The sequence below is a fragment of the Malurus melanocephalus genome, unplaced genomic scaffold (assembly GCF_030028575.1).
Source record: "Malurus melanocephalus ecotype Western Australia unplaced genomic scaffold, MMel_1.1 scaffold_15, whole genome shotgun sequence".
In the NCBI taxonomy this organism is placed as follows: Eukaryota; Metazoa; Chordata; class Aves; order Passeriformes; family Maluridae; genus Malurus; species Malurus melanocephalus.
The window spans coordinates 40,729-184,907 of record NW_026623247.1 but is presented as its reverse complement, the minus strand read 5'-3'; the positions used below and the strand labels follow the sequence as shown (position 1 = coordinate 184,907).

Here is a 144,179-nt window from a genome sequence, read left to right as displayed (position 1 = left end):
TTTGGTTTCAGTGGCTCTTTGTTGGAATTTAGCCTGTTTCATGAGGGAAAAATAGCCATATCCAACTTTGCTCTCATGCCTCACCGCTGTATTTGATATCCTTTTTAGCAAAGATTGTTGAGAATAAGGACCGAAAGGGTTTGCAAAACAGCAGCTTCTTTTTGCTCCTCTTTTTTTCATGGACTGGARCATCTAGAAACAGACATGGCTGCATGGAGTGAGAAGGTAGATATATATATATTTTTCTTAGTTCATTGTATTACAGTTGGCTAGACCTTGGAGGCAGCTTGAGTGGAGGCAATCCTGTGAAATTTCATGGCACCCAACAAAACACAGAAACAGAAGAAGGCACCTTCATGAGAATGTTCATTTTCCATGCTGGCACACAGTACAATTTGTAATTTCTGCTTTTTGTATTTTCAGTGCCATGTGCTAGACTGACATCTTCATGTTTGAAAAAGCTGTCATTTGTGATTCTGGAAATGTCATGAATCTTGTATTCCAAACGCCAAATGAAAGAAGTCTAAGAGGTGGCAGCGCTACCTGTAAGGTCAGGAATACATACAAAATTGTGCTTTGTAGTCCTGAGGCTCCATAGCTTCTGTTACACCTTTAGTTTCCTGAAATGCTTCATGCTAGGAGGAATGCACCACTTGGTGTTTGAGGGCTTGCTCTACCTTTTCCCTCCTATCTCCCCAAAAGGGGAGGTTGAGAGGGATTGTGAATTGGTTGGGKTTTTTTTTTGTCAAAATTTGACCATTTTACACTCTTTTCCCTTTCATTGAGATTGATCGGTGCTATTATCAGAAAATTAGTTTGAACATCATGAGACAAACCTGAGACAGATTTACACCAGCTAGCTCTGATAGTGTTGACAGTGTAACACCATCAAAACCAGTGAAGATGAATTATTTCAGCAGAAAACTGATGCTGCCTGAGACAAGGACCAGGTCAATGACTGCATTTCCATAGCTTGTCATGGAGCAATGTCAATGTGCTTCTGCAGGTTCTGGACCTATCTGCAAAAACATCAAATTTGAGATATGCTGTGAACATCTGTGAAAACAATGGGCATTTTTACAACATTTCTAAAGATTCCTCAGTGTAACAGAGGGACAAATCTGGGGCAAGAGTAGGTGTTGGAAATTGTGAAAGGAGGAAAATTTATTCTGACTGTAAAATGATTCCTTAAATATTGATAAATCTTTGATTAGCATGGCACATTGTTCCACAGGACTAGTTGATATTTTTCACTGCAATAAAAATATCCTTTGTATTTTAATATTTTTTCTTTTTTTTACTTTCAGAAAGATTCAAACATTACTGGACAAATGCAGACATTACTCAGTTAGCTGAGCAATAAAACTCTGCTTATGCCGAGACTGGAAAAGAAGTGAATGACAAATAAGCTCATGAGAAATACCTTTGTTAATATAAATTCCAGCATTCCATATCCATCTCATATCTTGCAGAGGTTAAAAAGCTAGTTACAAGGACTACAAACATACTTAAGTCCACAGGGGGGTTTCTTCTTCACTATTCTCCATTTCTTATGCCTCGTATAAAAGTTGCAAGATAATCTAGTTCTTTCTTCTGTTAAGTTTATGGACAATTCCAGATGACATAGCTGCCTGAAAGGTGAACACTGTAGTGTTCAGAGCAGGTGGAAATGTTCCTTGGCAATAACCATGAACTCTCATCCACTAGCACTTCAATAACTCAGTTTTTCTGATTCATCCTTCTTTGGATACTTTCTTCATTTGCAAAGATACCTTCCTTCATAAAAAAAATGTGTCAGGAAGGACAAAATTACTTCTTAACGTTTTTCATTTACATTTACATTTGAGATAGTCATTACTTAAAACATTTTTAGTATGAGCAATGGAAAAGGAAAAGCTGGTGTCTCTATTATTTATATGCAGCTATTATCTTGCTTCTCGCCAGGATACATGCTGAGTTGTAAATTTGGGATGTAATATAAGAATATGTCTGTTCTGTGCCAGCCCTTGTGCCTCTGTAATTTCTGTCTGGCAGGATTTGTTGCTGCCACAGGTGGACACCCCAGCATTGTGGTGGGCACTGGATATGGAGAGCAACAAGCGGCTCTCTCATCTCTCAGTCATGCCTTCAAAGAAGGGAAAAGCCATCTGGTCTGATGTGGATTATTGGGCTACCTGAAACACTCATTCGTAAAGATAAACCCCTCCTTCTGTACTTTCTAGAGAAATACAAAAAAGTTTGGCATTTCAGTGTGTAGGCCCACCATTAACTGCCATGCTGAAAAATGCCAGATATTTTCTTTTATTGTACAAGTGACTCCAAACCTTTAACATTGAAAACACACGGTAGAAAACTATTGAAGAAAAAAATTGAAATATAGGTTCGAATCTGACTGTCACTTGGGAAGAACATACGGAAATCAGCAATTCTAAATTCTCTTTTCTTAAAAAGTGTGAACTCACAGCTTATTTTGAGCAACATGTTGACTATGTGTTAAAACATGGATAGGACTGACAGAATCATTATTCAAATATCTATGGAAGTTGGAACTGTAAATCCAAACCAAAACTCCATTTAATTTTGTGTGCAAATGACACAAGTTTTAGTGTAAATTGAATGATAATTTTCTGCTTTGATTGTTGCTGCACTGTTTTGGACCATAAGTAGGGAGCCCACAGCATCCTAAATATAAACCCTAAAGATATTGACAAGAGGAAGGATTGAAGAATGTGCCAGTAGGCATGAGAAGACTAATCACTGTCAGGAGAACCAGGAAAAGTTTACAGAACCAGACTCTCTTACTTTTTCCCATAATAAATTGAGTCAATCTTCCAGGCTGCCGTCCCCTTCTTCCCTTTTTCTCCATGGGAAATTGTCTCTGGGAAAAAGGATTTTTCTAAATGCAAATTGTAAAAGCCATCAAGAAAATAATTTCACTCTTATTGACAGGCAGTTTCTTTTCTGGGGACTGCACATGCAGATTTGTAGTTGCTGTTTGCCTGCTGGTGTTGCCAAACCATCTGCATTCTGATACAGGCAGCTTGTGAATGTCAAGCTAATTAGCCAAGGCTAATGTCTGGTTTCCTGTAGAGAGCTTTTGTGGAGTAATTGCCTCCTGGAGGTCAAACCGGTGTAATTACAGGTCTTTAATTAATCGAGATAAACAGCCTTTGAATCTTTGCAGTGAGTCAGCCAATCACTCTAATGGACTTTTATCTTAACCTCTAATAATATAAAGTATTATGACAGGTGATAGAAATGCTTTTATTTGTATGGGATCTAAACAGTAAGAGTTTTCACTAAAGCCATAAAAATTATTAACATCTATTGAAGTCTCTGCCTAGACTTAAGAACAATTTCATTGTTACATGCTTCTCAAAGTAGGTATTTAAATAAAGCAGGAAGTAGGTATTTTCACAAAAGTAAATGTACATGAGTAAGACAAGCAAGAAAAAATTCTCACCCTAATTTCTTGCTCTCTGTGTGGTTTTATTCCTGTATTTTAAAGTAAGATGGAATTATTCTTTGAAACAGAGTACTGAGGCCATTTAAAAATAACAACCTTCCAAACAGCCTGTTTCTTCTGCTTACGCATTTCCTTCCTCTGTGTCCCCTTTGCTCCTCACACCTCTCCTTGAGACTCAGATATTTTGGTCTACTATGGGAATGTTGGCAAATGTTTCTCCACCTAACTTCATTATTTCTAACGTTAATTCTCTGTAGGATTTCCTCCTCAGAAACTGTTGTTTGCTTTATCCTCTTTAGTTGTGCACTTCGGTGAATAAAATAACAAAAACAATACCCCATTTTATGAAAAATAACCACTTTACTTTTAGTATGTTGCGGGTCTACCCCGATGAAGAAAATTAAGGGGCGTATGAGAGGAAGTTAATGGGGGCTTGACTCCCATTATCTCCTGTGGACTTCAGCTTTGCTTTGGAGAGCATAACAAGTTTAGGTAACATATTTCCCTGATTTAAGTAATCACTGTAGTAGTACATTACTAGAAACACATTTTTTTCTGCAATAAATAAAAAACAATATTTGGAATAACCTTCAGTGCAGCCTTACCTGGTAGTCAACTTCAAAACACCTAAGAAAATAATATCCCTAGTGCTGCTGTTATTTAATTGATTTTTTAATAACTAATCAATTGAATTTGCACCTTCCTGTTTGTTTGGGGTTTTGGGAGGAGTTGGGGTGATTTTTTATGTTTTCTTTTGATGGGTTTTTTTGTTTGATTTGTGTTTCTCTTTGGTTTTTTTTTTTTTTTTTTTGTTTTCTTTTGATGGGTTTTTTTGTTTGATTTGTGTTTCTCTTTGTTTTTTTTTAATAAACTAGGAGTATAACACAATTGGAGATTTGAAGTAAATTAACCAGTGCTTCAAATTCAGTATGATGAACTCTAAAATACCATGACCAAATAATATTCAGGAACTAGCTTGGACGGAAATATGGTAGTCACATATGTAAAGTGACAAGGAGAAGCTCTTCAGTTTTGTTAATTTTGCAATGTCACACAGTGTCAATCTGCTTTTTGTGACCCTTGACTCACACTGGGTCCATGTGATATCACACAGTGCTAAGACTGTGCCACCTACCCCAGGTAATGACACCAATGAAGTCTAGTGTTTAATGAAGGGTTAAATGAACTCTTATTAACCAAGTGCCTACACACTTACACCTCTTTTTCCAAGCTCAGAACAAACTCCCTTCAGTTTTTGTCTACATATCTGTAGATATGTGTGAGTGTGCGCATGTGTGTATTCCGTAAAATATTTTCCTCATTCAATCTCTGACACTGGAGTATTGGTACATGAAGACCTGTGCAAAGGCCACAGAGTCCAGCTCAAAGACCTCAAGCCATCAAGCAAAACAAATACTATTTGCCATGCTGGCACCAAAGGTTCTCTCCATGAAAAGACTTGGGAAGGTCAAGGGTATGTGAAGCAATATTAGAAGATGTCCTTGAAGCACTGAGTTGTTGTGGGTGGGATCATGTTTGTCTAACTACAGTCAGGTAAGGCTTATAATGTCAGTGTGTCCCTATGAGCTGGTCACCCCAGTCTTTTTATAGCCCATAGCCACCAGGTCAATAGCCCAGCGCTGCCTGCAGAGGGCTATGCCCATTCTCTGCAAAAAGACTGCAGAAACACTGTCAGCACAGAGRGGASAGAGGWGATGGAAGCCCTACCCYTTCTGTACTTGCAACAGGAAAGCATCTTCTGCAATTGCTTCCCATAGCTTCTCTATTCTKTGAGACACTGGGAACTTCTCTGCATTTACCCTTTGGCAGTGCTTCTCTTTGGAGTGTGCTGGCAGAGTTATGCAGCCTCATGCTGGGGACAAATTATATCCACATTACTTTAAAGCTGCCTAAAGTTGCCAGCACAGGCTCTGTGTCTTTCTAAATGTGCATTGTTCTACAGCAGCCATCCTGTTCCWGCCTTTCACAAGCTATGTAATGTGGTGACTCTTCTGCTCTCTTTCCCCTTCCCCCCCATATAAGCTTTCAACCACTGACAACATATTCAAAACAAAAGTATCTAAGAAATTAAAACCAGAATGAAATCCTCAAAGCCAGTATTCAGAACACAGCTGTAAATGTAACATCTAGTTGCCTTTACAGCATTAAAGGGGTGTAACGGTAAATAAGATTTCTCATTTAAAGAGCGATTCATGTGCCAGGGCAGACTGGAAGGCGCATGCACAGTGACCCAATTTGAGTCGGATGCAGAGTGCTAAAATGCAGGCTTAGACATGTGCAGGAGTTTGGGCCCTGAGACAAATCAGTTGGGACTTTTAGAAAGGTAAGGATCTGAGGCAGTTGGCAAAGAGAGAAAACCACAAAGAAGCATCAATAATAGCAAGAAATAAGCTTGATWATGAAGATCTGCCGAGTAAGATTTYTGCACGTGACAAGTCTGATGCATCCATGGCTGAAAGCATTTCTTGTCCTTCAGTGACACGGAATGAAGCACTGAACATGGTTAGTGCAATTGTAAAAGCAAAATTAATTCCAGCATTTTCCAGTTTAAAGGCAAATTCCCAAATTATTTCATCCASACRCAGCCACAAAGCTCATCAKACAGTGAGRGAATAGTCTTTGATTTCTACCCATTTGCCTGCTGGCAAAAACAAAAGCCTCATCAATTGTATAGACACATGAATATTGTACAGTTTTGAGGGTTTTCACTCTTAACCTGTGTATGCCAGTCCAAAGAAAAACTRTGAATCTACGGCTCTCTGGAGGACTCTGGAAAAACTAGGAAAAAGATCCATGTTCTGGGCAGAACTCTCCACTGAGGTACTGTCATTAATATAATGGTAAGGTTTAGTATTTACAATAATACATTAGCAGAGGGATGAACTGGAATTGATTCCTTACATCTACTCTGACTTTTACATCATTGGGAACCTAACACATTCTCTTATCCTCGCTTCACACTTTCTAGTCACCCAAAAATATAGGAACACTTTTCCCACTGCTGGAAATTTGGTGGAAGGTGTTCTATGTACAAAGTATTATTTATAAAAGGAAAAATGGGGTGGTTCTGTTATTTGACACTGAAATGGTGTCAGGGCAAGGCATTTATAGGCTGATAGATACTCTTAGTCCTAACTCACAGTAGCAGAAAACACTAGAAAAATGTCTTTCTAATATATGGGCATTAAAACTGAGAGTTCTATTTAAATGATGTGCATATTTATTTGACTTTCCTATTTAGACAGTGCAGCTGAAATTRTCAAATTGAGTCACATTTGCATTTGGCTTTGTGTTGTATGAAATACTTGTCTTGTATCAGCTATACATATAAGGACATCAGGATAAGGGTGTCAAGATGCATCATAAGGATATGCACAATACATATAAGGATAATATAAGACTGCTTCCCTTCCAGACTGGGATTCATTAAAGGCATTTGAATTTAGGGTTTTTTTTTTGTTTGTTTCTCAGTGAAAAGATCTCCCTATCACAAGCCTCTTTCTACTGATAAGCAAGTCCTTGAAGGTGTTTTATATAGCATACACTTTTCTGTATTTTAGACTAAAATTTTACTTTGAATATATGATGAGGGTTGGGAGGTTTGAGGATAATGGAGGAATTGCTAGAAGTTGTTTGGGTTTGGGGTATTTTTCTGTTTGTTTGTTTCATTTGGATTTTTGATTGGGTTTTTTTGGTGGTCATAGGTTTGGTTTGGGGTTTTTTGGTTGTTTTTTGGATTTTTTTCCTGTTTTTGTTTTGGTTTTTTTTTGTTTCTTTTTTTTTAAATTTTAGTTTTGCTTTGTATTTTTAATTGTTGTTGTTGTTATTTTTAAAGGCACAGAATAAAAACATACATTCACAGTTTTAGTTGTGAAACGTACATTTGTTGGCAGAAGTATTAACTTATCAACCTTAATGCTCCATGCCTAGTCAACGGTAAGGTTCTCGGTGTTTTTTTTGTGAATATCTCTAAGTTTTGGGACAATTTGCTTTGCTCAAAGGTAGTGAGTTGTGAAAATTGTACTGGTTATCTTCCTGGAGTCAGTATTTATTTGGGAAGCTAACACTTAATTTGCGTTTAGTCACACCTGCCAGAATGACCCTCTGAAACTCACACCACCCCAGAACAGTGTGTTTGAAAGCCTTCCAGAGCTTGGCCAAGRACCCCATCAATCATGGGAATGACAGTGTGTTTGGATAAGAGAGCTGTTGGGCTTGCTTAGCCCTTCTGGTATTCCCTTCCCTTCTCTCATCTTAAAGCAAAGYCTTTGAAAATGCACCAGCTGTTATTGGGGAGAGGGACCTGAAAAGTATTTTCCAACTGTTGTTTTGAGAATGGGTTAGAGATTGAAACAGCATCACCAATAATGAAACACATGGAACATAGCTCTGTTTCATAATCAGAAAAGAAGRATAGACGCCAGCTATTGAGAATGCTGCAATTAAAAACAAAAGCTGAAACAATAGCTTTGGGCAAAYGCGATGTTGTTAGTGAACATCCTGCTTTGCCAGCAGTCCACTTGGAGTGGGACAGACATGAAAGGTCTCAAATCAGAAGCATTGCTGAGCAAAAGGTGCTGGTCCAGCTGGGACAGCCCTGGTCTGCCTGCAGTGGGCAGGCTGATGCMAGGAAGGGAAGGAGAAGCAGTGTTGACACAGAGACCTTACCACAGCATTTTCACAGTAGCTTGCCATRGGGAAGTGCAAGACAGCTTCCAAGAAATATCTTGCTTCTGGGTGGGCCAGCCGAGCACCACACATAAGTTTATTGCACAGGGCTGCAAAGTTCAAAGGAATCTCTGGGAAAGGGGAACCGTGGCTCACAGTGCTGAGCCCAGTCTGCTACACCACACATGGCTAAAGTACACACTATCAGCAATCAAGGCAAGGACCTCCCTGAAGCGCAAATGGCAGTGGGGGTACCCTTCTATAAATATCCTGAGAAATAGCAGAGTTTCCCTTTCCAGTTGCCTGAGTGACTCCTCCTCCTTTGATAGCTTGCAAATGTTCCCTAGGTTTTAGTAGTTACCACCGTYGCGTGTGTTGTAGATCAAAAACAAGTGCATGGGAAAAGGCAGCTGAACACAATAGGCATGGGTTGAATTGCACGCAGTAGGAACCATTTTAGGGCTGTGGTTCTGTCCCTTTYCTTTTTTCCATCCTTCTAATCCCTTTCCTGTTTTGGTTACATTCTGATTTCCTATACTCAGAGCAACTTAATGCCAGTTACAGCTCTCAGCCCTGAGGAATTAAAACCATACCCACAAATTGGTAAAGGGCGGATACTGCCGGGCCCTTTTTTCCTGCTGCAAACRGGAGAGAAGTAGAAGCCAAGAAGAGCCTCCAATCCAACTCAATACCACCCAAAAACCACGCTGGCATCCAAGCAATCTTTGTAGGTCTGCATATTCAATTCTGAGGTCTGGGYTTGGTTGACAATGATCCCAGTCCATATGAGAATTTGCCCTGATCCCTTTCCACTACTAATTGGAAAATCTGGTTTAGACTTCATACAATTCTGTTCACTCAGATCTATTTAAAATTATCCAAAGCACCAATAAAGCATGAAAAATACACACTTGGGCTCCTAAGAAGAAGAAACTGCAACAATTTCCCCTGGAAAACAACATTTTTGTTCCAGAATGTAAAAAGAGGTAGGAAAATTCAGTAACTGGACTGCATCTACACTATGCATCTACACTATCTAAAAAAAAAGAAAAATTCCTCTTTGTTTTTCATATGCCTGGAAATTATTCAGCTGATGGATGGAACTTGCAAATAGGTGTAGGAGCTGTGCTGCTTTATAGGATACAAAATTAATACTGGCACATCCTTATCCCTGTGACTACCTGGAATTTACCATGAAAGAAACACTACAAGAAGCAGTGTTCAARTCTTACACTTTCCTAAGAGATGCCATTTACCCAAGCAAAAAAGGGACCCACTGTTGCTGTAAGAAGTGGCAACTTGGATGAAGATGCAAACATTTAGGAAGCCCTGTGATGACTATGAGAAAAGCTTGTCTTTTGGGAAAGGCTRTTTCCTCGAGGTTTGAAAGAAGGTACCATACAGCACTGCAGGTCATGCAGCTCATCCAGCTAATTTTTAATGGTTTGAGGGGTGGACTCAATTTGAAGTCACACTGSATTTCTGCCAGGGAAAAGAAGAAAGAGAGCACATCTTCATGGAAAAGTCCTGTAAAATGTAATGCAGTCTTTTCTGGATTGCACTTCGTAACAAGGGATTGTATTCTTGTTACAGAATAGGAAAAAGTAGGAGTCTTATGGAAGGTTATTATTGCTTCCCTTACAATTATAACACATGATTACAGAACCAAGGTCATACACAGCACAACAAATCATTTATGTCATGCGGATTAGGGAAAAGATTTGCGTGATTTCTCAGAGCAGGAACTCCTCCATAAGTTTGAAAAACATGCGGAACCTGAAAGTTCTTCTTCTGAACAGGGAAAAAAATGCAAGCAGAATTTCCTGAAGATACCTTTACTTCTGAGATTTTGGGAACAAGAAGCAGAAAGTCACAAGCACAACAGATAGCAAGTGAAATTTTCTGTCTTAGTGACAAAACCAGTCCTCTCACGCCTTTTGCCTACCCTGCCAATGGGAAATCTTACAAGAGCATACCAAGCTCCAATTTTGCCTAAAATATAATCCTGTACCTACTCCAAGTCTGTCTTTTTGGTCTCTGTGTCTTCCACAGGGTATATGCATGTGTTGTAAGTCATTAGATAGATGCAGGGATGAAATCAGACTGTTAAATATCTTTGGTACACCCCACTGAACAATCACATACACATATTAAAGTTATAAAAGAAGACATTATATATTCACACAATAAATGCTACTTTCCCAAATCGAAAGCTAAATACTTTTTATTATTACTTTGCAAGCTTTCTAACAAAGCCAAAGTTTTTTTATCACATCCACAAACCTCCTTTCGTATTTAGCAGAAAAAAAACGTGGCAGATGCCAGAAATTTCTTCCTAGGAAAACAGTTCACTTTGGTTTTACCCAATTTAGACGCACATTTACAAACTCTATCCTTTGCCATACTTTATCTAGGCCAGAATTATCTATGCTAATACTGCAATTTAATCAGGGTTATATGATTGCCAAAAGGTAATTTTTCAAATACATTTAGAAAACAGTTTTAATAATATTAACACTAACTGCCCAAGTGTTTCCTCTACTTAGTTCACAAAAACTGCAGKCTAATGGGTAAATTTATTATGAGACTTTCATTCCTCCACTACAAGAATGTGATTCTCCTCATATTAGGATGCACCTTATACACACATTTCACTCAGATATCCAAGGTAAAAATTTGCTATTCTCCATTAAGGAAATAAACAAAACTTTTAGTCAGGTTTCTCAAAGCATAATAAACTTCTCTGTGTATAYTAAAAATATGATCTGCTGAACAGAGCTCAAGTAGAGATAAAAAATTCTTTTAAATACTGAACAGTGCTTAAAATTGTGCAGTCTTGTTGAACTTGATGGGAGACTCTCCAAATCAAATGGTGTATTAATGTTTGTTGGATAAGAAACTTACACTTCATACTAAAAATAATGGGTCTCCAAAGCTTCCCAGGCTTTGATTGTATTTATACTTTTCCAATAAATTTCAYCAGAGTTGTTTATGTTGTATTTTTSCTTGACCCATGGCCTTTGAAATAAATATTGTAAAGAAATTGAAATTCAGTAATAATTTCCCCCTGCTTTTATATCACTTCAGTACTTTAAAAGATAGTTGATAAAAACATTGAGGCTGTCTAAGGTTTCTTGCAGACATACTTTACAGGTTTGATCATTGTGTATTTTCAGGTACAGTTATTCTTTCCTTCATTGACTCTGGTATTATCTTCATTCTCTTATGGACCCTTATCTCTGAGGGATGAAATATCAGTTGATCTCCTTGCAAGAATTACATGCTCTGTCTTTCCATTAAGTGAAACCAATTATGACTTCTACCTTGTGAATGAGCTTCTAATAAGGAAAGAGCATATGGCAAGCAAATGGAATAAAAATATTTCTTTTCAATTAATGCTAATAGAAAAAATACACACCACTTGCTGTAGTCAACCTGGCTTAACTCTAACTTTGCCTTCTTCTGAAGTCATTGTAGTTAGAAAAATGTACTTTACCTTTGAACAAAAGTATAAATTTATAGAAATAATATTAACTAAGCAACAAAATCTAGGTMAAGAAGAATCAAGCTGCAGAAAACCTGCTTGCTAGGTGTTTGGGTATAGGCTTTCTGTTATGATGGAAGTACTCTGACCTYGGTGTTTATTTCACCAGCATGAGAAAAAGAAAAATTAGCTACACAGCAAACTATTATTTATTATTTTTTCACTTTTGTAATTTATTATAAGATATTCAATAAGAATTTATCCTGTTTTATTTCACCCATGAAAATCTTCTATCTATTAAAAAAAGTGTCATTTTCTTCAAACTCTGACAAGAGCACTCCAGAACAGCAATGAGCACTCTGGTTGAGGTGTATTTACATTGGTATTTCCAATGGACAGTGCAAAAGACAGTAGGGGAAGATACAGATTTGATTTGTGGCAGGACCAGGAGTCATGGTGGAGTTCAGATATTTCTGGGACAAATGCAGAGGAAACAACCAAGGCTCATTCTGCCATTTTGAGGTCAGGTCACTTTTGCCCATATGCAACCTCAATCCTTTTTCAGCTCTTCCCTGGTGCTTTCTGTTTATTATGTTGTTCATTAGATGCTTTAACACCTTTTGGTTTAAGGGAAATRAAGAACATATTATTAAGGAAAGAGATCTAAAGTAATGCCTCTTTGTAGAGCAAGCCCGAGCACCAAGTTCAGCAAAGGGAGCAACTCTTGGGAATTGCCTGGTTTGAGACAGCCTATGACAGACTGGCCTTTAGCACTCTATCCTGTGTCAAAAAAAAAATCTGAATTTTTCCATTAAAAGAGGAATGGTGCATTTTTATTACTTTGATGGAAGTAAGAGACATTTGTCTCTCTGGAAGTCCCTCAGGATCACTGGGAAACACCCAGATGAGGATTTTTAAATAAGCAGTAATTATTCCTGCTATGACAGCCATACAACTGCAGTCTCAGCAGCTGTAAATGTCTTCTGTGAAATTCCTTTCCAGTAGGGTGCTCATTTGAAATCTTTACTCTTGTCACAGCATTTTAAARTGCATATTGATTTTTTCCCTGGCACATCATCCATTACTGGGTGACATGTACATGGTAACTCCAGGGTAATTTTTCTATACTTTCCATGTACATGCTCCAATTACACAACCTGCTATATTAGAGTTTAGYAGTTCTGAGTCATCAAAAAGTAATCTCTCTGAAAACAAAGAAAATCAGCCTCAAGCATGCTGACATGAACTTAGTTTAACTTGTATCATCCAATGTTAGTTGTTGGGGTTTTATTATTATTGTTATTGTTGTTGCTGCTGTTATCATCATCATCATCATCATAATTATTACAATGATTGTTAGTATATTCTGATAGTGATGAGACTGACATTATTTGTGTGTGCCATCGTTGCAGGCTATCCCCTGGGGCTGCAATTTTCTGAGTCTTGAAAAACAAACAGCCTGAGATTGCTCAGMACTTAGTCCCTCATGAAATAATACYACAGTTGTGCTTGGGAGCTGCTTATCCACTTGGTTCTTTTCTTCTTTTCTGCATAACTTTAGGATAATTTCCTGCCAGAGGTCCTGGTTTTCTTTATAATAAGTCAAAAGCTGCTTGTTTGACTGCATGCTAAAATTAAATGCCTCTTTGCACTTGGGGCAAGAGCTGGGTATGTTCTCTAGGTCAAATTACGGTTTGAAAAATTACATCCTACCTTCTGAAATGCCAGCCATACATTCAGCTGGATATTAGTACTTATCACTTTTCAGCTTAAAATAWAACAATATTGGGAGTTTTTAAGCAGCTGCAGCTCTCCATTCTCCCTCCCCTCCAGGTGGCTGCACTTCASTGATGGGTAAAGTGATTTCTGTTTAGAGAAAAAGCAGCTTTTATAGTTTGTAAATGGTTTTAGACTCCTTTGGGAGGAAAAGCATGGTGCAGGAATGTAAGCTATTCTGATTCTTGTTAAGAGACGGGTACAAAACCCTGTGGGAATTAGACCAAAACTAAACTGTAAAAATCTCCAGGTGTGCAATCTCTCAGAGCAGCAACACTGGGCCACCAAAATGATCAATTGTGGTTTTAACTCAAAGTTCTGAAGAAAAGGAAAGAAAAGGAAAAGAAATGTGAAGAGCATTTGCATCAGGAAGCAGAAATGAGGGGGAAACTGGTTGATAAATAAAAGGTCCCTCTCTCAAATGTGTTTACAAAAGCAGGAAACTTGTCTGAGGTGCTGATGATATGACGAGAAACAATCCCACTTCACAGTCAGAAGACAGATTTCTGCAAGCTCAAGTGGACTGCACTATGCCTCTGACCCAGAATGGATCCATTAAATTGTGATCCACAGGGATTTGTTGTGCTAAAGATGTTAATCGATGTCTGATTAACTATGCATGCAAACACAGCCCCCATGGCTGCTGGCTTTAAAGTCCAAGCTTTAAACTCAGCCCAGCAGCACTGGAGAGCTTTAAATCCTGTCAGCAGCACTCTCTGAGATACAGCCAAGATGCAGGCAGCGCATTGGGAACATTAACAAGGGAGAGCTGGACTGTCCTTTCAGTACAAAATGTTTTCTTCAACTAAAAAAAAACAACTAAAAAAAAAAGTAGCAAAACAAAGTGGTCTGAAATTTGAATATACTTGTTAGATTTTAATCTGTGATTTGTCATTTTTTCCATGTTTTTCCTTAGAGACATGAATTCCACAATTTAAATAAGAAAGTTCCATTTTCTTGTAAAAATATTGACATTGACAACATAACCCTGCCACAAACCCCCTCTGGCTGCCCTGCCACAGCGTGGCAGCACCCTGGGGACAGAGGGACACTGGCTGCATGGAGGCACACCAGGATCCCCGTCTGCTGCCACAGGATGGGAGCAGWGCAGTGGGAAGCCCATGATGTGGATCACACTCTGCGTATCTCCAGCAGGTTCACAGTGCAGAGATGTTGAGCGGGGCAGGTTCAACAGGGAAACTTACTGGTGGGATTTGGAAAGGATTTAAAGCACTGCTGCACAGCTACCAGGGCTTTTCCGAGAATGAATGCACATATTTGTTTCTGATATGTTTGTCTTGGTCTGCTTGCAGTGCATTAGCACGCAGTCCCTTAAAGGGATCTGATCAAGCTYATATGGGAATTAGCTCTGGTTAATGCTCCAAACTGCAGGTTATAGCCCTGCAGCTGAGATCTGTCTGGGTGCTCTAAGCTGCTCCTCAGATGCAATCATTTGCAGTCCAGCAATTTGWGTTCACCTCAATAAGCTCATTAATGGGGTTTGCAGGGACACAGCGGGATGTGAAATGCTCACACAGATCACTCTGCTCCTTTGCAGCAGRAATGGAGCAGGCAGGTGAGACATGGGCTCTCAGCCAAGACTTTCTGCCAAGGCAAAATCAGGAAGGGAGCATCAAGCAGGGCACAACAGGGATTAGCAGGGCAGAGCCTSCCTCAAAGCAGTCACTGATCAATGCAGTAACACTCCAGAGCGACTCAAACCAGAGGTGTCGATGCAGAAAAGAGAACTGATGAGATAAATCCCACTCTCATGACAAGGATTCACATGTGTGACTGAACGTGGCTTCAAGGCAACTTTTGGGCAGCTCAATGGAGTAAGAGAAACTGAAAGCAACCATTGCAGAGCAGTTCAGGGGGCAAGTGAAGCTAGCAAGAAATTTGGCAAGTTTGCAAGGAGATATGCAATCGGATCGTTAGAAGAGCAAGGGATGTTCATCAGGATGCATGATGTTTAGAAGTATTAACTACACAAGGCCAGGTTAAGGGTGGGGGGAAAAAAAGCTAATTACCTGATTTGACCTAGTCCTAGCAAAGCTTGTATCAGGCTGTAGACTTTGTATTTTGTTACTGCTCCCTGCAGCCTTCTGAGTCCCACACTAGCCTGGTACTGCTGGAGTACCTTGTGTTGAAATAATATTGACCCGTCCTCTAAAGGTCTCTTGAGTCAGAAGACACATGAAAGAAGGAAATGAAACTTAATAAACAACGTTCACACCTGCAGGGGATTTCCCTACCACCCAGTTTCCTGAGAAAGCCCTTGAAAAGRACTGCCACTATCTGAGCAGCAGCAGTACCCTGCTGGGCGGGTACTCTCAAAATTTGGATTGAAGAAAATCCAACTAGGACAAAATTTTTTTAAAAAGTTTTCAAGAGGTAGTTTATCAAAATTTGTTCTTGGGAATAGTGCTGTTTCTTATGTCCTCTTCAGAGGCTGGGTCTGATTTGGTATGAGGAGACAAAGTTAATCAGGACAGATTRGTCAGGAACTAAGCCTAGGTGGCATTACTGCAGGGGAGACTTCTTTCTCCTACACATTGATCAGCTTTGTGTTGACAATTCATTGGTCCAAGATGAATGTGTTAAACAGTGAAAAGAAGAGAATAATGAGAAATTTTATACACACAGAAGCACTAGCTCTGAATCCTGAAAGCAAATTCTTTTAAAAAAAGGTATTTTATCACAAAATGCATCTAGTTTTAAAGGATGTAAAGGTGCTGTGAGAGTACTTGTGCACAACCCTCCACTCTCTGCCCAGGCATTACAGCCCAAATTTTCAATGCTCAGGGCTGTTTGCAGCATCCTGGGCTCCCTCTGGCATGTGGGGCATCGCTTGGGAAGGAACCCATGTGCTGCCTGGCATGGGGATAAAGCAKAATTGACAGCAAAGTGCTGGTCCATGGAATGTCCATGTGCACTGTCGCTGGTGGCCAAATGCCAGCTGGTGCACATCTTTGCYCCTTTCTGCCACAAGTGCTTTTAGGTCAAACAGGCACAGTAACAAAACAGGGACAGAAAGCATTTCAGAAGGAGGCATGAGGGTACTTAGGAAAACACTGACAGTGTTRTGAAATGTCCCATGCCTTTTCGCTGATACAGACTCGCAGGAAGAAGCCAGGGGGCTGCAGCCCTCCTGCCAGCCACTGCTACATCTGATATAAGTGCTCCTGCTCACAGTCTAGTGGCATGGCCACCTTGTCACCCTACAGTGAACAGTGTCCGTGTCCTCCTTGTTTACTGTGCTGCATAAACAATGAATAATAGTATAGGTAGGTTGGTTATAAATTAAGCAAACTGTATTAAAATTGATTTTGCATCGCAAGGGAAAAGTAAGTTATGAGGTGTTACAGTTGCAAACATTTTGGTTTATATGCTACTTCCAAGAAGAAAAATATTATGTTAAATGAAAAAGAGGTGTCAACCAATCGGCTCTCCTGATGSCTGTCCCTTCCTCCAGTAGTAATAGTCCCATCGTGCTGTTTTACAAGGCAGTAAGCCAGTCACCAAGTGGAGAAACCACCAGACCAAAGTTCTCCTGGTCCGTGCCAGGGAAGGAACCAAATTACGGCCTTGTAAAACAGTGTGATAGTGCTATTATTGTGCGGSTGCTACAAACTGCTTAAAATCGTGTTTTGAATAAGTTTTTCAAAATATTCTCAGGAGCTGCTCACGAGAGAGAGTCTGTGATGCCGAGTCATGTAAAGCGAGCAGGAGACCTCAGAGCAGCWAATGTCTGTTCAGGAAAGGTATTCATGAGCCAGGACCCAGTGCAAWGCTGCATTCCTCATTGCAGGCTGGACCAGCATCAGTCTGGGACTTTCCTGCAGGATTTTGAGTCCTTTCTCATCTCCTGGAGTAACAGGAAACAGACATTTTGTAAGAACARCTGTTATCTCAGTTTTACAGAGATGGGCATCAAGAGCAAAGACCATTTAACTATCTGGTTTTGAGCRTTGATGCAAAATGTCCCATTTTGCCTTTTGTAGGCTGCCCAGGCCTCCCTGCTTCATTAATGTTGAAAGGGAACATTTTCCTGAAGCATACGAAGATGTATAAACAATGATAAAAGCAGATACGAGCTCCCCAGCTCAGAGATAAAAGTGGTAATTTARCACAAACCTCAAGAGCAGCATCTAAAACTAACTAGGTGGGGAAGCAGAATAGTGATAAACTCAGAGGGCTTCTTGGAGGAAAAGTGAAGTCTTAACGAAAAAAAATGTCTGCTTCCAGCAGAAAATRTTAAATTTCCATTAGAAATAATGTACACTTGCACCCAGGACTTGTGCTCTTGTAGGCAAGCAAAACCTGGATGGCATAAAGCAGAGGAGAAGGCAGATTTAACTTGTTCAATATTTGTAAATATACCAGAGAAGAAATCTCATCACCTTTCATTCTAGGCTCTGTTTGTTTGTTGCCTCCAGTAAATTAAATTCCCAAATAAAATTACCAATGAGCATATCTGAGACTTTTTTTTAAATGACRTAAGCACATAAGGAATCTGGCAGACCTTCAAATAAAACAAACAATACACAAGGAAACCTATTCATTTTAGTAGCATCTGTGGATGATGATAGGGAAAGCAAAGCTCTGATGCTTAGAAGTTCAGCAGTATTGTTCAAAAAGAAGACATAAACAAGGACTATTCACATAGCCAAAAAAATAAAAGGGTAAGAATGAAATAAGAAGCAGGATTTTGTTCAAGGCTTYAGTGTAATTATATATTTTACATCTCTTTCAACGCAACACTTTGTTTGAGCATGGGAATGTTCTAGCAGACTTACAACAATATTTCCATACTGTACATTTATTGTGGCTGCTCATTAAGTCAAATTGCTAGCACATGAAGTCATGTGGAAAAAAAAAAGAGAGGGATTTAAGAAATAACATTTGCAGGATGCAAACATGAGAAGTGAAGACTTTTTCATCAAGTTCTGGTCCACAGCTACAGCAAAATTCCAATGAGCATGCAGACACAAGCTAAAGGCACGGAGAGTGCTATCAATTTGAATATGATTTTACATTCAATTAGTGAATTACAGCTCTTGTCAGGTTGGTTGTGGTATATTTATGTGGTGATATTCATACAAAAAAACAAAAAAGGAAAAAGTATAATAGGTAGCAAAGATCCAAAAATTGTTAAAAAGCAGCAAGAAAAAGAAGCATTACTACAACCAGTCTTAATTAACAAAGTGCTGTTATTCTCATGCTAACACTAATCATGTAGAGATTTCATTAAAATTCTCTGTAGAAAAATTGTAAAACACAATGTAATTAAGCAAAAAAAAATAAAAATTAGATGGGGTGTGAAGGAARCTTTGGTGGTGTGTTTTCCTCTTGATTTGTTCTTCACTTGTGCTACTTGCACTGCCCAGCCATGCTAAATTTTGAATCTCMGTGTTTCATTAGTCAACCATCATTCCACACAGCTATATTTCAAGAGTTAACTAGACATGAAATTGAAACCTGTCCTGCTGATTGCTCCCTTCCCTTAGCAGTTTGCATCTCCCCTTTGCAGAGGAACTGGAGCCCAAGTCCAGGGAGTGGGCATGGGAGGAGGGCAGCATGGCCAGTTTATCCTTCATCAGCATGGCAGCTTCTCCGAGGACAGATTACTCCCCAGACCAGCCAGAAATCTGCCCTTCACAAATGCTATTGATAAGCTGGAGACCAACAAGGCAAGCTTTAGCCAGGTAAAGTCTCAAGGGATTTGTGGAGGGGCAGGAGGAAAGGCCAACTGTGGGAACTACATAATTGTGTAGTATGTATGTACATGTGTGAAACCTGTGTCGCTGATGGAGTTAAAATATTGGATTCCTGTTAGGGAACAGCAGCTGTAGCAGCACCAAGAGAAACAACAGCAGCCACCCTCCTGCATAGCACCTGTGGTGGCCAGTAGTCAGACATTTCTCCTGTTCATCTCATTACAGAGTGACCAAAATACGTAGCTGCAACAAGGTCCTTTCTGCTCCCTGGTATGTGATATTTGTTGTTCAGTACTGCAGAAGGTGGAGGCAAWAACAGCTGCAGGGGCAATCGCTATGTGTTAGGGTGAAATAGAGTTTCTGAACTGAGTCTCTGTCTCTAGATTTCCTTTATTGGCTCAATGGGGACAAGAAAGAAACCAGGGGCAAACAAGGGTTAAGTATAGAAAGGAGGCCATGCTACCCATGCTACCGAGACAGCACTTAAAAAGAAACTGGAAACTCYCCATCACTTCCACATTCCTGGTCTGCTAGGATCCCTGAGCCACACCATCTGGAAATCTCAAACAAGGCCCACAAAATATAAACAAGAAACAAAGGAACACCTGCCCTCCTCCAATCCAAGCAGCRTGACACAAATTGTGACCTGCCCACTTTGGGCAGCTCAGCAGGGAGTACACAGGCACGTTCTAGAGCCCCTGGTATTTTCAGGTCTTTATTCCTTGCAAGAGAGGTGCAAGAGAGCACCTTGGTGTGCTGGCTTCTTCTGTCTCAGGATGTCTCTTCCTCTTCTGTTCCTAGCCTGAAAAGTTCATTTACCATTTTAGCAAGAGTTTAACACCAGAAGATCATGCGCTGTCTCAAAAGTTCAATCACAATTTTCTTGCAAAGTAAACAATGTGTGCTCTTTTCCATCACATGATCAGTGGATTTACTGAGAACAGGGATGCAGATTATATGGTAATGGAGATGAGAGGCTCAGGAGACTTGGATTTAATCTTGTAGTTTTGATTAGCCCAACACTGTCAGTCTTAGAAACCCTGGCTGGATGCTCAGGTATTGCTTCATGTTCATCTCTACCCGCTGTACTTGTGCCACAGAGCAGATTTGCACACCTAAACCAGCCTGACAAGGGTGACATTGCTGGGAGCACATCCCTGCTGTGAGCTTCTGAAAGCAGGTTTGTGCTGGGAGACCTTCAGAAGCTGCAATTGGCCCAGCTGTATAATGAATCCTCTGTGAGCTACCTCAGGGTCTACTGGATCACAGTTAGGGATTTGCAATACTACAGTTATTTTCTTTTTTTCAGGTGGAAAGACTCCATTTTAAACAGTATTTCCTCAGAGCATTGATGCATTTGTCCTTTTTATCCCTGGAATGTGTAAACACAATGAACTGAAAATTCAAAAAATCCCAAAGAGTGATTTTATTAGCTGCTGAAATACATTAGGGTTCCTGGACTTTGAACTAGGAAAAATGATAATAAGCCTTTCCTGAGAGTGGATTTTTTTCCCTGACAGATTTTTTTCTGATGTTARATTAAATTATCTTTGTACTGCTTTGGCTTTACTGGTACATAAATAACTCTTTCTTAGCCTGCCTTTATGTGAGGACAGTAAATAAACCTCTTTTTGATCTAAGTTGCTCATTACATGGSGATGGTTAGCCAGATGATGGCTGTTGTTGGGCAAGCTCAAAAAAGAATCCAGGCCTGTGATCTTCCCTCTCATTTAAGAAGCCTAATTTTTTATGGTTGCTGTTATACCTGGAAGGCCTGTAAGGAATCACAGGGACAGGGAGGGAAATGGGGGTCAGAGGAATCCCTGACAACTTGGCCTATAATGGTTCTTGGCCCCCTGGTTCTGCCCCTTGGTTCTGCTGAATGCCTTGGATTTCTTACCTTTGGAGCAAGCTCTGATGCTCTGCCATGAAGAGCAGGGTGAGGTAGCAGGGTTTTCATTGTACAAACTCCTTGTCTGAGGTGATACTCACATCCTGGTTAAACTTCTGCACGGTTTGAAGAGCTGCCTTGGCCCATGGGTACTCTGTTGCCTGGGATTGCATYGTTTTGTCTTGCACTCTCACACAATAAGTATGGAGGTTTACCCAAACCTCCATATTTAAAATCAAGGTGCAATCCTTCTGGTGCTGGTGAGAAAGAGTCCCGAGTTGCACACACCACAGACAAGTGCATAYAACACTTTTTATTCTGTAAGCATTTGAGTGCTTATTTAAAATTATTTTCCTCCCACTTTCAAGTGGAAGTTGTTCTTGTGAAGCTTGAACATCCAATATTTTCAGCCAGCAAATGCTAGAGATTCACAGACAACCAGAATTATACTCAGTTGGAATCTGATCAAATAGCTACAGAGTACCTCAGTTTCACAGATATAATTCTTACAGAGATCATAAAGACCCAACTACATAAATTCAAAATTTAGCAAAATATATGCACAAATTAAATAATGCTGCTTCAGAAACACATTCACCACTCCTGAGGGTACAAACTGCTGTTTTTCTGGACACTGAAACACACTTTACATACAGTTATCATAGCTGTAGAATCAGGGCCCAGACAACAAAGCAGAAAAAAGGAGAAGAGAAAGAAACGATAGATAGGGTTTAAAAAAACAAACCAAGAAAACAGCATAATTAATACTACTTTTAAACCAAATTGAAAGTATTTGTAATCACTGTTCCCAACAATGATCAAAATTAGGATTAGMAGGAAGCTATAGTGGTAAAATATCAGACCATGGTGTTTGGAAAGCTAAAGAACATTCTGGTGGTCTGTAGAYCGTGATTAAGTAGTCCTAGTTCTTATGGAAATTTTGATAATATCCGCAGGATTTTATCAGAGCTTTGTTGTGATCTGGATTTCAGAAATGCATAATTTTCAAGGCCAGGAACTAAGCATCCTTTTCATGAGCTGTCTTCCCACATGGTGGGAAGAACACTGCCCCCTTGGATGAGACTGGAAGATATATGAGCAGCTCCACCTACAGCAACCTGGACACTCTGGTCACTATTTRTCCTGCCAGCTAGTTAAGCAAAAAAGTTCACTCAGAGACAAGAGGAAGAAATTGGTCATCTACAGACAGAGCAGCGTTCAGACCTGCCTAGGCCCAAGAAAGCTGAAGGAACCATTTGGGAGCTTCAAGTACACATGGAAGTCCACCGTTAATCAGTGAGAGTGGAATTTCTAGGATAAAACCCTGTCACTGGGCCTTTATCATATAGAATTGAATACTAGATGTTTACATAGATATTTATTTTATATTAYTTTATTTTTCAGYCATATATTGTTCCTGACTCTTCAGTGTTACATTTTGAATCTTATGAATCTTTGAAGCTTATACTCATTTTCAGCCTTAAATGAAAGCGTTTTTTTTCAGTTGGAGATGTTATTTTACATACCCTTATTTTGTACTAAGTGCTCCCTAATTACCCATTCTAAACAACATCATTCAGAGTCCTTTTTGCTAACATTAAACATTTGTTTCTCTTCACATCTTCTCAATATGACCTTCAAATTTGGTGCTACCTCCTAGCCCTGCCATGTGAGCAGTAGAAGCTATAGGTGAAAAGGTGACGTAACAACACACACAATGCAGAAGTAACTAGTGTTGCTTGCAATGCACTTGCAAAAGAAGAAAAAGATAAAAACAAACAAAAACCAACCAACCAAACAACAAAACCAGAAAAAGACCCAAACAAAACCAACCAGAAAAAGACCCAAAACCAAACACCCAAAGAGAGAAAGAAAGAAAATCAAAAGTCCAAACAATAAACCCCAGTAACTTCTATTAGCCAGCCATTTTAAGCTGAAGTTCTGTAAAGGAGAAATGTTATCATGACTCCAAGAGCCACTATCTCTCAAGGTGTCATGGCCTGAACTGGGCCGAAAGCCAAAAGCACCCACAACATTCCCTCCCCGACCCCCACCGGAGAGGCAGAAGGGAGAGCAAAAGCCCAATTAACACTAAAATTTATGGCTTTTAGAGAAGATAACACAATTGAGAGAAAGATACGTATATGCTCCAGGAAATGGTCAGCCAGGCTGAATAACTTAAGTTGCAAAATAGATTTATTACTAAAAACTACTAAGAAAACTACTGCATCGGGGAGGGGARCAGAAATAGGGAAAAATTTACAAGGAGAAGAAAATAAAAGAACGGACATTTTAAGGCACCTGTTATCCTTTCCGGGGATCCGTCTCTTTCTTAGGTCGTCCCTCTCCATCCCCCATGCCTTCCTGGACACAAAGGGGGACAGGGATGAAAGTCTAACATAGATCAAACTCCAGCATCATAGGAGAAGAGTTCTTACAGCTCCTAGCTGTGGAAGTTCTTTCCACAAGAAACAGTCAGTGTATAACTGCTGATGGCATGGGATTCTTTTCTTTACCTCGTGAGAGAAAGGAAAACAGTCCTCCAAAGCCACTATCACAAATCTCCTGGCAGAACACAGCTTCTTCTAAGCATCCATTTGCTTCAGACGTGGGGCAGGGTGGGCACCTCTTCCCCCACAGAACACAATTTCTTCTAAACATCAACTCACTTCAGATATGAGGGGGAGCCAAGCCTCTTCCCCCTTTTTAGATTATAATCAGTCCAGTCCTCAAAGGCCAGGTTTTTCTCAGGTGCAGGGCCTCTCTCTTTTCTATACAGATCTCCCATTGACGAGATAGTCCTTTCAAGAACAGCTTGTTTTCTCCATGCTTGAGAACCACAGCACAGCACCTGTCTTCTTMYTRYKRTKWTKKKKSKYCWYYWTTTTTYTYCTTACATCTCCTCACCCTCCTCTGTCTTCCCCCGGTTCAGGGATTGATACAAACAATCTAAAAACTAAATGGCRGCCGCCCCTATCTTGTTTTGAATTCTTCTTAAGTACAAGACATCATCACAGAGGTGTAACTATCCTGTGCAATTGGCCCAGSCCTGATCAGCAGCCTGTCCATCAACCTCAGAGCCACAATGGATTGGTACTAAAACACAGGGGGYAGGGCTCCTTTTGCTGGAGAAGGAGAAAGCTTCTAGAACTTTGTCACAAGAGCCATCTTTGYGRTTTCTTGGTCCCATTCTCCCACCACCAAAAACCCGACCGAGTAAAACCMGGACACAAGGTCATACACGGAATGCAAAGCTTAAGAGCAGTGGATGGTGACAGGTTACAGATGTACAAATTTGGGTTTGGTAAACCRCCACAGAAAATCCAYACAAGATGTTCAGGGAACAACAGAYTCTAGTATCTGATTTCAGCATGGATGTTTGCACATCAGAAATTGGTCAATTMAGAACATATTTTAATTTATCAGCCATGTATCATAGCCACTTCATTTTTCCAGTAACATGAAATGGATTAATAGATCGTTATGTTCTCATCTCCCTCATAAAAATTCACCACAGAAGTAGATGCAGAAAGAACATGTATCTTGGGGTTCAGCCAGTAATAGGATATGTGTGGAAAGAACAACTGCTTTTATTTTCAAGACTTTTATTAAAATAATGTGATGCTAAAAAAAATACATTAAATAAACAAACATTCCAGTCTATGGCTGTGACAATGAGCTTTAAAGTTTACCGTCTTTCTCAGAAGGCTCAGCACATTTTTTGTCTCCATCCGCATGGAAAGGGTGTCTGTTTAACCTTCTCTGCAGGACGTCACCTCCAGAAGAAAATGACCTGTGTGCAGCTGAACTTCCAGCATCGGCACAGAAATGAGCCAAGCTGCCAGTGCACAACCTCAGCTACCTCACCAGGTGGCCCAGACTACCTTGCATGAACATATATCCATGTTTAAAGGGATCTTTCTTTTCATAACGATGGGATACATCACCTCAGTGTCYACCCTCAGCCCAGGGCTGAGCTCAGAACAGCCTCACCGAGGCAAATACAGCAGGAAACTGTCACTGGGGTTGGGTCTGAGTCTGTAACAACAAGGGGGCACACCTGGTCTGTGAGAATTTAGACACTGTCATAGCAGGTAACTTAACATCCTCTGGAGCAAAAGCAAGGCAGTCCMACCCTTCCACACTCTCAAACCAGTTAGGAAGATTTCAGACCTGCAGAATGCATATGGAACAGAAGAATGAAGTAAGGGAACTGAGAACAAGAGATTAACTGATTAGAAAAATATCAGAAGAAGAGATTTACATGTGAATATTATTTTTTKWAAAAAAATACTTTGTTAAAGATTTTCTTTTAATAAATGGAAAATGCTTCAAGTTTAAGCCATGCTGAAAAGCRTAACCACATGGGACAAGAGATCAACAGCTGCACTCAAATATTTTCTTAACTAATGAACATGCATACTCACTCTGCCCCATATCAAAATAACATTTCTATACATCAGCTTAGTTTACAAGTTCTTTTAAAAGGGAGTCATTGTTTGTCCTTTCCAAAGCCATTTTTAGTAGGAGCCACCATTGCTCACTTTTCCTGGTGACACACAGTACACTGGATCCTCATAAGCAGAGTATAATATCCCTTTTCTGGCAATAAAGGGGGCATTGGCCCCTCAATATTGCCTCAAGAAGGAGAAAATGAGGACTATGTTCTGTCCACATAACTTCAATATTTATCCATCCTTGAATTAAACATTCAAGTATAACGTGTTAAAAATAAAGTGCTCAAGATCTTGCTCATAAATACTTTATTTATGGCTTTGAAAATACAACTTGGAATGTCAAACTGAAATATGCCCTGCACTTACAATCATAAGTTATGCAGCACCATAAATTTACTGGACATTTTGCAAATATAGGTGTTTTTCCTGTCCCAAAGGATTTAAGTCTAAATCAAGCATGACAAACAGAAGGCATAGCAGATGACAACAGTTCAAGACAGGAACCGTGAGAAAAGAGTAAACATTGAAGTGATGGGTTTGAAGGAACTAGAGAAAGAACATGATGTAAAGATCTCCTTTCAGGTGCAAGAGAGTTTTAATTCCCAAAGAAGGAAAAAATACATCTCTGGAGGTCTTCATTTTATATGTTTGCTGATAAGTTTCGTTGGTGAGATTTAAAGATTTGATTGAAACTCATTTATGTTTTGATTGTTAGTAGATTATTGTTCTAAGTATACTTACAGAAGGACCCTGAATTTACAAGTGATAGCTTTTGGCTTGSTAACAAAGTGCAAAAGCTCAGCCAGGGGTGGCAGAGGGCTCTGTTTTGCTTTGTGTTCTCAACTGGGAGAGTCCACTTTTGTGCCAAGCACAGAGAGAAGTCACGATCGTGATACAGAGCTGATTCCACGGAAGTATGGAGAAAGTCAACAGCATGCACACAAATCTGGACCATGCACACAGGAACCTGGCTGGTGGCAGCCTCCCAAATCTGATTCATTGCAGTTTCTGGCTAGCAGAAGGTCAGGGTTGATAGCACTGAGCAGTGTGGGTGTGCTGTACGGGACCTAGCCAATGGATCCGCAGAGGGCTAAGGCTTCCATGGGCCCCTTTTCTACCGAGGAGTGCAGAGGGCTTTCAGTGAGGTGGCAGATGAAGTTTGCAGGGGGATTAACCATTCTGGACCTCAGAAAGGCAAACAATAAGTATTTGGAGCTCAAGGCTGAACAAGCTCGTGCGAAATGCTTTGAAGCAATTTATTCCTGAAACATCAGCTAAAAGCTCAAGGAACTGCACAACTTTTCTTTGTTGCTCTTTCCATCCTTTGCAATAACAACTCAATTTTCTCTTCTTAATAAATGCTTGGCACTGGTAAAAAGCCAAAGYTATTATTCCACAACATTGCAGCAGCGTTATAACTATGGTATCTCATGGGAGACATCGACCATCTGCAGCAGGATGCTACTGTGGACACCTGAAACCTTCATAAAGTGCTGGAGGGAGCTCTGTATGCATCTTAGATCACAGCTGATGGTAAGGCATGGTTCACCACAGCACCTAAAATGACTCTAGACATCCACATTTGAGGAGCTGAATTTCTCATGGTGTCAAACAAAAGCAAGAGAGGGTTTAAACAAAAARTACTGTAACATAAGGAACTGGAATGATACTTTACTTGAGCTATTGTTTCCTGACCACAATGAAGCAGTGACAAATCTAGATGAATTCTCAAGCTACAAAATGGCCTGTGTGTCTATTAGCAGGTAAAGTTGCTGAGCATTTGGAAAAGGTTTCTTGTGCCATTGTATCTACCTCAGCTTTAGCCTTGTACTTTGGTCACAGGCAAAACGTGGAGTAGTTGTGTGATAYATAAAATCACCAGAAGTGTCAGACCAGTCTGAGCCTTGGTGGTTTGATGTGTCTCAGGGAGGTGCTGGACAGACATGGAGCAGGACACATAAGACACTGTGCAAAAAGATCTGGAAACTGAAACATTTTATCAACAGAGAAATGATTCACCACTGCTGTTGGACTGCATTTCATAGGCTGTCAGCCAGGTCAAACCTCCCCAGCACGGCTTCTCCACCCCAGAAGGAATGCTGGACATTGCTGTCAGTAGGTACAGAGGCTCAGGTGTGCTCGTGGTGCAGGGGACACTTGCCCCTCCTGATRGTAAACCAAAGCCTTTGTTACTGCTGACCTGATTAAATGTCCAAGGCTGATGCATGCATGGAAAGGGTTTTGTTCACCTTGTGGACACATTCAAATGCAAAGGGTTTACTTCAGTGAAGCRAGACACACTGGGTGATTTTTTTACATGCACAGATTTCAGTGATACCTTGCGAATTCCTCTGGGAGATCACAGCCATTTTTAGCATCTATTCCTTTTGAAAATGACATGTACCAGCACCAACATGATCCTGGCTACCTTCCCGTTTCTTCATTAATACCCAGTTGATGAAATTACTTTTGTCCTGATTTACTATCTTAATCTGGTACAGAGACTATGCTAAAAGCTGTTTTAATGGTTTATCCCCATCTCTGTCCTTTCTGTTTAGTTCTAACCMAAAATTATCTCAGATGCATTGGTCTCTCAGTACAGCCTGCTGGGAATGCAAACTAGCCAATTTGCTGGAAGTTTGAAGGCCAAAGTATCGTGGCCCCACAAATATGAGTTTGCACAGAGCTATGGTTATCATTTTCTAATTGCTGGATGCAGCTGCTGGTTTCCAAAGAGATGCCTTAAGGTGTCCCTGAGTGAATAAGGGAAAAACTATGCTTTACAGGAAATTCTCATCATGAATTGTACAACAAAGATTGAAAACCTATCATGGACAGCTAAATTACTATTCCAGAGATTTTTTTTCAAAATCTAACAGCTATAATAACTTTGTTTTACCTATGACAACATTGGTGCTGCCTACAAATCTCATACCGGTTGTATTGAGGAGCACAAGATCAGAAAAGGCCGCTGCTCCCTCAAGTGCTGCAGCAGATCTCTGGTCAGGCAGCAACGCCACAGAAACTGCCTAGCAACTCATCAGTTCGGTTTTGCAAAGTGAAGTGAAGAAAGAAGTTCATACAACAGCTGCTAATATGTTGAATCCTGATCTATAAACTTGAATATCCAGAGCTAGAACGAYGGTTCTGGGTGAGGCTATCAGAACAACTCTTGACCTCCTACAGATGAGAGCAAAGGAACTGCTCCCTTTAGGTCACAACTATAGCRTAAGTACTGATGTCCTCACTTAGATGAGTTAAAATATCCAGTTTTTCAGTATGAGAAAGCTTTATGGGTTGGCTTCCACAAATTCATTAGGAAGTTTTTGGAATACACAGATTTTATTTCTGCACCTTGGTTAAATTTCAGTTGCTCAGCCTGTAACAAACACTGTAATCTATATAGAGACAATGCTAAATAGTTACATACTATGGACATTATGTATAATATAGGCTAATTTAATTTTCAAAGTTCCATAGAACTACAACACTAATGTTGAAACCAATTTTTTTTAATACTACCACGGTAATCAAACCCTGTTAGACTTTTGTTTAATGGGAACATGTTAGCATTTTATTCTGTTTTGGAATAAGCTTTGTCTGAAACCATCGGAATTTCCTCTAGAACAGAAATCACGGTCACCAACCATTTTTGTTCCCATTGTTCCTGCATCCCAGATCCTAGCAGCCACAGGCTAAACCTCTTTTCCAGTGTATGTCCTYGTTCCACCTCCCCATGCTCACAAGTCCTGCTGTGTAGTCTCACAGGCTCTCTTTTTGACAAGCAGCCTCTGCAGAGAGCACGGGCACACAGCCCACTCTTTGGAGAGCAATTGCATTGTGTTAGGTTCTTGTGTCTGGGGCTCTCTGTACAATACTCTTGCTGCACAAACATTAACCATCTAGCACCATTTATCCCAAGGAGGATTCTTGTGGACTACATTACCCAGAATCCTTGACAGGGGAGCTGGTGAATAGTTAATGAGTGAAGGGTAAATTCAGCTCAGTCACTGTGCTCCCCAAAATCAAGATCTTTTTCTTGCAAAAAAATTATTGTCCAGGTGTACAAAAAGAGTGATAGTGACATTAGATAAAAATATAAACCAGAAATACTTGCACTTAAATTCATCTCAATAACAAGCGAAAAATTTAGACCTAGAGTTTAGACCCAGCCACAATGTGAAAAAGATTACTTTTGCTCTGTTCTGATACAAATACGTTTTACAAAAATTGCAATCATTGTAAAATTTTACTAAAATGAAACCAAATTCCATAAACAGAGCACCCAAGGAGATTAACCAAAGTTAGCCCTGCTAGTAAAATGGGGGGTTAAAGACAGATGACTCTACGGACGCTGCAGCAGGACCCCCATGCTGATTCCATTACAAGCACAGGTGRAGAGATGCCAACTTCCTCACTGCAACTGGAGGAGGTGACGGGGAATCTCTGGTAAAAACCACAGCACTGGCYCTCAGCTTGGCATGCACCCCCTCTGCTAGCAGTTCTTTCAGATCAGAATGCTGCTGCTCTCACTGCAAACAGTTTCAGAGATGCATCACTAAGCTTTGAAAAGCTTCCTCAAAGTGTCCGATAGTGGAGACGCCACGAACATTTGGTTTTTGATGTGAAGCATTGTAAATGCTATAATCTTATTTACAGGACATGATTTATAACATGCTGCACATGAATTCCTTCCTTTAAAACTTCCCATAAAATGCATTCATCTGTAATTTTCCAATCTCAACTACCAAAGGACCCAAGTGAAAATAGAAAAATGAAATAGGTTCAAGCAGGGAAAATCAGACCTAAATAACCGTTCAGGAGCAGGAGATGAAAGTTCAGCTCCAAATTTCAGTTTGCTGAATTATTATACTCATTTAAAAAGTCAGGGCAAAATTGATGTTTTTGAAGGGGTTTTTGGTTTGTTTGTTTCACCAAACAAACTAGACTCACATTCTATATAAGATTAATGTGAGATCCCATGAATACGAAGTCCAAGAGCAAGTGTTCACTTACCAGTTCAATTAATTCTACTTTTTTTTTAGCAGTGTGATCTCACTTATAGAGCAATATCTCAGCTACAGTAGTGGCTCAGCTACACCTGAGCTCCACTGGGATATGTGGGTAGGGAACATTCTWCAGCTAAGTCAAGCAGTTTCTTACTTGAAACTGCCCTTCAACACCACGCAGGCAAAGTCTGACTCTTGTAGAAGATGTGAGTCTGACCAGGTCACMCTACAGGAAATGCATTAAATTCTTGTAACTGGAGTCTGATGGAACCATTAAACCAACGAGTAAAAATGCAAATTTGTCACAGTAAAGGAAGAATATGGTAAATAAGCCCAGAGGGAATGGAACATCTTAGAACACATTTGTATTGCATTAGAATTTCACGGGATTCTGAGATTAAGACTACCAAGCAACATATATTAGAAAACTCCCTAMATAAAAGAAACAAATTCATTTTTTGTGTTGTAGAGAAATACATTATTTTGCTATAGCATGTTTGAATTTGCAGACAAGAATGTCTAAAATATATTGTAAAACTCTGGGCAAATGGCAGATAAACTTGAAGCKAAATCATCCTCCCAAAATCTGACATGTGGTAAAATTGTGCTGCACTCATTTAAGACTATTTTGTGTAGCAGAAGGACATCCCGTCCTGCAGATGTTCAGATAACAAATGTTTTCAAAGCACTTTGAAGATGAGGCACATAAATACAAGGTTTCATTATTAGATATTAGGAAGAGTAATAAAAATAAATACGGTTYATACTAAAGAACATCTGAAGGCTCCTTTATGAGGCACAGCATAGAGGTCTTTTTAAAGCAGTGATTAATTTTTTCACATTATTTCTTTTCATTAGTAGAGTTCAAGAATTAATTTCAAAATTTCTGTTTCACTCAATCTAACAATGTCAAACATTTTTGTGAAAGAAAGACACAACCGCTCAGTGTAAAGAAGCTTATAAAAAACCAGCAGACAGAGAAGTTCATTCAATGACTAGCAGCACTGATTGGAACCAGAGCCCCAATAAAAATGGATAGCCAATATACACCCTTACCTTAAACCATCTCAAATACCACACAAAGGGAGGGGGACAAAGGAGCAAAAGAGCATAATGTAGGAAAACAAAATGAAAGCCATACACTCAACATCTCAGTTTCGAACGGTTGTGTAAAAACATCTGGAAGCTGCAAATCCTGAGGAACCCAGCAAGCAGCCCCCTGGTCTAATGTTTCACCCAAGGACACCATGTTTGGTTYCTATGAACTGGATAAAGAACAGGTACAAAATAAAGCAAAGAATGTCACATGCCGCACATGCCTGAGATAGAGATTTCTTGGCTTCATTACAAATTAATCTGTTTTCTATGCAATCGATGAGAGATGTCCTACTGACTGGGGCTATGACAGCAGCACACTGCAAAATTCCTGTTTTATGGATAGACTTTTGAAAGAGGATCTTTACCCTGAGGCTTACATCCATAAATGTGATCACTCCCTACAGTCACTGCAGATGTGTGCTGTATCTAAACAGCCTATTTTTTTTTTTTCTGCAGTGATGATTCTATGTAATGACGATTCCGATAGATATATCTTCAAGAAGGGAAATTCCAGTAAGGTCATAGTGGTGCCCTTGAAGGAAGTAATATACTGAAAGATAGCCATGAAAAATTAATAAGGTTTGCTTTACTGGTGGGAGCCCTGTAGTTTTTGACAGACCTTAARCGAAACACAAAGCACATTTAAGTACCACCTACACAAAAAGATGAGAATTCAACTCATACTGTGTTGGGAAAATAATGTACWGTGCATTGTAAGAGGTGACTTTTGTGAGTACTAATATTATCAGAGAAATCTTTTCACTGAAACACCAGACAGGACATCCTCAGAAAAGGAGAGTGCAGACAGTAAGGAGGCTGAAACAAAGCAGATGTCAAATAATTTGCCAGCTGGATCATAGCATCATAGAATAAAGCTGAGTAAGAAGAGATAAGGATCATCGAGTCCATCTCCTGTCTCTTCACAAGACCATCCCCAAGAGTCACACCATGTTCCTGACAGCATTGTCCAAATGCTTCTTGAGCTCTGTCAGGCTGGTCACAACTTCACTGGGGAGCCTGTTCCAGTGCCCAAACACCCTCTGGGTGAAAACCCTTTTTCAATAAATGACCAGTACAGAACCAGGCAAAGACAGAGCAATCCTAAGGGACAAAAAACCCCAAGATTTTCTTTCTGATGTTGGAGGGAGGGTGGGTATGATGTGGAAAATACTTCTTTCTCTGGTTTAGACATATAAGATGGTTTGATGTACAAAACCCACCAGCAGTTTTCTAGTAAAAGAGAAGTCTAGAAATACAAGTAATATTTCAGAATACTCCAATTAGGGTTAGGACTACAAGGATAATGGAAAGAAAAGCTATTAGAGACATGTTTTGTGCACACAYGCCGGGCTAAAAATCCAGTGAAGTCACAGATCCAGTTCTTTAAAATGAAGAATACCAGAATGTGAGGTTGCTTGTGCATGTGCCTGAGGATACAGTGAGGGCTTACAGACCATCCCCAGGGTTCAGCATGTGCCTTCTGCATTTCAGAGACAATTTTGAAGACAGAAGTGCTGAGTTTCGCGCATGTCTCTCTGTTTTGCTTCTTGTTACAACATTGGAGTGCTTCACAGACTGCATTTACAACAAGCCTATGAAGTGAGGGACTAACACACAGGATGGAATTTGAAACTTAACAGATTAATATCCTAGAGGCCCACCTCATCAAGGTGTCTAAAATGTGGCTCCGAGGTTTTCCAAATGACCCTTCCATTGACTGTGATGACTCTTGAGAGTGATCTGTAGTCCTGCAGTGAGCCATAACCTGCTACATTCTTACTGATATGGTGCATAATAATGGCGTTCAGAGAGAGAATTCGATTGTCAGTGACAGCATTTTATCATCTGACCTCTCCTTGAGTCAGTAAATATCTTCCAGTTTCCTCAGTAATAAGGGCTAAAAACCCCTTTCCAGATAACAGGGCCCTCTATTACTGATTCCAGCACCTTGTGTTATTGCATTCAGTGTGCTGAACTGGCCCACTCAGACAGGTGCTAGAAAAAGTCTCCAACTCCAAAYTGAAAGTAAAAGTTTTCTTCTAATAAAAAGTGTTTTCCCTTTCTTGGAAAATGTCTAAATGACTGAAGAAAAGGTATCCAATCATGAAAGGTGCTAGAGCTCCCATTGGAAATATTATTCAGCAATTTCAAATCCAAGCAAGGCAGGGGRATGGAGTCTGGAAAATACAAAGCCATCATGGATCCCTGTACTCCTGTTTCCRTAAACAAAACAAAGAACCAAATGTTAACTGGCTTACTGGAAATCAGTTGTTTCAGTTTTGACCCTGTAGGCTGATGAATAAGACTGACTGATGGGGTGGCTCTTGAATCAGCAAAATAATGTGGAAATACTGGTTGGCTTTCAGATWCTAAGATTATCTAATTATAATGAAGATCTGAAGGCTCTTTATGCACATATTGCTCTGGCTGACCTTTATGCAGAACATACATTTACACTCTGTATAAAGGTCAGTGAAGGCTGTTTACCATATCTGTACTGTGGTATGCTGTGTCACTTAATGTACAGAAAATGAAATTCAATGGTTGTGAAAGAAGCTAATAGTGCCTTCTGATTTAAACTCCTGTGAATCTATAAGAAGATACTAAAAATTTACAGGGGCATTTTCCCTCCTAGTATATATGTGTATCTGGCAACAGCTTTCAGAGGCTTGTGATTCAGTATCTTCCTCGAGAAYCTGATGTTGCTTAAAGCACAGAAAACCCACAATTAATGAGAACAACCACCTGGAAAAACAAATTAGCTACTCTAACTTGCTTTCAACTAAAGAATGCTGCCAGCATTCATTCCTGTATMCAACTCAATCCTTTTGCCATAACTGTTTAGTCAGTGTGGAATTGTATCAGATCTCACCCCATCATATCAAACTATGGCACAAAAAAAAACACCASCAGCTCCTTGTCACCACTGCTAATTCCTTCTTCTGCTGGTAAAYAACCAACACTTGCAACTTGACTGTAGCTTGAGATGAGTATCATAATAGCTGGTGCCATGAATGACCACATTTTTCTGTCATTCTCATTAGACCTTCACATGTACTCCTTGACCAAAGTTTAGAAATCGGTTATTAGCAGCATGAGAAAATAATTTCCTACCCAGCAGCCCKTAGTAGCTGCTAAGTTCCTCTGTCAAGCACTCTGATGTTTTGCTGATGCAGAAGACTGAAATGCAAGGAGTGGAAAGACCTTCCTGCACATGGCATGAATTTACTCCATGTGGATAAACCTACCACGAGCTTCTCAGACTTCCCAGAAGTTTTGATCCAACACTGACACAACTGAAACTGAAGCTCCATTTTTATTTAGGCAGGAATTATTTTTTTCCCTCCTTCTTTCTGTGTCCTCAGGCACTTTGGCCATATGTAATGATGCTGCATGCCTGCTACAGCTTCCAAATTCAAGAGGATAATGAGTGATTCAGACCAAAGCTTGAGTAAGGGAAGGTGGTGAGATTCAGCACATAATAAAGGTTATGTAGTAAGCTGCCTGGATATTCTGTACTTCTGCRGATCAGATGAATACCTTTTCCTGCTCTCTGCCAAAGAACTCAACACTCCTGTACTTCACAAGACAGAGTTTTAGTGTCAGCTTTTTACAACAACATGAGAACTTCACTGTAATAGCACCCAAGAGAAAGAGGTGGGTTTTCTGTGTTTTAAGTTGCTCATAGCATCTAGATTTTTTCCACATTCAGCCTTCCAGGTCATCTGTGACAGTCTAGCTGTGAAGCTAGAGGAAGCACGGAGGTTGTATCAAACTCTGATTTAACTCTCATTTAACAACGTGTTGATTACTGTTGTGTAACATAGAAGCTGCAGAATTGCAAYATTTTCAGCCAGTTCTGTGTTGCTAACTGCAATCTGATGAATCCTTGGCATTTTATTCCTGAGAGGCTCACACTGACCTGTGTGATTTTTGAAAATGTTTAAATTTCCAGCAGTTTCTTCAAGGTTTGTTCAAACCAATCAGCATTTGCATTTGAGGCTGTTTCCCACAACAAAAGGACAGAGTTTTTGAATGTGGTCTTTTGCTTTCTCTTTGACCCCAGTTATTTGCTGCACAGATAACACATCACTGCTGCAGTCCCCTACCCTCTGTAGTTACCATCGACACTAATCCAGTAATTTCTAGTATAATTTTAGGGCCACATCAGCCAGTCACTGCTTTTTGATTGCCTCCTTTTATATACCACACACTAACCAAAGCTGCAAAAAATTGAAACTTTGCAGCTCTACGCAGCTCTTAGTGTATCCTAATTGGACCAAACAGTCAGAATTTCCTTTGTTTCATTTGTTCTCCATTTGGAAACATGTTTTTTACTAATAACACATGCAAATTACATTGATTCACCAGGAACTTGGACAGTTGTACTTACTAAATACAAAGCCACATGAAGGTGAGTTTTATACAGACTAACTTGTCTGACTTCTCAAGTGGCACATAGCAAGCGTCAGTATTTATTCAGATAATTTAAAAACTTTTCACCAAACCTTTACCTGTCACTACAGTACATTTCACTCAGTTGATAGCTTCCTGTATGTTGCAGAGTATATGGAAATTTTGACAAGTAACTCAGCACTCAAGTGCTGCACTTTGATGACATCGCTGCAGAACAGCAACCCAGAGAGGGAACGAGAGGAAATCTTTCTGTAGAAGACACGTACACAAGTGTAGACTCTTTGGTTTTTCCACACAAGACTGGAAGGCAGAATTAGCTTTGTTGTAGATTACAGCCATAGACCTTGGTTGTCACAGCATTTTTGCTTCCTTCACTATTTTAGCAGAATAAGGCTAGAGGTAAATCCCATGACAGATGTGTATCCTGTCACAAAGGCCTTATTTGACATTTTGCTGCCAATAATATTTACCATATGTATTGTAATGGTGCAAAGGACTTTTTACAAAAAACTGGTCAACCTGAGTGTCAACCAAAACATTAGAACAGCATTTGACATCAGGATGATCTCTAGACAAGGTTCCTTCCTACACTGGAAGTTTCCGACAGTCACCAGAAAGAGAAAAGGAGAAGTTAATAGAAATATATCCTACAATTATCATATCACTAGGCACAGATGAATTTAAAATTATTTTTCATTGGGGTCCGGCAAGCCAACCTTGCTCCAAGTGGACAACTGCCAGTAAATTGGTAATGGTAATATCTTGAGGAATCAAGAAACATTTCAGTTGGGTGAGAGTGGCCAAAGTGAATGGAGGCAAAGGGTCAGGATAGAATTGAGGACCTGAAAGGATGAATGCTGTTGGATGAAGGGTATAAATGACTTTGAAACAATAACYTAGGCCTTCACATAGATGTACCAAGATGCTTGTTATGCTCTGAAGTTTCAGAGAGGTACACTTCAGGCATTAACATTATATGTACTTATTGTTAAAAACATTTCCTGAAAGCAGTTACTGCTTACAGACCATTATCCACTCTCTGCAGTAAATTTTTACCTTTTTTCTTCAGTGCTTTATTCAGATTTTATACACGTATCATGAAAAAAAATGAAGATGGAGTCTGGGAATGAGTTGAAGAATACAGCAAATCCTTGCAGTGAATAAAGAAGAAAGAAGAAAAATCCAAGAAAGATCTGCTGGCTATTAGGAATTTCAAAGTCATGATTTAAGTTTTTTTTTTTTTTTTACAATGCAGTTATTATTTTCAGTAAAAATGACAGGATTCATGAGAAGAATTCTTAGCATTTAAGAGCCTTTAAATTATGAATAAATGCTATACAAAATACCATCTTTTATTTTCTGCATTTCTCTCACTTGCCCCTTTGGCACATTTTCCTCAGAGCTTCTCACTTCAGCAGTTGAGAGGTGTTTATTACCAGGATCTTCTACCCTTATTTATTCAAGYAGAAGAAACATACCTTACATGAATTGCCCAGAGAGAAGGAAAATCATGGAGGTTAAAAGAGAAAGTGCTTCCAAAGAGCTACAAAGCCTCATTACTTAAAAGTCTTGCCAAATAGAAAAGAACTACCTGGCAAGAAGATTGAAGAGCAGGCAGTATTGCTTAAAATCCCTTGGTTACTGCTTCAGCCTGTATAARTTATCCCTCTAGAGGCCAGCAGAGTATCAAAAAACAATTCCCATGAACTAGACCATAATACTACTGTAGACTCAAATCTTGCCCAAACTATTCACATTTAAAACTTCTTCCAGCTGTCCAAAGGCTGCTTTTTGCAATGAGACTGAACTTTCCTGCAATTACAGCGGGAATGCCAAAAAGAATTTCATAGCATTACCTTTACCATAGATCCAGATTCCTTAATGTGGTGAAAGGGATGTTAGAGAGTGCTCATGAAAACAAATCTATTGTCTTCATTCATAAAGGGAAGAGCTCATTTAAGCAGCGTGTTTGAGATTAGAGCATACTTAGGAGAAKCAGTGTTTATTGTGGTCAGAGACAGAAATGGCACTCTAACATATTCCAGCACTGATTTGSTGCTTCTGAACTTTGTGTCTTGGTTTTACCATCTGTAAAACATACTGTAACACTTAAAATGCAAAGCTGACCTGRGAGGAACGCCTCCTGGCTCACAGAAGTAAGCGATGGGAACATTAATTACTGCAATCAATTACATGGAAAAGCCTCAATTAAATGTGCAATGGGAAYGCAAAGGAGTGAGAGACTTGCCAGATGAAACAGGTATATGCATGCCTMAGTATTTCTTGTAATGAATGCACTGATCTAATGCTTTGACTTTGAGCAGGTCGTACTCTAAGGCTTGTTCCAGCAGCCCTCACACAGTCACATTCCCACAGAAGTTTGCTTGAGGAAAGCCTCAAGATTTGACTCTRTGTGTTTTCTCTGGTGCCAGGAAATACTATCCTTTTAATTAGCAGGTCCATTTTTTGATAACTGTTTAAGTGGCTTCACTGCAATTTCATCTCTTTAGTTGTCATCCAGCACCTGGGAGGTAAGGGAAAAGGAAGCAAGCACTAAGCTTTTCCATAATTTCTGCCGAGGGATATTTCTGAGACACTGTACTTTTGTGGGTGGGCGGATGGATGGATAGACAGACGGAAAAGGGAGTTTCCTTTATGGGATTCCAATAATTGGTATGTGGTTTACATTCCATTCATCTGAAGGACTCTTGTTTTAATCAGAAACAGGCTCAGGCTACTAAACTACCTCCAGTGCTCCAAACATATCCGTGCTTTCAGCYGGTGACTTTTCTCACATGCATCTTTTCCTTGACACCCACAGGTCCCAAAGAGTAATGTGGCCATTTACCACCRAGAACTCAGCGTCAGGTCCTATAATAGGAGTTGGTTCAGAGCCCTCTTCCAGACAGAGGTTTTCTGATTGCTAGCTCCACAAGCCAAAGCTCTTTAAAGCCTGGTRTTTGAAACTGGCATTGATTTCTTTAAGCAGGCTTTGGGTTTGGTGGGTTTATTTCCTAGGCTCATCTAACTCTGGGAAAGCCTTGTCTGGACAGTGTTGTGGAAGTCTGGCAGCACAGCTCGGTCTTAGTAGCCAGACCTTAATGCAGACAACTGCCGAGAAAAACCCCACATTCAGCAGCTGCACTCRCTGCTGTGCTTTAAGCACAAAGGAATGAAGGGCTAACACCTTGTCCAGAACTAGCCAGACTAAATAAACAACAAAACGGCACATTTCAGCTTTGTGGCTGGTTATGTGCCGARATGTGAAAATATTCACCATCAACTGCTGTCATCCAAGGGCAGGGAAAACATAAAATGACTGGTGCTGAATTAACATTCTGTTTATCAAATCTCTCTGGGCCTTTTGTGTAGGTCCCTAAAAATTTCTTCAAATGCTACCCCTCCCTAAGTAGTTTCACTGTCCGGATTTGTTTACCCTTAACTTTTAGTTATGGATGCCATAACAAATTTATCTTTTCAGGCACTATGTTGTCTAACCTATCCAGATAGTAATGGACATGCTTTAAGGAGTTCCATGCCACTCATTCTTCTTCTGAATGTGCCCCATGTCACAACTCCCTCCAGGGCTTACTGTTCAGCAGATCTGTCAAGCAGCACARCAGGAAACCTCCTGGAGGCAGAACACACACTACACAATATAAGAAAGGAAGAGCAGTTTCACAGGTCCATGTCAGCCTGATTCAGATCATCACAGAGTTTTTGCACAYGCTGTTTGCCAGCCTCATGCCCCACCTCCCATTGTGGGGAGAAGGAAACCAGGGACAGATGCAGATACAGATCTGCCATCAAAGGGAAGGGTAAGCCTGATCCCTCTTTCCCACACCGAAGATAGGATGAGGGTGACCCATGGCAGTGGCCTGTGAACACAGCAAGAACTGCACCAGTTCTTTCTGGATCCATGCATCCTGAAAGCAACATGGCTTGGCAATTCATCCATCTTTGGCCTGCACTAGGCAAGTTAGACTTGCTAATGTCATGAAGGAAAAAAGCCTGTCAAATTGCCTCTTGCTTCTTCCTCGTGATYCAACAGCCTCTTGGCAATGTTAATTTCTCTGCTGTTTATCCTGAACATGAGACCCTTGGGACCGAATAGAACTTTGGCACTGGGAGGTGAGAAATATTTGCATTCTGGGTTGCAAAAGGGTGTCAGCAAAACCCCCTATCTACAACCTGATGATTTCCTCTCTCATGCCACAAGGAAGCAGGAAGCTCACTCCTTGGGCAAAGACCTTTAGCCTGCACTCTGCCAGACCTGTGAGAGGTGTGGACCCCGCTGTGATACCCAGGGCAAGGAGATCATTGTTACATACCTGCCACAGAATGCTTTCAGCAAATTATGTTACCACTCTTTGCCCTTCCTGCGCTTTCACAGATCCTGATCTCTCAGGATACAAGATTTCTCTTGCTCTAATTCAGAGCTATAATTAAGTTAATTCTGTAGATACATAGATAATGCAGTTTCAGACAACATTGCTTTTCTGGAGTCAATGTCTCAAGATATTGATATTCTCAGATATTTTGATATTYACAGATATTCTGATCACTGAATGCTAGATTGAAAACAGGATTTGGAGTATTCAAAGCTGTTCTGGCCAAATAATTTCAAATTGAATGAATAGTAACATTTTGTTTGTTTCTTGTATTTTCTTTCTGCCATGAAATAAAACATCATTTATTTTGGCTAGAATTTATCACAGAGCTAGAATTTTCTACAATAAGGCATTGCTGCTGGACATTCATAGTATTCCAGGGTATATATTCCAGTATTACACTTATTTTGGACAACAAACTAGCTTGATACAAGGATTCTTTGGATTCATCTTTTTGGGGGTAACAATAATGATTTTAGATCMCTTTTGATTAAAGGAAGGCTAAATGCTGAATAAACCCTTTCCAGCAGATCACAGGGGACTCCTAGCAGCACAGGTAGTTCATTTAATCATTCCCTAGTGTTCTTCCTGGACTGATTAGACAGCACCTTTACACAACAGAAACTATAATGCAGCCTTTAATGTTAATTAATGTATGACTGCTTAAACTTGTGTGGGTTTTTTCCCTTCTCTTTCCTTGGCCAGCCACAACTGYTCAAGTGTTGCTGAAGGTTATTCTGCTTAAGTATTAAAAAATGCTTAAGTAAATAGGTTAGCTTATTTGCTTTTGCTGATAGTAGCAGTCCACCCACAGAGCCTTTTCAAATCTCTTCAGTGTTTTGGAAACTGGATAAGGGACTTATTCAGTGACGTGCAAGTTTGTCTGAGCCAGGAATGAAGCGTGCATTTCATGAAATGAGAAATAACCTCAGACCACACACAGAGTGTAATTTCTGAACTCCAGCTTGGGCTGTCTTCCCGTCGTCCCTGTGCATACATACACACACCCCTCCTAAAAACCTAGATGATGACTGACATCCCTAAATCCTTTAAGCATTCTTTTACAGCTAAGAGCAGAGGGAGGTTTTCAGAGCTTAGGCRGCTCATTATTAGCAACATGCTGATGAAAAAAATGGATTACTACAGTATGTGCATACCATGCCAAAGAGAAACAGCAAAAAGCCTGCACCATCTAAATACTTTCAAGAGGAAAAACTGCTGAYGCAAACATATTAAAGCTATTTTTACTGCATAGAGAGATGAAGTAAAGTTCTTCCCACAATTTTCCTATAGACTAATGTTGGTTCTGTCACTACTTGTTTAGTTAAGCTAAAATGAGTGTTTCAAACATTATTTTCCATTATAATACCGAGAAGTAAAACAGGAAGGCAAGTTGATTGCATATTAAAAACTCACACCCTTTCTTCTCCTAAGCAGAACTATACTGTATGGCTGTTGAGAACAAACTACACACAGAAGAGGCAAAGAACAAACTTTTCCACAGCTGTTACTCCAYGGCTTCAGTATCTCCTCCTGATCTTAATTCTTCACAGCCTTACACCAAATGAGTGCGCTTAAACAATAAGACAGCAGCCAGACCCCTGCCCAGCTCCCCTGGCATATTTCCTTTATGCTGGACTAAAAGAAGAAGCTTTATTGCCTTCAACAGGTAAGGAGTTCTCCTGSATTACACTTGTAGCATCACAGTGGAACTGCCCTTGCAAAGCTTAAAATGGACAAGGAAAGGCACTAACAGACTGATTCCTGTGCCCCTTGCATTGCTTTGTACCTGATCAATAACCTCATCACACAACTGAGCCATTGATACCATCTGCTTAAGGCAAATGTACATCTTACTCATACCCACGGGTGATACTTCCACCCATAGTTAAGTTTGCATAATACTTTCTGTTATAAGACCTTAATTCAGTTGTTTATAACTTTGTCAAACTCTAAGTACTCAGGCTGAATTTTTCCTGCTGTGTGTCTCCATCACGCTGTTTTTTTCTGTTAAGTTTCAACTAAAACAGCTGTTCTAAAAAGGGAGCTAAAGTGGATCAATCTCACTTTCTCTCATGTTTTTTTTCTATAGCCATTTCACTGAGAATCTGTTTTGTCTGCATGTGGGTGGCAACAGCCTTACTGTAAGCAATCAGAATGTCAGGGTCATGCCCAGAACTAGCCTTCTGAAAACCTGCCAAATTTTGGCCAACTCCTAAACACTGTGGTTTATCCATGCTTTATACAAATCTCCTAGAGAGAAACACCATTATTTTCTGAACACTGCTAAAACAGAAGACTATCTTGATCTCTTAAATTTCCTCCATCACCAGACTATGTGCRCATCCTTCACAGAGATGAACTGAGTGATTCCACAATTACAAAAATAAAGCATTTGAGTTCTTTTCATGCAATTTATGGCACTGGCCCCCAGAAGATGCTGTGGCACCATAACTGAGAGTTGAGAAATCCTGCCCGTGGTTCCATCAATACTCATTGTTGCTGCCCAAGCAGAACACTTGAGGAAGCTCATTAGCTTGGAAACAAGCCGAAGAGCTTGGGCTAACAAGAAAGAAACAGAAAAGCAGAGCAGACTTCAAGAGACAGATGCAACATAGCCAGGGCATAATGATCCATTGTGTTAAATACACAAACACTGTCTCCAGACTGCAAAATAGAACCAAAATTTCACAGATGCCTGCACTCTTTTGTTTTCAACTAGTTTCTGTGACATCTACTAACAACTGCATCCTTTCTTCCCCTAACTGGCTAGTCCACAAAAGAGACTGAAATCTACTGCTATTAGCCACTCCAATTGGTCAGGTAATGGAAATTATGATTCTAAATTTTCATAGTGATCCATGTGGGAATCAAACCCTTCTGWGTAAAGGTGTACCTTTCTCCTTATGTCTTTGTTTGGAAGTTTTCAAAAAGCACCCTGCCAAAATGGCACTAGCAATAATGAAGATATAAACACACTCAGAAGATAGAAAATGGCAGCATTACAAATGCTCATGCATTCTGTTGTAGTCTCCTACCGTATGCTCACCAATATTAGCTTTTCCCAAGGACATCACCCTCCTTCTCTGCAGATCACCACATTTCTAAAGAGATCCCTTTATTTCTTTCCCTTTAAGATTTGTAGTTTTTCCCTTCTGACTGCCTCAGCACAAAGCCAAGAATGAAGGAATCCCAGGTTGCACCACAGTTCAGCTGCAGCCTCTGCAGCTGCGAAGCACAGCTGCACTGTGGGCTACCATCTCAATGCATCCAAACCAAGCTACTGGGTAGCTATAATCTTTTCTAGTTAGTTCCCAGTTCCCTGCCTGAACACAAACAAAAGATAAAGCCAGATACATATCACAGACTTTGTATCTGTAATGCTATAATCCTGCAAGGTTAAAAACTAATGTTCTTTTCTACCAGGAAAAACAGATACACTGCAGCTTCCCAGAGGTTTTAAACACCCACTTCTCATCTCTGAAGGAATGAAACAACAAAAGATAAACTGATGACATGCACACAGAATAGCAACTCAATTGCAGAAGGTTTTATTGCTCACTGTGAGTCCTAAACACAACATCTTCTAAGATGAACTCTTGGGATTTCTATGGTGAGATAAATAAAATAAAAGTTTTAAACTCCCTTAAAATTTCTTACATTATTTTCTAACCAAGATTTTTTATTTTCATAGACATCATCCTCAAGACTACCAGGTCACAACTGTCTCTTCTCATGGCTGAAACTAAGGCTTCATACATGAGATGAAAAACTGTAATCACACCCAACTTACCACCACAGCCTAAACAACTAACCATGCATAGCAAACACTGCAGCACTGCAAAAGGGTGGTTTTTTTTCAAATTACTGATCAGGTACAAAGCAATGCAAGAGGYACAGGACCTTTGCTTGTCCATTTTAAGTTTTGCAGGGCCAGTTCCACTGTGGTGCTACAATTGTAATCAGGAGAACTCCTTACCTGTTGAAGGCAATAAAGCTATCTCTTTTAGTCCAGCATAAAGGAAATATGCAAAAGAAAAATTAAAAAAAAAAAACCTTTATCTTTCTTGAGGTAAGGGTGGCAGAACAGTTTTGACACTGGACATCAGGGTCTCCAGGTGCAAGAGGTTCCATGCCTTTGGCTTTTTCAGTCACTAGTTAGGTTATTCCTTTTACTGGCATTCATGTATGCTAATACGTAGAGTGCCTGAACAAAAGAGTAAAACATAACACCCCCCCCCCATTTTAAACAGCTTTTCTCATTACTAAAGAGGATTCATTAATTATTAACTATTAAATTACTATTTTAGATTTTTCATACATCAGGAATAGTAAGTCCAACTTTCACTTTTAAGTGGCTTCCTTCAGCTTATTTTTCTTTCAGTAAAATGAAATTTTTKAAGAGAATTCCTTAATATATTCCCAGAAATGTTTCAAGAGAAATACCACAGTTTAGTCCAAGCACAATTTGCTGTTTAGTTTCTTCTCAAACTAAATGGGGGACTGCACATTCTCTTCTGTGCAGCTTAYAAAGAGTCAGAGAGATGAATGGCACTGGATTCAGGTATTTCTGAAATTTTCCATTGGTTTCGCATCTGCCTAACGTTTATGAGTTTGACATAAAGGGTATCAGACAGCAAATTACCCAGCTACAACAATTTGATAGAATCACGAAATTCTAAACCACTAAATAGTTCTATGTTCTCAATGTTCAAACAGCAGCATGTCAAATATGAAAGTAAAATACCCAAAATTTCTTTTGCCGCAAGCATAAAATATATATTTCATACAATCATAATTTCCCTTACTGTATGCTAGAAGTTGATCATGTTGTATAGATAATTTAAAATATAATTCTAATTTTTATATATACATATATAGCATATAAATAATATAGAGTACATAGGTAAGTATATATATATATATATATATATAAAATATATGTATTATCTAACTCTAATGATTAGGGCACATAGTAATGTAAATAATAATAATATCCATTACAAGGAACATGGGTTCTGTTTTTTTTTTAAATACCAAAGAGCGATGTATCAGAAGCAGAACAGAACAGAACCTCAAYATTTGGCTAATGAGAAGAGATTCCTCAATATTCCCTCCAAGTATAAGACTCTTAAAATTAGAATTAGCATACTGTAATTATAGCAATATAACCACAACTACAAAACAGTGGGGGCAGAAAAAGAGGCAAGAAGAGCACAAATTCCTCTAGTTACGCTATTACAATAAGAACATACAGAGGAACCAACCAAGCTATYCTCTGTGTCTACTGTGGAAGTGAAGAGACCAAAGTACAAAGGAGGTGTTTTAGGAAAACAGCTTACTTAGAGGTATTTAAATTACATTCCAAATTACACCACAGTATGAACATTTTCCTTRCCATAGAATTATAAACCAGAACAAGAAGAAACTGTGACAGAAGTTCCATCATAGTCTSAATCAAGGAGAGGGAAGTGCTGGCTGTAGCTGTGAGCACTTACCTCAAACAACATAAACAGACATCTGGTATTTGTTTTTTAAGTAACTAGCATAGAATGATTTTCAGGATGATATGGGAGATCATGTTGCCATGAGCAATTTAATGGAAACAACTGAATATCAAGCAAAAAGGAAATAAAATCCCTCTAGTATAAAMAGTTCTGCTGAAGAAAAAAAATAGCTTCATTCTGAGTTTAGCTGGTATTTGTTTAGCATCCAGCYATCCCCACTAATTTGTCATTGTCTTTACTGGCTGCAGTGTTAGGGACTGAGAATGTTGCTATCAAATATACAAACAACATGCAGCCATTGTAACATGCTACAACAGACCAATGCAAATTGTAATGTAATTATGCCGCCTCTGTGCATTTTCAAAAAACAAGGCTTTAGTGCAGAGTGGGCCTGTTCATGCTCCAGCTTGTGCAAGCTATGTGTGCAATCTCAATTCAGYCATACTGTGTGTTGACACAGACAATAGGTCAGGTTCTGACCACTCAATTCCATTGTCTCAGCTCAGGCAAAATCACAGAACAATTGAGACAGCCTGTCCTCAAGTATTATGCATATGCACTATGCAAGCACATCATGCTTCAATTACATCTTTTGTTTTAGAGCACAATCTTCTCTGGGTCTTTGATAAGGAAATTCAGCTTTTCAGATGCCAGTGAAACAAAGGTTAGGATACCAAGCAAACAGCTCTTAAGCCCTCCAATCATCCATTTAAATGTACTTTCTTCCTCTTTCAGAATTAGCCTGCAGAATCACACACAAGATATAGACTCACAAGGACATTGCTATGATCCACGCATTTACAGAACAAGAGGCATGCCTCTTAAATGCTCTGAATCACTGCCTACCTCTCTCACCTGCAATCCAGACACCCAGCTTCAACAGCAGAAATTTCATCTCCTTAAGTTATCCCTAGCCAATTATCTACTTTTCTGGTACCCTTATCAAGAAGATAGATTCTGGCAGGACATCTATTTAAGTGATCATTACTCTTTTTCTATAGAATGGATCAAGTCAAGATGTAGTGAATCAGGGAATACGCAAACATGGGGAGAGAGTTTTTGTAACTGTATTACCTCATTTGTTGCATAAGCTGGAAGGTATGCAGTGAATACGATATGCAGGGCACTGCAGGAATGGAAAAATACGTAGCAGCAAAGGCAGTTAAATGCTTCCTTTGGTAGACTAAAATCCTCTCCTCTTTCTACAGGTGAGTTTTCTGAGGAAGTAACTTCCATCATCTTTTTCTTACACAGTAACTGTATTACCATCTTTGAATTATCCTGTGATACTTTGATTATGCTATTACCGACCACCCCTTCCTTTTCCTAATGCTGGTTTTACTCTGTGCTCAAGCCATGGAACTGGCATCACTGCCTTCCAGTGCTCAAAGTCATGACCTGCTACAGCTAAGCAAATACATCCTTTCAMACTGCCTTAATGTGTTGATGAATGTTTGCAACCACACTCCTTCTCAAACATAGTCATTACCGGAAATTATTCAGTCTCGCTGCCCCAGGTCAAATATGAAATCTGTGTATCACACAGCTACTGCCAAATGCAGTTCTAAGTACAGYCTTAGTCTGAAAAACACTTAAGATACAAATTATACTGCAAATCAGACTCCCGAACACGCGGTGTCTTTAACCAGGTCTYGTAAGCTGATTGTTAAGATAGTTGCATTTCTTAGCATAGACAGGATCAATTTTCTTACTCTTTCACTGGCAACCTATTTTTTTCCAGTCTAATAATTTCCATTGAAAGCAACAGGAAGTACTGGTACCACGAAGTCAGGGACCCACAGCCAGGCCCATAGAACTCCACTGAGTGAAACAACAAGGGGATTGCCATAAGGAACAGTAAAAAGCTGCCAAGCCATTTCCACGTGAAAGCAATGACACCCTTCTGCTCCTTAATGATTTATATTCAGATCAGGTGACAACTACACAGAACTATTTCCTTATGCCAGGAGGCTGTGAAGAGTTTTCCTGTAATCCTTGCCTCCCTGCATCTGTGCAGGAAACTGTACATGGAAGTMTGAACTCCACATTATCATTTTTGCTTTTAAAGCTAAAAAAAAATCTCTAAGCTAAGAGATTTTTAAGAAGACAGAATTGATATCTTCAGTTTTAATATTTAAAGACTATGTTTTCAAAATCAGGTAAAATTCTCCTTTCTTTAATTTGTTCAGATTATTTCTTTAAAATCATACAGACTTCTTCACCACCAAAAATATTTTATAGACAGATCCCTAGGCTGCCAAGTTGCAGTATTTATGGCTTAGGTGATATTTCCTTTTAAAAGACTTGAACAGGAAGCTAGAGTGACATAAATCTTACTTCAAGACATCTTCCCATAAYTCAATTCAATTGCATATAACAAAGAGATTTCCACAAATATACTACCAGTATTTGGCATACACGTGAATAAAACATGCATATCTATGGAAGTTTTGATTCATGCACACCGTCACCTTATAAGAGAAACATAATTTCCTGATTACTTCAGGAAACTTATGACAGCTTTGTACTTGGGAATCAATAGAAATCTTACCTACTGCAATCAGATTTTGCAGTATTTACTGATTCAGACGAYGATTGACTAATATGGTGAAGCCTCTCTTCAGTACAGTGGCATCACCTGGCCCTCAGATGAAAGTTATCAGTCCCCACTTCTGACCTAAAAAAAGGACAACTTCTCACAGATACTTTTCTCTCCTACTCTTGATTATGTTCGATACYGGCACAACCTACTAACTCCCTATAGTTTCTTTCTCTATTATCTAACTTAAGTTAAAGCCACTTAACTCCTCTTTTTGCTGTAGACACAAAGGGGTCATTATCTCACAAATATGTGATTTTTTCACATATTTGATGACCATATTTTTTATTTGACCAAATCTTTTCTTTCTTACCTAAGAGGATTTTGCCTCTCTAAGCATAAGAATGCTTACCTGTAAAGAAAATCAATACTGATGCCATGAACAAACCTTTTAAATTTATGTCATATTTATTAACATCAAGAAGGGTGTAGATATTTCCTGACTTAAACTGACTTCCATTAGGTATACATAATTCAAGTGTACCACTAACTAACAGTTAGGAGCTTTTTAAAATTTACTTAGTTCATACTTTTTCACTTTTATTTTCATTAAAAGCTGTTCCAACTGACCATTATACAATTTGGTATATTAAAGTGGTAACAGCCTAGATTCAGGGTAAGAAAAAGTTAGGGAACAGATTAATCTGACTTACATTAGCTACCAGCAAAGCCCAAGGCTTTTATTACTTWACATTTATGTTAAATACTCGGCTCCTCGTTCCAAGTTGTTAAATCAGATTTCACAATTAGGATTTCAGATGGTTTCCACTTCTAATATGCACCCAAAGTTTAACACAGAGAGAGGGTGTAGCCTACAACAGCTTCCCATGACCTAAACCAGAAGCTGCTCCAGGATCAAATTCAAACTTACTTTCAGTGGGCAGTCTTCCAGACCACAAAAACTACAATCACTCACAGATTGCTGCTGTGCAGGTTCAGTGTCCAAAGTTTTAAAATTTCATAGCATTTACCCTTCATGTAAAAGAATTTATACCGTATACTCAATGTAAACCCTTTTATCAATGTTTACAAAAATCAAAGATTAGGGTTAATGTTTCCAGACCAACAAGAGGCTCTGGCCTCTTCTGGTTACATTTTTCAAGGTACTCTTCACATATCCCATAGCATTGAAAAATGTGACAGACTACCTGGCAAAGGAGATACAACATTGCATATCTTATAACCACCCTTTCAGTCTGTGAAGAATAGTTTCCATTTGGAAGTTTTACTACACCCAGCATTCCATAAGTAAGATGCCAACCTGCCAAGACACTGAAATTCCTTACTACATATGCAGTGTACTGCATATTCCCAACATATATATTGTACTTCATATTCCCTGACAAAGACATGACAGAGGTCTATAAAAATATATCTATAAAAGGGAGATGAAAGGGTAATAAGAAGAAATTTGAGCAAATTCATGGAGGATGGGAATCCATTAAAAGCTATTCGACACGAATACATCACCCCCATCTCAGAAAGTCCTCCAGCCTCTGGCACCTCAGAAATTATATGCAGTATCACTGTCAAATCCTGTTATCTTTAAATTGTGTTGAGATGMATGGCAATGTCCAAATTTAAAGAAAGGGAAAAAAAAAACCTTAGTATTGCTATTGAGCCTAGGAATAGAACAAACAAGAATTAAAGAAAGCAAAATGCACTCTGAAAATTTTAAAAAAAGTTTAATCTAAAAAGTTATAAAAGTTTTCTAAAATCATTATATATCATAGGTTACAACATACAGTATATATATGCACTACTATGCACATATATGCTATACACTGCATATGTAATTGCATATATATACACACTTGTAAAATGTAATTCTGTAACATTATAAATATGAATTCATCATTTTGCCTTTCATTTMATGAAATTATCACATTATATAGCATAATGCTGTCAATGTTCAAATAAAATAGTTCTAGTGCAACTCATATAGAAAACTTTCATTTTACTACATTACAAGATCTAGTAGTGGATGGCTCATCTCAATCATCTGCACTGTATTTTTTCCATAGAAAATTTTCATTTTTTTTCCAAAGAGAACTTTCACACACTTCTTTCTCTTCTGTCMCTGTGGAATGAGGGGCTTTTTCACAAAGTTGCTCTATGACTGCTATGTCTGTGAGCTTTCTTAGGCTCTCCTCATTCTGCTCATTCAGCATATCCCAGAAATCTTTTGGTCTCCCCTTTGATCTCCCCTTTGATTTTTCTGCTTGTCCTGAAGAGAATCTCCTTGGTAAATCTGTAGACCGATTTCCATCATTTCTGAAGATATCATCAAGAATAGAGGTATCTCCAAGTAAGTCCACAAAAGAATTTTTCTTGTAAATCTGACCTTTTCTCTCTCCATTTTCTGACTGAGACAGGGATCTTTTTTTTGACAGCTGTGTTCCTTTTAAGTCTTGCTGTCCCTCACAACTTTTTACAGGCAGCACCTCAATTATTTCTGATTTACTGCTTAATGAGCCAGATGCCATAACATCTTTGAATGTCTGACAGTTTGTTCTTTTGATATGTTGAGTAGCAGCAGTAGGTGATTGTTTATATCTTGCATCAACAAACGTATCTTGCAAGTAGGAGTTATTGTGAAGCCTCTCTGCTTCTCCTTTATGGTTCTTCTGGGTCTGTGTTTCTGCAGTTCCACTCAGAAGTAGTCCTTTAGCTGATGAAGGTCTAGACTTGGACATTCCAAAATTAACAATGGATTTTCTTTTTCTGGAGTGTGTTGTACCTATTTCTCTTTCCTCACAGTCACGTGAAGCTTGTGCTGGTATTTCAACTGAGAAGAAAGATTCTATCTCTGGATGCTTAGAAACATAGAATTCCTTCAACATCTTCTGTCTGGTTTCTGATGTAGCTTTTGCAATATGTTCTGCAAGGTCTTTCACTGATCCCATTTTAAAGTGGGATACCATTTCCTCAAACTGTCTCCTGTAATTACCAAGAAGGAAAAATGCATTACACTGGCACTCTTAACTAGAAACAAAGGCAYATTTCAAGAAATTAATTCAATTTACCTATTTCACATTACCCAGAAAGTAACCAAGAAAACTAACTTCCCTATTAGGAGTAGTGTTTAGTAGCAGAGAAGAAAGAATAATGACTTTAGAAAACTGAAGTTACTTTTGAATCCCAAGCTACATTTTCATTTCCTTAGCTTACTATTCAAAGACTTACTGACTGTCAATGTAGGTAAGATACCATACTGAAGGGCCAGGTTCCAGAAGGTATTTAGCTACCAAAAAGTTGTAGATGGACGGATAGTAGAAAGTTTGCGTTTCCTTTTTTGCATGGTAGGGGGAGAAATGGGAAGGAAATAGTTGCTCCAAGTCCTTTTAAAGAACACTTGCTAAAAAGAAATTGGATAAATACATGCACAGGAGACAAGCATAGTCTGCATCATCCTACCCAGTGAGTTATGGAATACTTGTTTCTCCTTAAACCCAAGCTCTAATTAAAAGAGATCACTCTAGTTGTGTTAATCCTGATCTGGGGTCAGAAAAACTTACTAGATGGCTGGAGAGGTGGGTTTACACTCCTATGTCAGAGAAAGAATATGAAACATGTCACCTTTCCTCTGTGAGGKCTCCGAAAGGCAGTAATATTTGACCCTGTTGGCCTCAAATACCACTTGACAGGTGAGCTGCAATTATCTGACTGTGGTGACTGCAGACAGCTTCCCACTCTGCCCTACAATTACAACAAACTGAGGCAAGTAATCCTCATTCATGGCATATCCAGATATGCTACAAAGTCTAACTGTGTGCCAGGTGCTAACAGATAACCTCCTTAATGATTAAGAGTGAACGGTTAAAGCTTATGCAGCTTTAGGATCTTGGACAGTCTTAGTCACTTCACTGCCTTTGAAAATTTTACCTCAAGAAATTATTGATAACTATGATTACAATTTTGAATATTTTTAGAATGAAGGCTCTCTTTACCTGCTTCATAAATATTTATAAATGTCAGTGACTGTAACAGTAAACCCGGAACTTCAACAGTAACAGTTGGGATAGCTGAGGAAAGCTATCTGATATGCCAGGTTCTGAATGCTTATAGGCATTACCTAGATACCAGCCTTCATACAGTAATTTAATTGTCTCAAGGCAAATTAAAAATACATACCAAATAATCAATTCTATAGGTTTACCYAGCTAGCTACAGCTTTCCACTTAATATTTCCACGAAACACCTGGTTATTTTTATTGAACTTCTATCTATATAAAAATATAATTTAATATTCATAGTATTAATAGCAATAATTTGGGAAAAAAGGAGAAACAAGGAAACAAAAAAAATATTATCCCTCAAAAAATGAGGGGAGGGGGGAAGCCTTAACAGAGCTATCAGAAGATATTGAGCCCCACACCAAAAAAGAAACATGAAGCCAAATTTTTCCAACAATCCTTCAATGTAAGTGATGAGATCTGGGCAAAATTAGTAGGCAGCCAGAAGATAACATTTTAAAATGTCTAGTTACCAAACAGTTTAAACGCTATTCTGTAGTAGTCCATGATGCATATACCACAAACACTCATGGTGATGACATCTACACAGTTCTGTAATATATGACCATGAAATCAATGAGTTCAGGTAATTTGTGGGTTAAATTCATTTTATTAATYAATTACAGTACTCATAGTGTAGTATGAGTTGAAGTTTCCCACTAGTTCCACTCTTGCCATAGAAAGTAATAGTATTTCCTAAGCAGGGCTGACCAAAGTCAAATGCAACTACCCAAAGGGAAGCTTGTTTTAACCTTAAGAGTTTTACTTCCAACAAAACCATCCAAGACAGTCTCACCTGCGTATTTCTTTGGGTGTCTTTCCAATCAAGAAGGTGGTTGAACCTACTCTGTGCATTTYTTTGTTTCTCTGGGTCACAGGATACATAACATAGAGATGATGTTGCTTACTGTTCATCAACATTTCTTGCCTTTCCTTAATAACTTCCTTCGCTGAAGTATTGTCTTCTGGGCTTTCATCATTTTTCTAGTAAAATAAGAAATTGAAATCATTAGAACAGCCTGTGTCTCTAATGTAACAATGTGTTCTGTTGCACCTAATTCTGTTACTCACAGCTAGCACTCATTGCATTGAATTGCATTGTATTGAATGCTAGGATTGGGATTCAGACCTGAAATGTAGACTCCCTACCCAGTCACGAACTTCCAGGGACACTGAAGGGAAGTGTTGGTTCTCTGACATCTTGCGCAAAAATATTATCCTATTTACACCCAAGTTATTTTTCTGAACTCTCACAAATTCTCATCAAAATTTCCCTTTGCCAAAAGACCAGTGAAAGGAATTAAGAAAATTCAAGAAGGTGCTTGAAGAGCATGGAAAATCAGAAGAAAAACGCCCACAAAAAAAAGCAACAAAGTCTTTTGTTGGGTTTTTTTTTTGGTGGTGGTTTGGAGGGGTTTTTAGCCTTTTTTTAATTTAATTTTTTTTTTTTCTGGTTGGGTTTTTGGTCCTGTTTTTGTTTTGTTGTTTGTTTTCTTTTTTCAAGTAAGATCACAGAAGAAAACAGCTGCATAGTGATGTCCTCAGTTTCCCTACTAACATTACTTTAGAGGTGAAATCACAAATGGTATTCACACCTTGTCATTTGCTGTTTGGTTTCAGATCTGAAAATTTGGTTTCAGGTCTACACCATTTCGTCCAAATGTTTTTATTTCATCCATGTCCATTTCCTTTATTTTCATGGGTTGTTCATAAAGTTTTTGAGCTTTAGGATCTCATATGTGTTTTCACCCCATTACTTTGGTAAGTAACCTCAAATTAGCATACAGAGAGAGATGTTAATATTATGGAATCTACAAGCATAAATTCGCACTTCAAGACAAACGTACAGCTCCAAAGATTAAAATTTTACTTCACCATTGTAATTTACTCTATAAATAGTATTCAGATCTCACTATGATAAGCGTACATGATAAGAGCACTGTTAGGAAATCTGGGCTGCATAATTTAATTCAAGAAAGTACAACTTGAATAGACTACAAGACTAACTATGTCAATGCCTGTTCTATTTAAAGTTATTTTAAATCCCCATAAATGTGCATCCATCTACCTCTTATTAAACAAGACCAAAGTATAAGAGGCAGTAATACTTTGGTTTACACATCTGTTCAAACACACAAGACTTTTAATACCTTTGGGAAAAAAGCCAAATGTTGTAAACACACTGAAAGTCATAAAATTGCTTGTCTTTGCAAAGAATCACATGTAATGCTAGAAGTATTGCTAATTGCATATAAATGCACAAAAGGCTATTAATTCTGGAAGCACAAAATTTTAGATACACTGACCAACATTGCCCTACCCAAAAGAACAACATCAAAATACCACCATATACATTCAAAGTGCACGTCTTCTACCTAAATAACTTGTTCAAAGGTGTTCTTTTTAACTCAAAGTAGAAAAGGTTACTGTAAAAAAGGTTACTGCAAGAACTGCAGGAGCTAATTCCAGTCATTGTGAGTTACTCCTGAAAAATTTCCCGGAGTAAGCTCTCTGGAGCAAAGGTTAAATGATACCCAGTTGGGCTGAAACACAACTGGCTCTGCTGAACTGGTGAATGCTTTACAAAGCCCAGCACCCAGCTTCCAACCACAGTTACTTCTTTAAAAAAATTTAAAATAAACCAGAAATACTTTGTGTTTTAGGTATCTCCATGTTTGTTAACGGTCAAACCTGGTGTTTGTTACTCTGAGTCATATAATGGATGACAGGGGTCTATGTACAAGTAAGATTTGCAAACTGAGATGAAAATATTCTACCTTTCTATAAGCATCACCATTAAAACAATGAAAACTTCAGTCAATATTCCAATAGTGCCAACATTCTACACTATTTTCCTTTCTTTTGAACGTGACTTCCTGTATTACCCTTCTTAATTCATTCCTCTCATGGCCAGTACATTTTCAATTATCTTTCAATACCTGCCTCCTAAATAACTGTTCTCATAATGAAAACTTATTTTCAAGAGCTTTCTATATTTTCTGTTCCTCAAGCACCTTCCCTAACAAACTAGTGTCCATACTCSTCGCTTATACATGAAATGCCTTGTTGACATTGTTGTTGTACAGCGCTGGTGTGTTCACACGAATTATCATGCTTATCACATGTCTAAGACAATCTCACAAGGCAAGATGAAAATTAAGACAACTTGATTCAGCTCTGAGTCTTTGACTCTTGTTCTTCTACTGACATTAGCACGTTTTCTCTGTTTATATTATTGAATGTCACACTGTTTACAAATCAATAAATCCTATGATCAAAAGAATAGAATAATAAAGGAAACAAAAATCCTTCACTGTATGCTATAGCATACAATGTCTGCTGTATATATGTCAGAAGGATATTGACAGAAAGAATGACATCAATCAGGAAAGCAGTTAGACTTTACTAAATATTTAAATACATTAAACACAATATACCTTTACAATGCATGTTATAAAATTTCTACTGATCAAAGTGGAAAAGTTTCATTTAAACTTGACCAAATACTTATTGGTCATCTGACAAATTAAGTTTGTCTACACTGAATTATCTGTATACATTCCTGTTTTCATAAACTTGGGGGGAAGGGGTGGACGTGCAGCAGAATAGTTACACGGACACTAAGATAAAAAATACCAATTTAATTACTTAATGCATCATTTTTACTACTTTATTAAACTCTATGCACTTCCACTTTGTCAAGAAAACATTCACAGCAAGTTCAAAAGAAATGCACTTTACTTACTTTCAAAYGCATACATGAAAGACAAAGACCAGGCACGTAGTTTAGTATAAGGCAGTGGTTTTTAATTGAAAAAATTAAATGGCAAAAGGTTACACTACAGAAATATCCTAGTAAATGTGAAGAAATATTTAATGAAAGAACAATGAAATGAAATTATGACGTGCTATTGTGAACTAGGGAAAAACCCATAAAACTGCAGCCAGTCCTTCCCGTCCTATCCTTGTTTTCTTCTTCTATTCCCCCTTGATCTACATTTACTCTTAAGACACTTTTTATATATYGCAATGGGAAAGAAGAGGGATTATTAAGTAGTTGTGCTGAAAATGGTTCTAAAGTATTCAGAAAACCCAAGGATTCTTACTAAAACTGAAAAATAATTCAAAGAAAGCATTTATTGACACTTTTCATGTTCCATTTAGCATACAATGGTTTCAATCCCTTCTTCTTTTGTTACGTACATATCTTAAAAGTATGTATCAAGTTTTGGATACCAATAATGGGTCTTTGAATGCAGAATGCAGCATTGAAGAGTCTAGTAAAAATAGTACTATTTGCACATTTAGCACCAGAGACACCACTTAAGGGAAACACCCTTCAAGAAGAATAAAGATAGGCATCAAGCAAAATTTTAAGTGTTACAATGCAGCAGTAACTTCTATTTCAAGATTCCATCTTGAATCTACAGCTCTCAGATCTGTTATGTCTGTATTCCAACCTGTCTCCTGCTGCCTAGTTACAGCAGTCATTTAAAAACAGTATAAATTTTTGTCTRTCGTGGACAGTACAAAATTTTAGTATCTGTCCTTACTGTAACAGGCATAAAAAGGCAGCTCTATACTCTGAAGCAATGAAGTCCATGTATAAACACCACCCGACGTGACTGAGATGATTGGCCACCTTAAGCCAGTCCTTTCAAGCAAGGCACARGAACAGCAGTGTTTCACCTTTTTGAAATACAGCAAGATTGATAAGGTATGAGAGAGTAAGTGGGCAGAARCTGTGAGTAATATGAGAAACAGAGAAACAGAGGTTCAGGGATATGTGCTTTTCAAGCAGTCTCATGTGTGTGGCAATTTGTTAAGAAACCAGAACTGGAGGATACTGAACATCCTTCAAAAGCCTGAATCTGAAGCTGAAAATGCTTGTGTAATTATTCTTCAGCCACAGTTGYACTGTGTTTGAGCACTTTCCTCTCTTTTACTGCCTAATTACCCAAAATAACCCTACAGTAAGTATCTTGCCAGATACTGACCTCCAGTAAGCAATAATCCCTTTGACTTGCTCCCATGTTACAAGACTTCTCTCCTTAAGTGTGCACAAAACCACTGCTGTCAGATACCAAGGCTACTTCTCATTGCAGTTTCATTGTTTGTTTACATTGCTAAAAAAACAAGAATAGCCTTCTAAAATGTCTAGTAGCCCTGCATTCACCCAAATAATACAAAAGCATCAAACACAGTAAATTTAGTATGAGCAACCTCTTTAAACACATCTTACAAGCAAATAGCACACCCTTATGCCATATCCTACTTTTATTTTGCCATTTCCTCAAAACCTGAGAAAAGACATGACTTTCCCAACACATTGTGAGTTCAAGTTGCTTTTGGATGATTGTTATTAATTTGATTATTTGATACTTCATTCCAGTGYCTTTATCTACCCAAAATACAATCCTAAATTATTTTATCTAATCTTTTCCCATTGCAGTTTTCCTTGAGGTTTCTTTTTTTTTTACTTGGGGATTTTATTTTTTTTTTGTTTGCTTGTTTTGGAAGTTTTTCTGATTATATATATTAATTAATGTAATCTTTCTACATTCTTTACTTGAACAGACGCTATTTGTACACATTATTTTTATTTTACCTATGTTTATCTGCTCTTATAGGACATACACAAAGTAACAAGAAATGTTTGATATTTGACTGTCCATTCTTGGTCTTGTTTCCTCCTCTCTTCTACACAGAATCATGGAGCAGTTTGAGTTGGAAAGGACCTTTTAAATGTAATCTAGTACATGTATATGTCACATAAGAACTTCTTCCTAAATTATTCTGTATGTCAGGAAGATAAATTGTAATAGCGTCCACGGAAAATTTCATGCAGTCTCTCTAAAAATGAGGTCCACATGGTGAAGACAATAAACAAATTTAGCAAAAAATGTCCCTACTTTCACGGGATTCTTAAATAAACCAGAATTACTTTTCTACTTATCGAGAACACACTACTGAACAAACTGTGTACTTCAGAGCCTTGTGGTGAGTTACAAACGCCAGTTTGAAACAAAAACCTTATAACATTTCAGAATTATTCCTAACATGGAAATTAGTGTTCCCTTTGAATTTAGCCTTCCTAATGGAAAAGCAGTATCTGGATTAATGAGTCTGCTGTTCTAACAAAATAAGTTTGTAGAATGAGAATTAAAAGTAATGTACAGCTAACGGTCWGTACCTTAATTGAAAATAAATTGAAAATTAAGCTGACCTACCTTAAAATTCTAGAATACTCTAGGACAACCAGGTTTATATCAAGCTTTCTGAGTTAAACAAAGGATGTTGGCCRTGACTACAAGCGTACCTAATACTTGAATGCATCACAGTAGACTAAGAGAACAAATATTTTTCAAGTTACAGAAACTGTTAAGATGTATTATGGATCCAAATAATTCATCCAAAATATTTTGCCAACACCAAGAGCCCAGTAAAACTAAAGCTGATAAAATTAAATAAATTTTAGAGTAATATGTTGTCATTTTCCCATTTGTTGCATGTAGCTTTACTGSATAAATAAACTGAGACCAAGGGCATTCCATAAACTCTACTTTTTTGCTTGGTAGTGAAGAGTTGACTATTATATCAATTGAGAACAGACTGCATCCTTTGTATTTCACATTTACTTCTGAGTCTGTTTCTTCTACAATCAGGTAACAGAACAGGATTTTTTCATTGGAAACAATCTTATTTAAGTTTTTTTAATCTTTAGCTAAAATAATTGCTATAAGATATATCACTGTCTTTCACCAAAAAGCTGACCTCGAATCAATATAGTTATTACTACTGTTGAGAATGATAGGAGAAACCGGCCTGTCTTAAAATTCGGAACTTAAGGTAATTGCTTATTCCAGAAGAAGCCCCTGGACTTGTACCTATCTTCTYTCACCTTCCATCCTTCTATCAAGGAATAGCAAAATCAAAGGCCACATACATAGTCATAATGAAAATACTACAAGCTTCAAAGAATGCCACATATGAACTCAGTACACTGAAAAAAACACAACCAAAAGCAGAATAGCGGTATGGTTAATTCCACTACAAAATGAACCAGTAAACTCCACAGAGCAGCATTACAGGCCAATAATTTGGGTGTAATTATTTAAAGCTGAATATTTCTCCTTCCTAGAAGAGTAAGGATAAAGGCATGTTATCTCCCAAAAGCCTAGTCTTTGTAAACGACTATCTAAACTTGTTGAATCTGAAAGTTGAGCAAAACACACTGCAATCACAGTTCCTACAACTGATAGTAAGCCTTTGTTTAAATAATCTACAATATGTCAATGTAATACAAATAAGATAAAGCAGAGTTCCTAATGATACAACTTTTGTATTTACAGTATTCTCAACAGTACTTCAATCTGAATTGTAGATACAAAGGGCATGTTTTTTCCTAGACTGACAGCATGCTTAGTTTTCTCATTTACACCACATTGCAATAACATAAAGAGGGGTTTACCATTAATCCAAGTTTTACTACAAAGCATCTCGTTATTTCTCTGTCAAACACTGGCAATAGTGCCAAATGTCTGTCATCCAATTCAGAGGATTAAGTCTTCCTTTATAGYGCAATTCTTGTACGAATTTATAAAAATACAGATAAAGTTTCTTAGAGCTGGTCACAGTCTATATTTTGGCCTAAATTCATGCTGCAGAGGTTGAATATGACAGCTGGCAGGAAGCTGAGGGGAGAATACATCCTCCCCCTTTTCAGTCACCACATTTCTGTTGCCATAGTGATTAATCCTCAATTGAATGGCTGTCTTTGTACATTTCTTTTCAGTAAAACTTTAAGTAAACGTAAGTTGAAAACATGCAGTTGTCTGAAAAAGACTCCACATATTCAACAGGTATAGTACAAGTTCTTGWGACGAACACTTTTCCACATATTAAAAAGTGCAAATTAGCTCTAATGTGGGGCATCATCAGTTTTTCAAATTACTTAGTATGTCCTGTTCCCATCTTCCATCTTTTTTGTGAACCCTCCAAGCCTTTTCCAAAGACTTCCCCATGCTCACACAGCCCTCCTCCTCTCCGCCCACCCCCTGAATTCCTACTGAAGAAATACTACACAAATTCAGTTGTATAAGAACTAGAGAAAGCCCATCCCACACTTCCATACTATGCAAAACATTTCATAGAAGCTGTTTTTGCCAATTAACACAGAAATTAATTAGGAAATTCATTAAGGAACACAGTAATTTAATTCAGAATAGACTTGAAACATTAGGAGATATTTAAGTCTTGTCTCTGGGAGGTTTCTCTTTCTTACGGTAGCTAAGAAGAAGTTTCACAAATAACAGTGCAAGTTATAAAGAAACCTAAGCAAGGCAAAAACTTCTGCACTGCAAATCAGTCAGTGCATCCAAAGTGCTTTGAAATCTGGAGCCCACCAGAAAAATAAAGACCACGAAAATCAAACCCTCTACAAATAATTGGTAGATGACTAAAGTCTCAGAGAGTGTGTTAACACTTCTGATTTTTTCCCCAAAATTAATGTCAGAATAACTTTGAGCAAAATATCACATGAATTACTCAAGACTTTGTTTTCTCTGAAAGGCTGAAGTAACTGTAGGTCTGCTCTGAAAATTACAGTCTGCCATTGCAAGTCCACCATGTACAGTCTACAAGTTCATCCACATGTTTACTTTTAGAATCTTTTGTTTTCCATATGCTTCTTTCTGTGGCTACACAAAGTAGTTCTTTTTGGTTTTCAGCTATGTTCTTCACATACAGTGATGTGGTAAGAGGCAGCAATCTTCCATTTGTTTAACAAAAACACAGCACAAGAGTTGAATTTAAACTCAGCTGCAGAATACAGATTGTTCAATGTAATCAAATCAGGCTAAACCCAACAAAATATTCCAGGAAAAAAAAAAGGTTATTTATTCCAGTAGATTAACTTCCAATATAATCTTCCTTCACATTTGTATATAATAGACTAGAAAACCCTTCCTATAAATAATCTTCAGTGAAACAGCACATCAAGTGTGTTTTGTTGTCATATAACAGCTCTCAATAATTTTTACCAGAGTGGCTATATGCCACACTAAATGACATTTATTTTGTGCCTCAAGGTGTATACAATACAACATGGTGTAATTTTCCCAGCATCATGGTATCACAAATAGAAATGACATGCTTTTAACACTGATGACTACTTAGGAAAGATTATGAGTAGTATGAGATCTCAAACTGCACAAAGACACAGCTGACTTCTTTCTGTGACACTTAGGTTCTGAGATGTGCAAACAATGTTTATAACTATAAAGRAAAATGAGATGTATTATTAATCTGTTGTACAGTGTAATCCATATCCCTGAGATTTTCTCAGAAAGAGCTGTCTGCCACACTTCTGCATGAAATAGAAACTCCTGGCTTTATTTTGATTATCAGGCCTATAAACACCTCTAAGTATTGCCACATCAGTAACTTTCACATAAGCAGCACTACCAGAAAAATCAACTCTCTGAGGGAAAATTATCATAGTATTCTGTGCTGTATTAAAAAGAGCATGGCCACAGGTCAACGCAGGTGATTCTGTCCCTCCACTCTGCTCTTAGTGCAGAGGAAGGCCACAAAAATGACTGGAGGGACAGAACACCTATCCTGTCAGAAAAGGCTGAGAGGCTTGATGTTATTTAGCCTGGTGAAGACTCTGAAGAGAATTTACTGTGACCATTCAGTAYTTAATAGGGGTCTGTAAGAAGGATGGAGCAAGGCTTTTTATCAGGGCCTGGTTTTGATATAGACAAAAGGAAGAAGGTTTCTTCACAGTGAAAATCATAAAACACTGCAGCTGTTTGTCCAGAGAGGTGGGGAATACCCCATCTCTGGAAACATTCAAKGTCAGTTTGTATATGCTCTAAGTTCGTGTGTGTGTGTGGGGTAGGGGGTAGCTTCACTTCCTGCCCTGCTTGGCTGTGGGGGGGAGGATGGTGGACCCGCTGCCTGTGGGGGAGAGCTTGCCTGCTGCTGCAGAATCCAGCGTCCTGTCGTCGGTTCCTGTTTGTYGCACTGTGGTTTTCGGCCCTTGTGCCTTGCCAGGACCCCTGTGATTCCAGCTGCAGTGGTTGAGTTCTGATACACCTATTCTGCAGCCACAGGATTCTGCTCRTCTTTTTGCCCATCTGACTCTTCTGGGGTTTCTTGCTGTCCAGAGGAGCACCGAAATWGGCGTTTTTCCCCTGTGARTTTGCAGGGGAACTTCCCTCTGTCCATCTCTGCTGGTTTGTGTCCGCCATCAGCCACGYGGGAGATCTGASCCAGCCGGGACCCGCGCCACAGCGCCCCCTGCAGCYGCCRGGGAATCATCGCACCCGCCCTGCCCGGCCRGGAGCCAACAGCGGCCCTGCCAAYGGGACTGTAACTGCACCAAAGGGGAGGCTGTGTCTSTGTRAGGCTGTCACTGGGTTTGGGACYGGGCTGGTTGTTGCTATTGTTATTGTTACTTGTTTCACTTTGTTATACATACTAGTAAAAACTGTTATTCCCTTTTACCCATATTCTTGCCTGAAAGCCYGTGATTTTCAAAGCCATAATTCAGAGGGAAAGGGGGTGGGGGTCATATCTACCACTCCGAGGAAGGTCTCTGCCTTCATTGGCAAACATCTGTCTTTCAAACCAAAACACTACAGCAATCCAATATGGAGAGTTGTCAAATACAGATAAACTTCATACAAAGGATAATTACATTCCATTCAGTAACTATCGGTATTACAGTAATTCRCTTCTTCACTGAGAATGCTGCTTCAATTCATCTAACAATTAGAGCATTTTCTTCTATTTTTATGCAATCCCATATACTTATGTGATAAAAGTAATATATACCACAATTTATTTTCCTTTCTTCAGGATCATGTGAAAATTTTCAACATACRTTTGCTACTACTGTCATATACAAACTATCTTCAGTTATCTTTCTTCAATTCAAATGCCGGAAAGGATTTATTTTGACTAACGATATTAAATCAAACTGCGTTTTATTCTCTTGCTTGTATAATTAATGCATACTTTATACTGTTACATTTATTACTTCCAGATTTTATCKCACCTTTCACAGCTGCTAAGTTGCGAGAGAGCTCTCATGATGTCCTGTTCTTGTTTCCTAATGGTATACTTTATATTCCTGCTGCCGTTACCAAACTCTTTTCCGAAGTCAWACAGTACTTCTAGAAATGTACACTAAATAAGCACTCCATACTACAAATGCRAATATTCTAGCTGAACTAGTCAGCTGGCAAAATTCCTTTAAAAACCATATATAGACAATATGACTGCACTCGCCATTGCCTCTGGGGAAAGAAGACTAAAGGGCTCTGCAGTCTTGAATCCAGGGGTGTTATGCAATCTGGAGAATAAAGCAAGCAAGAAAAAAGAAAKAGGAGCAAAATCTATTTCTCATAAAAGTAATCAAAATTTTGTTTCCTTAAGCCTTTTAAGGTACAGAACAATGGCAGATTAAAATAATATGTTCTACCTGTTCAGAGAAAAGGTACCTAGGATGTATAAACACCAGGCACAAGCAAAATAAAGGATAGACTGAATACTTACTACCAGATCAAAAAAAACGTTTAATTGAAGCATACAGTTTAACAGGTTAGGAGAGATTTGGCTGAGAATTACGCTAGTGCCAACTGTGCAGATCTAACACAAGCTATCTAAACTCAAGGAAAGAAAATAACAKGATGAAATCTGAGGTAAGAAAAGGTGTTCAAGTCCTACACTTTTTAWTAACTAATTTAAATACAAGCTTGTTAGTTACTCACGTTCTCAAGATGTTCCACATACCTTCAGTTATCTTTTGAGGAACAAGACTTGCTGCCTCCCACCCCTTCTAACCTGGCTCTCAAGGATCTTCTTCCCATGCAATCTCAAAGAAGAGACCTCATAGCTTTTGCAGCCTGCTCCAGCTTTAAATGGTTACTACAACTTAAGCAACCAYATTAGTCTCCATGGTTCAACAATAAAGGAAGCACAAAACCCCCTAATTTATACTTTTAGCTGCTACAGGTAGACAACCAGGAAGAAGTCATCGCTTTACAGTGCTTTCCAGCAACTTATTTTTTCTCTTACTCATATTCACATAATTTCCATAAATAAGCTACTGAAACTAAAGAACTTAACCTAGGTTCTAAAAGTTCAAGAGGAGTAGTAACCCCAAAATGTGATTAGATGGTTAGTCAATAGCGAGAAATCAAAATGTCCGTGTTCTTAAAAGGGGCTTTCCTAATTAATTACTTCAGCTTATTATAACATTGCCTATTATCCCTGTCATTCCAGATTTCTGTGTAAACATGAAACAAAAATATTTCARTATTTGTAGAAATTTGTATTTCCCAACTTACAACTCATCCAATTCAACAGAATACTTCCAGGTTTTCAGAATTCTTGCACCCCTTTTCACAGACATATAAACCACTGCTTGAAAAATATATCTAACATTTATTAAGTCAGAAATGCATTATTACAGACTACTCACCAAGTGTAATTGTAAACTGGAGAAGACAGAGCTGTCACAAATAAAATGAACAGCACAAAGGACATTGTACTTTTTGGTCCTTAGCAGACCTACCTATAAAATGAAAATTACCTTTCTTGACTGCTTCTACTTARAAATTAAATGGTTCAATTAAGTGTGTTTAAGAAGGTGCATAAATATTATCAGAGCCTAAATATTATTCAGGCGCCTTCATGATGCTATCACATAAAGCTTCAACAAACACTGTAAAAATACCTTCTAATTAGGAATCTGATATCATTGATACCCAGAGTGAACAGAAAGAAGAGCTACAGGAAGAACTACACAACAGGTTCTGAGAAGCCATTAGACCAATGATGCTTGAAAGGTACATCAATGAAAAATTTCAGCTGACAAAACTTTCTTTTTTCTTTCAATAATACCAATTTCCAATTAAAATTTGAACATACAAAACAATAATTTTATTTACTTAAAACAATGATGGAAATTTAAATTACTCAGCTGGATTCTTAATATTTCACGAGACTACTTTAATCTACYGAAGAAGATTTTCACTAAGCAGCATTATTTTATGATACAAAAAGTAGTTGCTCAGACAGTGAACACCGTAACTTAAATTGACGGCAAGTAAATGAAAAATGAGCAAAAGCCTGATAGCCAGAAGCACAATGACCATGTTTTTTCACAAAATGTCTTCTAAGGAAATACAAAGTAATGAAAAAAGAAAAATAGTAGCAGCAAAATTCTAAGTAGACAACCCTTCAAAGTTGCCTATGAAGCTCAGGCAGTTCTTTTTTTAAGCAGAGCACCAAAAGTTCAAAATGCCCCATTTAAGAACAGGCCGTCRTCTAGGGATTATTTCTAGATTAGTGCCTTTATGTAACAGAAATAACAGGAAATAAAGAAAGAGGTAGCCTTCTCCATAATTTTTGACATTTTTCTTCCTACTTAAATCTCCAAGAGAGGTTATACTACTGTTGCTTCTGAGTGAAAAATGCATACCTTCAAAAAACCTGACTGACAAGTTGATCAAGAGAAGTTAATTTGCAATACTTGCAGTCACACAACTCTACATAATAAGCTCCAAGTTACATGAATACCACAAACTTTGGTGTTTTGAACAGAGGTGGATCAACAGACATTTAGTCAAAGTACTCTTCAAGGTTTTTTTCAGTTATATTTGGTTTTAATGTTGTTAGCCATTGCCAATTAGTAAGTACCTTCCTACAGTACTCTTGAGTATTTTTGACCAACTTTTCTGCTAATGAGGGGCATTGTAATGCAAATGTGTTAGAATTGAAAAGGCCTTACTTCTACTGGTTCGCCTGGTCTGATCTTCCCAGTACAAAATTTGTTGTCAACTCTGCTAATGGCTTAATTAAACACAGTACAACAGCACTGGAAGAAACTCTTCTAGCCACTGTGGATGTTCAACACCCCAGAACAACACAATCATATGTCTACAATTTAGGTAATGATTGCTAACATGTCAGTAAAGACTAAGCTGCACCAATTACTTATTCTGTGCTTGYGGTTTATCTTAAAAATCAGTCTAGGAAACTGAAAATGTTTATTACAAGGCAAACAACAAAGTATCCAGATAATCAGAATGGATTAAAAACACTGTGTATAAGAATAAAATCTGGAAGCTGTACCTGAATTTATTCCAAGTGTGTGTGTATTCCAAGTGCAATTAAATAAGCTGCTGGACCAACAAAAAGCATAAAACATATTGGTTGCAGCAAATGGGCACTCCCAGTTAACTCTAGTTTTATGTTTAAGACATTAAACATAGACAATTTGACTCAACTATAGCAACTGCTTATGTTCACCTCCCTGTGAAAGTCTACAAACTGATTTATGTYCAAATTTCTATGCTATAGGGTTTCAGAATGTATTGTGGCAACTGGATTCTTGTTAACTGGATTCAGGACAAACTGAAGACTTTTCAAGCCTCGAATCAGAAAAACATGGCAATAGAATTTGATTTCAAAAACCCAATCTTTAACCTTACCATTTCTCTCACAGAAAAATCCCACAGAGGGTGCTGTGCTGTTTCATTCCCAGCTCTTTCAAAGCTGGCTAGTGTAAAAGTCACCCTAAGAAACAAAGTAATTTATTAGACTTCCAATTGAGCATTGTCTTCCTCCCATCCTCAGTGTCTTTGATCATTCATGGTGGCCATTAACAGAAAAACAAGTTTTTTAGAGCTTTTTAAGATGAAAAATGAGGATAAAAAAAAAGTTAAAATGACATTTCCAAAAATTTCTCTTTACCTTGGCACTACAGACAGCTACATTAGCAGGGAGCTGGGAAAACTGCTTCAACTCAAATACGTCTCGCACCGCCCACCGGCTCAAATGATTTTCAGCCTTGCTGGAGCCAACCACGTTCTGATTTGAATGAATATATGCCACTTCCTGAACACCATCTGATATATTACAAGAAAAATACAATCATAGATATCGGTTATTCCAAAACTCTGATGGTACAGCTGCACTCAAGAATTCTGTAATTTAAAAAAAAATTACACTCAAGTTGTAACATTTGTAATGATTTTACTCAGCACCAGGTTTCTCAGCTCTATGAAATTAACATCAATCATCAGACTTACTTGGATTTATCACAGTTCCATACTACTTCCATTTCAGTGTGATTATTTTCAGATAGACAAAGATGTTTCGAAGTATCTGTAGCTTAATGGTTGCAACACCAATGGTTAAAATTGAGTCTTTCAGAATCAAGTCTTCTACATGGTGTTTAAAACTCGTACGTTACTCTTTTYTTAATGTACACTTTCTTAACAGCTCTATCAAGACTCTTAAGATTWTACAGTTCAAGTATTTGGTCTGTGAATTTTTAATAAATCTTCAATCTCAGCATATTTCAAGAGATGTAAGAGTTAACACAGTAATCCAAGGCAGCCTGTCACCCCAGAAGACTTCAAAGTAAGACTAATACATAGACAGATATGCAGAAAGGTATTACGAAATAGTAACTTAGCAGAGCATTTATTACATCTTGTAACCAAAAAAACATGTACAGCAAGAACTTAAAATGTCAATAATGTGCTGACAATATTAAATTAAACATATGTTTAATGTGCTGACAACATTAAACATATGTTATTATGTTAATTAAAATAAAATCAAATAAAGTTAATAGTTACCTAAATATCTGTCCATTGATTCCATTTTTCGCTCTTGATGCTCAAATTCCATTTTACTTGTACAATTCTTATGCGTAGCATAATTGCTATATTTCATTTGTGTAGAGGTATCTTGAATAGGATACACCGTTTTAGAACCAAACTGAACTCTGCCTCTCAGTCGTTTACACTTATAGTTTTGCTTTCTGGCATGAATTTTCTCAACTGGAGAGTTATCTTCAGAGGATGAGAATTCATCTATATTCTGAGAACCACTTTTCTTTCCTTTTCTACTGCGCTTCTTTGCTTGTTGGAGAGATTTAGAGACATTATCTAGTTCATTGTTAAGGGCACATCTTTCCTTCCACCTTGGAAAGTTCAAAGTTCCTAGCTTTCTTGATTCAGAATTATGGGAAAATTCAATATCATCAGACTCATCACTTATGTCACTTGCTCCTTTCAAATTTGTGTTATTCTTAATGTCTTCAAAAGACATGGCATTGCTGAAATTTGACTCAGTACTGTGGACACCAAATTGCCTACTGTTTCCCTTAAATACAAACCCAGCTTTTTCTTTTGCTAACTCTTCAAGATTTTCAGATGTTGACCTGTGTATTTCAACTTCTTTAGTAAGCACTGTTTGCTGGCATACTTGACCTTGGGTAGGAAAGATGACATCATCATYATCCTCTTCAGAACTACTTTCAGTTTCCATGACTGTATCACATTGCTTTGAAATGCCTTGACCCTCATTTTTTCTGTCCCCTTCCTCCTCAGAGCCTGATAAACCAAGCCAGTCTGTACTGTGCATATCTTGTTTATCAGTTCCATCTGGTGACAGAACAGCTTTCCCATGCTCCAAGATAGGCACACTGGTTCGACATTTTTGAAAATCAGCGTTCTTGCTATCTACTTTTTTTCTTACAGTGTGATCCTTAGAACTTGAATGACAGTTATTGTCCCCTTCTTTGGTGGTTTCAATTTCTCTCTGCAACAGCTTAGAGAATCCACACTGCATTAACGAAAGCTGTCCTTTTGTAACCATTAAATTATTTGCATTGCATGACTTCCTTCTGTCACTTTTTTTCACAGAAGTCTCCAGAATATCATCATCACTGAAGTCGTCCAAAAAACCCATTTCTTCTCCTTTTAATTGTGCCTGAATGCTTTGGGGATTTCCATCTTCTTTACAATCTGGTTGTTCACACTAAACAAGTAGAATTACAGCAAAGTCATTTAACATTAATAGTATATACAGAACACCTAATTCCAAAGCAGTGTAAAAAAAGTAGATTTTCACCATGTAACCCAAGCAAAAAATATACATAATARTATTACAAAATGCAAAATAAATCATAATGAGAAATTATTGAAGTCTCTGGCAGCAGAAGGTTTTTAGCAGAACAACACTGAAAATAACCAATAGTATTAGGTACTTCAAACAGTATATGCTGAACACTGCTAAAACAACCTATGGCTTCACAATCCACAAGTTTATGATAATCTCATTGCTACTTTTTGTCTCTCAAAGGTAGTTTGGAAGGTGACTCCATGATTCAAACTTTAATATGGTGTAATGACATTCATAAAAAGAAAAATATCTCAGCACAGTGGTTAAATTCCTTGCACATAGGGGCTAACATTGTAAGAATCACAAGTACATAAAATTCCACTCAAAACTGCCCAGGCAATCTTACAATATTTTTAGGACACTGAAGTCCAGAACACAGCTCCAAAACAGAAGGAAATCACTAGATAATTACATACATTAAAAATAAAAAAGAACAATACTGTACAGACCACTGCTTTGGTGGGACTCACTGTCTGATTGTCTGACTACAACAACTTAATAGCCCAGGTCTTCTAGCATTCCACAAAACCTGAAGCTTTCAATCATCTAAACCGAGTGCACACCTTCCACAATTCCCAAAACAAAATCTTCTGAACACGGTAAAAGTATTATCAGCCTAACAACCTATTGCCCACATCTGCCACTGCAGTACTGGGAACAAAAGACCTGTCATATTCTGGTCCACAGCCCACAAAGACATCTCACCTTTTCTGAGCTGCATGAAGGACTCTCTTCCTTTAGCAATGTAGTTGCTGTCATGACTCCTGCTTCTACTCGCCCTTCCCTCTAAAACAAATAAGTTAACAAAAACAGATACAGATTTTATTACATACAAAGGCAAGCATAGGAAAAGAAAAGCTTCTTTTTTTCTATGAAAGTGTAATCACTGGAAGTACAATCCAAGGTCTAGACTAAATTCCTAGCAGAGGAAAAATAATAAAATAAAGGGAAGGATGGAAAGAAAAAGGAACATGGAATAAAGCTGCAGCAAATTTGAAAATGCAAGCTGGCTGCAGCAAACATGCTGTGCTGCATACAAAATGTATGACACTGCATATACTTAAAGTCAGTTTACACTATACACTACAGAATTACAGTCTTTTTAGACTTTCTTGTTTAAAGACAACAATCTTTTCAGAKTAATTAATAAATTAATACTAAAACACGAAGTCTCAGTGATTTACTTCCACCCTATAACATTTCAAGATATAGCATTGTAAAATACATTTATTTATCGAACAGTTATTGACATTGTAAAAGGTACTATAAAGAGGTTATTGTGATCACAAAAGTATTTTTATGATCAGAATTCTAGCTTAAAAGATCGGTCTGAGTTATTGATGAATAAAAGGTAACTGTGCACAAAGCTGCATGAAAGTATCAAAAAAAGTAGTTTTTATTTAAAAAWATATATATATTATGAAATTTATAAAAATAATAATCCAAGCTTTTTCCATTCTTGGATTTAAAGAAATCTATCTGCGTCTGCATCAGAATGAGAAATTAACATGCCTAGYTCACTCAAGGCATTGCACAGACAACTACTGATTAAGTTTCACCATTCTGTTTAATAGTGTTCATTTGAAACGATGACCAAAACGTCTCATGGGTAAGGGAAAAATGTAAAACTAATAACCAAAAGGGTAACCAATTCACACCTCCAGGATGTCTTTGGTAAGACAGGACCCATGAGTTCTAAGTTTGAAAAGGTTATGAATCCCAAAAAGCTCTCCTTGATGTTCCTTTGATCCTTGCACTGCCTCGAAATACCGCCTGGCATTTTCAGTTCCAATCACTGCACAGTGAAGTTGCTAAAACAGAACAACACAAGACATGTCAGAAGTGTTTGCTACAACAACACGTCAGAATTTCCTGGCATCCACATTATATACACAGCTTTAGCTGGAACAAGAACAAATTCCTAAGATAGGCTATTTTGTTTTAATTTCCCTGGCAGATGTTGGTATAATAGATTGCAGTATAATAACCTGCTTGGTTTGACAATTACAAAAAAAAAAGAATATTTGAAGTCTTTTACTGAATTGTTGCATATTATCAGACACCTACTATATACCTTACTGGCACTCCTCTACATCCTGACAGCTCAGCTTCCTCTATACTAAGTTATTAGTATCTTTTTCACTGTCCTTTGCACTGTCCTTTACTTGCTAAGGGAAAGCAAGCCAAGTACAGCCAAAAAAACCCCAACCCTCAGACTTATAATCACTCTGTTTATTGCTGCTTATTCAACTCAAAGAACATGAGTCAATTWAAAAAAAAARRAAAAAARGRAAAARRAAARRAAAAAAAAAGCACAAAATTTATATGTGCTTTCAAGATTTATATATGCTTTTTGGGAATCCAAACAGACAATATCCAGGTCGTCTTCTTCTTCTACAAATCACCAACTCCAAAGATCTCTCGGAAGCCGGCTCCCCTCCTTCAGAATTTTAGTTCGTTGTAATCYGCTATTGCTCATTTTGTTAGCCTTTCTGAAACTTCTCTTACTGATACTTGCTGTTGAAAGGAATTCTCAAAAGTACTTCGCACAATTTGGAGCAGGATCCTCTCTAAGCTTTTCCACGAATGTGCATGTAAAGAATACATTAAGGGGGCTTTTTTGCAATGAACACTTCTTTAAACCTTACTAATGTCCACAGAGCAGTACAATTTGTGCTCCTGACATGATAAAAACCCAAATTATTAGCTTTTATGTTTTTATGCCACTGTCCATCAAATTTAATTTTAGGACTTATCACACATTATATTTAAGTTGCCTTTCTAGTATGTTATTTCAACTACTAAAATGTCTTAATTCTGAGCTTCTAATACAGAATCTCTGCCAATTTCCAATTRGCTGTTTGGCCCATCACCTACTTCTTTTAATTTTTCCCTATGTTTCCTTTTTTTTATTTGGATCATTTTGTCAAAATTAAACACCATTCTAATGGCTTTTTGGCTTTTACAAAACAGACTTTAAGTGAGATAAAAGTCACTGTTACCCTTCTGAAAGTGGCATTTTAAAGCAAACCATACACGTTCCTTAACAATAGCTGAAGATTTATCTTCCTGAGGATAAATTCCTTTTTATGTCTATCTGCTCTGTGAAATCAGACAATCTTAGGACGTTATTTTTATTTGTCAGGAGAAATAACGACAATCTCTTTATTGCTGCATTTCCCACTCATTCAGCCTTCAACCCCCTCCTTGTAAATAACCCAGCTACAAGTGCTTTTCACTGAAGACTCGTTAACAACTTTTTATTTTTATGGACAAAATTTCAAATTATTAGGTTAATTCCTCAAGTCTGACGAAGTTTTTTTCAATATCTAGTATCATTCTCCCACTTTTGTCTTTTCAATGCAACGCATTCTTCATGACAACCTGTATCCCAACAGTTTTCTTCCTTTCTCCAAGTTCACATGCCTATAACATCAGACCTTGAAAATCAATCATCTCATTTCTGAACTTGCAACTTTGTTGAGAAAAACATGTTCATATTTATTCCAGGTTCCTATTATTCYGTAACCTGCTCTTTGCTGATAATGTTTGAGTTTACTTATTTTTTTGTTTTAATTCTGATCACATCAGGAAACAGTTCCTGGATTATGCATTCCTCAAACCACACACTTTTCCTGATTTTAGGTACTTAAACCTGTCATGGTTTATTCCCCAATTTAGTGTTCCCACTGAAACATTACAAACCATAAATCACTTGTCCACTCCTTCTACCCCATTCCCCTGCAGCAAGCTGAAGAGGAGAATTAGAGGCTCAAAAGTAAAGATCCAGGGTTGAGAGAAGAAAAATTTACCAGAAACAGCAGTGAACTAATAAAAAAACAACAGCAACAATACGAATAACAGAGTGTACAAGAGAGGTGAACGAATCTCACACACCTGCTCACCATTTGGAAAGCCCCCACAATACCCAACATCTCCCTTCAGCTTGTTACACGACCCACAGGAGGCAACTACCCCCATTCTGGGAGAATTATGGGAGATGGTATAGAAGAGCTTTCAGGCTCTAGCCATGCCCTTTTCTGGCTACTGCAAAAATTAATCCTGTCCTGGCCAGAACCAAGACAGAGCCTATCAACGAAAGTCAAAAAATCTAGAGTGCAAGTGAGCCAGGCTGAGTGTTCCAGTGAGCAGCATCATTCTCATCTTCAAAATAGCACCAATGACATTTCCCTCTCCTTTTATAAGCAAGTTTCCGGAACCAGGAAAGTCACAAATGCCTCTTGCTTTTCTCGTACAGCACCAGCAAGATTTCTGCTTTACTTTCTCCAGATTTTCATGAGAAAAAGCTGCCTCAATCAGACTGCTGCAGATACTAACTACAACTATCACAGCTGTACTTCACAATTCTTAAAATATAAACAGTTCTCCATATAAACTGAACAAAATTTATACTGCATAATTAAACTGCCAATAGTTACAGAAAAACTTGAATTCAAATATAATTCTGTTCCATTCTTTGACAATTGCTAAGATGCATCTTTGCTTAGAAAGTCAAGATAACAGCATATATCATAAACTTAAGGTAAATTACTATTTTACCATAGGTTAGATTAGCTTTCAGTCCCTGAAACTGCTAGGAAACTATTCGTGAACTTTACCTGTTTATAAACTTGTCGCAAGTACATCATCTCTTCCACAGTTCCCAAGGATATCAATCTAAACACTTTAACAGCTCTGTATTGGCCAATTCTATAAGCTCTGCAAGGACAGTGGTACATTAGAGCTCTTACAGGTAGTAAAAAACWATTAACAAAATAATGAAAATATAAAAGCATTCTAATAAAACAGGACAATTCTAGATCATGCATATGTTGATTGGGTTGTTTTCCTTTTCCAAACTTTCCTCAGTAACTCATTTCCTTTTCCTTTACCCTTAGTATTCCATGTTTCTCCCCAGGCTTACCCAGTTTAAAGAGCTTTCTCCTCATTTTCTATCACAAGAACTGCCTTTCATCTCTTCAGGAAACAAATCTTCCACTCTGTTTATCTCAGGTTTCCGTCTTTTTTCTCTGTATCTCCACCTACTTTTGCTCCAAGTATTCTTCAATTTATATAGGAATTATATAGGAATAAACTGATGGATTACTTATGTTCTTTCTTAACTTTATAAATCACTTTACAAGACACAATATCAAAAAAAACAGCTAATGAACTGGCAGTATTTGATTCAAATGGTAAATTCTGAGACTTCTAACAGACTATATTCCACAAAATTCACGAGAGACTACAACAATTCACAGTAATATGATCTTACAAAAATGCTTTAAAGGCATTCCCAACATGTTTCTGTCACATATATTTCTCTAGAACAGGTCCACATAAACCGAGAAATCAGAATGACCCTTAAAATGGAATTGGCATAGCATGAGATAACAGAAACCAGTTTATTTCTGCTCATGAAAATATAAATCTGTTGAATTTTGAAGGCTTTCAATATTCTAAGAATAACTTTGAGTAACATGAGTAAGTTACTCAAAGGCTTGTCCTGGATTCCTAGGGAAACATCCTATACTCAAAAAGACTTGAGGGAAAAATCTGTATTACTGGAAATACTGCAATACCATAATATCAGAGAGAGAAGTGATTGCTACAAAGACATAAATCTTCACAACGGTGAAGCAGAAGAGAACATAAAGAATGCTTTCCTTTTAGGGTTCTGGAACTCAAAACATCATTTGAACTAGGGTCAACTACAATGTACCCTGTTGTGAAAAACACAAGGAAAACAACATGTATTCTAGAGATCACATGGGGAGTTTTTTGTTGAGTTTTTCTTTTGGCCCACTGCCACAAAAAAGAAATAAAGGAAAATAAGTTGTAAAATTTAGGGTTAAAAATAATCACATCAAAACTAAAAATTAATTTAGCTGGACTTTTTCTATTCATGCCTTGTGGATGAGTCAGACAAAATTCTTACTTGAGGGAAGTTTTAGTTGGACAATCAGGTTAAAGAGTGAAAGGAAGAGCACAAAATGGATCAAGTTCTGTATTTTGAGAGTGTACCTGTCAATCGCTTGAAGATCATTTGCTGGATTCCATGTAGGATCAAACAGTATAACAACATTGGCACCAACAAAATTAAGACCCAGTCCACCAGCCCTAAAAACATAAAAATGAAAAACAGAGCTATATGATAGCATGAAAAACTAGATTGTTCTGTATTAGATCCATATCAGCATATGCTTCCCCAACATAAAAAAAGAACATATTAAAGATACTGAAAACAATGCAGTACAGCTTTGTGTAACTGTTGTACTAATAATCATCAAGTAGTCAAATAACMACTGCTATAAAATGCAGTCTTCTCATGTACATATCACAATTGGTACAGACTGTATGAATAGTTGAGTCATAACCAACTGCTATCAACTTATTTAGCAAAAATCCCAATTGCTACTTCGTTATCATTAAGTCCCACACAGGCCAACTTCCCCTAATACCCCAAATACCATACTGAAATTCACTTTTATGCCAGTTAACATTATGGAAGCAGGAAAATTGCAGGTGAAATTTTACTTCCTCTAATACCAGTATACAGCTTTTGACAATAATTCTATGCAGCTTCCACTAAAACGGTCACAATCTCAGTTAAGTCATATCTGTAYGCACTAAAAACTACCGCAAGTGTATTTCTGAAGTAAGTTATTCAACTCTTAAAAACACAGTTGGCCACACAGATGCATACGAGCAACATCTGCATAGTCATTAAAAGGAAAAAAGTCAGAAAACTGTCTGTTTTGGGGGTTAGAAGTCACAAGGGTACCAGTTACGCCATCTTAAAACATTCAACAGCTTCAACAGTAGAGTGCTTTCAGGTAAAACCTGCAATCCAGAAAAGAATTTGAGCATACGCCTAATCTGAGGCAGCTCATTGCTGAACCCTACAAAACTGCTCAGTAACTTCGACTTTGGAATGTGCAGAGCTGAATGATTTGATAGGAACAAAAGTGAGGAAAATACAGCTGCAAAACAAGAAAATATTGAAAATTCTTTTTGACTGGCTCAAGCAACTATTGCACAAAAGAGATAAGTACCTATACAAAGTTAAATACTATTACAACACATGCTAAATACTATTATTAAGTAAACCATTAAAACAACTCTTCACATTGATATGGGCATCACTAATTTCAAGTGTGTTATTTTCATAAAAGAGGTACTGCAAAATTGAAAAAGTCAAWCCTATTTAATTAAGTAAGCACCTGGTATAACGATTACTTTAAATTTTACTAGTTTGAAGCAGACAAGAAAGGTAAAGTTCTCAGGAATAAGAATGAATGGAGACAGAAACCAAAAACTTATGGAGCCCCACTACGTCTTGGTTTTCACGACTCCATGTCAATGTAAATGCATTTGTGGCCTTTTCCTTCCGGGTATGGTGTAGTTTTGGGTTAGTTAAATCTGGAAATGGAGAGGATATGGAAACCTGCCAGAATTAATGGATGTTTCCAGAGGATGTATGTTCCCRAAGTGTGAAATACTGAATAACAGTATTTGGGTTGGGATCTTTTTTTCAGAATACATTATGGTATTTTTTGAAATTTAATTTGTTTCTTTTTAATGAAAACAGAGTTTAGCCTCTCATCTTTCCAAACCAGCCCTGCAGWTGGACTGAAACACAAGTTAAGATGTAAAACAGACTGTCCATAAAAATTAACAAAACAGATAGTTGGCTTTATAATAATTTTACCTTTCAATATTTTTAGGTATGACTCAAAAATTTAGGTAGTCCAAAAGAGGAAAGAATGGCTCCTGTACCCTCTGTGGACAGAAGATATGCAGTAGTTTATGCACTGCATATGTCCTCCATTTTACCTATCATTTTAATTAGCTGTTAGTTATTACCACAATTTGGTCCTTGCAAATTACTAAAATACTGCTCAAAATAAGAGTTTTGTTAAAAAGAACAGTTTCAAAAGATCGTCTTATTTAAAACTGCACAATCTAATACCTCAATGTTCAGAAGGTACAGAACAATACTGCACTAGGAAAGATTCTATGAAAGTCCTGACTATGTAATTCTGTTTGCCAAGCTAGGTTTTTTTATAGTTTCTAAGTTCTCTGTTTTAGTGAGATTTTGCAGCTGAAAGTCCTTTAAATGTATTCACATGTGTTTGAAACACTGCCATGAAAAATTGAAGCTAAATGAAGCCCCATAAATGTAAAAAGTAATGAACAGAAGTTCCATAATGGACAGTAACAGAGAATGCTGCAGGTAGAATGGAAGTGAGTATGCATCCTTTAATGTCTCTAGACATTTCTCTTTACCAAAAAAGAAAACTGAGATGTAAAAATAAATTTTTATTAACAATTAAAATTGTCATGGAATTATTCGAGAGAAAGACTAGCATATAAAAATCAAGTAACAGTGATTTAAAGGCAGGAATACTTGCTGCTCTTATTTATTCTAAAATACCAGGATGCAACAGAATTGTATTGACTTTTGTACTGCATGTACAGTTTCCCTTCTTCAGGCTAAGCAACATCATTGGAATTGCAAGCTCTGACATTCTCCTCTTAAGTTACAACAACTCCAGCAATTTATTTCAATGTTTCTAAGCATGCCTAAAAATCCTTTTCTCTTCTTATAAATAATCACATGTTTTCCCAGCAACACCAGTGCAGGATTGAAGTACTATTAAAGAGATGTTATTTCATGAGATTTAGAAGTTCCAACAGGTGTGTACCTATTCTTTCCCAGTGCTCAAGCTCAAATTCATGACCTATACCAAATGATTTCATGGAGTTTACAAGCTCTGAAGAAATCCATTATATTTTCTCTCAACAGCTATAAAACATATTTATCTAGAAAGCTGTATTAGCCACAGCTACCAATAAAAGCATTAGGAACAATCATATGACTATGATTGGTACCAATATTAACTGGAAGACTTGAGGTTAAATATACAGATAGACAAACTTTTATCCTTTATTTTTTTATTTTCTTTTTTAAGGCCCCATTTCCCAAAAAACATCACCAATCAAGTAAARCCAGGATTTTCGAAGCTTTGTGGGTTATATGATTTCAGGTAGAAACAGCATTTTGAAAAAAACGGAATATAAAACAGGAACATTGCAAATTTAACAGTGAAGTCATCACCACTGCTGCACTGTAATTCTCTGATTGGTGCTTTATGTTTTATAAGTTGCACATTAACTGTGCCAGTGAACATAATGGCAGTCTCAACATTGCTATGCAGGGAATTCATCCTTTGCAAAATGCACTTACACATCCAAAAGACCATGCAAGTATTTTCATGAAAATCAATATTTGGCTCTCTAAGCAGTAAGACTTACAAAACATACATAAATGGACTACACAGACATAAATGGACTACAGAACAGTCAGCCATAAGCTTTACAAGAAAGTACAGACAGAAGAGTATGAACCAATTCTGTCAGTGTGCTCTGTATTGAAAAATACAGAATATATTGTAAAGCATATTATTACTATATATGTGCCTGAAATCTGAGTGAAAAGAAAGATGAATCTCTTGTAGAGTGGAACTAGTATAAATCACTTTCTAATTTCCAAAGGCAATGGAAAAGCATTTACAAGTGTAAAGCTGCTTCCATTAAAGTGTATCAAGCAAAGAAACAGATCATTTCCTGCTACCTGTAATAAACTAGACAAACAACTGCACCTTCTATTTTGCTTACGACACACTAGTTACATTGACTGTAACTCCATCATGGTTTGTTCATTTGTTTTGCACAATGAGTAACACTAGAAACAACAGAATCAAGACCGTTTTCTCCAGCACCATCAAYAAGCAGAGAAGGCTCATTAGTCTCTACTCAAACTCTGAGAGGAGCTCAAAACTGAGAGGAGAAAGTCCATCTCTGTTTAGCCGACCTTCATTTTTACTTCTATGTAAATTCATGAAAGACAACTGATAGGGCTATGATTACAGTACTAAACAAGAGTGCAAGAAGCAAGAATCAGCCCTTCCTAATGCTTACAGATTCAGTATTTCCCCTCCATCTTCAGAGACAAGGGATATGAACTCATGAAGTTCTTAGAGAAGCTGATGGCCACAGATTCCACAGTTGAATCTGGTATGCATGTAATCTCTTCACAATCATACATATAAGCACCAGAGTATTTGAAGACTGCTCTGACATCCACTTGTAGTAGCTTTTAAGATGATGTCTGACTCCTAATTAAAYAGAAGCGGATCCTCCTAACTCCAACACACACACTTTCAGTARAGAAGAACTAAATTGACTGTATCATCAACAGTATTTCATCAAGTTTCATGAGTTTTCTCCGCTGGGCAGGAGGCAAAAGGAGCAAAGCTTCTCTTTGCTCCCCCTTCTGCCCTTGCCCAGTAAAAAAACCTCATCCAAGATGAAGCATGGAAGCAACCTAATTAAAACAAATAAATAGTCATTGTACTAACTGTAATTTTAGTTGATAATATAAATCTATTTCAAAATAATTCACTATCCATCATAAATTGATAAGCAAATCAACAGGTAAATACATTTTTAACAGACAACCAAGGATCTTGTCAAAATATTTTAAACAGACATGCTAGCTAATCAATGTAATTAATGATTTATAATACATTATAAATATATAATGTAATGTAATATAATCTATAATAAGAAGTAACAATATTATAGTAATACAATAAATAAATAAACAAAAAGATAATTTTTCAGTTCCATATGGCATTTCAAGTTCACTTGCTAGTTCTGTTAGTATAATACCATAAATTGAGTCTCCCTACAATAGAATTAAAAGCCTTATGTGGATAATGACATAATAATAATGTTTTAATAATAGTGTTTAAAACCRTGCCCTCAATCCTACAACAAATGGAAATTTAAAACTAGGAACCAGAGGACCCACTTCTTTCAGATCATAGAAATCCTCATGAAGCGAAGGAGAAGGGGAAGGAGAAAGTGTCCATGTATTTTAAGAAGCTTCAGACCAAAGTAGTAAGTCTATACTTACTCTAATTTTCTCAAAAAGTAACCCCTCACAAGCTCAGAGAGAAAAATGCAGAGTAACCCATTTACTGAACACTAAACAGACCTATTGAAACAAACTACAAGTTGAATTTTCTTACATTGTAGATACAAGACAAATGTTAATTTCTTGAATGCTGTTGAACTCTCTCACAATTCTGATCCTATCTTCTGATTTTGTATTTCCATCAAGTCTTCGGTAATCTAGCCCAGATGCCATACAGTACTGTTCCAGCACATCTAGCAACTGAGTGGAAAAATGAAGAAAAAAAGAAAAGAAAGTATTTAAAAGATAATACTGTGTTTTTAGCTAAACATGATCRTAGGGGCCATGCTTATCAAATATATTTTTAGTATATCACACATTGCAAATGCGAGTAAATCTTTGCCATTTTGGTATCAACATTCATGGTTTTCTTTAGYCATGATTCTACAGCACTCAAGGTGATTAATACTGGTCTGCTGTGGTCTCACTCCATCCTCTAGCCGTAGCTGTGTGTCACCTSTGTCACTCACTTCATCCAACACATAAGCAGGCAGTCCACTTAAACAGCTTCCTCCCATCTTAGCTTGAAATACAATAAATGAGCACTGGAGCCAGCACAGAGTRCAGAGTCAGACTTCAGGGACATGAAATGAAAGAGACTGCAGTAACCAGCAGTTAGTCTAGTCCAGACAGCATAAAACACCGCCTCAGACACATGAGTACTTTACTACTGCATTTAAACAATAAACTTGTAYTCTTTCTTAAAGCAAAAATAATTAGATATTTAAGACTCTGACCTACCATTCAAATTAATATTTTTTAAAATACTTTTTAATGCTATCATTACAAATACTTAAATAAAAAGCCCCAATACCAYTGAGTGCACTATTTCAGGAAATACATTATTCCCTAACAAGACAATCAAGGAGCATGTTCCTTAAAAGTAAAATGTAAATAGACCTCTTGCTCCAACTAGACAGTTTCAAATTCAAATCAACTGGTGCAGCAAGTCTCAGGATTGAAGTTTCATTGCTGCTGATGATCAAAAGTCAGCAGAATGAGGAAAGTTAACAACTTTCAGTGCTAACACAAAGGTTTTATGATATCACACTCATACTGCGATGTGACAGTGCTCTAACTCAAGACATACCAGCTGAACTCAGCCATGTGCATCTGAAGTAACAGAGCTATTTTAAAAAGCCACAGGAAAGGCAGAGGARTGTTACACTTGCTTTGCCAACACCATTTTTATCATGAGATAACGTTTCAATATGCCTGTGAAGTACAGCACATTACCCTCATAATTACTTCCCACAGTAATAAGGCAATGGGGTTGACCAGGTGTCACTTCAGTGATTCATGCTTCAGAACTCACTGCTGAAGTTAACTGATAAAAATCACATGAAGCTCACCTTTGTGGAAAAGGAGAAAAGAAGAACTTTATCTTTATTTTTTCGGAAGTGATTTAAAAGCTGCTGAAGGACCTGCAAAWGAACCACAGCAGAAAAATTAAGAAATTTTTAACTACAGGTCATTTCACACACATTTACTCATGTTTTCAATCTCTACACAGACTACACTATACTTAATTATTTGCAAAGCCTAACGGAGGCATAATAAAATCATTACTAACATAATAATGTGCARAAGGTAATGGAGATGCTGGACCTTTGCATTTTTCAGTGATGTACACGGAAATCTTACTGTGAAAAGGTCATCAGACCAATAAGAGGTAAATTCAGAAGCTACTTGCATCCATGCACAGACTGMAAAAAAAAGCTACTTATGCCATGCACTAGCTCAGATTCTGAGTTTTTGCATTTAAAAAATGCACACATTTATCCTGAAAACTCCAAGGTCTGTTTAAACTTTCTGTCCTGTGTCTGAGTTCGAGCTTCTTGGAACTTGTCTTCTTAAAATAATCAGTGAGATGTATGCCCCTCCCCACTCCCACTCTCATCTGTTGCTCTGTTTACAGTAGGATCCAGCTTCCCAGACTCTGCAGAGACCTTGAAATGCCAATAATCCGCCCACACACCACGTTCTTCTGGTGGGGAAGCAAATAATCCAGAGCCTTGTGTACAATAGTGATACTGTTATTTTCAAAGGAAGCATGTCCACATCTGGCAATGGCAGCTCCAAAGAACTGTGCAGAAGCCATACACAATGGGAAAAGAAGAATTTTCTGTACCACGACTATAGTTTTTTCCCACTAGACAATAAATATTTCTGAAATTGTATTTATTCACTGATAAATACATGAGCAGTTAATTAAGAGTTATTTCACTAAAAGCCTAACAAATCTTTGACAATCCAATAARGATGACTGTTTATATAAATGTTACAATTCTGGACAAATCTAGAAAATAAAATAGTAATTATACACCACTTATGAGCTCCTTAGTAAATGTTAGCCAGCCTGTCACAAGTGAAAACAAGGAACGAATGACAGATTTTTTGCCTTGTTTCATGTACATGAACATATAAACTAGGATTTCTTTTAMTGGGGGAAAAGAAATCCAAAACAGTCAATTTAACAAGAGCTATATTACCTACATTTGCATTTTATTAAGCCACATTAAGAAAAGAAACATAAATTACATTCTTTTAAACTAGAAGGAATTGGCTTCTGTGTTATTGTTGTTATTATTAAAGTAGAGGTCAAATACTGAAATTTCCTATAGGAGAATATAAAAATAAATCCACACAACTTGCTTAAATAAAATGGATACATTTCATCCCCATTGGGAATTTAGGTATTCCGGAGGAAGAAATAACTGTAACGGGGAAAAGTAATGAATGTTTTTGCACCAAAGAGAGGCAAATTCTATGCATGCATGTCAGAATATTATCCTGTATGTTGTCATCCAAAACAGAAATATTTGATCATACTCAAGCAAAAGTAACACGTTCTYTGCAAAAGTTCACATGAACTTAAACACATCTCCCCATTGCTACACATTGTAAGCTGTCTGTATGTGATGAAATTTTACCTCTCATTTTTGAGAATTTTTTGCTATGCATGTATTCAAATTAGCTACAGCATTTTTAAGCCTTCAAAGCCAGGCTTGCCTGGGTTTGTTTAATGGTTGAGATTTCTTGTAAAGTGCTCCAACGGACTTCCATTTTCCTAATATGCCAGGCAAAAATTAAAGCAATACAACTGTTATTCCTAAGMGATTTGCATTAAGAACAGTATTCCAAAACCCCACAAATGGATGTCTGTGGAAATATATGAGTAAAGTTAAGAAAAACAGAATTATTTCAACTGCCCCAACATACCCTTTACAGTTAGAAAGCTTATAGAGTCTCTCTGAAACATAATTTTAACAAAACTGTAGAAATAACCAAACAAGGTTGCCTGAATGAGAATTACTGCAGGCTTGTTAAGCAACACTTACTCATCCTCTTTTCCAAGCAGTYCCCAAGAATTCTCTGTGGACAATTTGCAATCACTGTGTTTCAAAGACAATGAACCCTTTGCYCTTATACTTTGCAGGTTCTCACTATCTTACATCATGACAGAAAAACAGTGATCTCCAAACAAAGCAGGACAGTCCTTTCATTAGGTTGTCATATTTTCGACTATTTCTACTTAAAAATTAAAGCATGAAATTCACCTTGTAATARAAAGTGTAAGAGGAGTCTGAAAACTGTATCTTCTGCAGTCGGACTGAAAAGAATGGGATAATTTCACAAAAAATCTAAAGCTCAGTAGACCACATCACCTACACTATAGGCCATCATTAAACATGTTTTGTTTCTCTTGCAACCAGAGAAAGACATTTTCTGGGTGAGAAGTTTTATAGAGCGATATTAGACACATTTTTTTTGGTCATCTTTAGCATGACTTCTATTATTTTCATTTAATGTYCAAAAGGTTCATGAAGTCAGTAAAGCACTCAGTACATCTCCACCAGTACCATGCTATTCATGACAGTGTAGATTCCACTCTGACATTCACCCCAAGACATTCTTTACAGGCCAGAGTCCCAACCTACATGGCTGCTTCTGACAAACAGTTACCAGTCACCTTTGTAGCCCTTCTCTGAGACTTTTCAGAGTCTAATATCTGTTTTTTGAGAGGAGAGATTGGAAATGCACACAAAATTGAAAGTTAAAACTATTTAAAACTATTAAGCCCATAACAACTTTGTTTTGCTTCCTTTTTTTGGCCAAGTATTTCCATCTGCCACTGGAGTCCACCATTTCACAAAACAGTAGTTCTGCTGATTATAAAGGGTCATTTCCATGCCTACCATTAACCCTGTGAAGTTAAAATCTCAGAATCAGAGATTACTCTTATTCAGTCTTCGCTCAGACATACACTGATTGATGACAGGAGATACCTGTTGTGCTGTGCCCAACCATAAACAGAATGATTAAAAACCCCAGAACTATTAAGTGTACATTTTCTTATATCCATACAATACAGCATCAAATCTGTTATTATTAATATTTCTTTTTCTTCTAACAAATGGGTTTACCTTCATTTTTCCGCTGTATTTTGGATCTGAAATTGTTTCAAAGGCTGCATCTTTGCTTAACTGCACAAAATCTGGAAAACTGGAAAATACCTGGCTGCAAACTCGTTTGATGTGAGCTTCCTGTAAGCAAAGCAGAAAGATTCAATAGATGTTAAAAGTCAGAGCTATGTAAGCCATACAAAGAGTTAAATAGTTGAAACATGGTCTGCGAAGTATCTCAAGCAGAGTTACATGGGTTTTAATTTAGTTCCCTACAAAACTGCTGGACAAAACATATCCCATATGTTTTGCTTTGTTTCATTTAAAAACAAAAGAGATTCTTAATCTGAAACCACCAGATCATATTCAAAATTTATTCTCCTGGCCAGAAATTGTCAGTTTCAAAAAATTCTGTTGCCTCAAGGTTTGCATTACCCAACAGCTGTGCACCAGCATCTTTTGACCCTCTGCCATAACAGGTATGGGAATTACATATTGTTCCACAATGAAAAACTGTACAGGAAATACACTTAATCTGYATGAAAGCCACATAAAGCTCCGCTCCAAATTTAACTATGAACTTAAACACTTTAAGTCCACTTTTCCAGAGAGAAAGAAAAGCCCATATCTCTCACCTAAGAGTAACAGATCTAATGGCCTTCAACACTAAAGATAAGAATTACTACAAAGTATCAGCTTCTTTAGTAGATGTTGGCAAAATTAATAATTATGCATGACACAAAAGACAGTAAATCACAAAACAGTTGTATTCTGGTATTTCAGAGGTATTAAAATAYCAAATGTTATTAMAACAGAAATTACATATGATATACACAGAAAAACCCCACTGAAAAATGTGGGTATATACTGTGTATAAGGTTGTGGACATTAAGAATAACATTTCCAAAAAAGAAAAACTGTTTTAACAAAAATTTGCAAAATTAGCTAGGACATTCTGATTACTCTTCCTTGACAGCTTCTAAAAGAAAGTGCTAACATCTCTAAATTGCCTTCCTCATTCCTGGACCTTAAGGCTCACAAACAAATAATTCTAAATGCTGCCATTTGTGGATCTTGTTACATGCCACAGTAACAAGATAAACTGATGCTGATCTCTCATTAAGCAATTTCTTCTAAAACAYGTTTCTTGCTATTTAAACAAAGTCAGCTTTTAATCTAAAATACAAGAGGAAAAAAAATTTAATTCTCTATTGTTTATTGCACAAAGACATTCCTCTTACAGGCACTTTTCATAAATGCAACAAAAATGGCACTATTAGAAATCACTAAAAATTACTCTTCCTCCTGATCTCTCCAATGTTTCATAAACCTTACTTGCAGATATGCATCAACTAAATTAACATCTTGTTTTGTATAAAGTCTTTAGAAGGTATGCATTCTGTATAACTGAATAGAAAAGCAATTTCCCAAAATATTGTAACTGCAGATAGTTAAGACTTTGAAAAGAGGTCAGTAGCAATTTTTATTCAACGCTTTCATCCCTTTCATTTTCCACAAATCTGTTTTTTAGATACATCTGAAACTAACCTGCAGCTTGCTAGTGTTGTCCGTCTGCAGCAGTCCAGCATGATTTGCAACCTTCTGTAGGATCATTAGATAGCTGAAGCGCAGTGACTTTATCGTTTCACCATGTGCATTTACCTACAAAAAAAACTCCCATTGATGCAAATACTCCTGAAAATAAGTAGTAATCTCAAATAAATGCTATTCTTACCAGGTGTAATGCATTAACAATTCTTGGTAGTATAACTGATCTCCAAAAGATGCATATTGCATTTTTGATAAAAGTGAAGCAAGTTTTGTTTTTCCATCAGCTCTGTGAACCTAATAGATAYATTCTCAATTAAAAAAGCAAAAACCCTACAGCTATGTTCACTGTTTGATAACCATTTCAGACTGYAATTTCWACAKATATCACACTGAGAAAACCAAGAGTTCCTCAATAAAYAATAATATGGTAACTAGACAAAAGTGATTACATCATGCCAGAGCAGTTTGAATGACTTCTTAYCCTACAACTTCTAACTTTACTTTTCTCTCCAGCAAAAACATATAAAGCTTTATAAACATCTCAAATAATTTAATTCAAACTACAGACATTCTACAATGCAACAGCAGGTATCTAATCAGRTATCTTCCTGGTTATGGTTGGCTGGTTTAATTAATATTTGTTTTCCCTTCCCAATCTACTMAATTTCACAGTTAACTTTGGAATAAAACAGTCCATAAAAGCACTTAACTATCCGCAGGCCTGTCTACTGCCCTTTGTGAATCAAGTTCAACAGCATTTCATTTTTTTGACAAAACATCACTTGAAATAAAAGCCTGCAAAGAGGGCTAGCATCCACAATATATTAAAYAGATTGACAGGCAGAATGCTCATAAAGAAATATGCAGAAGACTGAACAAACTACAGCATTTGGAAAAAACCCAACCACTACACAAGAATCAGAACAGGCCAGAAAGAAAAAAAGGGAGAAACAAGCATGAGACATATGCTTCTAAATGTTTTAAAAATACGCTTAATCCGAGCCTACTGAGTGATGCAGGCAAAACAAATACAAAGCTAGACTAAATCAAGCATTAAAGAAGCTCAGAGAAGACTAAAGAAATCTGCAAAGCTGCTGCTCATGGACAAATTTCATCTTGTGCTCTGTGGCTGCTGTTACAGCTCTCTCTGCACTGAAGCAAAGCAAAGTCAACTTTCAGCCACACAGAAAGGCACAGCTAAAACAGCAAAATGCCCAGGCAACCTGCTGAGTTCAGGTGCCATTTGCAGCTTCTGCACAAACCACCTGAGGCACGTGGGAGCAGCACACCTGTCACATATTGAACATCCCAATGCTGTACCCTTGCCAGTATCACTAAATGACAGGGGCATTTATTAACACGAAAGATCCAGAATTTACTTCATAAGAACAAACATCTACTCAGGACATGCAAAGCAGTTTTGCAGTAATCCCAAAGTGCCTAACTCCATCCATCACACTGGTGATACAGCTCGCCCAGTTTCCAGCTGGGATTTCCCAAACAGATGGCCTACCACTAGGCACACAYTTCAATCAGCTCATCATCAGCAGAGAGTCTCTTGAGAAATTGAGAAGCTTATGCCCAGAAAAGCAAAACAATGCCAAGTTCTTACTTTGTAACAACAGTTCTTCCTTTTCCGGCCACTGTTGCAGCTACAGGGCTCTCCTGCTCTTAACACCAAGGTTACATCGTCTGTCTCTAGCACCGCCTGGTACACCGCTTTCTGGAATTCAGTTAGGGAACAAAACACCATCTGCCAAAGAGAAAAACCAAGAAACACTATCATGTGCAGCATGAAATCAAAAGCAAAAAATGTACTGTATCAAAAYGCACAAATCACAGATCACTGAAAATAAAGTAGAAATAAATACCACACTTGCTCAAATAGTTACAGGAAATTATTCCACCACCAAATGAAAAAGAATGTGGATCTTGAGACTGAAAGTGCATGGAACTGTAGCCAAAATATATGCATACTTACTTTATTCCATCCCAAAATTCTACAAAGAATATCAACATCATTCTACAAGAACCTACTGTTACTTTTCTAAAACCTTTCTATATGGCTTTTGTGGAGGAATARGAGGAGGAAGGGAAAGTGAGAGAAATAAAGGCACAATTTTAATTACAGATTTCTCTCTGCTTTGCAAGATGCTTTATTTGCCCTCTCTTTCCCCTTTTTAGGCATTAGCTCTTGTAGGGTACTACCAGAAGCAGGACAAACAGAATAAGCAATGAGAAGGCAAGGATCTACACAGTGCTATGGCCAAAACTCTGATCCCTCTTCTTAGAGACCATGGGTGGCATCTCCATGACATCTTTAGTCTTAAGCAGCAGGAGACAGAAATCCCAAGAACATTTCTTARCCTATGATATCCACATAGTAGCAGCACCATGCTGAGCTGTAATAATACAGCAGTAACTTGAACATATACTCACATTAACAAGATAATGAAAAGAATAAAACCTGCTAGATTCAGAAAAGCAACTGACTGATGCTTGTGTTAATCTTTCCTTCAGAAGACAGCCYAGATGACATTATTATAAATGAAGGATGAAGAATAAATACCAAATTTTGAAAACAAAACCAGCTGCAAACCTATGTATTTGTCTACTTAGTACAAAAGATTCAGCCGAACTCCWAGCTAAATTAATAAAGTATTATCACTTCATATGGTATTTACAACTTTGTCAGATTCACAACATTACAGACCTATGAAAAAATCAGCATTGTCTGAAGTTTTTCTTTCATTTAGAGATCARAAATGAGGGAGTTAAAAGCATACTGTTCCATACAAAGTATCAAGCTACAAATTCGGAAGTTCTACATATAATTTCAAGAAATTTGCATACATTGCTTAGGGCTTGCACAGATAAGGACAAAAAAACACATAAAATAGATCTGTAAATCACTAGTCAGAAGACTAGCTGAGCATTTTCATGCCTGATTAACTCCATTTCAATGTGTAATCATAGTAATTATGTGAACAAAGCACAGTATTGCAAGTGCACTTTTTCCAAGGCTACGGATTCTTTTTAAATTAATAAGATGAAGGGAAAACCATAAACTACTACAAATATGACGAAAGAGAGAGAATACAACAAGAAAACAAAAAAGAAGAGATACGTTCATTAGCACTGTATTTAAAATGTGAAGGCACTCTTACTCTGTCTTCCTTTTTTGGCAACTGATCACTGATAAGCGCCTTGGTACGTCTCAGAAACCAGCCAGACATTTTTCTTGCTAGCTTCACCATGGCCTTACGACCTGTTGCTAGCTCTCTTTTAGTTGCAGTGTGCCTCTGGCCATGCTCCACTGGATCAGAAAATTTCTTCTTGAAATGTACTCTGCTACCTAAAAGTCCTGGTATGGCCCTGTTGAAAAACAAAAGTGGTGGGGGATTGATTCACTGAYGTAAAGCATACTACATATATTTTTTTTTTCTAACAGCAAGAGATTTTAAAGTAGAGAAACTACTAGGAATTGTAAGTACAAATAAAAACATACACTGTTTTCAGACATGCCATTTTTCATTAGTTTTCTGTAATTGTCAAATGCTAAGAGACACCCTCTAGGAAAAGGKTGCAATCTTAAGAAAAACAAGTTTAGCAGATCAACAGAAATTGCAAGTACATAGAACCTCTACACTACAAGGCTGCTAGTATTTAGAAACCTAAACTGGAAGCCAAGCAGTMATGTTTTCAATTTTTACTGTTTTTATTAAATCATAATTATATGCAAATACTACAATTAGCTAAATAAAACCTTGAGAAACCCAATTGTAAAAATAAGTTAGTAATTGTTATCAGCACAACACATTGCAACAATCTATTAATAACATCAGCATAATTTTAATGGACCAGATGCAACACTAAGCTTAAAATAGTCTTTATGTTATTTATGCTCTGTATAGCCTTATATTTAAAGTATGTTCACTTTGTTCCTTCTCTGTTAAGCATTCCCAGGAGGTCTAGATTTTTATCTTTGGTTAGTTGCACCTCTCCTTCACCATTAAAAGTTTTTCTGGACAAGACTGTTACTTTTCAAACATGCACTTGTGCATTTGGAAAAAAAASCAAAATTTTATTACTTTTATCCTCCAAGTAGTTCAGAATTATCTGCACATATTGGACAGATCAAAGGCACTATTGTGGTCAAGGCTGTGTAATGATTCCCTATCTACTGGGCAAAGGAAGAAAAAAGTGTCCTTAGGAAAAAAAAAAGTAAACACAGGAGGTGTAGGAAGAAACATTTTAACTACTTCCCAAATTTCCCAAAAAAGCCAGTTGGGATGAACTCCAAATGTACTAAGTAACTGCAAAATACAGGAGTTTAACCTCCCAGGTACAACACAGTTATATTCTCACAAAACATGAGGCATTTTGAGGTTTCGGGGTTTTTTTKAATAACACAGATGGGTCTATAGCATCCACTTCTACGCCACCCCCATTGCACAGTTAACACACAGAGATGCTTAACCACAAAAAGAAGTATTTTATTTACCAGTCCATAACACACCAAAGCTCCTTCATATTGTTTTGAAGAATGGTTCCAGTAAGACCTATGCGAACACKGCATTTCAATGACTTCATGGTTTGAGTTACTTGAGCCTTTGGATTCTTGATTCTATGTGCTTCGTCCACTATCACAGCAGACCACTCTATACTGCAGATTAAAAACCAATTTCATTAACTGACATTACTAGTTCYATCATCCCACACATACACATAAAAAGTGAAGTCAGCCAGACAAGTAGCTGTAATTGTTCTATAACACACTATTACTTTTTRCTTTCCCTGTTTTTTGTTTTTATACTGTTCCATTTCTTTAAATTATTTGTTYAGTAAATTCAATTAGAATATTTGAACATAATGGCTAAACTATATCAGCAAATAAATAAACTACTGTTAACCGTATCAAATGCTTTCGGGAAGAAAGTAGCTTTAAATCTRTGCAGCAATGAATCAAGCACATCTCACTAAAATTAACTCCACTCATAATTACAATTTACAAAAAATAAGTAAGTCTCCAAAATACGCTTAAYATAGGTATTCTTCATTTTCCTGACAAAAATTATCCAGCACAACTTCCAGTGAACTGAAAACATTTAAATCTGCATGGTTTTCTTCAACAAAGTGTCACTCAAGAATGTCTATACAATACCAATATAGCAGAGCAACTTTAATTTTCRTGATTATGACTAGAAGGAACATAGCTATAAACAGTGACCAAGAGGTATTTTGCAGCTAGTTCAAGAATAAAACTTARGGAAAAAAGAACCATTTACTATAATAATTTAAGTCATCAAGTCCCAAGGAAGAAATTTATTAACTTTATGAGTTCACTTTATATACATGAATGAATATTGCAGAACACAATCATATCCAGTTTGATTTGTTGTAAAAATGCTGAAACAGACATGTTTAGTAAAAAGCCTCTCTCTTGAACAGGCTGGATTTAGTTCATTAATGAAGGTCGATCTTGTGGCATTTTTGATACTCACTAAACACATTCACTAATATTCGAGCTCCTTACATTCCCAAAATGTGCTAAAATGTTGAGTTCTGAAAGAAGTCTTAACAGATGTTTATGCGCTCTTTCCACTTAAATCACTCATACTAATTTAAATGCGTAACTGAGCATTTTTATTCTTATTCCTGAAAGCTAATTATTTAAGAGCCAGTTTTGAGGCCAATCCATCACTGTAGTCAAGCAAGACACAAAGCTTCTTCTAGTGTCAAGATCATAGGCCCATCTAGTCACCACACTCTGTAGAAAGAGTCTGGCAAATCCCCATGTTGAAGGAATGTATTAGCAGGCAGTCACAGATCAGATCTGCTCCACACATGCACCTATTTCCTGACCGTGATCTAYTGCATGATCAAGCATTAAGAGTTTCTCAGGGAGAACACAAATAGTTAGGGTGCTGACAACATAACTACTTTACCCCTCTATCTGTACTTCTCAGACCTGAGCACAGAGATGAAGATCTGACTGTTTTGCTGATGGATATCCAGACAACTAGGTTACTCTCCGGGGCCTGGACCTTTCCCAATGCCTGAAATGCCAAAATCTGCAGATCCACTCACATCAGCTGCTGAGGGCAGGCTGATACCACCAGCTATTGACACAACTTGTACCTMCTTCCAAGATGACATAAGGGAAAAAGACCTCTAGGATTGAATGAGAAATGTGTAGGTTTAAATCTCAAAGTTTGTAGAGACCAGTAATTTCATCAAGCTGGTAAAAAGYGCAAATAACAAGGAAAATACCTTTTTGAACAATCACCTTTGAAGGTGATTGGTCTTCTTACACTTCACTGAAAGATAGGAATACTTTCTATGTATCTTTTAGCTGTCACTACTTTTCACACAGGCAATTCGTGCATCTTTCAGAGAACATTTCATAAGTGTGCTGACAGCAAAGACTGTTTTTTAGGAACTGTTCCAACGCTTACTGCTACCAAGTGTCCCATTACAAAGATAGCTGTACTGGGTCTGGTCATCTCTCTGAGATGCAGTTAATTTTCCCACAGCAGCCCTCACAGGTCTGTACYTTGCATCCACAGCTGGAAAGGTGTTGATAACACAGCAGAGCTTTGGCTRCTGCTGAGCAGCACTGACAGAATATCAGTGCTGTCCCTCAACATTACCCCCACATCAGTAGATTGGGAATGGGCAAGATCATGGGAGAAGACACAACTCAGCCAGCTGACCCAAATTGACTACAGGGATCATTCGTTCCACATGACATCAGCTCAGACAAAAAACCTAGGGAAAGGAGAAGGAATGGGGCATTTGTTATTTACAGTGTCTGCCTTCCACAGCAACCACTATGTGTGCTGAAGCCCTGCTTCCTGGGAAGTGGCTCAACACTGCCTGCAGATGAGAAGCAGGGAACGAACTTTTTTTTTTTCCTCTCTGCTTATGCATGCCTAAACTTTTGCTTTTCTTTTAGTAAACTGACTAATCTCAACCATAGAGTTGGTTTTCATCTTAATTTCTCTTCCCTGTCCAKCTGGGAAGGGGAGTGATAAGAGTGGCTTGGTRGATACCTGACATCCAGCCAAGGTCAACCCACCAGAATAGTACAGGTTAAATTCAGTAGTACAGGTTAAATTCAGAAGTACAGGGATTCTTCTCTTTAGCACAGTGAGTCACTGGATTTAACAGTAAATACACTGTATTAAAAAAGTACTTACAAAGTACCATTAGACCGTTAATACTAGGTGCATACAAACACATTAAAGCCATTACCTGTTAAATTCATTCAAATACAAGCGAAGTGTCTCATATGTTGTAAGAGCAACTTCAAATTTCCCTTGCTTGATGCGACTCATGGAATCGTCCTTTTTACTGCCATGTAAGATACAGACCTTAAAGTATCCCCATGTGTCTAACTCATCCTTCCAGTTGTACAGCACTGAAAGAGGGGCCACGATGAGGAAAGTCTGAAAACAAACATATGACAGTATTACTTGAAAAAATACAACATAGCACTTTCTCAATAATGGAAGTCATGATCTTGACTATTTTACTGCTCTGAACAGTCTGACTGTTTAATTCTGTCATTTCAAAGCATGTATGGAAAATATCTAAACAGTTACTACAAATTCCAAAGTAATCTGCCTACTCTGAGTATGTATATAATACAGCAGAAAAATACTGCAACAAAAAAATTAAATACTAAGCAGCACTACTTACTCAAATTATACTCTTAATAACTGCAGTAAGATGTGAACCACTATCACTTTAGCATCTGTATACCATAAAATGTTTTGCAGATGGAGAAAACAAAAGGAGAAAGARGATAAGCAGCTTCCTCAAATCCACAAGTCTAGTCATCCCGTGACTTGAACATAGAAAGTCCTGAAAAGGGTTTAAAAATTTAAGACAGCTCATACAATTCACTTGATATCACAGAATAATGAAATCAATGAGGTAAGAAGTGGCTTTGGGACATTTTCACTCCAACTTTACAGTTAAAACAGCGGCAACACTGACTTCAAATCCAGGCTTTCCCAACTGAGGTCTTCAAAACCTCATCGGGATGGATAGGGTCTACAACCTCTCTACAACCTGTTTCATCACACAACACTAGTTTTCTACTCAGTGACATGGGCTTTTCAAAGTACCCTAGCCACAAATCTAACCTAGGTAYCTCAAAATGCTTCCCATTAGTACATAGGAACAGTAGTAACAGATTAGACAATAGCAGCGACAAAGAGAGGGCTCTATGGCTATGTGGAAAACTGAAGGCTTCCTAAACACTATCAGGAAAGGCATGATTCCTAATCTACTTCAGCAGCTGAATTTCAAAAATGAATGTACAYAAACTCCTAGAACAAATAACCAAACCAAAAAAATCCAAGTACTGTCTTTTAGCAAAATCCTTAAGCTAGTATCACTAAAAGTTGTACCTTCTTGGGGTTACAATCTGAGCCCCTTTTCATCGTCCTCAGTAAAAACTCTGGCATATTATTTTCAATATCCTCACGTGTCCCCTTCTTGTGCAACACTGCAGCCAAAAATGAAATGACCTTGAGAAAGAAAACAATTCTCAGTGATTATGTACAATAAGAAATTGAATGAATTCCACAAAAAATAAACATTAGGACAAAATCCTGGATAGGACTTAGTAAGGTGGCTAAGGAGGGGAAGGGTTCTATGGGGGAAGGGGAAGGGGGGTGTTTGTTGGTTTTAAATATATCTGGTTTTAAAATGGGAGCATTCCCTCCCTTGGATTCCCAAGAATTCYTTGAATTCATTACAACAGCAATTAATTGCTCTATCTCACACTTTTATTCTCTAAGTGGAAAAGTCCCAAAAATACACAACAGACAGAGCATGAATGAGCCAGGAAAAAATAGATATGAGACTTGTCTTGAAACTCTCCTTCTTTTCAGGGCATTTGAATCTCAGATGAGAAAACAGAAGGGACAGATATCCTCTAACTATCCTCTCAACTATTTCTGCAAAAGGAMGAAGAGGCGTATCCTAGAGGTTTGCTTTTTACTAATATGCCTTTTTCTGTATGTTCCATTCCTTCAAATTCCTACTATTAATATCAAAAACATTTTTTTCCTGTTGTGCTATATTCTCACATCTGCCTCAAACCAGTCAAAGTGATTATGAGAAGGTACTTATTACAATACACCACAGCATGGACAAACATCACAGCACAGGCTATTCCAAACTATCATAATCCAAAACAGGAAGAAGGCAGAGAAAGATCTGGCCAAAACATGCAAATCTGTAAAATCCACTTGGGATAAGTGGTATCCATGGGACTAAGCAGCAGGAAGGATCACATGCATCATCAGAGAGGTGCCCTTCTTTTGAAAACTTAACAGGCCCCTTTTATTCAGAGCAGCCAGCTCCAGCCACTTCCTTTTTGCAGCTGCTACACAGATGCTCATAACAGCACAGAGTCAGAGCTACCAACTGTTGATTACCAAAAAAAATCTTTCTCCCTCCAATGATGGAGAAAAGCTATCTGCCTGAGAAGAGCAAATTTAGATGGAAGGATCAGAGCAAAAATCCATCACATGTATAGCCGCAGAGTGAATGAGTGGTATGCAGAAAAAAAATAACCCATTTTTATACGTAATACTTTTTAAGCTGAGGTTGTGATGAACTGCCAGCTTGCACATGCTGTTTAACTACGGACTTTTAATTTCTTCTTTTAATCCCTTGAGGATTAGAATTAAATTCAACTGAACAATAAATCTCCATGTCTCTASCACATTCTCTGTTCTTGGACAAATTTGCATCACAAATTTCCAAGAGCAGCAAAGGCTGTGAAATGGCAGTTCATTATCAGAAACCTCTGCCTCTTCCATCTAATGCAAGAAGCAACCTAAATGCCTTGAAAGGAAACTAATTTACTATAATCATACTAAGAAATGACATTATTCTATTTGCCTTCTCTTAAACCTCAGCTTTATATGAAAGAGCCATATGGTCAGGCCATTTAAAGCAAAAATCATATCAGAAGTACAAAGAACATTAACATTCAAAGAATTTCTAGAAGAATCTTTACCTCATGAATCATCCTCTAATTTAAAAACAATAAGGTTCAGCCAAATGACAAACGTAAGTTTTTTTTCTAAGACTAAATCAGTTATTTAATGAAATTTAAATTCATTTTTTCATATGTGTTAACCTTTACAAAACAAGTTAATTATTCCTTTTTACTTCATATCCACTGATCTGCTGATATCCCACAATGAACTCGAACATAAACACTGTGTTTCACCAAGTCCTTCTTTACAGGGATGCTGTCTAGAACTTCTCCCAGTCTGTGCTCATGTCTGGGATTGTCCCAATCCAGGTGCAGCACYTTGCACTTGGACTTGTTGAACTCCATGAGGTTCTCATGGGCCCAGTTCTCAAGCTTGTCTGGGTCCCTCCGGATGGCACCCCATCCGTCTGTTGTGTCAATAGCACTGCTCAGCTTTGTGTCATCTGCAAACTTGCTAAAAGAGCACTTGACCTCACTGTCTGTCATTGGGGAAGACATTGCACAGCACTGGTCCCAAAACAGCCAGAGGAGCATCACTCATTATCAGCCTTTACCTCAACACAGAGCCATTGATCACAACTCTATGGCTGCATCCATCCATCCATCCATCCATCCATCTAGCCGGCCATTCCTTATGCATCCATCAAATCCACACGCCTGCAGTTTAGAGGTAAACCATAAACGTGGGACCATATTGAAGGCCCTACATGAATCTAGGTAGATAACATCAATCATTCTTCCCATATTGACCATTACCATCAATCCACTGTATCAGGCCACCAGCTTGGCCAGGCACAAGTTTGCAGGCTGCCTCAGATCAATCTSCTCAATCTTTTCTGACTTACAGAATCCCTTCTTGTTATTCTACATGTGAGATATTCTTCACATAAAATATTCTTTGAAATCTCTACTTTTTTTTCTGAAAACTTGACACTGATTAGAAGCCATCAGATGTGAATTCCACACAGGAACACACTGTCACTGTGTGATAATTGTGCCTAGAGAATCAGCTCTGAGATTCAAAAAAATGCAAGATGTAAGCAAGACAAGTAAATTTACTCCCTGCTCCCCAAGTTTACTATTATCTATATATACATATACAAATATATATATATGTATCTTACTACATGAGATCAGATTATTTACAGTTCTGGGTAGAAACAGTCTTCCATAACTACTCAGTTCTTCAACKGCCATGGACAAGAAACTTGGCCATGTTTAAAATGAATATAGTTTAATCAGCATCTGTTAACAGGGGATCATCAGCTATACATATAAATCCATGATACACCTCTAAACGCTCTAAGAAGAATTTTGGTAGTTTACTTTACTCAYTCCTCTTGTTAAGTTTGCTACAGGACAATATTTCTTTGCACTGAAAGGCGTCTGTCAACATTCTCTTTAATGGAAGGGCAATAGAAACCACAGACAATACTTGTCAGTGGAGGAATGAGCTTGCATTGGACAGATTAAGAAAGAGAAAAGAGAGTGGGACAAAGACGTACCTCATAGAACTCAAACTACTAACTTTAAACCAGACAGGTTATAGAGAATTTCTACACATAAAAAAAAGCTTAATTATAATAAAATAAGTAAAAAAAAATAAAATTTCTAGCACAAAGATTCAGAGCATAATGAAAAAACTCAGCTACGCTTTGTCCTCTCATCAACCAAGATGCATTTTCAAAAGAGTGACAGAAGTAGCACGGAACACCAAAGTGTTTTTTACAGAGATGAAAGTAAAAGTTCTTTCCCATTCCCAGAACAGTGAAAGTATTCGTTTTCAGGAAAAAAGGAAAAAGGTGTTTTAAAAACAAGAATCAGATAAGAACCCCAAGTTCTTTTAGTGTACTCCAATGCAAAATCCTTTCATCATGGCCAGGTAGCAATCCTCAAAGCAAATTCAACACACTAACACTTTAACTATTGTAATTACTCATGCTTACACTAAAAGAAGTCAGATCCCAGTTTTATGGCCTGTTAGGAGTGAATCTTAAATCAGCAATGGACTCCTGGCTCTGAATACTGTCCTGGACATCATGGCCTGCCTTATCCAACTCCACAACAGCAGAGGGAGGTTTAAGCTTTACATATTGCTTTTTAAAAAGATTTGCAAATCTTGGAGAACATGCTATTGTCCCACTGTAACAAATAAAAACAATACCTGTATTGTCTTTCCAAGGCCCATATCATCTCCAAGAATACACCCCCTTTTATTAGCATAATGTCTATACAGAAACTGGGCTCCTTCCCTTTGATAATCACGTAGGTATCTGTTGATTGTATATGGGATAAAATCACCATTGTCAGATAATTTAAAAGCAACCGCAGGAGATGGAAGACTTTGGTCAGGAAAACATGGCTTTTCCAGATCACCCTCATCAAATATTAAGCTTTTCCAGGGTCCTCTATTGTCTTTGACTTTAYGAAGTTTTGTTACTGCTATTTTCCTTTCTTCAGACTCCAAGAATGATACAACAGCAAATGATTTTCCATTCTTGTCCTTTTCAAGAGAAGTTATTGTTCCTTCATAAAGTTTTCCATTTTCAAGACAAGGGGCAAGGCATTTCTCCCCAATACGCCAATGGTCTATAAAAAAAAAACAAACACAAACAGTGATAAAGTGGCCTGATGTACAAAATATTTCATTTCAATATTAAAACARTGGATGCACATTTATTTGACAGAAAGCACAGTTTCATATAAAACACTTTACTGAAGGCAGCATTAGAATCAAGACACCAGTTACTGTTTACAAGCCTGAGCTAGACATAAAGTTACAGTTTGCTCTAACACCACTATTTTAGAAATACTAGAAGGTGTATAGGGAAAAAAAGCAAAATCCAGATTCTGATACATCAAGTTTACACAGTGGCTTCACACAGGCAAACACAGCAGTATATATCACAGCAGAAATAATCCGCATCATACTGACAATGAACAAAATACCTCTATCAGAAAAAACATGGTTTTCACCATAAAAAGACCTTGCAAAAAACGGCTGCGGACAAAGGTTTCCAAATCTGAACTGAGAGAAAAACAGCTGTTCTGTTGAGCTTGCAGGAAGGATTTCTCACCTTCCCCTTCTCAGTCATCCCAAAACAAAGGAATACATGATCCATTTGAGAACCTTTATGGTTTCTTATCTGTTTGCTGGAATAAGTTTTGATACTTATAAGAAAGTCATTATCAATTGCAATGATAGGCACCTATAGTTTATACAGGGAAGAGTGAGCCAGAGATAATCTTGCACCAGAGTAAGTATTCATCATTTTATGACCAGTGATAGTACACTTTACAGGCAGATCAACTCAGACACTTTTCAAAGGTAAGGAAATAAGCCCTGAAAGCAAGAAACTCCACATTCAWTCATTTTTATGTCGCCATGTGAAAACCACACTGAGAAGACTGGTTCTCCTCACCAGGTCCTAAGCACCTGGAAGCATCCACTTACAGGACTACTTTCCACAATGTATTAGTTAAATCAGGGATAACTATCATTCATTTTTATAATGGATTTCATTATATACACGAAAATAATATTCTGCAGCCAGCACTGGCCTTAAGTTGACATGCAGGTAATGATAAAAACAGTACAAGCCTACAGAACATCCCTCTTCCAAAATTCTTTGGCCCTAAAGTGTTCTTTTAGCTACAGAGATTTCATGGGCCACATGTGGTTTGTCTGTTCAGCAAACCCCAGCAGACTGCTCTCTTTCGAGGAGCTTCATTCCCCTTTCAACACAAGCAAATTTCTAGAATTTGGCGACTTCTGACTGAAAACATTGCGCGTCTGCTCTGGATACTTGTCACACTTTTGCCTGATAAGAACTTTGATTCAAAGACCTAAAATGATGTCCCACTAGTTCTTACATCAACAAGGTCATAAACCACAGCCTTGCCATTCGACTCACCATTCTGCAGATATCTTTAATAATGTCCCCATACTTTGTGACCTGCTACACAATCTGCTCCAATACCTGCAGCCAGTCCCTAAGATCTTCTCAAAGACTTGAAGCTCAAATGATCTTTCTGAAGCAAAGGGTTATACATTGAAGAAATCATATATAACTAATCGTTAAAGTTCATGGCATTTGTCTCTCATCTCAATGGAAAAAGCTAAGTACATTGACTTCTTCTGGTAGCATCTAATTCTTTCTGYAATTTCATGAGAACAGGAACCAAAACTGAAAACCTGCACACTGTTAAATATGCAAACCAAAGTTTAAAATAGGAGAGGATTTCTGTAATTCTTTTTTTTTTTTTTTACAGTCATGAAGCGATATGTAAAATGTAGTTTAGAGACTCTCGAGTTAAACTATGATTTAAGACGACAGAGTTTTTGGTTTTAACAAAGCATTTACTTGAGGTTAAGAAGTTGCATATGACTCATCACAACTAGAGCTCCAAACGCAAGGTGGAGTAAATTACACTGGACAATGGTACTAGTGTTACCAAGCTTTAAACTTAGTGAGAAACAGGGAACAGAATGAGAAAAAGGCAAATATATATAATGGTATTAAGGACACCATTGCTACAAAAGACCAGAAAATAATGCCATACAAGTCAAAGCATGAACAGCTACTATAACTAGCCTGATTCACTAAGTTCTTGGCTTTTGAAGTAGAACCAAAATTTATGTGGAGCACTGTCTTTAAAAATAAAGAAAATTATCTGTTATGCCTTCCTAGCATGGGTGTAGTACACTTGGCACCACTGATGGTATTGAAGATGTTTGCCTGTACTTACTTCTTTTACTATAGATGTAAAAAAACTGCAATTGTCTATATTAGCTGTACTAAATCATGGTGTAAATGGCTTCTTGTCACACACTAGTTTCTTTCAACCACTACTCCTCTGTGAAATTATGTAGACGCTTTCTAACTAGTGAGGGTTGRCCACTTAACGTAGAGTGCAAGGTTTTGTTTTCCTTCGGGTTTTTTTTACACTCTTAAAGAAACTACTGTAAAAGCAAAATTCAAGGATATTGTAAAGCAAGACACACGGAAGACGCTTACCTGGGACACCATCATCACACATTTTAACTTTTGGCTGTGCAAAGCCCGACGGGGCCCACGGGCGGAGGCACCGGGCGGAGGCGGACGGGCACCGCCGCGCTGGGGACCCACCGCCGTCCCTCCGCCGGCCGGGTGACGGCGGCCAGCACGCCCAGGGAGCCCCCGGGGTGCCACAGTGAGGRGTGCCACAAGGAAGGGCCCGTGGCTGTCCCCGCTCCCCGCACCGCGGGCGCCCCGGCAGAGCCGCAGCCGCGGCCGCACCAGCCTGGCCCCGCCCCGCCCGGCACCGACAGCGGCGCGGAGATATCGCGAGAACTGCGCTGCCATGGCGCTCCGTGCTCACAGGAACCGGAGGGCCAGAGGCAAGTATCGCGAGGTTTGATGGCGGAGCGGGACGGTGGTGGCGGTGTGGGTCCCGGGCCCGTCCTGCCCGGTGGAATGGTTTCCTCCTGATGCAGTCCTGCCCGGTGGAATGGTTTCCTCCTGATGCAGTCCTGCCCGGTGGAATGGTTTCCTCCTGATGCAGTCTTGCCCGCTGGAATAGTTTCCTCCTGATGCAGCCGTCTGTAGGAAACGTGTAAAGCGGGGGGAGGGTGCTGTGTCATGGAATGTGATGTCCAGTTCTGAGCTTCTTACAATAGGGACATGGAGCTCCTGGAGTGCGTCCAGCACAGAGCTAGGAGGATGATTTTAGGGGCTTTGGGAGCATTTCTCTTGTGAGGACAGGATGAAGGAGCTGGGACTGTTCTGCCTCGAGAAGAGACGACTGAAAGGGGACCTCATAAATGTGTATAAGTATCTTGAGGGGGCTGTGTGAGGAGCATGAAGCCAGGCTTTACTCGATGGTTCCAGGAAGCAGTRAGGCATGAGGCAATGGGCCAAATGATGCACCGGGAATTCCACCTGCACACGAGGAAGAACTATTTTAGTGTGTATGTGACCATGCACTGAAACAGATTGTCCAGGCAGGTTGTGAAGTGTTCCTCATCGGAGATACTCAAGAACTGACTGGACACAATCCTGCAGAATGTGCTCAAGGATGACCCTGCTTGAACAAGGAAGTTGGACACAACCCCCACRTCTAACCTTACCTGTTCTGTGATTTTGGGCATAGGAGGAAAACAGATCTTAAGATACTCTCTATGGAAAAATTGGAGAGGTGAGGAAGCAGGGCAAAGAGCCCATACAATGGAAGGCACAGCTGGCCCAATACAGAGCAGCCAGCTGCATGGAGGTGGTGGCTGCTGAGAGACAAAGATCTGACATTCAGGAGAAGGAAAAATCAAGCTGCTTTTTTTTGCAGCCATTCTGTCTCTTGCCTGTGGAAAGCTCTCCACTTTCAAGAGAGCTTAACTGGACATAGTTAAYATTTTGCAGATTACAAACACAGTCAGTAGCAGTTACCCTGTTCTTGCTGAAAAGAAATTAAGGAAGAAGAAATCTGTCCAGATTGACTCATGTATCAGTCACAATGCAGTGCACTTACATGAAGGGCATGGCTTCCCACATCCTTGCTATTACTTTTGACAAAATGCCTTCACATACATTTAATAGTGCAATACTAAGTMATTTCACATCTGAAAGCTAAATTTATATGTGTAAGGAGCATGCAAGGTCTGCTTTTAGAACAACTTTGATTTTTAATGCAGAATACAAATTTGAAGTGATTTCTCCACTATTTTAATTATCTTTTATACAATTTTGGTGAATTTTTAGAAGGGATTGAGCATTAGTAAAAAACTGKTTTCTTTTAGCATATACCACAAAATTCCATACAGTGAAGATGGATAGTCAGACTAGCTAATCAAAAGACTGCGTCCTGCAGTATTTTCAGAAGAAAGGCAAGGCTGTAGATATGGGTCTTCATGCTGTTTCTGCTTGCAGCAGACATGCAATAGGCTACCTGTCTGCTCTGGGAGTAATGTAGACTTGTGCAGCCTAGAGCAGCATTAAGTTGCTTTTTTAAGTTGTCTGCCATTAGCCAGAATTTTGTTCTAAAAGAGGTTAATGAAAGATGGGTTGTGGTTGCTCAGCCAATTGAATTAGTCTGATAGGAAAACMGCAAGCATGAAAGCACTAATACAGTTGCTTCAACTATAAACTACATTCATATTGAGCACCACATTTATTGTAGGAGGTTGTTCAGCGGTAAAACATAATGTAGTACCAATGTTATGTTATTTTTAAAAGAGGCATGTAGTTATGCATTCTTCCAAAAGGAACTTGACAAGAACTATGCCAACCACAAAAAAAACCAAAAACAAACCAAAAAAACAAACAAAAAAAAACCAAAAAAACAAAACAAAACCAGCCCAAAACTGAAATGAGTGGCTTGCCAGATTTGAAAGTTCTGACAGAAGAAGCACAGTGTAAACTGTACATGACCTCGGGTACCTCATACACCTTGATCCTGAGAGCATCTTTAAAAAAGTAGCAAGGACATAGGTTCTGATTCTAAGGAAGCTTTYAAACTGGATCATGTTTGAGGATAAATGTGTGTTTGTTCTACAAGGTTGCATTTGATTCTTATCAAAGTGTGYTTAGTAAGGACTCTGATGCAGGGTTGAGCTGCTGTTTTACAGTGACAAATATGATATTAGAACTTCACAACAGAAAAAAAGAAACAGATGAAATTCTTTCTTGAGCACTTCAATTTCTCTAATAAAAAAGGTAGAAAAATTCAGCATACAGCTCAAGGATCCACTGTGCTTTTATGTCAGTGGTAAGACCTCACTGGCTTAGGTGGAAACAGAATTTCACCTGAAAATCCTGATGAAGTCATTAGGATGAGTCTCCATTACACTTAGGGRCACTCTTAAAGCTCTTCCATTTAGGAGAGAAGACAAAAGGAGGAAAGCACCTTAACCTGAGCATTTGGTTGGCTGTATGTCAACAGGTAGTTTTCTTTTTACCTTTAAAATTTCTCTTGCCAACTACAAGCTGTTCCTATATCTTCACTTTGAAGAATAGGCTAGAAAACAAGCTGTCCGACTGAGACTGGGGCTTCTTTCGTGCAATATCCTCTTTGGTCTGGGTCCATAATCAAAAATGTTTCCAAGAGAATATTTTGCTCTGTCATGTATCTTTAAAAATTTGTGGAATATGAAAGTMCTTTCGGAAATCTTTTTAACACAATTTAGAAGTGATTTGCTGGGATGTGAAAAATGCCTCACGTGGTGTTTCTTCAGGAAAAGATTTGTGAAAGATTTCATTTTGAAAAGCTGTTGCCAGTTGAATATATCCAAACTGTATATCCAAATATATCCAGTTGAAAAGTTGAATATATCCAAACTCCATATTAAAATTTGAACTCTRCTCATATTTGTCTCAGTTTAGATTTCATAAGAGAAGTGTTAGGCTCAGATAACAACAAAAACAAATACCATAATGGGGATAAGCACTTTTTAAATATGTGTTATATCCCTCAAAGCATTTCACAAGTAACATTGTGGCCTTCCTGTTCACTCTTCTTTGACAGAGAGAGGAGACAAATTAACTGATGTGCATCTGAAAAGTGCAGCTTAGTTACATTAACAGTATCCTCCATGTCAGTATGTCTGAAAACAAAGCAAGATGGGTTCTCAGATACACTCAGCATTTGAAAGCCTAACCAAAACCCACAGAAAGTATAGGCACAATTTTTTTAAAAATTGATTGTTTAATTCTGTATTAGGAAAAAGAAGAGGTGGTTCAATTAATTGGCATGAATTTAGCATGACAGCGTTAGAAGTGTCTCAAAGAGGAACTTCACAAAGTGTTATTCACCAAATTAACATTTTGGATAGCCTTTTGTCTCTCCAGCAGTTCATTTGGCAAAGTGTTTTAAACATTACCCATTAACAGTGTTCAAGAAGCTCTTCATGAAAGTGAGCCTGACTGGGTGCTTTGGGTCACCTCCAGACAGAACAAAGAAAAAATATTAGAGCTCTGGTTGCTGCTGCAGGGCCACAACCTCCTTGGGATCACAGAGATGTGGAAGGATAGCTCACTCAGCTGAATGCCACAGTGGGCAGATGTGGGCAGGATTTAGAAAGAGCAGGTCAGGACAGTGGGGAGCAGATCTGGCCTTTTGTGTTAGACAGCAGCAGAGATACATGGAGCTCTTTCCTGGTCTATAGAGACCATGAGATAATGGAGTCCAGGATCTTGAGAGAAGAGAACAAGGCAAATCAAGTAGCAGGATCATGACTGTGAACTTCAGGATGGTGGATTAGGGGAAATTATCTTGGTTTCAGCAGTTCTTTCACTGTTCTCTCCTGTAAAATCCTCAATATACAGACTGATGAAATATGGACAAGATAAGTGGGCAGTGTAGTGGATTGAACTCTGGTTGAACTTTTGGTCTTAAAGGAGTGTTAACAGCAGCACAAAATCCAGCTGCAGTCCCATTACTAGTGGAGTGTTCTGGAGTCTGATACTGGGGCCAGTAYTGGCCATTGGTGACATGCATGGTGGGACAGAGTGCATCCTCAGCAAGTTTACAGATACTACTCAGYCAGGAGGAGCAGGATAAAAACAATGCTGCCATGCTGCCATGCGAGAAGGGTGGTGACAGGCTGGAAAAATGGGTAGATAGTAATCTCATGAAGTTCAGTGAAGTCCCACACCAGCAGTCAAATAACCCTATGCCRCACTCTGGGCTGGACATTGACTAGTTGGAAAGAAGTTTTGCAGAAAAGGACTTTAGARGCCCAGTGGACAGCAAGTTGTCCATGGCAAGTGTTGCATCCAGCAGCATAAAAGACAAGCAGTGTCTTGGGCTATGCGAGGAACAGTATTGCTCAGCAGCCCAGGGGAGGTGAGCCTTCTGCTCTGTTCAACTTCAGATGAARGCACACCTGAAGTGCTGTGTACAGTTCATGGCTCCCCACAACAAGAAAGTCATGGACATAGTGGAGAAATTCCAAGGCCATGAAGTTTACAAGATTGTAGTTGGGATTGTGTAGCCTTGAGAAAAGTCTCAGGGGATATCTTGTCTGTGGGCAAAGACCTGATGAGAGGGTATAAAGAGGATGAGTTCATACTTTGATCAATGGTCCATAAGGCAAGAGGCAATGGGTGCAAACTGAAACAGAACATTCCATTTAATGATRAGGAAAAGGTTTTCAGCTGTGGGGGTGGCCAAATACAGCTGCAGTTTACTGAGGGAAGTTGTAGAATCTGCATCCTTGAAGAGAGTCAAAACCTATCTGGACACAGGTTTGAGGAACATGCTTAAGGTGACCCTATTGGAGTAGGGATAGTTGGACTAGATGTTCTCTAGGGCCTTCCATCCTCGGTCATTCTGTGAGTGTTTGAAGAATTCTTTAGGTCAAACTGAGTTCTGGCTAACTGCTTGTGCTATTATTTAAAAATTAAGTGCTCTAGATACCAGGGAGATTGCTGAACTAGAACTCTGTACTGTAGCCCAGGGCTAAGAGATAAGACACCAATTCTAACCTACTTGTATGCGTATTTTTCATCATCTTCTGGTTCTTCTTAATGATTTACAGGTATTCAAGTTGTTCTTCTTTGTACCCTCAATACAAATAAAAGCCTGAAAACGCTAACTAAAGATGTTTGGAAATGCTGCACACTTAAATACCTGCACAACCCATACAAACAGATAACACCTTGAGAGATTTACTCAAAGAGTTAGATATTCCTTGTATTGTTAAACTCATTCTCTCTCAAAAATATATTGGCCAGTCCTAAATCTTACTAACTCCTAGAAGCCAGGGTAGTATAATTCCTATAACCTGCCGCAAAGTTGTCCTTTAAAGTTTGTCTGCCAGATGATGTGTTACTCGGCTTGAATAAACCTGAGAGACTGATTCCACAAGTGTTACAAAGTATTGATTCATTTCCTTTGAGTGTCTGGCCAAAGGGGGACTTGAGGAAAATGTAAAGTTTTGTTCTTAAACAAATATTGTATATAAATGGATCATGTCAGCAACACTCAGATTTCATGATTGCCTGGAGTGGGAACTGGATAATGAGACTTGTCAGCTCCACTGGATTTGTAGCAGGTATTTGTGTAGAGCAGTACTGAATTTTTCAGAAAAATCTGTGAACATCTGAAAGGCTTGTGGACCAGTCTCAGTTATGCTCTGGGTCTGGTTAAACCAAATCAGCATAATTTTTCTTCAGAGGAGCTTTTATTATGTGTTACACATTTCACCTTACAAATAAAAATTATTTCAGAAGTGGAACAGAGGACTAGTAGTCATAGAAATGCTTTATGCTTTATTACAATTGAGTTTGGTTCCCGTAATCCCTTTTTCCCTTCAGGAAAAAATAAAAAGTATTTGCTTCCTCAGGTTTAATTTCACTACTTTTTGAGGTTGATTGACAGCAAAGCATGAAGGGAAAGACTTAAAATGAGTGCACATAGATAGAAAGCAAAAAAAGACTAAAACCAGATAGATTTTTAAAAATTGGAAGGGGATGGGAGGGGAGGTAGGATGACATGGGAAGCTATCCTTAAGAGATAAGTCATAATTTTAAGCTTATTAAGCCGATGAGATGAAAATGTGAGCTGGTGTGGAAGACTTGGACATGCATAATTTCATAACTAAAATCATAAAACCTGGAATACACAACCCTTGTAAACAGCTATCTGACCCAATCATCCGGTCAAACCTAGCCAAAACATCTCTAACCAAATGAAAATGTAGAGTTATCTTGGACATGTGATGCCAGCTGTAAGTTGCTAGGATCCTATGGAGATCCAAAAATAAAGAAAAACTGTATAGTGATTCTCTGAAAGATAAAATTCRTCTTCCTTTCTACCTGTTGTAAGCAATTTACATCATAAATTGTGTGAGCCACACAATTGCRTTATACTTCTGAGGAATCTAGCAGAGACATTCACATAGAACACATAAAAAAGCACATTAGGAAGCAACTCTGGAGCTCCATTAAGTATAGGCCTCCTGTTTAAACACAAAAGAAATATATATTCCAATGTTGTGAATAGAACCTGGTGCTCTTTACAAGTTATTTCCTGTGTTTCTTTTTCATGCTGCTTWTACATCTAGCAAAGTAGGGTTGCTTGATGAAGTGGCAGTTTTCAGCTGAATATTATAGCTGTGTACAAATATGCTGGAGATGTAAACTGGAGACAGGCTAAACTGGGGTCTTGTCAAACAATTCACCAGTCAGCTCCCCTAAAGCATGTAAGAATGCTGTGTTTTTGTGTGGAAGGCAGAGGTACTTTTGCTATATCCCTGGGGGTATATTTTGCTAACTGAAGTCAGTTAACCTCTTTTACTAGAGGAATCAGACTGCTGATGGTGCCAGAAACCGCAAACGTCTGGGACCAGTATGTCAGAGTTTATTTCTGCTGAATCAGCTCTCAATATAATGAATGTATTAACTCAGTAGCTTAAGTGTATTTTGTAACAATGGTAACTACACTGCAAAGAATATTTTTGATTTAGACAAATTCTTAGACCCTGTCCAATGATCACCATTACGTTAAAAAATATTAAACCTTTTGTGACATTGATGATCGATTATAATACCAGTAAAACTGGTAGATTTTTTCAAGTATTTGCTTATAAATAAAATGGAAGATAAAATTGGAGAAATACCATGATGTGATTTATAAAGCATCAAAGGGTTTTTCAAGCCCGTTATCTTAAAATTTAAATTAATCATGAGAAATGCATCCTATAATAAAAATTAAGTTGTCACGCATGTCATTTAATGGGTAGAGGTARCTTTAAATTATTGCTAGATATCTGATCACTGTAATAGATAATATCTCTGTTGGGTTTATTCAAAGAAATCTGTTGGCTTGTAAATATGCATGTGCATGTATATGGTGTGTTCCCGTCCCAAAGCCAGACTGAAACCCACTCCTAGTTTGTAATTAAGGCTGTTCAAGGGCAAGTATCAGTATTTAAAACATAATTRAACCATAAAATGGCAAACTTTACCAGTATGCCATAAAGGCTAAGTCATAATGTCCAAATCAAACAAATGTACCCAGAAAGAAAGACTAAAATATACAGCATTCTATTGCTCGTGCTTTCTGTGCAGGCCTACCAGGGACTTCCTATAATGTTCAAGATTATTGCCAGTCTAGATCTTACCAGCCCTTCTTCAAATTCAGCTGTCTTTTGTGGTTGAACCTGGGGGCTGATTCTCTCTGTGTRAGTCTTTGGGTGTAAGGAAAAAGTAACTGACTACTTAGTCTAAATGGAAAATTATGTTCATTGACTTTCACACAAGAAAATGGACATGCTAAAACTCCAGACCTGCAGTCATAGGTTTAATTAACTGGAAAAAAAACAGCAGCACAAAATGTTCTCCACAACCAGTCACTCATATTGCATGTCTTTTTTTTTTTTCTTAATGAAGAGATTAACCCAGTTTTGTATGTGATTAAAGACAAATCTGTTGTTATTATGACTTCTTTGATAGTTATCATTTAACTGCTACAACTACTGGAGCATAAAAATAAATGGAGTAGCAGTTGTCACCATAGACACTGAGGTAAARAAATCATCTTCTAAGCCAGATAGCTGAGGTTCTGTTTCATCTACATGGTATGAAAAATATTTGTATAATGTTTTCTTAGAGTACTTTAGGCAAAACATAGAAAGATTAAAATATCACAATTAGTGCATATTAAGTTTATGTAACTAGTATGAAGTCTCATAATCAAGTACATTTCCTGCAGGATCTTGGGTGTTCATTTACAGCACAATATTTTTCTAAATATATAGAAGGAAAAAAGTGCCTTATCTTTTGCTCTGTGTAAATTGTTTGATGACTACCATCATTTCAYACCAAAGACAGAACACCAGATCCTTTTAGCTAAGCAATCATGCTCAAATTATTTTCTAAACAGAATGAGATTAGTCAGTAGTTAGTTGTAGGACAAACGAGACCCTAGGTTATTATGTCATCTCGGAAAGCAAACAGAATCCAGAAAGGATTTCACCTTGATTCTAAAAAGCCATGTAATCTTGATCCCTTAAAAAAAAAAAAAAAAAAATGAAGACTACTTTTAACTCTTGTGAGGTAATAGGTTGTTTTGACAATGCAGATTTATGGACGTTATGCAGATTTATGGGCATATCTTTCAGCTTCACTCAAGATCTAATTTGCCTCAATAACTCCCAAGGCTTGAGAATTCAAAGGCTGCCGGAACCCTTCATGAATTACTCCTTATCCTCAAGGACGCAAGAGCAATTCTGAAGTAACTTCCAAACGCATTATGTAAACTGCATATCCCACCTTAGAAAGAACAATCTACAATGTTTACACATTTACGTATAAACAAAACCTTTAAATATACAACAGATGTTTCATTTTTTGAAAAGCTCTTGAATTCATTGACAAGCCTTTGGCTAAACTGATGAATTAATTTGTTCAGGGCAGATTTCATAAATCCTCTAATAATTCATACCCTTACACATCTTGACTTGATTTCTGAGGTCTACAGCATGTGTTTTAAATGTTTTAACCTTTACTACTTTAATCAGGTAACATTTATTTCAGGGCTAGATGATGATCAGTCATTGAAAGACACAGTTGACTAGGAAATAAAATTCAATTTGTCAGTTAAACAAACCTCCACATCTGAAATAAGAAATAATCAGTCTGTATTACTGGATCTCTTAAATACTTAGTGGTTTTGATGTCATTCTCCCTTTCAAGAWTATATTGCTAAGTATAGCTGGTTGCAGTGCTGGTATGCAGAAACCACTGTTGCCATTGCTTATACATAACCAATTTCTTGGGTGGTTTAAAATGTAAGCCTATAGCTCTAAACTCAGATTTATTTCTATCATTTTAAGCTATTTTTCTTTAATACTTAGAGGATAGATACCAATTTAAACAATGAAGAAATCAGTCTAGAAAACAAATTTTGCCTAAGCTGTTTGCTTTGGAGAGGTCTTCAACTTTGTTACTGCTTGTGACGTACTCTGAATGTACTAAATTATATAAAATAATTTAAGAAGGGTTTTATTGTTGTGTCTGATCAAGTGCATTAAAATGCTCAAGTAAAACTGCATGAAAAAGCTTTTGTTTTCCATTGCTAGACAACTGTCATGACAGCCACCCACTCAAAAAAAACATGTATTTTCTTACTACACTGGCTCATTTAAAGGTCCAGAAGTCTAAAAGATCTCAGTTATGATAAGAATGTATTGTATTTGTAGTGTTTTTATTTCAGATGAAAACCATAAACAGTGATAATGGCCATTTTTTACCTTTCATCTTCAATGATGTTTGCTCATAAATCAAAGTTTAGGTACATATTGGAGTCTAAGGACATTGGTATTGACTGTATATTTCTAGTCCCCATCTGTAGAAATGTGCAGAATTATGAGTGTTACAACCGAATTTGAGACACTGATATTCATTCTGTAATGTTTAAAAATTCTTTTACGCATTTCCCAACAATCTCTATTACATCAAGTATGCTCATGGACTTGTGAAAGAATCTCATGATTAGACAGTACATGACAGACCTGCCATCTGATTTCAGCCTTCCAAAACAAACTGAATTACACTTAAAATGCATCTAGGTGATTTACATTTATTTGAAAAGTCTGCAAACAAGGTTTCTTAATCTGGGCCAGTTACATGTATCTGCTTTTTAAATCTCTAATGTGGAAATGCTATTCAGGCAGTGGAACTGCATTACACAGGTGAAAAAAAATGTTGAAAAATTAAAATTCTGCTAACTATCTTGTGTTTCTTTATTTTCCAATATATTCTGGAAACAGGACACTTAAAAAAACTTCTTTTTATCCTTGATGTGTTTAGTTCCTTCTTGCCAGTTTCTCTGTGTGCCATAAAAACCTCGCCCATGAGCTGAGTAGTTAACTAGAGAAAGTTGTGTCTGCACTAACTTTTTTCTATGTGCCTTTTTTTCACAGTGACACTTTTATTGATGTCTCTACCCAGAAGACAAGTTTTATTAAATTTTAGAGATGTAATTATAACAAGAGATTTTTAAGGAAATGGATAATCAATTTTTTAGATATTTTTAGAACTTGACTAGGCAAAATGCCAAGATTCTAACTTGAAATTAAGTTTCTAGCTTAAAATTAGGCTTCAATGTTGAAATTCTCCAAGCTCCTGTATCAAAATTCTAACTTGAAATTAGTCTTGTTTTCAGCAAGAGGAATTGGATCTATATCACCCAGAACTTCTTCTAGCTAGACTTGCCAAAGATTCTCCTCCTTTTAGCTGAAATTGGCCTAAAGGTTTGGGTATTACTATAGGAGATTAGTAGGTAATATAACCACACATGCTTTGCCAAATTACTTGGAAGATTACAATATATATGATGTAATATCCAATAAAAGATCTACAGAGCATACATAGCTGAAAAATGGTTAAGCCTGTGAACCATCATGCAGCTCCCACTGGATCTTCCACAACTGATTGTTATTRGAAGTCTTTAAAAGGATACATTCTGAAGAAATCTGTCAAGGTCTCTTGATATACAATTTGTTACATACATCACATCTGGCAATCTGATCCCACTTCATAGATTGTGAGAAATTATTATATCTGTGAAATTAAATGCTTTCATCATGTTCACTAGATGGGGTTTCCTGCAGGATAAATCTAGAGTACAGTATTTTCAGGGATCAGGATTGATATTAACATGTTATTCAGATGGCAGGCAGAAAGCAAACATCTTATGCTTTTGAGTTACTCATTAGATACAAACCAAGTCACTGGGGAAAATGCTAGAGTAATTTTCAAATTGTCTTCAGACATTGTAGCTTACAAATGCAAAACAAACTACAAGTATGTTATAGAAACAACAGTGTGATAACATGCTAGTGGAAAACAGGTGATAGGATAAACCTGTATCTGAAGAACAAATATACCATAAACTGTGAAGTTGTGGCTAGTTAGTTTTCTTCAAATATTTTACTTAATAGTAACAATACCTTCTGTCACAGCATCTCTGCTACCTAATTATTGACATGTTGTTGCATATAACGARGACAGCAAGGCATTTCACAGCTAAGCAATCAAATATTAGGAGGCTGAATGAAAGACTTGCCACAGAGCAAAAAGGAATTCTTACGGTAGTCAGGAACAAAGCGACCTTTTATTTTTACTCTCTAATTTTCAAACTATAGATCTACAAAACTTAAATTCTAAGATCAGCTTTTACTGATAGTATGTTGTTTTCTACTAAACAAATTAGTTTCTTATAGAACTCAGAGGACCCTAAACTCAGCTCCACGTTTAGCTGCAGAAATACAAAATATGCAATTGTACAGTGAAACAGCATTGCTCAAGCCAAGAAAAGAATCTTATATAAACACGGAAATAATTCTTGTACATCAACTAAAGTGTGTGTGGCCATTTTCTCAGGGTGGCCAGAAAATACCATATTGCTCCATGCTTGACTTCACACATTTTGTTTTGGAATTAGTGTATCTCAAGGATAAAAATATCGAGTATTGTTTTACTTAGTTTGCGTATAATTTTAGATGAAATATCCTATCTGAAAATCCCATGGCACAATTTGAGGTGATTTCCTCTTGTCCTGTCACTTGTTACCTGTAAGAAGAGACTGATYCCCATCTCACTACATGCTCCTTTTAGGTTGCTGTGGAGAGCAATATGGTCACCCCAAGCCTCCTTTTCTCCAGGTTAAACAATTGCAGCTCCCTCATCTGTTCATCACAACTTGTGTTCCAGACCCTTCACCATCTCCAGTAATTTTCTGGACACCAGCACCTCAATGTCCTTCCTGTAATGAGGGACCCAGAGCTGGATGACACAAGATTCAAGGTGTAACCTTGCCAGTGCCAAGGATAGAGGCATAATCCTGCCCTGGTCCTGCAGGCCACACTATTGCTGACACAGGCCAGGACACCACCGGCCTTCTTGGCCACCTGGGCACCCTGCTGGAAAGCACTCTGGGCAGCTTTCCACCCACTCTGCCCAAGCCTATAATCCTGCATGAGGCTCTTGTGACCCCAGGGCAGGACACAGCACTTGGCCTTGTTGAATTTTGACCCATCAATCCAGCCTATCCAAATGCATCTGCAGAGCTTTCTGACCCTCCAGCAGACCAACACTCCCGCTCAACTTGGTGTCATCTACAAACTGACTGAGAGCCACTTGATCCCAGCATCCAAATCATTGAAAAAGTTATTGAGCACGTCTGGCCCCAACACTGAGCCTTAGTGAACGCCACTGGTGACTGACCACCAGCTGGATGTAACTCCATCCACCATCACTGTCTGGGCCTGGCCATCAAGTCATTTTTTTACACAGAAGCCAGTGCCTCTAATTCAAACTGCRAGCAGCCAGTTTCTTCWGGAGAATGCTGTGGGTGATGCTGTTAAAGGCTTCACTAAAGTCCAGGCAGACAATGCCCAAAGTCCTTCTCATCCACTAAGTGGGTTACCTTGTCTTAGAAGGAGATCACATTGGTCAAGCAGGACCAGCCTTTCATAAACCTGCATTAGCTAAGCCTRATACTCTGGCTGCCCTGCATATGTCATGTGACATGGTGTGATGGTGTTCYAGAAAATCTGATCCATAACCTTCCCCAGCATCAAGATCAAGCTGACAGGACGCTGTTCCCTGAATCCTTCTCCCAACATTTCTTGCAGATGAACTAAYTTCAAAGAAAGTTCAGATCTTTAGGGGTCAGCAACTAAACTTTCRAAAGTGTTCCAATCACATTGCAAGCCTGTATCTTACAAAAAGGCTTTTTCTAACTTTTGAGTAATATAAACCAGTTCAGTGAACTTGGATGAAGTCAAAGGTTATGATTTTACTTTAGGTTTTGCTTGAGCTCTTTTCCTCACCTTCCCTTTCACCTGTTTTCTTCTGAAACAAGAAACACAAGACATCACTTTCTGATTTTACAAGAAGTCATGAAGTTGAGGGACATATACATATGTATATTTGCTGACTCCCAAAATTATTTGTGTCCAAACTTCCTATAGATGGAGCTATAATGCAGTTTGTAACGGTCTGATTACTTTTACAGAAAATAAAGGGATGGMGTCTTCACAGTTTGGCTTCCTTTTTAGACACCTTATGCTGTGTTTCCAATTTTCTTGGCTTTTCCTGAAGCATTTTTCAGAAAAGGCCAAGTTAAAAGGTACTGCTTCTGCTAGGTTGAGTTTTATACGAAAAAAACTCCAAACTTGTGAGATTACTGAGCTTCATTTTCTAATTGTTAAATGCTTACAGATTTAGCTTATTCCTTCTTTACATCCTTTCTTCAACCGCTAATGGCAGCTAATACAGAAGGAAAAAATCGCAAAGAGGATATTTGAAGGAAACACGCAATGTTTTTTGATGTATCATTTTACTCTTGTTGTATGCTTTCTGCTATTTTTTCTTTGCTGTTATCTACCGTATTGTAGACTTTTGGGACCAAAGCCACTTCCTCCATATGAGGGGTTATATGAATAATATTCTTAAGCCTTTGTTTTAGAGAAAGGAAGTATTGCTGCAATCTGACTTCCATGTAGTCCTCCAGAGAGTTAAAGAGACATCTTGAATTATGTCTTTCAGACTCTTCAGATACTTTTCCCAAAGTATTCATGCTTTCTGATCTTCTATTGTGTAACTGACGTAGTGGACAGCAAGTAACAAAGTGCCTGTTCTGGCACCATGGACAGAGGTCCGTATGAAGCAGCTGGAGGAGTGGACAGTGTGCTCCTGACAAATCTTAGTGTGTGTGTAACTGAAATATTTAAAATATTTAATTAGGTTAACAGAAATAGCTTCATTGGCAGATTTTGAGTGYGGACAATTCTTTGCTCAAAACTAGACAGAACCAACAATTCCTTTTCTCTGAAATATCTGTAGTTTGGGGCAGTTTGGAACTGACTGGACTGGAGGTTGAAAGTTTTGACAGTTGTATTCCATTTCACATAGTCTGAGAATTGTAGCAAAGGCTATGATGAATCGATGGTCTGCTCTTATAGCACAACACTGACAGGTTGTTCTTTGGTAGTGGTCTTTTGCCCTCCAAAATACTTTTTTTTTTGCTTCCTGCAGTGCTTTCCTTTTCTTATATATCTAAGAAATATATGAAGTTCTAGCCCTAGGAGAAAAAATCCAGACACAATGACTGTGGAACAGGGAGACTTCCATTTCTGTTGCCATCATGTCAAATAGATTGAAGATGGAAGAYATTTTCTGCCCACAAAGGATATTATACTTCAAACATACTTTGGAATTTCGGCTCTTCATTCTAGTTAGCCGTTCTGACTGACCTGAAAAATGAGAATGAGGGGACTGTGTGGTTTGTGTGTGTCCTAAAATTATTCTTATCATCTAATCCATGTTCTAAAATTTGACACCCAATAATAGCTGAAGGCTGCTTGCTGGTACATTGGGACCTCTTGGTYGTGTCCTACAGTCCTACAGCCACACCTGCAAGAGTTAGAAAGTGGATTCTCAAGGTAGAGAAGAGCTGTTCCTCAGCCTAAAACAAACCGCTAGGTCCTGACACAGCACTACATGCAAACCTTATTGCCTATGAGGGTAGGCTCCTTTTGCTTAGTGTTCCCTTTTATAAGCAAGTAGCCTCTTTTGCTTTATTCATCATATGCAAAATACCACCAAACAATCCTCTGCCAGAGGCCGTAGGAGTCCGTTTTGGAGGACTGCTAATTCCTTGCAAGATTGCAAAGTCTGAGGATAGATACAGGAATCGAGAGGAGATTCTTACTGGTTAAGAATATGGAGTTCTGGCAAGGAGCCTTCATAATAGCAGAGAGGACTTTATGGTCCRTACTGGTGGTAACGTCAGCCTGCAGCTCCTACATTGTGTTTTATGGTAAATGCTTGTCCTACTGCTGAAGATGATCTGCTGTGGCCCATGCATATGTATCTGGTACCTTTCAAAGAATGGAAATGCTTCTTGTCCGGTGAGGAGTCCATTGTCACTAAAAATAACAAAACCAATTCTCAGTAGAACACATAGAAATCAATTGGGTGTATTGACCTGTTGGTTTTGTGATCATGGAGCTAAACTGAGAAATACTATGGAMTATGGGAATTTCTTACTTTGCAAAACATGGCCTTCAAGAAGTGAATCATAAAAGATCAGGATCCCAAGTGTTCATTGATTGAGAGAGTCACTGATAGTTATAGCTTTGTATAGTGATAACTTTCAAAAACTTCTAGTTCTCCAAAGAGAAAGCTTGTTTCATATATGCCATTCCAAACATAATGAGTTAAGCCAGTTTTTCTTGTGACCACACCCTTGTGGCCAGCACAAGTGAGCTTTCTCTGACAGATATTATCAACAGTATGAATCAAATACAATTTGATGGTAAAAAGAGAAATTGAATTTTGCTTCTTCAAAGGCAGATTTTGTCAATATTGCTTAGTTTTCTATGTAAATGATACTAAAACTTTATGAGACATGCTCCTGATGTAGAACTGAGGGCATTTTCAAAAACTGATCTCCCAGTCAAACTGAAAGCTACCCTAAAAAAGGATTTATGATGCAACTGAGATGCTGACTTTAAAATTCCATGTATTTTTATTACAGTATACTCTTTTTAATATGTTGCAGAGATGAATGAATACGATGAAGGAGACACTCTGTCTTTCCTTCCCCTGGCTGCCTGAGGCATTGTCATTTATCATTTCAGAGCTGTACCTTTCAAGCTTATAGGAAGGCCATACAGTTTATAGCTGAATACCTGTWGGAAATGCCAAGTGGCTATAAGCTCCTACAGCAGTGACGCAGGCTGTTCAAAGGAGGATACCTACAGAGGGTAACAGAAGAGWTCAAACACAAGGACCTGCAGTGTATTTTGTGTATTTTGTACACTTTTTCTTGRCTGGGGACAAGGGCTATAGCCTTCATCAGGATGCAGACAATGCTCTGAGAGTCTCTTACAKGCACTGGTTGCAATGTTTTCACTGTGTACAACCCAGATGGAAAGGTGAGTGGTCTGTAAAAGCACACTGCCACAAAAGCAAGGTCAGAATAGGGAGATCRATGTGCTGTACCAGATTCAGATCCAAGGGATTCAGATCCAAGGTATTCAGATCCCTTGCTGAACCCTCTAAAACCTAGCACATCCTTGGTCCCAGCAATCTACTGAAGAATTTGTTCATTCTTTAGTTAGTCAGAACTCATATGGTTTCTATAGTCATTTATCCAATTTAAGGCATTCTAACTATTACTTTATTCAATTCAAACCACTGTAGTTTTTTGTGTCTCAGCTTGCATTTTGTTCCCTGAACTATTCTGGTCTAACACCTCATCTCTGTGCATACAGGTCCTAGACTAGAGGGCTTCCTAGACTAGAGCAGACTTCTTGCCCTGTGGTATTAAAATACAAAATTAAAAGCAGGCTGAGAAGGTCTGATAATTGGTAACATTTGTTATCAGCATTGTTCCGTTTCCTTATGGMTTCCTCAGTTACTGAAGAGGATTCTTACCTGAAGTTTATTGGAAGTGCTCAGGCCATGTCCTACTGATCTCAGTTAGGCATGTTTCCTTGTCAGGTCCTAGACCTAAAATATATAGGCAGTACTGCCTTGGCCATACAAGTTTATCAAGGTGTGCATTCAAGGGTTGCAAATCAAGATTTGTTTTCAGATTTAAAGTTCAGCCATACAGTTTATTTCKGAATCAAATGACCCATCTCTCATATTCAGTGCCACATAGTCTCCAGAAGAATCCCACTGAGCAGCCAAAAGGAATCACTCTACACTTGCTTGATATTTAACACCGACACCTGGGAAGGCAACCTAGGTGTTGAGTGAGAGGAAATGGCAATACCCCATTTAGCTAGACTTCATCATCTGACCTTATGACTCTTTTCTGGTTCTTGTCAAGCAAGTTCTCAGTTTTGGTTTGAAATATCTCCTCCTTTTCCTTTATAAACAACTCCCACTTGTAAGGTGGAAAGCTGGAGCACAAGCCTAGGTTCAAGAAGAAAGCCTTCCTATCCTCAGCGAGTTAACATGGAGAGCATCCAAGTACGGAGGATAAGGAGAAAAGACTTTAAAGCAATCTGTCAATGAATCCATCCTGCAATTATCTTGTAAAAGATACTAGATGATAAACAAAACATGAAAACAGGCAGAAAGAAGAAGTGGGAGCTAAAAAAGTTTTATCTGGAATGGAAGGTACATGCAATGAAAGATGGATAGTTTGCTCAGACAGGAATGATCCCTCAATCTTACACTGTGTTTATTCTGATAAAGAAATAAAAAGATCTTTTTATTTTAACCATATTTTAAACCAACAACCTGTAAAAGAAGGAGGAAAAAAAGTTTGCTACTTGCRTAACTCAAGTCAGGTTTCTTTTTTTAGTTTCTTTAAATAAAATTCCTGCCCTTGGCACAGCTATAATTTTCATTTCAGCAGTTCTTCTGTTATTTTCTGTTCTTGTTCTGTTTCTTCAGGAGAATCTTGCATATTTAAAGTGTTTGTCGGTTTTAGATGGTCACCAAAGCTTTGGTGATTTTTTATAATAATAAATGAACATGCTAACATATAATCTCCTTGAAAAAGATGCTGGTTTTTTTTACTCTGAAAAAAATGGTGCAAAACTTTAATAACCACGAATAAAATCATTGGATTATTTTTATGTAAAAATTTTGTGAAAATATTTATCATCTGTAGAAACAAAATTGACATTGATTTTATATAAATTATGTTAAACACTCATATAAACTTAGCTACACCTTAGTATAAGCTTATGAATGACACTCTCAGATATGGGATAACATTGTCAAAAGCATCGCTGTGGACTCCAAAGACTATGGTTTAAACTGCATTCACATTTTACTCCAGTTCCAACAGTTGTAAAATGTCCCAACACTTACCCATTAGCTCTGGGGAAGTTTCACTCATTAGTTCCATTATATCCATTTGTGGTATGGTCCTATCACATGTATGCTGCAAAGGTGTCATGGTTAGCCACAGGAAGTTTAGGTGGCTGGAGGCAAGATCTGCTTCCAGGAGGGATGTATAAATGAGAAAAAGAAAGGATAAAGCTGGGTTATTTCGACATGACAGTTTTCAGAACCTCTCTTTGAAACACACTTTCAAACTCTCTTTGAAAGATAGAAACTTTCTGAGAAATCCAGGCAGTACCATATATGACCACCAGATCACCGAAAGAAAAGATTTCATATATCTGTCTTTCTTTCACTGTGCTTAGAATTTCATTGCTATATATGTGTAGGTCAGGAAGTCCATATTGCATACAGCTAATTAAATTGAATAAAATATTCAGAAAATACCAAACAATTAGGTCCTCTTGACTGGATTTTGGTCAGAAAGCCATAGTAGCTGAGACAACTCTAGCAAAAATAAAAAGAAAATATGATAAGTCCTTTAATTATTGCACCTGACCTTAGTGTACTGTCTCGATCTCWCTTGAAAAATGGTGTCTGCAGTGGCACAAAATTTGCAGTAGAGACACAGGATGCTCTAAGTATGAATTATAACGGGAAATGGTGGTCCAAGCACCCATGAGGAGCTCCTTTAGACTGTACAAAATCATTCTTTGGCTAAGAATACCCCAAGCACACAATTAATTTTAGAAGTCTGTTTTTTGTTTTTTGGGTTTTTTTTACAATTTCTTAGAACCCTTAAAAAGAAACTGTTCTGTAATGAAATCTGAGCAACTTTGAGAGGTACAGTGACTTACAATCACGTATATAAAGCATCCAACCAAATGATGAACGCCATCATTTAAACCTTTGTCCATGTTCTATTTTATTCAAAAGATGTGTGTGTTGTGTGGAAGCAGCCGTGTGGAAGCAGTATATCTTGGCAAAAACATCAAACAGTGATGTTCCTGATTTCTCAGAACTTGTTCTTACAGTTGCAGCACTTCCTCCTACTGAATCTGTCATTACAGGGTTGTCCACCAATAGGAACATGCACAAGAAGCTTTCAGCTGCATTTAAGAATCAACAGTGATATAATCAAGTTCTCTGCAATGGAGCTGGCACAGCCAATGTATAAGAAGTATTTCAGCAAGCAGCAAAATAAACAAACAGAAGACCTATACAATGGAGTGGGGTTTTCACCCTTCCCTTCCCTTCCCTTCCCTTCCCTTCCCTTCCCTTCCCTTCCCTTCCCTTCCCTTCCCTTCCCTTCCCTCATGTTGTTTTAGCTCTAATTTATGGTAGGATTGGAACAGCAAACAACAACTAACATATGAGGAAAATGTTACCAGATTGTTGCCCTGGTACCTACCCTGTGAATCCATCCTCTTATCATGAGAGCATTCCTGTCTGCATCCCAGCTAACATCAAGATAACAGCTGATTGGTCCAATTACTGCCATAGGTTTATCTTTGTCATTTCCTTGCTACAGTGAAATATTTGCAATGCCTACTCCTCTATTCTTCCCTGCACATTCCCCCAGTGCATTTGTATATATGAGAGATGCAATCTAGACACTTAAAGGCATTTTTAGAAATTATTTGYCTCAAAATGTGTGGAGCAGACCATGTATAATTACAGTCTTTATTTTCACCTTTGGTAGAAACATCTGTTTCTTGTAGGAAAAAAGGTAAGGTATCTGAACTTTCCTTTTCTTGAATTTGGCATTCCAAGATTCAGACAACTCCAGCAGATTTGTCAGACTTACATAAGAGGCATATGCTGTATACCCCAAAAAGTCTTAATTGGCCTTGAAGCAGCTTAAATCAATGCTGAGCTTCTTTGGGAATTCAAAGGGAGAAGCCTAGCACTGGGGTTTGTTTTTGCTTAGTTTTGGAGATTTTTGCTTTGAGAATGGGAGGAAAAACCTAGGGTTTTTTAACTGTTACTGTGGCAGTAAAAGCATTGGCTGAGTGCCAGAAACCAAGAAAGATTGCTTCCAGTGGAAAGGTTGGTAGGAGATGATTACTTATTTAGCTGCCAAAAAGAAACTTAGGCTCGCCTGARCCTGGGCAGTATAGACACATTGTAGAGTCTACCAGCAGTGAAGAGTCTAATGCAAGTCTGCATCTAAAAGTGGGGAAAGAGTTTGGGAGTTTATGCCTATTTTGGTCTCAAAGTACCYGAGAAGAGACAGATCTGTATGATCCTGTAGGAGATACAGAGGCCTGATATATAAGCTGAAAGTCCAAGAAGAAAGTTTTCACAGTAAGCTGCCAAGAGTACAGAAAAAAATATTTGCAAWCTTCAGTGTCATTTTAGAGTCCTGTACATACCTATCCCAGCTGTGGGTGAGTGACATTTAATGAGAAGGATCATTAAGATGATGATTTCATTTTTCYTTTTATTACACAGATGTTATAAACACAGAAGACATCTAAACCCTTGGGTRCAGAAATACGCCATGAAAAATTTATCTGTTCTGTGTATGCTATGTATGCATCCATATGCTCAAGTACACATTCCCAAAWTCATTATTCTTTAAAAACTATACATTTTATATTTATTTGATTATCCAACAAGATGGGCAAAATACACTTCTGGCACTATTAGGACTAAAATCTTCCCATCTATTACAAACAATACTCTGGTAAATACAAAGATAGTTTTTTCAAAACTTCACAGTTCTCCACTGTTAGCTGAAGAGTAGAGTGGAAATATTTATCCTTTATATTGACCAAGAACGATGACTTGCCCTAAGCTTTCAGCTTGATTTTTAACTGTTTAATCATTATTTTGTGTAGTGTTTCAGTAATATTCCTAGTGGATAATGCTATAATGGATTGTCGATACGATCCACATTCTCATGATGGATCTCTTGTCACTATGTGAATTCTATTTTTTACCTGCATTGGTGGATAATRTTACTGGATTGAATTTGCTACCCTTACACTTGTTCTGCCTTTYTCCAAGGCATTGTGCCTTTTCCCTGGGGTGGAACAGTGGATAACTGTCTCTGAAGGCTCAATGCTTCAAGAAGGTTATATTGCATAAAAAACCTTTACCTCTCCACAGTAGAGGAACTAAGGTTTTGAGAGAAGAGGCCATTTGAAACTAGGGTGTAATTTCAAAAATGTTAAGGTAAGGCACTGGAACAGGTGGTCTATAATACTGTGGATGCGTTTAAGGCCAGGTTGAGCAGACCTCTGAGCAATGTGGTCTAGTGCAAGGTGTCCCTGTCTGTCACAGGGGGTTTGGGACTAGATGATCTTCTCTTTAARGTTYCTTCCAACTCAAACCATTGTATGATTCTATGCTCTGACAGAGCCAAGGACTGCAATTTGATTCATTTTGCATACAAAAGTGGCAGGAAAGTCAATCTAAGTCATGTATTTAAAGTTGGAAGTAAAGCCAAAATCATATCTAAAAAATGTAAATGCATGGGTAATGACATCTAAAARTAAGGCACATGTTGGGTGGTAATTCCGACTCCCCGCAGGATGCCTTCATATTATTATTAGTGTTTATACAAAAATTAGTTGACCATCTTGAACAAGTTTTAATAATGTCAGAAACATAGACCATGCCTAAGGAAAAATGAAGAAGATATGTGCTATAAAAATATTAAGAACTGGTATGAAGTAAAAGTAACTTTGTCCTTTATGGAAAATCGAGTGTGTTTTTTAAACACTAAGAAAATACAAGTCAATTTTTTAAACTAAAGTTACTTATTCTTTTCCTGTGACTAGTATTTACTTCATTTACAGAGTGGACATGAAAGACAGAAGAAAAGAATATAATGACCATGCATACATGAAATATGTGCATTTTAAAAGTTGAATCTTTAATTGTAAGAAGTATAATCTAGATTTTTGTCAAGGAGAGGATAAACTGGTTTATATTTTGTTTTTGCAGCAAAGTAGTGATAAGACCATAGTCAAAAGAATGTTTATATAAGTCCATTGGAGACTGCATGAACTATGTAGTACTGCCAGGAATATTGTAAATAACAATCTTCTCAATCCTGGCTATAAATTCCCGGGGAGGTAACAGGAATAACATGAATGTAGACTAAATAATTGTCTAAGATTCAAGTCATTCCATTAGATACTGATCTAAATAATCTGTTAACACTAATGAGGCACTGAGGCCCTCCTTTTCATGTCAACAAAGGTTTCTTAGTTCCAAATTATATGCCTAAAATAAAATTATCTGAGAATCTCTCTCAGAAAAGGGCATCTTTACTTCATTTAGTTCATCTGCCTCCAAAGGGAGGCAATTATACTGATCTACATTAGCACTGTGAAACTAAATTATTACAAGTTGAATTGTTTTTGTATTCCCAAAGTGGGCTGAAGTCTTTTGACGTGAGATACTATCATTCTATTAAAATCATGCTTAGTCATCTTCACTTTATACAACCAAAATTTTTAACCAATAAAAATTCAATATTCAGCTAGCTTTCATTAACATGAAAGATTTTTACATTTTTTGTAACTACTGGACATGTGTTCCCTTGTTGCTGATGAGAGTTTATCACTGATGACAGTTCAAATTGCAAAGATTTAAATTAAATCTGACATTGCTTTCTACTATGGTGAGAAAGACAATGTAAAGGTCACAGTAAWCTTTCTTTATCAGCAAAATAGCTCCTTTTGTGTTAAACATTGTCCAGTGCCTCCAAAAAAGAACATCAAGGTTAGCCTTAATTTCATACAAAAGAAACTTAGAACTTATACATGTTTAAAAATCTCTATTATTGAACATCTAATTTCTGTGATTCTAATTTGAAGAGATTTTCCATGTTATAAAGTTGGATGGGTGTCGCTGCGCCCCGTTCCCCCACAGATGGGACTGGACCTGTTCTATCAAATATTCAACATGTCATTAAAATATTGAAATATTAGCTGAGAAATACAAAACCTTGGTCAACTGATGCCTGAATAAATATTACAGGATGTGGTCTTATGTATAGCAGAAAAGTATAATTTTAATCACTTAATTTTTTCAYGATAAAAGATGGAAGGAGAAGAAAGAAATCTGAGAAAAACACCCGGAAAGCATTATAGAAGGTGATCCAGGAAATACATTTGAAATGATTCCAATTCCAGGTTTGATTTCAGTCTTGAAATACCTCTTCTTTCTTGACATCTATCCAGACATGTATGATTAAAAGGATTAATGCATGATGTGATTTTACATTTGTGATGTGAAGATGTGTTTCTAGCGCAGAGGAATTTTGGTGCATGGAAAAGCTGCAATCTGCTGGTTCAATACAAATAATATCAGTATGGAGTGTTAGGTATTCCAGCCTGCTGTAGGATCAGCTCAAGGAGTGGGTAGGGCTGTCCAGAAAGGGGGTGTGACTGGGATGTCTAACAGGGGTGTTGACTTGGAATCTACTGCCAGCAGAGCTCTCACGAAACAGTCACAACCCCTCCACAGTGATGAATTGCCCCCTCTGGCACAGGAGGATTGGCTGATGTTTGGAAGTGCAAATTACATCTCCCTGTGGTAGCTTGTCTAAATCTGAACCTTTAATTGTAATCAAGTGATGAATACATTCCCTTCATTTTTGTTTTGTTCTGCTGAATTCAGCTCTGATGAAAGTGGCAGGTTAATTGCACTGGGGAATTAACTCATTAGAGATCACAGAATCATAGAAYGGTTTGGGTTGGAAGGGACCCTAATGAACATCCGGTTCCAATCCCCCCCGTCCATCCAGCCTGGCCTTGAACACTTACAGGGATCCAAAAAACATGTCTTTAATGTTTTTTTTTTTTTTCCCTGGTTTCATCTAAAAATATGTTTCAGCTAAGTCTAGAAGTCACAGTTCAGTGACAGCAAGAGAGTCTTTCCCTTCTTCCTGCATTCGGCTATCTGTACTGCACCTTGAASGGCTGACTATTAGTGAAATACAGAAGCCACATGGTTTTGTTTGTTCCGTGTAGGACAGAAGAGTCAGTCAGATGTTCACATGAAGATCTCTCTCTAAGATTCACAGGGCTTTCGTGTACTTAAAAAGTGAGATTAGAATCTCAYATTGCTTACAAAAGCAAATTGAAATGACTAGTGGGTATAGTTAAGGATGCAGGTAGCTGGGCTTCCAAGCCACAGGAGATGCAGGTTTAAATGCAGATTGACCCATCTCTGGGTGGAAGCCCAGACAAGAGGCTGTGAAWTGTCAGTCTTGGGGGAAACAAAGGGCATGAAGGTGAGCAATACCAACCAAGTGAGTGACACATCAGGAGCCTGGAATAGTCAACATTTTATATAGCAGAGGAGATGAAAACTGGTGACTCCAGCCAATGAAGTGGAKGGAAAGGCAGTCAGGAGCCGATTCAGAAGAGTGAGACTTGAGCTTGCTTGGACTGTGAGAATATAAAAGCCCAGGGGTTCCTTTTTTTGTGGGTTGTCCTTGGAGGCACGAGCTCGRGCTGTTTCTGTGTTACCCCTGGGTCTCCCATGGGGTCACTGGAGCTGCTCTGCAAAGGGGCTRCRATCTCAGCAGTGACAGCCTGGGGTGGTGTGACTGTGACTGCCAGAGTGGCTCCTGCATGGCCAGGAAGTTTCCTTAACAAAATATAATCATCTTTGTAGGGCTTCACTTGAACCAAYAATTGTGGGGAGGTATGGCAGAAAAGTCAGCCTCTGGTAATTTAAGTGCATTCCCCTCCAAGCTTGAGAAGAGCTTGGCAAAGATCTGGTGGCCTCGTCCAGGGCCTTGTCTGGAACAAGAATATGGCATGCCAGCAGGATGCTGCATTCATTTTCTCATTACTGAGGATCATTAAAGGAGACCRCAATATTTTAATTATTAGATTTTAACTTCTTATTGTATCTTTTGGGGGCTTCTCTGCTACATAAACTATGAGGAGGAGAGGTGTGAGAAATTGTTGTGAGAGGGTCCTCTGCTCTACTAGAATTACTTTACAGAGATTGTCTTTGAGAAAGAGCAGTAACATGCTAGAATAAAGAGAAGAACTAGCAAACTGTACCAGGGCTGATACATAAAGTGACAGTTGTTTAGATGTATCCATTTTATTCCATGTATGCAATGTGAAGAGGCAACTTTCTGTAATGCAGTGGGGTTCTTTGTTACAAAAAATAGTGGTAGTATACACTATTATCATAACATTAATGATACTTAATGTTTCATTGTATTGCCTGAAAAAAGAGTGCTAGCACACCTAAGTTAATGTTTTGTATGACATGGAATTCTAGTTCTGCACACAGAGTTTAGAAAGAAGTGACAAAGGACCAAATATTTTATAACCAGATATTTCTGCTGATGTGTATTTTCCATCTTATCTACTCCATTTTTTTTCAAAGCAAGTTGTTTTTGTTGGACTATGAGTAGCAAATTCCTACAACTTTATAGCCATGTGACATTGTTGTCATAGCTTTTAGCACAGGAAATGGTACATCTGTTAGTATAGAGACCAAAAGTACTCTCCCATGAGTCACTAAAAATCATCTGCCAAAACTAATTAAACTGAAGCCAAATATGACAAGTCAGTTTAAGACCTTAAACAGTTTATAGTACACTGACTTTGCGGGAAAAGGTAGAATACGGGGATAAATGCAGTGGGAGGTTACAGTGAGGATCTGAAGTACAATATCACAGGAAAGGTAAAGATCTCTTATCTGATTTTTTTTTTTCAACAATTCACCTATCTATGTTGAACTAGTCCAAAATTTATTTTCAGATCCTTTGTTTTACAGTTTTATTAATTTCCCATTACATTGCAGTTAACAGGAAAACTGTTCAGACTATTAAAATTCACATTTTAAATTTCTCCAKGAAATTTTAAGTATTATTCAAAGATGAGAATTGGTTTAACACAAAATTTAATATATCCTTGTATGGAAAGTTTGCTAGAATTTCCCAGGACTATCATGAGAAACTCCTGGAGAGATGTTTTGATCTTGATTTTCTTAAAGAAATTCAGAATGAAATACAGGGATTTTTTTTGAGTATTAAGCTAAAGAATATGTTAAGAAGAGCACTGGAATTTTTGATAATAAAGACTGTAGAAATGGTTTTTATGCATTAGGCCAGCAAACCCACAATATTACTGTCTAGCTAAGGTCCGTAATGTGATTTTGACTTCAGAAATTCATATATACAAKGCATCAGAAAAGCTGAAATATCAATAGTAATCAGCCTGATTTCCACTAGAAGTTGTATATGCTATTTAGAAGAATGACTTCTTTTGAACTAAACAAGTAGCTTATTTATTGTATGCATAATATTTCAGATTTTTATCCATTTCTATAGGAAATACAATTATTAAAGTGTAGCTGTTAGAGTACTGTCAAATTATTTCATCTACATGAGCCATTAAATTATGTTTTCATTCTTAAATGTATTACTGTGTACTTGCAGAGTTTGGACTATAACACATTATACAGACAATGAGGGACATAAGAGGCAGAAATGAGTTATCTAGAGAAAAGACCAAAGCTCTATCACCCTTGACATTTCAGCTGACAGAAGACCCCCCCCCCAAAAAAAAAAACCAAAAAAACCAAAAACTAGCTTGCTTCATCTGCTACCGTGTCTTGTATCTACAGAATGTGTAGAATTGAGCCCCTGCTTTTATCTTAYACCGCATTTATCTCCAATATCTGTCTTACCTGCCAAAATTTCTATTGCCAGTGCTGTGAACACTTTCCTTTCTCACTCTCCTGTGAAAAACTTATTAATTTTAGTAATATTTTTATCTAGATTCAGCCCATTGGTGTACCACCAGCAATCAGAAATCCCTTTGCTAAACAGTACCTTGCTCTGTTCTTGTGACACTTCAGTGATTTATAGCTCTTGATSTTGGTTTCAGAATACCTCTATGCCCTCAGCCTTCCTGCCCACATTGATCTGCTGGCTAAGTTCCCTTGAGCTGGTCCAAACAGTTGCTATGAAGTTGTTTCTTCTGTCTTTCCAGAGTAAAACCAGTGTGGCACGTCTTACTGGTTCCAAATCCGTGATTTTGTACCTTTCACTCAACAAGAATTGTGCGATATCCGAAAAAGTTACTTTTAGGAAAAATATTTCCAAACTCTCACCATCATTGCTGGAAGCTGTTGATCCATTTTCAAAAATACTCATGATAAATTTCTGGCAGAAATAGTTGGCATGTGCATGTGTGTCTCTAGCAACCTGAAAATATTCTCTTTAAAACTGAGTTTTTGGTAACTTCTCACCCTTCACAAGACGCAAATCCRTCCTTCACATAGATTTCCTGTTTATAAAGTGAACATCTTCTGATAATTTAGCATATTTAGTRTTCCTAAATTAATATCTAATCCCATTATGTGGGAGGAAGTATGTCATACTACTTTAATTAACTAAGTTGAAACATCTGTGGTCCGAAGTTCCCTGGCATGGACTTAATGATCAAAATCTCCATAATCTTTCTGGTGGTTCATGATGATTTTTTTTCTCTGGTCTCCTGTTTCGATTACTACAGTTGTCTTAACCAGGAATAAATGATGACATTCATTTAAGAGATCCAACCAGCTCAAAATATAGAACTTTCTCCATGACATGCAAACAACTTAGAAGCCKACAATAATAATGCTGTAGACATGACAGCATGTCACATTCACATTAAGTTYACTGTATGAAGGTTAGAAATTCTAACATTAGCTTTTAGCATTAGTTTCTGATGTTGTTCTTCCTTTTTTTGGTGTCATAACTTGTGCATTACACCTTTCCAAAGGTATTCCAGGATCACTGATGTTTAGGACCTTGGTATACAGATCATTAATTCCCTGAATTTCTCCTRAAAAGCGTGATAAATAAGTTTGGCTTTTATAGCAATGGGAGTCTCTCTCATGTAATTTTGCCCACTGCATTTTACCTTTAAGTAAGAAAACCTGTAGGGAAAGAGAATAGGGAAGATAACTATAGATGTTGAAGCTGTGATACAAACTGTTGCMAAAATTATATTTCTTTGTTCAAGGATAAAAATCTCCTGTAGGAAGATTCAGAGTTATTTAAATAAGGAGATTATATATTTTAAGCATGAATAAAAGCATTTTTACTCCAAGTGGAGGCAGAGAATAAATGTTATTCATGTGTGACATTGACAACTCTTGATTTATGTTTTTCTTATAAACTGAAAATAATCACAAGGTTTCCTTATAATTCTGTGTAAGTTGTAAATAACAGAGTAATTATAGAAGACTGTCTTCTCAACTGCACCAAATTTATAGCCTGTACAAAGTCAAAAGTCATGGCAGTCAGGTGAAGGCTCCACTACTGGTTTTTTGTTTTTTTTTTTTTAATGTAAACATTTATTTTTTAAAAGAAGAAAAGAGGACCTGGGACCTATAAGCCAGTCATCCTTGCTTCTGTACCCAGAGGTACAGAAAATGAAGCAGATCCTCCTAGGAGTTTTGTCAAGGCATATGGATGACAGGTAAAGTTGTGAAAGAGGCAAGCAATGTGGGTTCACAAAGGGAAAATCATGCCTGACTGATACAGTGGCCTTCTAGGATGGAACAGCTACCTTAGTGGATAAGGGAAAGGCAATTGGTTTTATTTTGACTTCTGTAAAACCACACAACACTGTTACTAATTTGGAGATACCTGAGTTTGATGGAGGGGCTATTTGATGACCAAGGAATTAGCTGGCCACATCTGAAGAGTTGCAATCAGTGGCTGAGTGTCCAAATAGATGTCAGTAACAAGASGTATCCCTCAGATGTCATTATTTGGCTCAGTGCACTCTCAGCCASTTTACAAATGACAGTGATGCAGTTCTGCCCATGAGTGATGGGTGTGCTGTCCAGAGGGGCCTGAATGGGCTTGAAGGTCTTGCCAAAATAAACCTTATAAAGTTCAACAAGGCAAAGTGAAAGGCACTGCACCTGGGCCAGGACAGCCCCTGCTATTGATAAAGACTGAAGGATGAATGGATTGAGAGCAGCTGTTGTGGAGAAGGATTTAGGATTGGTAGATTAAAAATTGCATATGACCCAGCAATATGCACTTGCATCTCAGAGTGCCAAACATGTCCTGGGCTGCATCTAAAGCAGCGTGGGCAGCAGGGGAGGGAGGGGATTGTGCCCCTCTGCTCTGCTCTGCTCTGCTCTGCTCTGCTCTGCTGAAACCCCACCTGGGGTTCTGCAGGTATTTGTGCCTGCAGCCCTGGATCTCCTAGCCAAGGAAGACACGGATAAGTTGAAGTGGGTCCAGAGGAAGACTGGCAGAGGGATGGAACACATCTGCTATACAGACAGGCTGAGAGAGTTGAGGGCTGCTCATCCTGTGGAAAAGAAGGCCCCAGGGAGACTTTACTGTGGCTTTGCAATACATAAAGGGGTATATTAGAAAGACTGAGGGATTTGTAGTGACAGAACAAGGGGCAATGGTTTTACACTGAAAGAGGGAATGTTCAGTATGGACATAAAAAAGGAATTCTTTTCCATGAGAATGGTGAGATAGGGTGCTCAGAGAACCTGTGGGTGTCCCACCTCTGGCAATGTTCAATAGTTTGGTGGGACTCTGAGCAGCCTGGTCTGCCCAGGGGAAGCGGCTTGGAACTAGATGGTCTGTGAAGGTCCCTTCCCACTCAAACCAATCTGTGACTCCATGTTTCTAAATAGAAGTATAGCRTAACACAGCAAGCAATTTTATGTGYTCAGGCCTCMGTTAAGAAATTAAGGCTTTGCTACTGATTTTACACTGTATTAAGTAGAAATCAATTGGTAATCAAAAAACTAGAGTACTATTTGATATATGATGATTTTTAAGAGTGAGATTTTTATTAAGGAGGAAAACAGTACCTTATAGAATCATGGGCAGCCTAGATGATTTTGTAAATATATGGAAGAGGTCTTTTAAGTAGTTTTCTCAAAACCATAATCTTTTCAATAAAAGAATTATGAAATAAGGGTTCAAATATAAATCAGGACTAGAGGCAACGGAAAAACAAGCAGCTCCTTTGAAGAGTAAGACACTTCTATTTGTAATTCTTGCCAGCCATAAATTGAGTTTACTCATTATAGGTAGATGAAGCTTAATAGGGATACATATACATCAATGCTTCAAATGTATACTCCTTGCTATGAAACATAAACACACGTGGGTAAAGCTTAGCTTGTTATACTTGCGAAACCAGACAAAGTTCATTGACTTCACTACAGTTTTTTGATACTATACCTTACATGTGTAAGAATAGGCTTTTGCTATTTGGCTAAAAATATTTGAAAGTATTTTTCAAAGAAAAAATAATTTTATTTGTGTTAAAAGTTATGGAGGCTTCTGTATCATCCTTTTCTCTTTTTTTCAAATCAAAGCTTGCTAAATAAAATGCTATTAAAATTATTYAAATTAAAAGAAAAATTCAAATATTTTAAAAAGCAGAAGCTATTTTTTTCACTATCAGCTTTCACAAAAAATGCCCAAAGAGCATGCTAAACTGAATTAAATCTCCAGTAAACACTGCTCTTTGTCATAATAAGGAAACAAAAAAATTACAAAACACTTACCAACTTTCAAAATAAGGTTATAATTTAGCAGAAAAAAACAAAGCTTTTGGTATTGTATTTGTTCGTTTGTTTTGGCAGTGGCATAATTTTTCGATTGTGCTTCAAATACTCAGTTTTGCCAATATATATTTCTTACTTGTTTAGTTGTGTTTGMAAAACAAGAAATCTATAGAAAACAGTGTTTGGATGAAGCTTACTAATAAATATAACTATCTGTGAAAACCAGCTATCAGACAGACATTRATCTGATCTATTTGCAGTTTCACGTCATGCCTGAAATAAATACAAAAACGTGGAAATTCAGGGCTTCTGAGTAGAAAAAGTGTAGGGCTTCTACAACTATGAGGTTTCTGTTTCCTGAAGAGAGTYGTCTGATTCTACATCTTGTTCCATAGAGGTATTTTTAATTCACCAAAGGAGAAGACTGAAGTTCCTCAGACCCTCGTCAATAGACCTTTTGACTGACGTTTTCCTTGAGCTTTTTTTCAGTTATGCTTAAATGTTAAAAATCTGGTGCTTTYCTTGGCAGGGATAATGAAGGAGTGTTGATTCATAAATGGAAAAGAGAGGCTTACTGGAGTTTACTTTGCAATATTGTGGGATCGGAGAAATCTGCTGCACACCTAACATGCTCATTAAACTCTGCAGTGCATCTTGAGAAATTGTCTGTTAAAATCTCTGAAATCCTTAAATTTTACCTTGTCTTTGTTGCAGTGATTATGGAGAGAGAATCTTTATGCTGCAGGAGACATCCAGACTCCCCTTTCCCCCCCCAGGAAAAGCATTTTCAAAGTACAATCATGTAGTCTGTGTCACCAGCTAGAGAGAAGCAAAAGCCACACACACGTTCCTTTAAAAGCTGTTTTCCTCTCACAGAATCTTTTTGTTTTAAACAATAGTCAAAGAAAATAAAATCTCAATTGAAAACAGAAGTCTGAAGCCTCCCTGCTTTGACCAGCCAGAGGAGGGAAGAAAGAAAAAGCATCCATTCTCCAAAGCTTCCCACCTCCATTTTCTAATACAAGCTCAGCTACAGAAAGGGCAGATTGCAGCCTTTACCATGCAAGGTTTTGTTCTTTGTTGTGATGCCAGTTGATAAGCTATTACATAATTAGAAAAGGCTCTGGTGGATTAGAAACAATCAATTTAGAAAAAGCAGAGGAGGAACACCTAGACCTGATTGATTTGTGAGGAGTGAGCAGGGCTGAAGGTTAGTGAGTTGTTTATTCAAGGCATACTTCACATTCTGCCTCGTTTGGTGACAGATTTTTGAGGTAGTCTCTTGTGAGAGGTTTGAAACCCTACCATTGTGCCTGGGTCTAAGCTATAGCACAAACACAGGTCTGTGAGAAGAAAATTCTAATTCCAAGGAGACTGCAGCCATCAGAGAGCAGGAACTTCCCACAAGACACTGAAAGGGGTTTGGGTCATCAAAGCCATGGAAAGAGGAAGATGTGTTCTGGAAATCTAGGAAGAGAATAAGTGAAAGGATGCAAAACACTCAAAAGACAGGGAGTGCTGTACTGAAACTTACTGATGTTTCTATAACTAAGCATTTTTCACAGTAAGGTAGCTGTCCATATATTGCTGTAAAGTATCTTGTTAATGCACTGGTATGTTAGTGTCAGAATTTGCCAGGAAAATTTGTTTGTGTATTTCATTACTCAGGGTGTATTTTCCAAGTGCATTATTTCAGTYGTGTAGTTGCAAAGGCCTGTCTGATATTAGAAATGTGACACCTGAAAATATTTTATGTTTCTACTTCAAGCTTAGACCATCATCGTATAAAATGTTCAGTAAGCACCTCCAGGAGAAAAAAAATACTAATGGTGTGCAGAATTACATCTTACAAACTGCAACATTTAATCACTTGTTTTTGTGCATCTGGCTGTAAATTTGTGGAACAATGCATATACAGAGTCAAGAACATAGGAGAGAAAACACAGAACTGAGATGTGCCAGAGAGCTGGGATTATTCAAGGAAGAGAGACTGACAAAGATTTTGAGTTAAGATTTTCTAAAGCAACAGACTTCTTTAAGCCCCATTGTGATGAAGAATTATTGAAATAAAGCTGAACACTTTTAAAATAGCAATTCATTTTGTGTTGCCTGTAAATTGCAGTGAGATAGATGTAAACATTTCCAGCTGAAAGCAAAACTTTGTTTATTCTCATTCACAGCATTAATTAGAAGATTCATAGGAAGTCTTCTATGTTCTTCAGTTCAGAAAAAAAAGGTAAGCTTTTTTATTTTCTGTGGTGTTTGTTAAAACAAATCTAATTTTGGAATCCTAAAACATTCTGTACCCTCATGTACAATTGTACTGTCTGAAAATAGAAGTTACCACACCTAAGATAGCAAGCAGCAGTTCAATTCTTGAATTCCAACCCAGAAACTAGAAGAAACTCAGTGTTTTAAGAGAGTTTCAAAATCAAAATATAAATTCTACATAGAAAGTGTAARTGAAAAAACCACAATATTATAAGCTTGCAGACCTTAAAGTTGACCTGGCATTCTGGAAAAGGACCAGACCAATATGAAAAATCACCTTCTTATGGAATCACAAACTGTGRTGTTTTGTGTCACCCTGTCTTTTGTTGCTGTTTTGTCTCACAACTCAGATTTTACACTTGCAAGCACTCCAGGGAAGCAGATATTCAAAAATCAAAACAGTATAATTTCGAAGGATAACCAAAACAGGATTCACTCATATAATATTGAGTGTGCAAAAATGTGACAAAACTCAAAGAAGAGATCACAAATTATGATTAAAGAGGGTAATGACAGGCATCTGACATCACAGCCAGTATCAAACATATCAGGAAGCCTGCTTCCCATGACAGTGATGCCAAGACAACTGATGACAAAAATTATTTTTCTCCTCAAATGAGGATGTTGGAAAATGTTGACCTTAATTGGGGTGCTCGTCTTTGTTCTGCACTGGGATGGAAACATTGAAAATGTATTTAAAACTGAACTATGGCTCATTATATGGTGACCTCACAGAGAGACCTTTTGTTTAGCACCAGAGACAAAGTGAGGGAGTGCAACTGCCTGTGTCTGCCTGCGCATGAAAGGCTATTGAGTGTCCTCTGGCTACAGCTGAGATACAGTCACATCTGAAATTGGGGGGGAATACCATCAGTGTGAGCGAATATCCCACAGAAGATTCTGCTAGGCTCAGGCATRCTAAACTCAGTTTATTCCTGAGGTCACACTAATGTAAAAGTGTTAAACATTTAGTTCAAAACTCTCCTTCCACCTTGTCATCTCCCCTGTTTTCCCTACTTTTTTTCCCTGTTTTTTGGCATTGGCTCACGGGATACATAGGAGAAAGGAACTGCAGTGATTGTGGTACCTGGGCTGCATTAATAAACACAGGAACATCTCACTAAAAAATCATCACTTCTCAAATCTTACTGCAGGACAGATAATGGACCTTCTGTTCTTCCAAAAAGCTATCTTTTGGGAGAAAGGAAATTCTTAGGAACAAATGCTAAATGCATGACTTGACATTTCTGCTCTGTTGAGTTCATGCCAGGACTCCTGTTCTCAAACTTGTCTAGTACCTGTGTCATGTTTGGGTTCTTCTCTGGATGGTTGGCACCTTCCCCTCCCTAGGGCAACAGCAGATGCTTTTACCTGTACRCCTATTAATAATCTTTCAATGAACTAAAACAAAACATTCAATTTATCCTCAGAATGGATTTCCTGGAAGAATTCCTTTCCACTGAATGGTTTTATTTTAGTCAAGAACCTTCCCTTTCAACCTCACTATGTTTTCCTATTTAGTGTTTTCCACATCTTTCAATCCTTATGTTAATCATAGATCATATAATTTCTGATATACAAGCATTTTAAATGTCTTCTTCCATGAATCCATGAATCCATAAATATGAACGAATTAAATCTAGCAGCTTTTGTAGTTCAAGAAGTAATGCCTCTCTCATTAAGAGTTAAATACTAAGTTAATGTGGCATGGGCTAAGTATAAATTAATGCTTGTCAGGCTGGGTAGTTCTAAGTGCAAACAACTATGTCTGCTTGTTAGATTGCAAAACCCCTCTATTCTGCAGTGCTTGCATATAGATTAGACATTGACCCTGGAAAAAAAAAAAAAAAAAANAAAAAAAAAAAAAAAAGACAAAGGAAAAACTGCTGAAATGAACAGCAATAAATCTGTTTAAAGAGCAAGTAAGAACACAAGAGGCCTGTAGAATAATTCTAAGTGTTAAAAGTGAGACAGATCTAAGTTTGGCTTAGGCTTCATAGATTTTTAAAATATGTATTTTTGCCATGTGATATGGTGAGCAGGAAGCTCAGTATGTCCCCTCTCCCACTGGCTCCCCTAAAAGCTAAACCAGAATGCTCGTTTCCATCAGATTTCCTACCAGTTTGATGAATTTAGCTCATCTGTACTAATTTTTACATCTGTTCTAKGTTCTTCTTCCATTTATTTCCATAACTGAATTTGCAGTTTCTAAAATTAAAACCTCTAAAACAAAAAAAGGTCTTTAATACTGAAAATCGGGCATATCTGACATGTATGCGTTACCAGCCTTTTCCTATAGATACATGCTCCATGTTAGTAATTAGTAATTTCAAGAATTAATCAAGTTTTAAAACATTTTAACAGATTTCTTCACAACAGAAGTATAACATCTATAAAGAAATAGTACTAAACGCTGATATTTTTCTTAGTGATACTGTTGTCCTGACTGCTAAGGGATACTAGTCCAGGTCATTKGAACCTTGGCATTTACCTCTGCTGTGCAGAAATGACAAAAACCATCCAAAGGTGTAAGATGTGCTTCCAGAAAGAAGCTTCAGAAAAGCTGGAAGGTGGAACTTTTCCCTGTTCACTGGCTGGATGTTTTACTACCTACATGTTCAGCCAGCAGCTGCAACAAGCCTTCCTGCTATTAGAGAACTGTTTCCCATGACTGAGTTTTCTTGTTTTTTAGCCACATCTGACATCCATTTATATAAAATAAGCCTATTTCCTATGTCACTTAAGTAGAAATTCAAGCAAGAAATATAACCTTTTGCTGAATTTCCTCCTGATTTCCTCCTTAGAAATTAACTGCTGTGAGCATTGAATCTTAATAAATGAGACAATTACTTCATCTTCTTTGATGCTGGTGCTGTTCCAAACATACTCCAAGAGAACTTCTCTTGGGCTTTGACAAACATGTTTTATTAAACATAAGATGTATGAAGAAAGGAGAGTATATTCCTCCACCATGATTGTCTGTTACTGCTGAGAGAAAGCAAAGAGGGGTACAAAAAATCACAAGCTTTCCTTTCTGAAGATACTGGTCTTGGTAGTGGCAGTGCCTTTTTACTCTGGGAAATCAAAATATTAAGATTTTGATAAACAGTCAGAAGAATTAAGTTTTCTTTTCAGATCTGTCTCATTCTGAATCTCTTTCTCTACAGATTCCCAGCTGGAGGACTAGAGATAACAGAATCCCAAGCATTTTTTTCCTTCAAGTTTTGTACCTATTACTAACAATTCAGCTACAAATATTAGTTGGTTTCATCTAAATTACCACATTTCCAAATAGTCACTTGTTTTAGTCCTTCTGCTAAAAATGGCTTGATATTTTGAAGTTCCACTATGTCTTTGAAATATTTTGCTAAATGACAGCTTTGTGATATTAAAATCTGTCACCATTTTTGTTTTCAAATAATGTGTAATATGTGTTAACTCAGACAAAAATATATAAAATAATAACAGTATGGGAGAAAACTCAAAATACTTAAGAAGAATTATTTCTGAGTTTTGGTGAGTGCTTCAAGTATCTATAAAAACTACAGATAGACTGTCTTTATCTGATATCAAATGTGGCCACTTTGAAGAACACACATCACACAAGCTATATTTGTGCTTGTGCTGGTAAGAAAGTGTATATGGAGAAGAAAAAAAAACACTCCTAACAATGTTTCTGAGCTCTTCAGTTGAAAATAGAGAAGAAACAAGAGATGCCTTGAGTACTAGCAGCAATAGCAATTAGATTAACTGTCCAAATTAATCTTAGATTAACATCCACTTGTGATGGGACTCTCATTCACAAATCAGATCTGCTAGAAATACCTGGAGTAAATATGCTTTGGAATAGTAATCATTCTCTGAAAACTTTAGAGAAGGACTCAAAATCCATGTATAATGTGCTGATTCAAGACAAATGATCATGACATGAGCTCTGATTATTCAGTAGTCTCTAAAGTATGAGCTACTATTTGCTAGATCAAATAGTATATGCAWTTTTTTTTCTAGGAAGTTGATCCAGTAGTGCTTTTATAAGTAACCAGACCCAGATTCACCAAAACCAAGACCTCCTATTATATGTCTCTTCCATTTGTCTCTTCCAGAAGAGACAAACTTTTCATTTAAATAAGTGCATTCTGGGGCGGTTTGACCCCAGTCAGCAGCTAAACTAAGCTAAGCTAAGCTAAGATTTGGGTAGTTTGGGTCAGCTATCCAGATTCCACCCACTTCCACTTCTTGACCACCCTTGGCCTATTGCTGGAAGGACAGTGGGCAAAAGAGAAAGCCTTGGCACTGCTCCAGCCCTGCTCAGCAATAACTGAAACACTGGTGTCTTATCAAGGGTTTTATCTACAATTCCCAAATGTGACATCTACGAAGGAAGTTGGCTCCACTCACGCCAGAATAAGTACATGTTCCTAACCACTGAATTTTACCTCTTCTGAGTAAGTGCACAAGAAATAATACCAGATAGGGAAGGAGGCAGCACAGGAAGAAAGTTTTACTTCATTTTGCTGCATGCTTTCCCRAACCCCTGACCCACTTTCCCTTAGTTCCAGTAGGGAGCTCGGTCCTTTCACTAAGTGCCTAACTGTAGGTGTTGCTGRACTTCTCACATGAGCCCTTTCCAAAAATTCAGTTGAAGTTCCTTGGCCGCATTTYAAAAACAAAATATCATAGACATCCTGCAGTTTGAAACAGTGCATAATTCAACGTGAATTCTTGAGCTACTTTGGAGTTACCAAGCTGATCARCTGTGCCACAGGAAGCTTTTTAGGAGCACCTTGTTGAGGTTACCAGCTCAAGCTGCAAAAGCAGTACAGTGCAGGTAACATGCCAAGACTCCATCCCAAATACATGGAAGTCAACAACTTTATTGCCTCTTCTTGAAGCAAAAGCCAGTGCAGTTAYAAAATCCAGGCAACAGAATCCTTCCTGTCAATAAACAATAACGGATGACCATTATGCTCCTGTTTTTTTGTAAATTGTCATTTTCAATGGAGAAATCATGCTGATTTCTTCTTCCTTKCATCTGGCATCTAACTATCATTAGAAAAGCAATCAATCAGGACTACTAGCACAAGACATTTCTTCTATCTCTACTGTAAATAAACTAGATCAGGGATAGATTCATAGTTCATATAACTATATTCTTTTTTTGCTACCTATATGGCCTTTTTATATCTACCCAGAGGAAGGGGGGAAGCACAATATTTTGAGTATTTATTTAGATTAGTTTTAATAAGAATAAGTCCAAGAATAGTCAGAGGCTTACCACTCATTCCTAGMCATAGAATTCAGAGCTCCTGGGGTGTCTGGTGGGTTCCAGGTGTCTTGAGTTGTGGTGTTGGCTCAGAAAGTGGCACTTTCCTCTTGATTGAAGTCATATGAATGCACAGACACAATAAAGGAGCATGAGAAGATGACAGAAGCAGAAAAGCTTAAATATAAGAACACTGATAGATACAATTCAGTGGCAGTTCTTGCCTACGAGATGTGACCCTTATGGACACTTGATGCTGCTTGAAAAGTTCATGAACTGAGTTCCACAAGGAGGGGAAATGGACAGGTTGGATCATTGGTTGGATCAATATCACCARAATGTGGATCATCACCCATGAAATACAGGTGCTCATTGTGTGGAGCGAAGCTGCTGTTTAACAGTGCAGGAAATGCTCCAACCCAAATGCTCCACAACCTTGTGGTAAGGGTGGGAAATACACAGTAACAATTTGAAAGCAGAGGAAACAACAGACTATAGTAACTGAAAGCAATAAAATGGGTCTAGTGCCCCACTTCTTGCATGAAGCTGTATGAAACCTTAACTAAAACATTTCMTCATTTGTTTTTGTCTTTTGAGCAAAGAGCTGAGCAGTATAACCTTGCGGCAGAAGCTCAGTACTTACTCGGTKGTTGGAAACCAAGGATCARTTAATTCCCTGCCATTTTGATTTGTCTGGTGATAGTACAAATTGAGGGTGTGCTGTAGGGAGAAATCTGCTGCCCACACTACCCTGGCAGTTGTGCATATCACTTGGATTTAAATAGTAAATATTAGCTTTTATTGTGATGATAAAGCTGTAATATAAATACAAATGAGATTTAACTGCTCAATCATCAGTAACACTTTTATCCATTATAGAGACTACAAGTTACTCTGAGAGTTTATTCCATACTTTCACTTTTTTCACATGAAATTACATTTTTCTACTTAATACACAACTGAGGTTTTGAGAGATGTATTTACCTTGTCTTTTAAAAATGCTGAGTTAGTTTTTTCGAGTATTTTCAGACATAAGAGGATTTAGAATGGAAGCTAAGTGCAATGAAATTTCAGATAGCAACACCACTATGCAGCTATATTTGTATTATTACATTGTTTACATCAGTGACTGGGAAGTAATCAACTGGATACATTTCCATCACAGTGTTTTAATATGAAGTACTGTACTCTTCAGCAAACAGAACGTGGTTATTTGGTTATTTTTTATACTTACTTTACTACTGTTTCATTAATAAAGTGAATACCAATTATCTCAGATTCCAAGACAGAAAAGATTAATTTTCAATACACAATTAAATGGAATAATTACTTTGCCAATRAATATCACATGCCAGCAACTTTTCGATTAAATTTTAAAAATTGGAGTATTTGCTCAAGGTTTTGCAGTGAAGTATAAAACTGTTTGCACTGGTAGTTAAATAAACTCAGTAGATCCCGAGCAGCAAGCATGCATGAGAAAGAAAGTAACTAAACAAATCACTCCCAAGGTTTTATAGCAATCATGTCAAGAGAGTGGTTTTGTGTGGTCTTTGTTTGGTATGGTCTCATTCCACAGCTTTCTTAGTTGTTTAGAAGGAACAGTTTATTGTAGAGAAATTGTTTATTTGTAGAGAAATACAGTGTTTTCATGGCCCTTGAAGCAGAGCTCCTATGTCACTCTCCAAGAAGCTCAATCATGCAGCCTCTGAGGAGTGAGAGACTTAAATCAATKAACAGTGTTGGAAAAGGACAGCACAAGTGAGGGAAATGAGGTCAGTGGAACAGCAACMGTGCAGGAAGGAGGAACACGCGTGGAAGAGCAGCTTTTGCTAAATTGTGGTGCAGCAGGGAGAGAGTTTGAAGCAGTGGCTCTACAAGACAAAGAGCAGCAATGAATGTGCTTCCAGTGCCTTGTTCTCCCTTCTCAGCTCTGCCTTTTCTGCATGATAACGTGAGGGGRCTTCCAGCTGCAGCTCAGAACATGCAGGAAAGCTTCAGAGGAGGCTCACAGGGGAGTGGGACAGAGTGGGTGCACATAAAAGAAAAAATGGGCAAATAACTGTTGTAATTCTGCTTCATTGCAGCAGGGAGATGTTTTCTACACAGGCAGAGGGTGGTTTAGAGAGCCTTAAGGGTAAATGGCACTCGGTATTCACACAGGCCACACACATGGATCATGCACGCATATGCRCACAAACACTTGCAAAAACAAATCCTTTGCACAGGCTGTCTTGGCAAACATCTTAAAAATCTGCACTTCACCCACAGAGCCAGGAAAAGCTTTAGGATTAGGACCTTTATGACTGTTGTTCAGGCAGCACTGCAGACATCAAAAAGCATGTCATAGAAAACCAAGAAAGAGATTGACCTAAATGGAAAGCACAAGCTTTACATTAGAAAGAAATGAACAATGTGATTGCTGCATATGCAAAATGTTCCTAGGACATGTGGGCTTCCAGGCATCTCAAGGCAACGGGGATATATCTCTGCCTATTTCAGTTTTTCTATGCAGATGTMAGAGTGTGTCATCATTAACTCTGTCCTGCAAGCCTCAGGTTTGGCAGGCCTTTGTGTGTGTGTGCTGTAGCCAGAAAAATGAAGCAAGGAGAGCAGCCTACTGTTGTGTCAGCACCAAATGAGGCAAGCGAAACCGACTGCAAAAGGGAAAATCATACAGCATTTCAAGGACTTGTGTGACAGCCCAGTCCTTTTATCCATAGAGTTATAGCTTTCTTCTGGATCTTGTGATCAAATGTTTAACCAGAGTTACCTGAAACAGGAGACACAAGAAAGCAGCAGCCTCTGTTCATCTTCTCAATCAGTCCTGAAATCAGTACCAGCATAGAGTGGAGCACATGTTCCGTGTGCTTTCTGCATGTTCCTCCCTGTCTGACATTTCTCTGCTCTCCTGCACTTTTGAGCCTCTGACTCCATTCTCCAAAGTCAGAGCTAAGAGAAAAACAATAAAGAATTTCTCAAAAAAATGCATCTTTTTGTTTCCAGAGTGTTCTTCTGGAGAGACCACACGCAGCTCCAGCCCATGTGGGATTCCATGCCTGAAGCAGAGAGTTCTTTCTGAACTCAGCAGCTCGCAGCATCACTGGAGACCAGGTGCCAGAGCACTTAGTACAGGGACATCAGCCTGAGTTTCCCACCTTCCAGCTGAGGAAAAGTGCTATTGGTTATTCAAGATGGGGTTGCTGCARCTACCAAGCAGGGGATATCAGTAACACCAGGAGTTTGGTCTTGTTTCCATATTTCAGATAAATGCTACAACATCTGAGGAGGAGATCTTGCACTACTTTAATTTATTTAATTTAGATGAAAAGCATAACACTCTTTAAACAAAAATTTCACTGTAGAAATTCTGCCGAGGTGAGACATTTCAGGATGCCACCATTTAATTTCAGTGGTTTGTTGCTGATGATGCTACAGAAGGAATTGAAGACCATATGGCAAGTTGGTCTCCAAGTCAGGGTTCACTGCCAAGCTCCCATGCTCTTGCCCACCTGGGTGTTTCCTGCCTCCAGAGGTTGTGGAGCCTTTCTGACAACTGGAAAATGATCAGAGGTTTAAAACAGAGACTAGGAGAACAACATGAAGACTGTTTAAATAGCTGATTGCAAGAAGTGGATAGAAAACAACTTCTGTTCAAGTGGAAGAAACCATAAATTGAATAATGTGGAACTTCAAAACTGTTCACAATCACTTCACAGCTCTATTCTGGCTATCAAAGGCCAGATATATTTTTTTCTATCTCTGCCCTCTGCTGCAGGTAAA

General features: G+C 37.9%; 2 protein-coding genes across 3 annotated transcripts; both read right to left on the bottom strand.

The window, feature by feature from the left end:
* Positions 1-50,455: 50,455 nt before the first annotated feature.
* On the bottom strand, positions 50,456-70,270 carry LOC130584422 (DNA excision repair protein ERCC-6-like 2). The gene is given in 6 exon segments (XM_057384392.1): positions 50,456-51,443; positions 53,316-53,503; positions 67,027-67,111; positions 67,627-67,708; positions 68,182-69,367; positions 70,217-70,270. Coding segments are annotated over 6 exon segments (2,583 nt in total).
* An 893-nt stretch (positions 70,271-71,163) lies between these two features.
* Positions 71,164-101,819, bottom strand: ERCC6L2 (ERCC excision repair 6 like 2). Of its 2 annotated transcripts, XM_057384532.1 has the most exons (14): positions 101,555-101,819; positions 98,701-99,125; positions 94,933-95,052; positions 93,770-93,963; positions 91,017-91,178; positions 89,680-89,887; positions 88,125-88,265; positions 86,510-86,623; positions 84,983-85,102; positions 81,908-81,979; positions 80,611-80,756; positions 75,536-75,631; positions 74,131-74,230; positions 71,164-71,322 (listed from the first exon to the last, which is right to left on the bottom strand). In XM_057384532.1, exons 1-14 carry the CDS (start codon positions 101,574-101,576, stop codon positions 71,164-71,166), a joined length of 2,079 nt encoding a protein of 692 aa, XP_057240515.1. In that variant the 5' UTR covers positions 101,577-101,819. The 2 variants fall into 2 exon arrangements, with proteins under 2 accessions (XP_057240515.1, XP_057240524.1); XM_057384541.1 differs by lacking the exons at positions 71,164-71,322; positions 74,131-74,230 and adding an exon at positions 74,241-74,573.
* Positions 101,820-144,179: the final 42,360 nt, after the last annotated feature.